This window comes from Schistocerca nitens, chromosome 11, assembly GCF_023898315.1.
Source record: "Schistocerca nitens isolate TAMUIC-IGC-003100 chromosome 11, iqSchNite1.1, whole genome shotgun sequence".
NCBI classification, from domain to species: domain Eukaryota; kingdom Metazoa; phylum Arthropoda; class Insecta; order Orthoptera; family Acrididae; genus Schistocerca; species Schistocerca nitens.
In genome coordinates this window covers 194,666,678-194,810,856 of record NC_064624.1, presented here as the reverse complement: position 1 = coordinate 194,810,856, position 144,179 = coordinate 194,666,678, and the positions used below count along the sequence as shown (strand labels likewise).

Here is a 144,179-nt window from a genome sequence, read left to right as displayed (position 1 = left end):
TTACTCAAGATATGAACTTTTTTGCACTCGCCTCTTTGTATATTATGAAATACACAGAAACTGTTAGGTAAACTAAAAAAAATAAGTGTTAGCCTAAAGCATAAAACACTGAAACAGAATGCATCATAGATGATTTATTTTTGTTTTAGGCCAGTAATTTATTAGTTTAAATTCTACAAAAGTAATATTTTTTTCTTTAGTAGGCAATTTGACTAAAATAATAAAATATCTAGTCTCAAGAGAAAAGAAAAAAAACCACTTTATAGGTTCACTTTCTATTATTTTTCATGGTAATTGAAGTAAAGTTGTTGGCAATTAGTGTTTAATGCTAAACTGCCCTAATTCAACTTATTATATTCACACTTAGGCCCTAACTATTATTTAGTCACTGAATGATGTATGAATCAAATGTAACACCAAATGCCAGGTCTCCCTTGTGACCCAAAGTAGGCTCAGGCAGCACTGAAATGACATCAGAGGAAGGAACTTGCATCTCATCTCTTCTACCAGGCCAATAGAATGTGGTGCCATGCTTTGTCTTATTTTTGCATCTGAGGAAAATCACTTCTGACTCTCCTAAATCAATAATTTTGGTAACTTGGCCAATAAAATGAACTTTCTTACATTTTGTTGCAAAAGCTACCAGAACATACTTTTCCAACTGTAATTTAACTTTGGCTTCAAAAAAGTTTGCCTCTTTTTCTTCTTCATCTTCTTCTTCTTCACAGCTTATCATTTCTTTCCTGAGATCATCCAGTGTTATCATCTTCATCACTACTTATTAAAGATAGGCCTCCTTCAGTTTTACTTTCTTCCCTTGTTGATTCAACTTCGTCTTTTTTCTTGTTACCCACGTGGGCAATCGGGGATTTTTTTTTTCCACAACATTCTGAGATGCCATTTTGGATAAAGTAACAGCACTTTGTTTGGAAGATTTACTTTTCATTACCAAGCCCTTTTTTATGCCAATAATGCTTTTTTGTTTTGCTTTCTCCTTATTCTTGTTTCCTTTAAAATCTTTTTCTTTATAGATGGCATCTTGAAAAGTGATAACTTCAGCTCCTGGTGCAATCCTTTTCTTCTTTGTTTTACCAGTGGGACTACACTGTTGGACTGTTTCCAATAATAACCTTTCAAATGACAAATCAGAAGTTCCAGAACATAATGAAACATTGGTTAGCTTGGGATTGGTTGAGAAAGAACTGTGATACTGAGAGAACTACAGGGCTCAGTAGATGTAGGCCTATAAAATTCTGGAGGTTGTTCAGCTGGAAGCTTCCCAAAAATCTGAGTACTTTCTGTTAGAGACGTAGTTTCCACACAGTCTATGGCTGCATTATCATGAGCTGGCAATGGATTTGTTTCAGCCAAAGATTTGGTATGAGCTACATATCTTTTATATGCCTCGGGATCGTATTTAGTTTTATCAATTACTTCTCTACTGTAAGGGAATATTCCTGCTTTTTGAAAACCACTTTTCACAAATTCAGGTGGTGTTTCATTCCATACAGCAGTGAGGAGATTGGAACAGTTACGTTTGCTCATTTTTACTCCTTGATGATGTCTCTGGTGATGAGTTAACTTTTGGTCCCAAGTAGATTTCACACACAGGAAGGTCAGTTTAGTTGATCTAGTGTGATGGCAAAAACAGGGTTATGGCTTAAATAACTATGTTCCGGTAAGTTTGTTTGGGGCAAGTGTAACCGCCCCTGGTTACACTTGCCCCAGCCGATTGGTTACACTTGCCCCACATGGGAAAAAGTTGGGGTAAGTGTAACCATGCCTGGCATATCAAGAGCTTTATCAGTAGAGTAAAACGAATCTCATATTTGAAAGTATCATGCAAAAGTTAGTTTGTAACCAAAAAATTGTGCAGTTACCTTTAAAACTGCGAAAATGACAGACCAACAAATTCTGAGCATGTCACTCTCTCGCAGAGTTAAAATGTAGACGTCAGTTCAAGTCCAAAAATTAATTACCAATTTATGTCAGATTTGACAACTTACGGTTAAATAGGAGTAAATTAACATGTGTGATAGGTCAGAGGTAAAAATACACCTTCTTTAAGGCACCATAAGCTGTGGTTACACTAACCCCATGGTTACACTTACCCCACTTCACCCTACATTACTGTGCAGAATTGCGCTAAAGATGTCTGCATTATTAGTCAGAACTTGCGTGTTCCTGGGAATATTTTAGATTGCCATTAAAATGTAGTAGTTTTGTTGAATATGACCTTAAACTATTATGGACTTTAAATAAACTTCCCTCTTCAATTAATAATTTGTTGCACATCACTTGTTTCAGCCTGACCTGTGTCAATAAATATGCTTTGATTCGGGTTCCTACGATCTTCCTGTTCACAAGTTGCAAAATTCACTACGAAAATCTGATTCAGGCACCCAAACAATGGTTCTAGTACTTTTTACCTCCCGGAATCCTTCAAGAAGTGCATTAAAATCGTCACAAACTAATGACTGGTTCCGCTTGTTTGACAGGTAGCTCAGTAATTCACCTAAATTTCTCTTAAGTCACTGAAAGTTACATAGACCCCTGAGGAGTCTTATAATTAGAAATGTATTATTCTGTAGTAACAACAGACAAGCACATGCTTTTACATTGCGATTTACAAAGAAACTCCTTGTTTTCATATTTTTGCTTTTGTGTTAAAACTCCTCGTTTTTCCAGGTTAAGTGTACACATACATGATGCTAGCCTGTAATCCCTTATATCTTATTTCTCCATCACCGTGAGTACATGGTGTTGAGAGAGGCACAAAACACACATCCAAATTTCACACACCTTTCTAACATTAAAGAAGCTCATGTAACTCTTTATTCAGCATCCTAATGTTTTGACGGACCAAACATTTAACTTTCCTGGAAACTATTCCATATTTTACGATGTTATGCAGTTCTAATTTCTCTCAAAGCTGTCTGTCTGTAATCTGACTCTAACCAAAAGATGTGTTGCCCTACGCTTCCTGCAAGATGCTCAACTAGTTTCTCGGGTTAACGGAAACGTTCGATTCCACCCGTGTGCTTTGACCAATATGGCGGAAACGACCATTCACAGCAACTCCCATATCGCTACTAAAACGTCATTACGTAAACATGACAACAAACACGAAAATAGATCGAAAAACCATCAAACACATATTTCTCCGATAATATAATGAAACTAACGGGACAAAGGGGGGGGGGGGATGGGTGTTTTTTGGGTAGGGACAAACTAAAAATAAACACAAGCCACTAAACCAAACGATAAAATAAAACGACCACAACCTTTCCAAAATCAACTAGAAACAATATTCACTGGTATCGAACATTTCCCTTGACCTATATAGCTCAACAGAAACTACCGATACCAATTCATACAACCCAAACGTACAACCACTTCAACAATCATCACTGCGTCAAAAACCACAAGAAAACACCAAATTTGGAACTAAACACTTCCCTTGACCTTACAGGTCATCAAAAGCACACAAAACCTACTCACCAATACCAGCAGCACCACCACCCCCACACAAGATCCACAAATTATCTAACCAGATATAAACATGAACAGCAACTCAACACACACACACACACACACACCCGCGTGCGCGCACACAACACTATACACACAACCTCATAAACATAATAAACCACAACCAAATAAAATTCCCAACCCCTCCACCCCCCCCCCACCCCCGAAAATCAAAATAAAAGAAACAAATACTAACATAAAACAAAAAAAGGCATACACACACTAGAACAAAAAAAAACAAATACCAAAATCTACAACCACCCCCACCCAACTACCTCCCCAAACCTCACCAACCTCCGCCCCCTCCCCCCGCCCAAGAGCCCGAGCTGACACCCCCCCTACCCAAAAAAAAAACCCTAACTAACCTTCGGCCTGTAGATCTTACTAACAGCCCTTAAGAAAACCATAAAAATACAATACTCCTCAGGGATACTCTTCCACCAACATTACTCACGTAAATGAGCCTGAAGGTTGGAAGAGCGCCTCTTCCCCCTCCAAGTAACAGATTTAACAGCAACCCCAAAACCCCTCTATAGTATTTGTACAGGCTCCACTCTCATAATTCTTAAACTCAACATTGTGATTGCCTCCTGACCCAATCCAGTATTAGAAGGAAACCCATCAGAAACTACAGTTCTCACCTGTTCTACATACTCCTGAATCAACCCCACCAACTCCCTCCCAGACCTCGATACCACAGCCCCCCCCCCCCACCTATAAACGAACCACAGGCTTACCCCTCCCATACTTCCTCCTACCAAACTGCAACTCATCAGTCTCTATCACTACTCCAGGCCCACCCAACTTACCACTGTATTTAATGTATTCTGATCAATCCTCACGACAAAAAGAATACCAATCGAGGACTGTTCGCTCACTCACACCCACCTCTAGCGCGCAAAAGCTAAAAGAGGACTGATAACAAAAATGATAATTCGTCAAGACAATTTCACAAATGCCCGAACCAGGTACCCCAGCGAATGGAGCGCCAAACGTTATCACGCTGGCACCTCACTCGTCCGAAACGCTGGAACTTTCGTTAACTTCATACGTTCACCACATGCAGTGCACTTCACCAGCTCGGCCAGAAGACCAAACGGCTGCAGGAATTTGATGAGCGACATTGAACTGTCATGTAACATGCCCCACAACCGAAAACTGTTGATTTTATCGGTCATATCCGTTCCTAACGGTGACATAACAAACCACACATGACACTACATTAACTTAGAAATAACCAAAAACCAAACCGTCAGCTCACTGCAGAATATTCCACTAGAAATTCACTAATCACCAGAACAACACCCGACAACGTCAACAACTCAAATGAACCCAGTTCGACACACAACCTACAAACACCAGCAGAGAGCACCACCAACCACAACCTTACGGCACTTACAAACACATCACAAACGCACACTAACCCAACAACAAAACCATACGCACAACCCACAAACGCGCCACCAGAGAGCACCACTGACAGAACAAGAAGACATCTACAAACACTCACAAACTAAGCTTCACACCATCGTGACGTCACACACCAAAACAGACTTAAGTCATGGGTCGAAGCCGACGGGTGGTATCGGACCCTTCTGGTGACCCAGTTTCTCCCCCTACACACCCTATTCGGATGCAGGCAATAATTAGTGTATCCACATCTGCCAATTGGAGCAACAGTAACAGCACACACACGAGAGATTGATTCAATCAAAATCAGTTCACTCAGCACCCAGATTACATGGCTGATAGCTGTGTTTAGATTAGATAAGTCCTTGTTCCATAGGTCATGAATACCACACTTTGTAATGATGTGGCATCTGTCAGGTTAATAAAAGGTGTCTATACAAGATATTACATTAGACAAAATATTACATGACACTCAATATTATATATATATGTGTGTGTGTTTGTGTGTGTGTGGGAGGGGGGGGGGAATTACCCACTTACTATATCCAAAAATTCATCTATTGAGCAGAAGGAGTTGCCATTAAGAAATTCTTTTAATTTCCTTTTATATGCTATATGGCTATCTGTCAGACTTTTGATGCTATTAGGTAAGTGACCAAAGACTTTTGTGGCAGCATAATTTACCCCCCCCCCCCCCCCATGAACCATGGACCTTGCCGTCGGTGGGGAGGCTTGCGTGCCTCAGTGATACAGATGGCCGTACTGTAGGTGCAACCACAACGGAGGGCTATCTGTTGAGAGGCCAGACAAACGTGTGGTTCCTGAAGAGGGGCAGCAGCCTTTTCAGTAGTTGCAGGGGCAACAGTCTGGATGATTGACTGATCTGGCCTTGTAACATTAACTAAAACGGCCTTGCTGTGCTGGTACTGTGAACGGCTGAAAGCAAGGGGAAACTACAGCCGTAATTTTTCCCGAGGACATGCAGCTTTACTGTATGATGGAATGATGATGGCGTCCTCTTGGGTAAAATATTCCAGAGGTAAAATAGTCCCCCATTCGGCTCTCCGGGCGGCGACTACTCAGGAGGACGTCGTTATCAGGAGAAATAAAACTGGCGTTCTACAGATCGGAGCGTGGAATGTCAGGTCCCTTAATCGGGCAGGTAGGTTAGAAAATTAAAAAAAGGGAAATGGATAGGTTAATGTTAGATATAGTGGGAATTAGTGAAGTTCGGTGGCAGGAGGAACAAGACTTTTGGTCAGATGAACACAGGGTTATAAATACAAAATCGAATAGAGGTAATGCAGGAGTAGGTTTGATAGTGAATAAAAAAATAGGAGTGCGGGTAAGCTACTTCAAACAGCATAGTGAACGCATTATTGTGGCTAAGATAGACACCATGCCCATGCCTACTACAGTAGTACAAGTTTATATGACAACTAGCTCTGCAGATGACGAAGAAATTGAAGAAATTTATCATGAAATAAAAGAAATTATTCAGATAGTGAAGGGAGGCGAAAATTTAATAGTCATGGGTGACTGGAATTCGAGAGTAGGAAAAGGGAGAGAAGGAAACATAGTAGGTGAATATGGATTTGGGTTACGAAATGAAAGAGGAAGCCGTCTGGTAGAATTTTGCACAGAGCAAAACTTAATCATAGTTAACGTTTGGTTCAAGAATCATAAAAGAAGGTTGTATACATGGAAGAATCCTGGAGATACTAGTAGGTATCAGATAGATTATATAATGGTAAGACAGAGATTTAGGAACCAGGTTTTAAATTGTAAGACATTTCCTGGGGCAGATGTGGATTCTGACCACAATCTATTGGTTATGAACTGCAGATTGAAACTGAAGAAACTGTAAAAAGGTGGGAATTTAAGGAGATAGGACCTGGATAAACTGAAAGAACCAGAGGTTGTAGAGAGTTTCAGGGAGAGCGTAGGGGAACAATTGACAGGAATGGGGGAAAGAAATACAGTAGAAGAAGAATGGGTAGCTCTGAGGGATGAAGTAGTGAAGGCAGCAGACGATCAGGTAGGTAAAAAGACGAGGGCTAATAGAAATCCTTGGGTAACAGAAGAAATATTGAATTTAATTGATGAAAGGAGAAAATATAAAAATGCAGTAAATGAAGCAGGCAAAAAGGAATACAAACGTCTCAAAAATGATATCGACAGGAAGTGCAAAATGGCTAAGCAGGGATGGCTAGAGGACAAATGTAAGGATGTAGAGGCTTGTCTCACTAGGGGTAAGATAGATACTGCCTACAGGAAAATTAAAGAGACCTTTGGAGAGAAGAAAACCACTTGTATGAATATCAAGAGCTCAGATGGCAACCCAGTTCTAAGCAAAGAGGGGAAAGCAGAATGGTGGAAGGAGTATATAGAGGGTTTATACGAGGGCGATGTACTTGAGGCCAATATTATGGAAATGGAAGAGGATGTAGATGAAGACGAAATGGGAGATAAGATACTGCGTGAAGAGTTTGACAGAGCACTGAAAGACCTGAGCCGAAACAAGGCCCCGGGGGTAGACAACATTCCATTAGAACTACTGATGGCCTTGGGAGAGCCAGTCATGACAAAACTCTACCATCTGGTGAGCATGATGTATGAGACAGGCGAAATACCCTCAGACTTCAAGAAGAATATAATAATTCCAATCCCAAAGAAAGCAGGTGTTGACAGATGTGAAAATTACCAAACTATCAGTTTAATAAGTCACAGCTGCAAAATACTAATGCGAATTCTTTACAGACAAATGGAAAAACTGGTAGAAGCCGACCTCGGGGAAGATCAGTTTGGATTCCGTAGAAATGTTGGAACACGTGAGGCAATACTGACCTTACGACTCATCTTAGAAGAAAGATTAAGGAAAGGCAAATCTACGTTTCTAGCATTTGTAGACTTAGAGAAAGCTTTTGACAATGTTAACTGGAATATTCTCTTTCAAATTCTGAAGGTGGCAGGGGTAAAATACAGGGAGCGAAAGGCTATTTACAATTTGTACAGAAACCAGATGGCAGTTATAAGAGTCGAGGGACATGAAAGGGAAGCAGCGGTTGGGAAGGGAGTAAGACAGGGTTGTAGCCCCTCTCCGATGTTCTTCAATCTGTATATTGAGCAAGCAGTAAAGGAAACAAAAGAAAAATTTGGAGTAGGTATTAAAATTCATGGAGAAGTAAAAACTTTGAGGTTCGCCGATGACATTGTAATTCTGTCAGAGACAGCAAAGGACTTGGAAGAGCAGTTGAACGGAATGGACAGTGTCTTGAAAGGAGGATATAAGATGAACATCAACAAAAGCAAAACGGGGATAATGGAATGTAGTCAAATTAAATCGGGTGATGCTGAGGGAATTAGATTAGGAAATGAGACACTTAAAGTAGTAAAGGAGTTTTGCTATTTAGGGAGTAAAATAACTGATGATGGTCGAAGTAGAGAGGATATAACATGTAGACTGGCAATGGCAAGGAAAGCGTTTCTGAAGAAGAGAAATTTGTTAACATCGAGTATAGATTTAAGTGTCAGGAAGTCGTTTCTGAAAGTATTTGTATGGAGTGTAGCCATGTATGGAAGTGAAACATGGACGATAACTAGTTTGGACAAGAAGAGAATAGAAGCTTTCGAAATGTGGTGCTACAGAAGAATGCTGAAGATAAGGTGGGTAGATCACGTAACTAATGAGGAGGTATTGAATAGGATTGGGGAGAAGAGAAGTTTGTGGCACAACTTGACTAGAAGAAGGGATCGGTTGGTAGGACATGTTTTGAGGCATCAAGGGATCACCAATTTAGTATTGGAGGGCAGTGTGGAGGGTAAAAATCATAGAGGGAGACCAAGAGATGAATACACTAAGCAGATTCAGAAGGATGTAGGTTGCAGTAGGTACTGGGAGATGAAGAAGCTTGCACAGGGTAGAGTAGCATGGAGAGCTGCATCAAACCAGTCTCAGGACTGAAGACCACAACAACAACAACAACAACAAGAAGTTACCCCCTTCTGAGCCAAAGTTAGATTTAACCTTGAGTAGTGAAGATCATCCTTTCTCCTAGTGTTCTAGCCATGTACACTGCTATTAGTTTTGAATTTGTTCGGATTGTTAATAACAAATTTCATAAGTGAATATATATATTGTGAGGCTACAGTGAAGATTTCTAGCTCTTTAAATAAATGTCTGCAGGATGATCTTGGATGAGCTCCAGCAATTATTCTGATTACACGCTTTTGTGCAACGAACACTCTTTTACTCAATGACGAGTTACCCCAGAATATGATGCCGTACAAATGCAGAGAATGAAAATAGGCATGGTAAGCTAATTTACTCAGATGTATATTGCCAAAATTTGCAATGATCCTAATAGCATAAGTAGCTGAACTCAAAACGTTTCAGCAGATCCTCAGTGTGTTTTTACCAGTTCAGCCCCTCATTAATGCATACACCTAGAAATTTTGAATATTCTACCTTAGCTACCGATTTCTGTTCAAAGTCTATATTTATTAATGGTGTCATTCCATTTACTGTGTGAAACTGTATATACTGTGTTTTGTCAAAATTAATGATAGCCCATTTTCAGAACCACTTAATGATTTTCTGACAAACATCGTTTACAATTTCACCAGTTAATTCTTGTCTGTCGGGTGTGATAGCTATACTTGTATTATAGGCAGAAAGTACCAGCTTTACATCTTTGTAAATGTAGAATGGCGAGTCATTAATATATATTAAGAACAGCAGAGGACCCAAGACCGAACCATGCGACACCGCATTCTTGATTTTCCCCAGTTTGACAAATCACCAACGGGTGACTTCTGGTTACTCAGAGCATTTAATATTTCATTAGTGAAAGTATGTATGGCATTTTCCATTGAAAATCCCTTCTGGAAACCAAACTGACATTTTGTTAAAACTTTATTTTTACAATGGTGTGAAGCTACTCTACAATACATTACTTTTTCAAGAATTTTGGATAAGGCAGTCAGAAGAGAGATTGGGCGGTAGTTGTTGACATCAGACGTATCCCCTTTTTTATGCAGTGGTTTAACAGTGGCATACTTCAGTCTATCTGGGAAAATACCCTGCTTCAGAGAGCTATTACATATGTGGCCAAGAATCCCACTTATTTCTTGGGAACAAGCTTTTATTATCCTGCTGGAAATGCTATCGATTCCATGTGAGCTTTTATTCTTGAGAGAGTTTATTATCTTCCTAATTTCAGAAGGAGAGGTGGGTGGAATTTCAATTGTATCAAATGGTGTGGGTAAGCCTGTTCCATTAACTGCCTTGCTTCTTCTAATGAACATTTAGATCCTATTTTCTCTACAACATTTAAAAAATGATTATTCAAAATGTTTTTGACTTCCGGCTTGTTGTTTATCAAGTTTTCATTCACTTCGATGGTGATTCCATCATCCTGTACTCTCTGTTGCCCTGTCTCCCTTGTAATAATATTCCAAATTGTTTTGATTTTGTTATCAGAGATATTAATCTCAGACATGATGCACATGCTTCTGGACTTTTTAATAACCTTTCTTAATGTAGCACAGTAGTTTTTATAATATTTGGCTGTTTCTGGGTCATTACTCTTTCTTGTTGTTAGGTACAGTTCCCTTTTGTGGTTACAAGATATTTTTATTCCTTTAATAAGCCAAGGTTTTTTGAATGGTTTCTTACAATTAGATTTAACTACTTTCTTGGGGAAACAGTTTTCAAATTCTCTTACAAGTGTATCATGAAATAAGTTACATTTTAAATTAGCATTGGGTTCCTTGTACACCACATCCCAGTCTAACTGTTGAAGATTTTCTCTGACATTTCTAATTGTTGAGTCATTAATTGAATGCACAACTTTGGAGGGTAGTTTTGAATTACTGAATGGAGCTATGTCATATACTGTAACTAGCTGAGCACCATGATCAGAAAGGCCATTCTTAACAGGACAAGAATTTGTTATTAAACCTATCTTGGTCTATAAAAGTGTTATCTATCAATGTGCTGCTGTCCTTTTCTACCCGAGTAGTGAATCAATAGTGAAGTCCCCACAAATAATAATTTGCTTTCCCCTATCTGACAGATAGCACAACAAGGCATCCAAGTTTTCCAGGAATAACTGAAAGTTTCCTGAAGGGAAACTGGCTTCCATACTCTGCTCTAAGTTGACAGAACTATTTAAGTGAAACAAGTCCAAAACTCATTTAGACTTTGTGTTCCTTTCTCTGTGGCTTTGTGCATTTGTGACTTCTGTATAAGTTTCGTTATTTGAAGGAATGTAACAGTTATTGAAATTTTCAGGCAGAATAGACACATACAAATTTGGTGGACCGAAAGGTTGTAGTTGGATTCTTCACTTACGATGAGAAACGGAAAGTAAGACATAAACAGGAGAGGAACAAGCACCTGCTTGGAATTCAAAGAGGGTCAGCCAGCATGCGGGTATTCTTGCCTTTGGTCAGTCTGATGGCTTTTCGTACCTAAATTACTGCTGCTTGGATATTGTTGTGGTCATCACTACTAAGACGGATTTCGTACATATCTCCAATCTAGTCTGTCATGTGCAATCCTCTTCATCTCTGAATAACTACTGCAACCTACATCCATTTGAACCTACCTACAGTATTCAAGGGTTTGACTCTATCTAAAATCTCTACTGCCAACACATTCCTCAAGTACCCAATTAACTGTTACTTTTTACTTCTTGATGTTTCCTGTTAAAGTGACTGTACATTTAGGCAGGTGGTGCCATAAATTTGTGTCCTCTTAGATAATATACCTCTTTATCGATCATGATCTTCTCCATTATTTTCATTGGAGAATTTTATTTGTGGGTTGGCAAGTGATAAACTGTTTGTGATAGTATAGAAGTGCCGTGGCCATACTATATTGTTTTTATTTTGTGTGTTTATATTCCAGTCTTTGCGATTCATTTTGGGATCTGCCTCATGTCGATGGCATCGTTGCTGGTCGCAGTGGTCAAAACTAGTCTCAAACATGAAATTGGTAAAATAAAGCGATGGAGTTGTTCAAAAACAAATACCTCTTCATTGGTGATTCAGACTACCCACCACATCTTTAGCATTCTTCTGCAGCACTACATTGAAATGGCTTCTAATCTCCTCTTGTCTATACTGTTTATTGTCCAAGTTTCACTTCCATACAAGGCTACGGTCGAGACAAATATTTCATTCAACAGGTGGATTTATTTGTGTTAATGCAAGGTGTGTATTGTGTTAGGATTTTAGGGCAACCTGAGGCACTGTGTGTAAAGAAACAGATCCCTATTTTAGAACATGGCTGTGTATTTTAGAACATGGCTGTGTGAAGGTCACTGACTAAAACCTGAACATAAATCTAAATATGTAAATGAAATAACTAAAATGTAATACCTCCAGTGGCCACAGGCTCCTTTCTGGGTCATATGCATCACAATAAACTAGCAATGAGTTAACTAATCATCCAGCACCTCTGATGAGGGTATGAAGATCACAGTTGAGAACCAAGTAAGTGACACTGTAAACTTATTAGATGGGGCCATTAGAATAATGAATAATAGACATCAAATTGAAATTTATTGGAAATCTTCAACAATGCTCTGTCACCCACAATTCCTCCTGTCATCCCACAGCCACAAAATGGTAGCATTCTGGTGTGTTGTCAACAGGAACAGCAACTCAACTACAACACTCTGAAGATAAATGTAAACAATAAATTGAAATGATAAAACACCACCTCCATTGTATACTCCCTGAAAAACTCAAATAACTGCAGAAGAATCACAGCACAGAAAACAAACATAAAATGAGATCTTCCACACACTACCATTTGTGGTTAGTATTTCATATTTGATTATTTATATCTCGATATGTAAAGGCATAAACATATCATTCGTCATGCGCAACATGATTGGGCAGATAATTAGGCATCCTTAAAACACTGCAGATATACAAATACACTACTGGCCATTAAAATTGCTACACCACGAATATGACGTGCTACAGACGTGAAATTTTAACGACAGGAAGAAGATGCTGTGATATGCAAATGATTAGCTTTTCAGAGCATTCACACAAGGTTGGCGCCGGTGGTGACGCCTACAACGTGCTGATATGAGGAAAGTTTCCAACCAATTTCTCATACACAAACAGCAGTTGACCGGCGTTGCCTGGTGAAACGTTGTTGTGATACCTCGTGTAAGGAGGAGACATGCGTACCATCACGTTCCCGACCTTAATAAAGGTCGAATTGTAGCCTATCACGATTGCGGTTTATCGTATCGCGACATTGCTGCTAGCGTTGGTCAAGATCCAATGACTGTTAGCAGAATATGGAATCGGTGGGTTCAGGAGGGTAATACGGAACGCCGTGCTGGATCCCAATGGCCTCGTATCACTAGCAGTCGAGACGACAGGCATCTTATGCACATGGCTGTAACAGATCGTGCATCCATGTCTAGATCCCTGAGTCTGTACAAAACCAGTAAATCAGAACTGTATAAAGACCTGTATGCTAAAGCTAAATGCAAGTACAGGAAGGCAATAAATGAAGCAAAGAAACTGCATAACATAGTAAACATTGAAAAATCTAACAATAAATGCAAGAAGGCCTGGAGTGTAATAAACTCCATTGCACACACTAAACACAAAGAGGAAATTGCCATTACCCCAGAAGATTTTATTAAATATTGCATTCAGTCCATTGAAGAAATTAGTAGTTCAATAATCAAACCATCTGAAAATGCACTTAGTATTATGGACAGCTGCTTTGAAAAGCTTCCCCCAAGCACCTTCACTTTCACAGAAGTGAGCCCAAATAATATCCTAAAAATAGTGAAAAATTTCAAACCTTCAGTTAGTGTTGATTATTATGATATGTCATGTAATTTGTTGAAAGATGTTATTGATTGTGTGATTTATCCTTTAACCTTTTGTGTTAACAAATGCCTAGTTGAAAGTAAGTTCCCCGACATACTAAAAATTTCTAGAGTTGTGCCCATATACAAAAAAGGGGAAAAGAACTGTCCCGCTAGCTACAGACCTATATCCATGACCCCAGTTTTTTCAAAAATTTTAGAAACTATTATGTATGAGCAAGTTAGTGCCTACCTGGGTAAACTAAATATAATTAGTGATAAACAGTTTGGATTTTGGAAAGTAAATCCACAACAGATGCAATGGACTCCCTCATAAAATTAGTCCTAGATGTGTTCGAGGCTAGGGACTATGCCCAGGCTACATTTTGTGACCTGAGCAGAGCCTTTGACTGTGTAGAGCATGACACTGTGCTGAATAAGCTAGTTTACTATGGTTTTGATGACAACAGTATAAATATGTTCAGGTCTTTTCTAGAGAACCATCAACAAGTTGTGTGCATTGGTAGGGAGAAATCAAATTTGGTTAATGTTAGGTACGGAGTGCCTCAAGGGTCGGTGCTTGGACCTTTACTGTTTATACTAATGATTAATGACCTGCCCTTATTCATAAAATCTCATACAATATTGTATGCTGATGACACAACTTTTCTACATAAAAGCTCTGATCTAGGTACACTGAAAGCACTGACCGAAAATACCCTTGCTCAGTCCTCATTATGGTTCAAAGCTAATGGCTTCTTGCTAAATGAAAACAAAACCCAGACACTTTACTTTAGCCTCAGAGAGATTCCTAACTGCCAGGAATTAGAAACTGTTAAATTTTTAGGTGTTACTATTGACAATAAATTGACGTGGGAACCACACATTAAAAATATATTGGCTAGGCTTTCAAGAGTGATTTATCTAATTAGAAATTTAAAAAGACATGTTCCCAATGACTATGTGAGATCAGCATATTTTGCCTTCTTCCAAAGCATCATCTCTTATGGAATTTTACTGTGGGGTAGTAGCTGTCATGTAAATGACATTTTACTTTTACAGAAGAAAGTAATAAGACTAATAACGGATTCTGATAAAACAGAACATTGTAAACCTCTGTTTATTAAATTGCAGTGTCTTACAGTAGTAAACATATTCATCTACAATGTTTTAATGTACATTAGAAACAATGTGTCTAATTTTGTGTTGAGAGGTGATATTCATAGCCATAATACTAGAAACAGAACATCTGTAGACATACCATATCATAGATTATCAAAATCTCATAACTCCTACCTACTTCTTGGACTAAGGATGTTTAATAGACTAAGTGCTGACTTTAAAGAACTGCCTGTAAATATCTTTAAAGCTAAATTATACAAGCTACTAGTGAACAATCCATTTTACTCCATTGATGAATTCTTTGAAGACGAAAATACTGTATTCTAACGTGTACCTATTTTATGTAAACCAATTCACTTCGATATAGTAGTTTATGTAGAAATATATGCTCTTGACTTTGTCTATTGCTGTAATCAGCTGAACGACAATAAAATTATATTATTATTATTATTATTATTATTATTATAGTCAACAGATGAGGACGTTTGCAAGACAACAACCATGTGTACGAACACTTCGACGACGTTTGCAGCAGCATGGACTGTCAGCTTGGGGACCATGGCTGCAGTTACCCTTGACGCTGCATTACAGACAGGAGCGCCTGCAATGGTGTACTTGACGATGCACCTGGGTGCACGAATGGCAAAACGTCATTTTTTCGAATGAATCCAGGTTCTGTTTACAGCATCACGATGGTCGCATCCGTGTTTCGTGACATCGCGGTGAACGCACATTGGAAGCATGTATTCGTCATCACCATACTGGCGTATCACCCGGCGTGATGGTATGGAGTGCCATTGGTTACACGTCTCCGTCACCTCTTGTTCACATTGAGGGCACTTTGAACAGTGGACGTTACATTTCAGATGTGTTAAGACCCGTGGCTCTATCCTTCATTCGATCCCTGCAAAACCCCAAATTTCAGGAGGATAATGCATGACCGCATGTTGCTGGTCCTGTATGGGTCTTCCTGGATACAGAAAATGTTCGACTGCCGTGGCCAGCACATTCACCAGATCTCTCATCAACTGAAAATGTCTGGTCAATGGTGGCCAAGCAACTGGCACGTCACAATACGCCAGTCACTACTCTCGATGAACTGTGGTATTGTGTTGAAACTGCATGGGCAGCTGTACCTGTACACGCCATCCAAGCTCTGTTTGACTCAATGCTCAGGCGTATCGAGACCGTTATTACGGCCAGAGGTGGTTGTTCTGGGTACTGATTTCTCAGGATCTATGCTCCCAAATTGTGTGAAAATGTAATCACATGTCAGTTCTAGTATAATATATTTGTCCAATGAATACCTGTTTATCATCTGCATTTCTTCTTGGTGTAGCAATTTTAAAGACCAGTTATTGCCAACATATACAACAGTGTCTGTCATCTCTAGTTTTAACAGCACCCTACACCATTAGATTTGCGATACACTTGCACAAGCTCGGTCTCTCTCTCTCTCTCTCTCTCTCTCTCTCTCTCTCTCTCTCTCTCTCTCTCTCTCTCTCTCTCTCCCCCCTCTCTCTCTCCCCCTCTCTCTCTCTCATACACATACACACTGCCTTTATCTTCCACTTCATATTTACCATGAATTTCGTAATTTTCATGTTTCATTAATATGCAAATAGCATACATAGGATGAAAACAGTAGTTGTGTAAATGTGGTGCTACAGAAGGGCACTGAATTAGATGTGTAGATTGGACAACCAGTGAAGAGGTATTTGTTTCTCAATTGAAATCCCACAGGAAGTCCTCATGTCCATATTTTCACCGTGTGTCTTTGAATGCGAGGAAACCTTCCTTGTTCAACCAACCATTAATTCACTTGGCTACCTGTCCTGTCCACTTGCAATACATTCGCATTACAGCCATAATTACGTCCACCCCGCCAGTCTGCTCCCTAACACATTTTTACTCTTCTATATAATTAGGCTGTAGTCTTTAAGTCCAGTAGTCCAGAAAAAATACACACAAAAGTTCTCCATGTAAGAGATAGGATATATCTTTTATGCTCACTTAACTTGAAACAATTCAGAAGAAATGACGTTTATATGAAGTGCCTACAGAACTGAATGACATGTTAATTAGCAACACACACACAATGCTTGTTTCACTATTATTTAAGTTAGATTCTTCTCATGCTGCTCAAAACTGCATCTGCTCAACCATAGGATGCTTACAGCTAGTATAAAGAAAGACCTTACTTATCTGTACAAATATATCAGCAGAGGCACAAATTTGTTTCTTTAACTGTGTGGGAAGAAATTTTGTTTAATATGACTGTAACTTATAAATGATTCACTGAAATGTTTATATTGTTATAAATATTTGTAGCTACAAATTGTAAACTTGGTCTTTCTGTGTCTCCACACTTCACATCACACGTGACAACTCATCAATCACGTATACAATGAAATAGATGATGATACATGAAATCTTTCGAAATTGCTATTTATATTCACCATATATTGATCATTGTACCTATAACTACAGATATCACATGCTAATATATCTGAATCACAAACACATCATTAAGAATGCCAACTGTTTGCAGGAAATTTGGAGGTTACAGTTCAAAACCTAGAGTTGTCGTAGCTTTATATAAAAAAGGAAAAAATTAAAAATAACAAAATCTATATTGTTATTGTCCTCTTGACTGGGAGGTTCTACTCAGTTAATAAATAATATACAAAGTTGGTGTATCATTTTCATGAGCACGGGGCATGCAACATTTGACACCAGTGCAAGAAAAAGTTTGCACTTCTAAACTCTAGTTTTAAAGTTTTGCGTTTTACATCACAGATCATAGTTTTCCTCTCACTCTTACTAGAACATGGTGTTTTTGTTGTTGTTGTGGTCTTCAGTCCTGAGACTGGTTTGATGCAGCTCTCCACGCCATACAGTAAAGCTGCATGCCCTCGGGAAAAATTATGGCTGTAGTTTCTCCTTGCTTTCAGCCGTTCGCAGTACCAGCACAGCAAGGCCGTTTTGGTTATTGTTACAAGGCCAGATCAGCCAATCATCCAGACTGTTGCCCCTGCAACTACTGAAAAGGCTGCTGCCCCTCTTCAGGAACTACACATTTGTCTGGGCTCTCAACAGATGCCCCTCCATTGTGGTTGCACCTACAGTACGGCCATCTGTATCGCTGAGGCACGCAAGCCTCCCCACCAATGGCAAGGTCCATGGTTCATGGGGGGGGGGGGACATGGTGGGTGAATGTGTAATGCTTCATACAAACGAAGCTACAATATCTATAAACTGTTTTCTTTTTTCGTGTCAAATAGTATAGGCTAGTTTGATTTCACTATGAATGGTTTCCAGTGACAGAAACCAGACTTATGAGTAATCTACATCTACATTTATACTCCGCAAGCCACGCAACGTGTGTGGCGGAGGGCACTTTACGTGCCACTGTCATTACCTCCCTTCTCTGTTCCAGTCGTGTACGGTTCGCGGGAAGAATGACTGCCGGAAAGAATCCGTGCGCACTCGAATCTCTCTGATTTTACATTCGTGATCTCCTCAGGAGGTATAAGTAGGGGGAAGCAATGTATTAGATACCTCATCCAGAAACGCACCCTCTTGAAACCTGGACAGCGAGCTACACCACGGTGCAGAGCGCCTCTCTTGCAGTGCCACTCGAGTTTGCTGAACATCCCCGTAACGCTATCACGCTTACCAAATAACCCTGTGATAAAATTCGCCGCTCTTCTTTGGATCTTCTCTATCTCCTCTGTCAACCCGACCTGGTACGGATCCCACACTGATGAGCAATACTCAAGTATAGGTCGAACGAGTGTTTTGTAAGCCACCTCCTTTGTTGATGGACTACATTTTCTAAGGACTCTCCCAATGAATCCCAACCTGGTACCCGCCTTACCAACAATTAATTTTATATGATCATTCCACTTCAAATCGTTCCACACGCATACTCCCAGATATTTTACAGAAGTAACTGCTACCAGTGTTTGTTCCGCTATCATATAATCATACAATAAAGGATCCTTCTTTCTATGTGTTCGCTGTACATTACATTTGTCTATGTTGAGGGTCAGTTGCCACTCTCTGCACCAAGTGCCTAACCGCTGCAGATCTTCCTGCATTTCGCTGCAATTTTCTAATGCTGCAGCTTCTCTGTATACTACAGCATCATCCGCGAAAAGCCGCACGGAACTTCCGACATTATCTACTAGGTCATTTATATATATTGTGATAAACAGTGGTCCTATAAGATACGATGGTACAGACTTTGAGTTGAACTCAAAAGAAGGAAAGACAGTGAGAAGTACCTTTGTAACATACGGTAGTGCTGTGAACAAGGCCATTGCAATACTACCATGGAACTCAATTGAGATAAAGTGAAATTTGTTATTGTTATTTATTCCAAAACATGTTTCGGCCATGAACTGATCTTCTCTCCTATCGTACTACTCAGATGACTCCATCCGTCTTCCCACGAATGCAATTGCACATGCGCATGTTCGCTCTATCTCTATCTCTCTGCCTTCCCACATGTAACCGTCTGCTCATTTGCAGATGACATCTGTCCAGCATGGACTACAGCTCCATTGCCAGTGCCGCCAACACTGCCAACCATGCCAGCTGTGACACTTGCACCAGTCAGCTGTGCCTTCACCCTCACTGTTGCTCCATTTCCACATCACCATCACTACATCTGGGTCCAGAAGCAGCTTCCCAGCATTCCCACCTACTCCAGCAACAACAAACCAACACCTGCAACCTGTGCCATTTCACGGTCGCCTCCCTCTTTTTATTTGTGCCTTTTTAATGGATCGACAGTTCACGGTATGTGTGGGTTCTGTCCTGTCAGACACCTTTCGCCAGGAGAATGGGGTCCCACAGGGCTCCATTTTGAGCGTCGCTCTCTTCGCCATAGCGATCAAGCCAATAATGGATTACCTCCCAGCTGATGTATCAGGCTCCCTTTTCGTGGACGATTATACCATCTACTGCAGTGCGCAGCGTACATGTTTCCTGGAGCGCTGTCTTCAGCGTTGTCTTGACTGTCTTTACTGCTGGAGTGTCGCCAGCGGCTTCTGTTTTTCTGCCAAGAAGACGGTCTGTATTAACTTCTGGCACTACAAAGAGTTTCTCCCACCGTCCTTACATCTCGGTCCTGTTGTGCTCCATTCATGGAGACAACAAAATTTTTAGGTCTTACATTTGACAGGAAACTTAGCTGGTCTCCACATGTGTGCCCGGTGTACCCATTCCCTAAATGTCCTCCGTATTCTCAGTGCTACGTCGTGGGGAGCGGATCGAACCGTCCTACTTCACCTATATTGGTCGATCGTCTGCTCAAAGCTGGATTATGGGAGCTCTGTGTAGTCCTCTGCATGTCCGTCCATCTTACGCCGCCTCAACTCTATACAACATCGGGGGTTACGTCTTGCGATCGGAGCGTTCTATACTAGTCCTGTCGAGAGTCTTCATGCTACCGGCGCATTATACTGCTTTGTCGTAGGTCTGTTGGCTACTGTCAATGCCCGACCACCCGTCTTATCGTTCCTTTTTTGACGACTCTCTTGACCGTCAATATGGGTTGTATGTATCTGCCCTGCTACCCCCTGGAGTTCGCTTTCGTCGCCTCCTTCAACAACTTGATTTTCCACTCCCTGCAACCTTTAGAGTGGGTGAGAGCCAAACGTCACCTTGGCTCCATGCTCAGGTTCGCGTTCACCTCGACCTCGGCTCGCTCCCAAAGGAGGTTACCCCAGCTTCGGAATACCGCTCGCAGTTTGTCGAACTTCGTCCGAAGTTCATTAATACGATCTTCATTTATACAAATGGCTCTAAGACCAATGACGGTGTCGAGTGTTCTTTTATTGTCGGGACACACAGTTTCAAATACCGGCTCCATGACCATTGTTCGGCCTTCACAGCTGAGCTATTTGCCCTCTACCAGGCTGTTCTTTACATCCACGGCCACTGACATTCTGCTTATGTCATCTGCTCCGATTCCCTGAGTGCCATCCAGAGCCTCAGTGATCTGTATCCAATTCACCCTTTCATGCGCCGGATCCGACGCTCTCTTTGGCAGCTGGCAGACGACGGTTCTCCGGTTACCTTTATGTGGGTTCCTGGCCATGCCGGTATCCCTGGGAACGAAGCTGCAGTTGCTGCGGCCGAGGCTGCGGTCCTCCAGCCTCGAACAACTTCTCGTGTGCCTTCATCCGATTGTAGCAGGGTCATTTGTCAGCACATTTTATCACTGTGGCATGCCGATTAGTCTCCACTTACTTGAAACAAGCTTCGGGCCTCGAAACCTCTCCCCACGGCTCAGACGACCTCTTCACACCCTTCTCGGTGGGAGGAGGTCGTTTTGGCCCGGTTACAGATTGGACACTGCCGGTTCCGCCACCGCCATCTGCTGACGGCTGTGTCAGTGCTGTTCTGTCCGTGTGGGCAATTGCTGACGGTGCGCCACATTTTAACGTCCTGTCCGAATTTTAATACACTGTGCATTGATCTCGGCCTGCCACGTACTCTGGGTGAAATTTTAGCGGATGACCCAGGAGCAGGTGCTCACGTTCTTCGTTTTATCCACTTGACAAACCCGTCTGAGGACATTTGATCGTGCTGTTTTCTTTTCATCCCTTGCCTTTTATAGTGTTGTCCATTTTAATTGCTGTGCCTCACAGTGCATTCATAACTTAGCTTGGGCGCTAATGACCACTGTAGTTGTGCGCCCTAAAACCACAAAAAAAACCTCTCTCTCTCTGCACCTCCACACCCTCCATCTCCTTCACCAAGGCAATTTCCAGCACCGCCCCCTTTTGGATGTTGAAATTCGCCCTGACATCTACCCTTCCTTCCGACTGTAACCTGACCTTGTTCCCTCCCCCTATCCACAGCTCGCGTTCTCGCTTCCCGAGTGTGAGGTCCCGGGTTCGATTCCCGGCGGGGTCAGGGATTTTCACCTGTCTCGAGATGACTGGGTGTTTGTATTGTCCTGAACATTTCATCATCATTGTGTGTGTGTGTGTGTGTGTGTGTGTGTGTGTGTGTGTGTGTGTGTGTGTGTGTGTGTGTGTGTGTGTGTGTGTGTGTTTTGACGTGTGACGTGCCAGCGCTTTTGTTTGGTAAGTCACATCATCTTTGTTTTTAGATACAATATATGTTGTTACACAGGAAACCTAAATCACAGGAAAATTAAACTTGAACAAAGATACATTACCTAAAAGATGTTAGTTATCTCATGTAAAATAATTTTTTTTTCGATTATTTTGCAGGTAGAAGCTGAGAGATAGATAAGAACGGCAGTGTTTGTGTATAACTACTGTACCTAATTCATAGGCCTCTGACCACCTTGCACTGCATGTAGTTTTAGTAATGAGTGCTGTGTTCTATTGATATTGCAGATTCATATATTTTATATTATAAAATATAGTTATAATGTACAGTTTTGAAATTTTTATATCGCTTAAATAATGAAGTTGGTAATTAAACTGGCTGATAGTACTGTTTTCTGTTTACCAGAATCACTTCACTCCAGACCAGTTTGAAACCAACAGAGCTAGTGGAGTGGTAAAACTTAAACCAAATGCTGTGACAACCATTTTTTGTCATCATAAGCCACCAGTGGGACGAAAGCTCCTTCTGAGAGAGACCTGTTGGCCCAATAGAGAAACGAACTGTGGATACTGGTAACTGGAAAATAACATTCACTACTTCAATAGCTTTTTCTATATGTCATGCTGTCACACGCTGCTGAATTGCAGTACTGTGAATATCTTGTGTAACTGCTAACAGTTCACATTTGTTGTTTTGATCAGTAGGACACACAGAATTCCCCTTCACAGCATTATGCATGCAAACAGTGGGCCTACTTGTATCGTAGAAGTTGTCGTAGTAAATACTTTGTCAATTGAATACAATAAGCATTTACTTTTTAATAGTTGTTGTAAATACATAGCTTAGAGTTCCTTCTTTAGAAATAAGAAATGGAGTTTATCTACATCATTTATTATTTGCTGATGATCAAGTAGTCGTAGCACAAGATGGGGAGGATGCTAACTATATGTGCAATCAACTAACAGTAGCATACAAAACTTGTGGTTTGAAGATTAATTACCAAAAAACAGAATACTTGACTAATGATTCAGATGAGCTATACATTGAAGGAAAGAAAATCAAAAAGATAAACACTTTCTGTTATTTGGGATCCATTTTAGAAATGGAGGGAAAATCAGTCAGAAATCAATAAAAGAATTAGTAGCAGACGGAGGATCATTGGGATGCTTAACTCAGTCTTACGGAGCAGGAATGTAATGAGCAGAACTAAAAAATTAATATACAAATCCATATTGGAGAGTGTGGTTCTGTATGGAACGGAGACCTGGACAATTAACATGAAGCACATTAAAAAATTACAAGCTCTAGAGATGGACTTTTGGAGAAGATCGGCAAGAATCTCCAGGAAAGAAAAGATAAGGAACACTGAAGTAATAAGGAGAATGGAAATAAAAGAAAGAATATATGACGTAATGGATAGGAAGAAATTACAGTGGTATGGTCATGTAGGACGTATGGAGAAAACCAGAATACCAAAATTGATACTGGAGTGGGAACCGGAGGGGAGAAGGAGAAGACGACGACCTGTGACCACCTGGCTCCAAAATGTACAGCACACAATGAGGAGAATGGGTGCAGATGAAGAAGACACACAAGATCGAAACACCTGGAGGAATATTTTGAGAATATAGTTTAAGAACATTGATTGTTTGTATTGTAATTTCCAAGTAAATTATTATGTTCGAGATAAGCCTCTGTAATGAGGAAAAGCTCAAAATAATATAATAGAGTTTCTTCTTTTGAAGTTATATTTAATACTCTCATTTAAACTCTCAGTAGTGTACAGAAACAGACTCAAACATTTCATTTACAACAGCTGTATATTTTTCAAACTGGCACGTCCAGGGTCTGTTGGTGGAGGGAACAAAATACTTTGTCACAAATTAATTTAGCGAGCACGACCACATCTCTTACATACACAGTCCACTTCTATTGGTATCTGATGAAATAAATATTTCTCCTACGTTTTAGCCTGTGGCTTTTCTGTACTGTTTCTTTTTTTTTTTTTTTTTTTTTTTTTTTTTTTTTTTTTTTTTTTTTTTACTCTGTATACAGAGCTTTACATTTGTTGGCAATACGTGGCACAACAGGTGCTAAGATGTCTAATGTTGTGGTTGAGTTTGGTCATTATTTAATCTTTTAGTGTAAATAATATTTACTTGCACTTAACTGTATTCCACGCTACAACCCACATCAGGAAGTATGACTGGCCTCACAGCTCTTGTAATTTTAAGTATTCAGGCCTCACATGATCTGTTATTATCGAACTGTTGTATAGTGAAGGTCTGTTAAATTACAGTGCTGTCGGATTTCATTGGTGCCTTAGCAAAGAGCTAAGGATTTTTGTAAACACTGTGGTAGTGTTTATTGGGAATTAAATATAATTGGTCACCTACAATATCACTTTAGTATATGGCATTACTTTTCCATTTCATAATATTAAGAGCCCACCTCCGGAATATTTTGGGCTCTTAATACTATGAAATGGAAAAGTAATGACATGGAGAAGAAATAAAAACTTTGAGGTTCGCCGATGACATTGTAATTCTGGCAGAGACAGCAAAGGACTTGGAAGAGCAGTTGAATGGAATGGATAGTGTCTTGAAAGGAGGATATAAGATGAACATCAACAAAAGCAAAACAAGGATAATGGAATGTAGTTGAATTAAGTAGGGTGATGCTGAGGGTATTAGATTAGCAAATGAGACACTTAAAGTAGTAAAGGAGTTTTGCTGTTTGGGGAGCAAAATAACTCATGTTGTTCGAAGTAGAGAGGATATAAAATGTAGACTGGGAATGGCAAGGAAAGCATTTCTGAAGAAGAGAAATTTGTTAACATCGAGTATAGATTTAAGTGTCAGAAAGTCATTTCTGAAAGTATTTGTATGGAGTGTAGCCATGTATGGAAGTGAAACATGGACAATAAATAGTTTAGACAAGAAGAGAATTGACACTTCCAAAATGTGGTGCTACAGAAGAATGCTGAAGATTGGATGGGTAGATCACATTACTAATGAGGAGGTATTGAATAGGATTGGGGAGAAGAGAAGTTTGTGGCACAACTTGACTAGAACAAGGGATCAGTTGGTAGGACATGTTCTGAGGCATCTTTATTAGAAGATGCTAGGCTGTTAATGGAAGAGGTCATACCTATGCAATTTGATACAATTGAAATCTCACCCACTTCTCCCTCTGAAATTAGGAAAATAATAAACTTGCTTAAAAGCAAAAACCCACATGGAATTGATGGCATTTCCAGCAAAATACTAAAAGCTTGTTCTCAACAGATAAGTAAGATTCTCATCCACCTGTGTAATAGCTGTCTGGAACAGGGCATTTTTGCTGATAGACTGAAATGTGCTATTGTTATACCTTTGCATAAAAAGGGGATAGATCTGATGTCAACAATTACTGCCCAATCTCCCTTCTAACAGCTTTATCCAAAATTTTTGAGAAAGTAAGGTATTCAAGAGTAGCTTCACATATCTGTAAAAATGAAGTACTAACAAAATGTCAGTTTGGTTTCCAGAAAGGTTTTTCAACAGAAAATGCCATATATGCTTTCATCAATCAAATTTTGAATTACTGAATAACCGAACACCACCCATTGTGATTTTTTGTGATCTCTCAAAGGCTTTTGATTGTGTAAATCATGAAATTCTGCTAGACAAGCTCAAGTATTGTGGCATGAGTGGAACAGTGCACAAATGGTTTAATTCGTACCTAACCAGAAGAGTGCAGAAAGTTGAAATAAGCAGTTTTCATAATATGCAAAGATCAGCACATTCCTCAAACTGGGGAACTATCAAGAATGGGGATCCACAAGGGTCGGTCTTGGGTCCTTTGTAGTTCTTAATATATATTAATGACTTGCCATTCTATATTCATGAACAGGCAAAGTTAGTTCTCTTTGCTGATGATACAAATATAGTAATCACACCTGACAAACAAGAATTAACTGATGAAATTGTCAATAATGTCTTTCAGAGAATTACTAAGTGGTTCCTTGTAAACAGACTCACTAAATTTTGATAAGACACAGTACATACAGTTCTGTACAGTAAATGGTATGACACCATTAATAAATATAGACCTTAATCAGAAGCATATAGCTAAGGTAGAATATTCAAAAATTTTAGGTGTGTCCATTGATGAGAGATTAAATTGGAAGAAACACATTGATGATCTGCTGAAACGTTTGAGTTCAGCTACTTATGCAATAAGGGTAATTGCAAATTTTTGTGATAAACATCTGAGTAAATTAGCTTAATATGCCTATTTTCAGTCATTGCTTGCATATGGCATCATATTTTGGGGTAATTCATCACTGAGGAATAAAGTATTTATTGCACAAAAGCGTGTTATCAGAATAATAGCTGGAGTCCACCCAAGATCATCCTGCAGACATTTATTTAAGGATCTAGGGATATTCACAGTAGCTTCTCAGTGTATATATACTCTCTTATGAAATTTGTTATTAACAACCAAACCCAATTCAAAAGTAATAGCAGTGTGCATAACTACAATACTAGGAGAAAGGATGATCTTCACTATTCAAGATTAAATCTAACTTTGGCTCAGAAAGGGGTGAATTATACTGCCACTAAAGTCTTTGGTCACTTACCAAATAGTATCAAAAGTCTGACAGATAACCAACAAGTATTTAAGAAGAAATTAAAAGAATTTCTGAATGACAACTCCTTCTACTCCATAGAAGAATTTTTAGATATAAATTAAGAAAAAAAAAAGAAAAAGAAACCAAACAAAAAAGTTGTTATATTAACTTAATTATGTTGTTAAATTAACTTAATTATGTCATGTATTAGAAAATTTGACTCGTTCCACATCATTACGAAATATCGTGTTCGTGATCCATGGAACTAGTATTAATCTAATCTAATCTAAGGGACCACCAATTTCGTATTGGAGGGCAGCGTGGAGAGTAAAAATCGTAGAGGGAGACCAAGAATGAATACACTAAACAGATTCAGAAGGATCTAGGTTGCAGTAGGTACTGGGAGATGAAGAAGCTTGCACAGGATAGAGTAGCATGGAGAGCTGCATCAAACCAGTCTCAGGACTGAAGACCACAACAACAACAACAACAAAAAGAGCCCACCTGGAATTTTACCACTCATATTGTCACAGATTTGCCTCTGTCCCTTGAAACTAAGATTTTGGCATCTTATGAATCTTTAAATCACATACCACATCCTACTGAGAAACAATTTCTGGCTGCTTGAAAGCATATTATAGTATTAAATACTTTTTCATTTTTGAAGATTGTAATATTGCAAATTTGTGTTCCAGAGGTTGGAGAGCCTTCAAATGTGACCAGTGACATCAGTCCTCCAGAGAATCTGGACGCAACAGGAGATGAAGTCACCACTCTGAAGAACCTAGTACAACAGCTTCGGGCTGAAATTTTAGCTTTGAAGAGAAAACCCAACTTCTTTCAGAAAGGGGGGAGACATGAGTGAGTTTAGAATAAGACAACTTTCTTGCCAGCCTGCATGGTTTATTTGGTGAAGATCGGTTTGCAGTATTAACAAAGGGGACATCTAAAGGTAGCAAATGGTCAGTGGAAAGGGCTGAGAATTAGACTAGCTTGTGGTAGTACATGGTAGAAAATAAATTTCCGTTTCCTTCAGGCAGAACCCCGAGATGTTTGCTACAGAATGTAAAATTTAGACCTGGTGTGCTGAGGGAGCTAATGAGTTTTCCTGAAAGTTAAGTTTGACCTCATGCTGCCAGATGAAAAATGTGCTCCTCTCCTCATGGATGAGAGTCGTATCATTCCATCATTGGAATATGATTGGAGCATTAGTTGTTATACTGGGTGGTATTACCTGAAAGTGGAAACATACAATAGGTTACCATTACACAGGCCATCATTTTCCAGTTCTCATGTCAAAAACATCACTATAAGCATTTAGTGAATCTGAGGCACTCGGTATCAATGTTCACTGCATCGCGTCAGATACGGGAGGGCAAAATCGAGCTGTATGGTGAGAATTTGGAATTGTTGTTGGCAGGTTTTCAAAATTAGTCAATTTTTGCCAGTATCCTTGTGATAACAGGAAGCTAATTTTCCTCAGAGATACACCACACATTTTGAAAATATGAGGAACCACTTAGTCACCGGGCAATAAGTCTTCCTTTCACAAAGTGTTGTTGAGGAACAATATCTACCTTGTAATGAGGTACATATAAATCGTGTAAAACAGTTGCTTGAGATAGACAGTGGTTTAAGTCTTAAACTGGCACCACAACTGCATGAGAGGTGTTTGATGCCAAACCTTTATGATAAAATGAAAGTTGGCTTGGCTACTGCCCTAATTAACAGCCAGACTGCAGCAGCCATTGAGTATGGTGTCAGGACAGAGAAACTGCAGAGAAATGCTTTAACCACAGCACGGTTTCTAAAGCACGTTCATAAGTGGTTTCGCCTCATGACATGTAGAGCTCCAGTTATGGCTCTGAGTCGTTCTGATGAACAAACATACAGTGAGGCTCTCTGTCATCTGGAGGACACACTGTGTTTATTTGAAAACTTGAAAATTGGCCTGAAGGGTGCCTGGAAACCAGTTCAGTCTTTGTAGTTTTGTCAACTGTAGGTATTTTGGAACTGCAGGACACATTCGTGAATGAGAAAAATTTTAAATTTCTGCTAACAAGTAGATTTGCACAAGATGCTTTAGGAAATCTGTTTTCAATGGTCTTCTTCAAAAATCCAGTATCAGCACCTTCAGAACTGAAAACAGCACTGATGGTTATTACTCTTTCTTAATTCTTTACTTCTACCTCTGATAATGAAAATTAAGGCAGTAGATTCCTGGCAGAATTAGTGGGGTAATTTGTAAGTGAAGATGAGTATAAGTGTGCTGAGGAAGTTGACAAGCCACTTGTAACATGGTGTGTGATGATGAGCACCAGTCTCTCTACTATTTATGTTGTCACAATGTTAGGCAAGCTATGAAGCGCCATGCGCTTTGCGAATTTTGCGAGGAGAGCCTAATCGCATCTAAAGAAAATCCCTGTACGTCTGTGAACATGCTTTTACATCTGAAGTCCTTTACAGATACCTCACTTATTCAGCCACCGAGTGAGGTTTTCAGTGTATTGCAAATGGCAAAGGTTCATTTGAGAAGCAACAAGAAGAAATTACTCACAAGTGAATTTTTGATCTCTGAGATAGCCACTTCTGTGTTTGCATCAGTGGAGGAGAAAATAGTTTTCCCAGCCAGCCACTTTATACAGAAGAAAATAATTCACTTTGTTGGCAACAAGAGTACATATGCGTCTAAATGAGGCAAATAAAAGATACCAGGCTGTAGTGACACAGGGCAGTAGAAGCTTGGCCATGAGAAAATTATTGCAGAATCTGCGACTCCCAGAATCACTTTTTACTAAATAATTTGGAAAATTGACATTGAAACTTCTTTAGGTTATCGTTAACATATCGAGGTACAAAATCTGTGGTAACATTTTCTCTTCAAATAATCTCATTTTTGTTTGACTTAGAGATTTTTATAAAATTTTTGTTCCATGTTTCTTTCTGAGTGTGGAATGTTATTATTATCATCTCATGTAATATTTGTTACATTTTGCAAGCAGACTCTGTCCCTGTCAAGGGTTCAGAATGATACATAGATAAATAAAAACTTCATCCTTCAAACTGTGTACATATTTGACATTTGTGCTTTACCATCACCTTTGTTTCTTCCTTGTGCTTCATTTGCTTTCATTAATTTGTTTCTCTGAGTTTTAATAGGCTTTTATACATATGGTGTATCTACATTTTATGTAATATTGTAGAGAGGGAAAAAGTATAAATACTTCCAGGAAGAAATTAGCTTGTACTCCATACTCTTTCCTAGCCCAGAATGAAATAGCACGTACAAAATCTGGTGATGGTTCACAGGTAGGCCACCCTTTTTGAAGAATACTTGTTTCAAAACATGGTGAAATTTGAAGGTTATTTCATGTAAATGTCATGCACATTTTGTATTGTAACTGCTATTTTTATTTCTCTTCATAATCTGACAATTTATGTTGAAATCACGGACAATTTATGTTGAAATCACGAATATGTGAGCGGAAATGCAGTCAACTGTGGTACATGCTGTAGTTAAAGTTACCGAATGCTTCTGATAGTAAAAATATAGACAAGTTAACCCACTGCTGTAATATTTTAATATTTATACTGATAAAGTTACACTGCCATTCTGGCTAAGTTTAGGTTAGTCTTAGACAACACTTATTTTACCTGCATGGAATACTCTGAGTAACTTATTAGCAATCCCAAAAGTAAGTTAGTGGTTAATAAGAAACTTAAAGAAATTGTTCTAGGTCAGTAATGCAGGATTAGTTTGAAATTCAAAGATATTTATGTACACCTGTTATTAACAGTTTTGAAGTTAAGTGGACATAAATGTAAAAATAAGATTTCTTTAGGATATTTTTAATAACACACATTACAAATAATAGTGCACATATTGTCTTACAAGTTGAACAACACTTTCAGTAATACTAATAGTAAATACATTCCCTCAAATATTTTCAGATACTTGGTGTAGATGTTCACTGCTATAATGCACCAATCCCCTTTCTGTTTACAGATATTGGGTGAGATTTATCTTTTCTGTTAATACACTGTCTTTACAGTACAAAACTCCATTTTAGCTTTCTGGCCAAAACCTATTTCTTTATTCCTTTCTTGGTCCTAGAAATGCAACTTATTTAAAAAACTTGCCTTATATATCTGCTGCAGTGACTTTTCCAGCATATGGTTTACCATCATACAGTGTAATGTCAATCATTTATTTGAAAGCCATATTCAAAAATTAATTTAAATTTGGTTAGCAAATCCATCAGCAAACCCAGAACCATGTTCTGTTATTGGTTGTAAGTTTCCTGTGATTGTGAGCACGTTTCTGCTAATTCAGCTAATTTCATGCTCCTACTATCAGGAGCACCTCCAGGCCTGTTATTTTAATCTCAATATCTGACCACTGCAGCATAAGTCCTTATACATTTTCTTGTTTTGGGGTTTATTTTAGTCACAATGGGAAAAGTTGCAGGAACCTGACTTAACCATTCAGTTAAATTTATTCATTTCTGGCCTTTTGTCTTTCTACATTTCTGTTACTTAGTTTCCAATCCATTCGAATAGCAAAAAAGTCAGAAGAGCTAACAGTTTGGTTCTATGGTAATTTAACTACAAAACAGAAATCTTAAAGAGATAAAGCTTCCACTGTTAGCATACTAAATGAGAAATAGTGAGTGGTGCCGTACAAAGTCATCATGACTGGTAAAAAATTTGACCTCATTGACTGTACAGTATGGTTTAAACTTAAATTTAGGATGTTCATAATAATAAATTGTAGTTTGTTCCACACAATATAATGTACAAAAAATTATGTGCTGTGCAAATATCGAACCTATGACCTACTATTCAGTAATCATTGTTACCAGGAGACTATTATTACAATTGCAACCTGGTTGCTAAAATGAATTGTATTAAGGCTAGTACAATTGTTACTGTTTCCTACATGCTCCTTGTGATCGTAGGCCTAGTTTTGTTTGAACACAGTTTTTTTCTTTTCTTTTCATAATCATTCTTCTAATGTCATAGAACAATTTGCACGCAACATTTTACGGGATAGATCTGACAAAAATAAAAGGCATGCGTAATCGTATAGGAACGTTTATCAGTTCTATTTACTAAGGAACCTTGCACATATATTTGAATCCAATGCTTCACTTCGTATTAAAGAAAAAGATACATTGTTCGTATTTTCGTAGTACCAAGTAGCAGGAACAAGAAGTCGATATAGAGCTTAAAATTAACGATAGCATTTTCCTTGCACCTGTGGAATGATATTGGTTTCCTTGTCTCCTGCTGACTGTTGGATAGGACTAAATTAACGCTAATTACGCTACAGGCTTTCAAACTCGATACCGCAACAAGAACTGCGAAATCTGGTTTCGCTATTAATAAAGAATAGCAGGGAAAATCTGTTTCATGCTCGCCACAACAAATGCTTTTCGACTCATTTCGCTAAAATTTATCGCTAAATATCTAACATGCCACAGATCAGTTTTAGCAGTGCATTAGACGGCAGAGTGCACTTCTTAAATATACACGGCTAATCATGCTGCAGAAGTCAATATATCCCCAGGAGTTCAGTGCCACTTGCAAGTTGGCCGTACATTCCCTATACAAAGCTGTACGCTTTGCAGCTCGCGCATGCCATCTGTTGGTGGCAGTGCGTACTACGCGACTCCGGGTACTCTGCAATGCGGGCAGGTACTGCACTCTCGCGTTACTCCTCTACACTACGTGCAGCTGGCTGGGTTAGAATCTCCGCCATTACACCACCTGCCGTGTTCTGCTTGCCTGGATTTCCAAAACTGAGCACAACTGACAGGGAAAAATTTGCGATTTCAATACTGGAGCGAGGGAAGACTAATCCCGAACCAGTTGGTATGAAAGCATATATTCATGGCATTTAACCAACACTTTTCGTCTTAATCCGCGAGTTCCACAGGGGGAGACGAAACGCGGGAAGTATTTTTACGTGAAGCAACCTGCTTTGGCTGACAGCATTGTGTTTACATCTAATCCACATGCACGTGGAGGGCAGTCGAGGTAAGAACCTAAAACAGAAAGTTTCAAAGTATGCTTGAAACTCGATACAAAAAGCTAAACTATCACGCAAGGAGCAAATGGATAAAGTTGCAAGTTGTACAGAGAAGAAAAATAAACAGAAAAGTAAAAGTAACCTGGCCTGCTTTACTCTAAACTCGATATAGGCTTTCCAAAACTAAGTTTCCGATTTGTTCGAAAGGCGAATATTGCAAATATTACCAGTTTTGACTTATAGCGACGAGATATGCCGGTGATCTTCAAATACCGTTCTTGTGGAGATGCTTGTTGGGAATTACAGGAGAAGACAGGGATATACACAAATGCGCCAGACTCCAGAGCAGACTAGCAGACATAATTACTGCCGTAACGGAGAGGGGATGCGACTATGCAAGCAGAAGATTAATCATACGTGGTCAGAATTATGTATTACAGATATTACTACAACCCATTGTTGGCATTTACTTCATCAGCACGGAACTGTTGCTCCTTGCAATTCCAAATATTACCTGGATAAAGAAACTCTTAACCAACATTTTGCGTTTTCTTTTTTTTTTTTTTCCTTATTGTTATTTTGAAACCTGTGTACAGGCAGACCAGCAGCAGCATACTACGCCGCTCTTGGGCCTCAGAGAAACACAAAAGATACAAATGAAGACATTTAGAGAAAAAAATACGGTGGACATATAAACGGAGACAAACATTTCTTAAAATACATGGAACCGTTCACGGGCGTAGAGTCCAAGATAAAATTTGTTCAGACACTTCGACACATACATAGACGAAAATTGTCACGCGTGAATGTAGGTGCACAAAACGAATAACACTGAACCACTTAAGCACAAAACGACGGCACACACAGAACACGAGGCGTTGATCTCCGGCGCGCGAATGTTCACTAACCGTGTACGAGTCCGGGGACCTGCCAAGAGAGGAGGAGGGGGATGGGAGAGGGAGAAGGGAGAGCAGATGCCGCGGGCAGGGGTGATAGGGGGAAGGGAGGAAGGGGGAGGAGAAGCCCGGGGGAAGAGGGGCGGAGGGAGGGGACAGAGGAAGAGGAAAGAGAAGGGAGGGAGGGTGCCTAAAGGAAAGACACAGGAAGTGGGGGAGGGGAGGATCAAAGTTGATAGGAGGGGTAGATGGAGGGGAGGAGGTCATCATCAGGGAGGGGGAGCTGGCGGAAGCCACCTTGAGAGAGGGTAAGGAGGGTGGAGAGATGGAGACCGGGTGGGATGTGGGAATACAGGCGCGGCAGCGGGCGGGGGTGGGAGAGGATCGGGGAGACAAGCGGATGAGGAGGATCGAGTGTGCTGGAGGTGTACAGGAGCTGTATCCTTTCAAGGAAAAGGAGGAGGTGGGGGAAGGGGATGAGATCGTACAGGATCCGTGTGGGGGAGGGGAGATGGATGCGATAGGCGAGGCGGAGAGGATGGCGTTCAAGGATTTGGAGCGATTTGTAAAAGGTAGGGGGGGTGGAGATCCAGGCTGGATGGGCGTAACAAAGGATAGGGTGGATGAGGGATTTATAAGAGTGGAGGATGGTGGAGGGGTCCAGACCCCACGTACGGCCGGAAAGGAGCTTGAGGAGACGGAGTCGGGAGCATGCCTTGGCTTGGATTGTCCGGAGATGGGGAGTCCAGGAGAGGCGACGGTCGAGTGTGACGCCAAGGTACTTAAGGGTGGGAGTGAGGGCGATAGGACGGCCATAGATGGTGAGATAGAAATCAAGGAGGCGGAAGGAAGGGGTGGTTTTGCCTACAATGATCGCCTGGGTTTTGGAGGGATTGACCTTGAGCATCCACTGGTTGCACCAAGCGGTGAACCGGTCAAAATGGGATTGGAGAAGGTGTTGGGAGTGCTGCAGGGTGGGGGCAAGGGCAGTGTCATCGGCAAAGTGGAGTAGGTGGACGGGGGGTGACGGCAGCGGCATGTCCGCCGTATACAAAAGGTACAGAAGCGGGGAGAGGATGGAGCCTTGGGGCACACCGGCGGAGGGGAAAAAGGTTTAGGAATCAGTGTTATGGACGGTGACATAGGAAGGACGGCGGGAGAGAAAGGAGCCGATCAGACGGACGTAGTTAATGGGAAGGGCGAAGGTTTGGAGCTTGAAGAGGAGACCGGAATGCCATACGCGGTCATAAGCTCGTTCGAGGTCCAGGGAGAGGAAGATTGTGGAGCGACGGGAATTAAGCTGGTCAGATAGGAGATGAGTGAGGTGAACGAGAAGGTCGTCGGAAGAGAAGGACAGCCGAAAGCCACACTGGGTAACGGGAAGGAGGCGGTGTTGGCGGAGATGCTGGTGGATGCGGCAGGTGAGGATAGATTCCAGGACCTTGCTGAAGACCGAGGGAAGGCTGATGGGACGGTAGGAGGAGACATCGGACGGCGGTTTGCCGGGTGTAAGGAACATGAGGATACGGGAGTTTTCCACAGGTCGGGGTAGTAACCGGTGGACAGGACTACATTGTAGAGACTGGCCAGGACGGAGAGGAAAGAGACAGGAGCTTCACGAAGGTGACTGTAGGCAACACGATCGTGACCAGGAACAGTGTTGCGTTTTGTGCGGAGTGTAGTAATGAGATCCTGTGTAGTGATAGGGGCAGTGAGTTCCGTGTGTGCAATGTTGTCCAAGTACTGGAAACCAGGAGCGAGGGGAGGGACAGAGGTATCAGTTCGATCGCGGACATCCGGGAAGAGGGAGTAATCGAACTGGGAATCATCGGGGATGGAAAAGACAACGGAGAGGTAAGAGGCAAAGTGATTGGCCTTACTAAGGGAGTCAGGGAAGGGGTGATTATCATGGAGAAGAGGATAGTAGGGGGAGGGTTTAGTTCCAGTAAGGCGACGGAAGGCTGACCAGAACTTGGACGAGTTGACAGGTAGGGTAGCATTTAAACGGGTGCATGTCTGTCGCCAGTCCCCACTGCAAAGCCTCACACTTCCTCAGGAATTGCCCCAACCTCACCTCTCCTCCCTCCTGCAACACTTGCAACGACCCACATCCTACCTACTCCTCGAAGTGTAATGCGAAACCTCCACCAGTCACCCCTGAGCTCACCGTCCCCGTCCGTCCTGTTGATGACCCCATCCACCCCAATAACTCGCTCCGCCCTCCCCCTACTGCCGAGGACATCATCCGTTTCACCACCATTGTGCTCCAAAACATCCACCCCTTCCAGCGCTCACACACTCTTTCCCAAATCGCCCTCGCTGCCCGTTCCATCATCCATCTTGCCACCTATGCCACATACTCCCACAACCAGGCCCACTTCACCTTCACCCCCTCACCACCCTCGTCTAACTCTCCCCTCCCATGGTACAACAACCGTACCGTATCCTGTACCACAACATTCGCTCCCTGCCCACCCACAAACTTCTCTTCCTCCACACCCTCCGTCAGCACCGCGTGGATGCCTTCGTCCTAAATGAAACCTTCCTTCAACCGCGTATCTCCATCTCCACGGCTCCTTACACCCTACACCGCACCGATAATCCGTACCCTCTGGCGCGTGGAGGAGTTGCTATAGGCCACCTCAAGCACCTCCCTGTCCGGCCCCAACCTCTCCTTAACAATCCTGCCGAGCATCTCACCCTCAGCCTCTTCTTCCCCACCCTTACCATCACCTGTGCCACCATTTATGTCCGCCCTCGCACCCCCATCCCATACGATTTCCTGACCCACATTGACCGCACCTTCTCCACCTACGTGATTGCCGCCGACCTCAATATCCACAGCCGTGATCCTGCTGACCTCCAGCGGTGGCATCAGTTTCTCACCACTCTCCAGGGCGACCTGGATCCCCTGCCTCAGCACACCCGACCCGAATCCAACACCACTCCTGATGTGGTCCTTGCCTCTCCCAACCTCCTTGGGCGCATCACCGCAGATGACCTCATTGGCAGTGACCATGCTCCTGTTCTCCTCACTATCTCTAATGGTCGCCATGCCCGCAACGCTCCCCGCCCTGAAGTCCCTCCTAAACTTGTCCATGATTACTCCCGTGCCAACTGGGATGCCTACCGGGACTTCATCCACACCCAGGTTGACGGCCACGACCTTACCCTCCAATCTCCTGATGACATCTCTCGCACTGCTGCCTTCCTGCACCAGACCTTGTCTGACGCCGTCGCCACCCATATCCCCACCAAAACCGTCCACCCTCACCGCCCCGCCCTGCCTCCACAGGCCGTCCTTCTGCTTCGAGAGTCGCACCGCCTCTACCGCTCTTTTCTCCACACTCGTGAGCGGGATACACTCACCCGCCACCGGCAATTACAATGACACATCTGCAACCTGCTTACTGCCAAGAAACGCCGTGCCTGGCGCCAGACATGTACACAACTCAACACCACGCTCCCCATAAACTCTTCCAAGTATTGGTCTGCTTTCCACCGCCTTACTGGGAACCGCCCCACCCCCCAGTACCCTCTCCTCCTTAATGACCGTCCCTTTCCTGACAACCTTAGTAAGGCCAACCACTTTGCCTCCCACCTCTCTGATGTTTTTTCAATCCCCGATGATCCCCACTTTGATTATTCCCTCTTCCCTGATGTCATGGACCGTACAAATACCTCTGTTCCTCCCCTTGCTCTTAGCTTCCAGTACTTGGGCCACACCCCACCATCTGAACTTAACACTCCCATCACTACACAGGACATCAGCCTCACACTCCGCACTAAACGCAACACTGCTCCCGGCCACGACTGCGTTACCCACCGCCACCTCAAACACTGCCCTCCCTCATTCCTTTCACTCCTTGCCACCCTCTACAATGTCATCCTTGCCACTGCCTTCTATCCCGACCTGTGGAAAACCTCCCGTATCCAGATGTTCTCCAAACCCAACAAGCCTCCATCTGATGCCTCTTCCTATCGTCCTATCTGTCTCACATCAGTGTTCAGCAAGCTCTTGGAATCCATCCTTTCCTGGCGCTTCCATCACCACCTCCGCCAACACCACCTCCTCCCCAACACCCAATGTGGCTTTCGACCTTCCTTCTCTGCTGATGACCAACTCCTCCGCCTCACTCATCTCCTCTCCCTCCAGCTTAACTCCCGTCGTTCCGCCATTTTTGTCTCCCTTGACCTCAAAAAGGCCTACAACCGTGTCTGGCATCCCGGTCTCCTGTTTAAACTCCAAACCTACGCCCTTCCTATCAACTACATCCGTCTGGTGGCCTCCTTCCTCTCCCACCGCCCCTCCTATGTTACCAACCATAATGCCAATTCCCACACCTTCTACCCCTCTGCAGGTGTGCCCCAGGGCTCTGTCCTCTCCCCTCTCCTCTACCTCCTGTACACGGCGGATATGCCCCAACCCCCCCCCCTCCAGTACACCTCTTGCAATATGCTGATGACACCGCATTCCTCGCCCTCGCTCCTACCCTCCAATGGTCCCATCGCCTTCTCCAGACTCACCTTGACCTTTTTGCTGCATGGTGTAACCAGTGGCTCCTGAAACTCAATCCTTCCAAGACCCAAGCAATCATCGTAGGTCGTACCACTCGCTCCTTCCGGCTCCTGGATTTCTCCCTTACTGTCTGCGCACGTCCTGTCCGCCTCACCTCCACCCTCACCTATCTTGGCCTCACCATTGACCGTCACCTCACCTGGATCCCTCATCTCCGCTCCATCCAATCCAAAGCTCCTCTCTGGCCGGACGTGGGGGTTGCACCCCTCTACCATCCTCCACACCTACAAATCCTTAATCCGTCCCATCCTCTGTTATGTCAGTCCTGCCTGGATATCTGCCCCCCCCCCCAAATTCTATAAGTCCCTCCAGATCCTTGAGCGTCATGCACTCCGCCTCGCCTTCCGAATACGCCTCCCGTTTCCCACGCGGGTCCTCTATGATCTCATTCCTTTCCCCCATCTGCTCCTATTCCTCGAACATATCCGCATCCTCTACACCTCCCGCCGTCTTGCACCCCCTCACCCCCTGGTAGCTCCGCTCCTCTCCCATCCCCGCCCCCTGCCACGCCTTCACCATTGTGTCCCCCCTACCCTCCATCTCTACACCCTACATCTCCTTTCCCAAGGTGGCTTCCGTCAACTCCCCCTCCCAGATGATGCCCTCTCTCCCTCCATTTATCCCTCCTATCAACTCTGATCCTCACTCCCCCTCCTTTCCTCTGTCCTTTCCCTGGGCTCCCTCTTCCCCCCTTCCGTCCTGTTTTCTCCCCACTAAACCTCTCCCAACCTCCCTTCTCCCCCCAAGTCCTTTTCTCTTCCCCTCCTCTGCCTACCCCACTCCCTGTCGCATCTGCCCCCCATTCCTCTTATGGGTCCTCCTCCTCCATCAGCTCCTATCCCGGTTCTCCCCTTCCTTTTACTCTCCTTTCCCCCCCTTTTTGTTTTCCCATTATCTGTCCAGTTTCCCCCGACCTGCTCTCGGCTGTGGTATGTCGCATTTGCCAACTTTTACGTGCAGTGTTCCAGTGACTATTCAGTGTTGTTCGTCTTTCTCGTGTTGCGAACAGATCCCATGCTGTTGCTAGGTGTGAATTTTATGTCTTTTGCGAACAGAATCCAGACTGTCGCCGTGTTTTTTAAATGTCTGTCTATTGTTTTACCTGTCTGCTTCGTATGTATTTTATTAGCTTCATCATCCCTCTGTTCTTTGTTTTAAGTTCCACGATTTCTTTTCGCCATGTTACTCTTTAAGTCTCCGATTTTATCGCCTGTTTTTATTATTATATTCTCTTCATTTTTATCATAAAGTCTGTAGGCCGAAGAGCGGCATACTAAGCTGCTGCCAGCCCGCCCCCCCTTCGGGGGGAATTGAAATTCAATAAAGAAAAAAAAAAAAAGAAACAGTATAACGTGGATCTTCGGCGGTAATCCGGAAGGATACCGCCCTTCGATTGACCGTTCGGTTCTAATCGAAGCGTTAGGTGTATTGCAGGTGCCAGCCAGCCAGCAGTCCAGCAGCTGCAGCAGCAGCAGCAGCAGCCCCGGCCCCGTCCGCGGCAGCAGCAGCAGCAGCTGCGGCGTTCCTGCCGCCCGCCGTCGCCGTCGCCGTCCCTGGTCTTCGTCCGTCTTCGTCTATCCCCAGTTTGTGTCCTTTCCTTTTCGTCCTGTGCGTTTCTTCTCCCTGTCGTCATTTCCGCCCCCACCACCACCGCCACCGCTACCACCACAGCCATCGTTTATACTTCCCCTTCCGCCGCCACCACCACTATAACATGGTGTGCCCAGTCACACCCCCCTCCTTCCATCCCACCTCTTCTCTCCCTTCGCCCTCGCTCTTTGTCGCCCCTCTCCAGCTTATTCCTCCCACTCCTCTCCATCTGATCCTTTCCCCCCACTCACCCAGCCTGTCACTGCAGCTCCAGCTAGGGTGGTGGCCCATCGGGCCACTGTCCATGCCCAGCTCTCCCCGCCTTCGCCATCACCGCCACCGCCGTCGCCGTCACAGTCACTGACGCCTTCACCGTCACCAACTCCGGCGCCGACTGCTGCGTCCACGCCGGGACCTGTCCCTTCCCACCACCTCCCTACAGCTCCCGTCCCTCATATCACCACCCGCCCTTCTGCTGCCATAAAACGCCCTAGTGGCACCACCACCTCCTCCCCTCCCAAAAAGGCCCCGCCCCGTCCTCCTTCCCCCCCCCCCAGGGTGCCATGGATATCTCCCCACCTGGCCCTGCTCCCTCCGCCTCCTCCTCCTCCTCCCCCACTCATTATACAAATACCTCCTCTCTCGTCCCAATCCTTCCCTTCTCGAGGCCCGGAATCTCTCCCTCCTCCTCTGCCAACACTTCCCTGGTGCCCCCATCTCTCTCCTCACTCCCAGACGGGATTCTGTTCTCATCTACTCCCCCAGCCCAACCCTCCATACTGACATCCTCTCCCGCCTCCCCATCACCCGTTTTGGCCCCAACGCCTCCCTCACCCCTGCTCCTTCTCCATCTCCTACCCGCCAACCCCAACCCCCGCATCGCCCGCCAACCCTCACCGCCGTGATCACTCGGCTCAGACTGTCGATCACGGAGGAGGAGGTGTTGGCGGAGCACAAGGCGCATCCCACGCTGGAGGTGCGGGCGGTCCGCCGCATTTTCAACTCGGCCGGCCCCACTCGCCTTATGCGGGTATTTTCCGAGCACGCCCCCTCCATTGACCGTCTCCTGAAGGAGGGTGCCCTCCTTTTTACCCAGTGGTACAAGGTCGACCCCTCCCGTTCCCCTCCTCAATCCCTGCGCTGCCAGAGATGTCTGCGCTATAATGCGCATCCCACAGCTGAGTGCCGTGAGGCCCCCACCTGCCCGCATTGTAGGCAACCGCACTTCCTCCGGCAGTGCCCTAACCTTCAATCCCCTCCCTCCTGCAATACCTGCAATCTCCCCCATCCCACCTACTCCCAAAAGTGTAATAGCCCGACCCCCTCCGACCACTCCTGAACTCACAGTCCCTGTCCATCCCCTGGACGCCCCCACCCCTCCTGGCAATTCCCTTCGTCCCCCCCCCCCCCAACGCTGAGGACAGCATCAGGTTCCTCACCATCGTCCTTCAAAATGTTCATCCCTTTCAGCGCCTCCACACCCTCCAGCAGATCTCCCTCGCCGCCCGTTCCATATTCCAACTCAAGATGTACGCCACCTACTCCAACAACCAGGCCCATTTCACCTTCTCCCGTCTTGACACCCTCGTCTAAATCCCTGTCATGGCGCGACAGCAATGTATCCTTTTCAACAATATCCGCTCCCTTTCCGCCAACAAGAACCTCTTCCTGCACACCCTTGCCACCCACCACGTGGATGTCTTCCTCCTCAATGAAACCTTCCTCCAACCCCAACACTCCATCCACACCTCACCCTATCTCCTCCACCGCTCCGATGATCCCCTCCCAATTGCGCATGGCGGAGTTGCCATTGGTCACCACTGCCAGATCCCCATTGGGCTCCAACCTCTCCTTCCCGACCCCACCAAACACCTGATCCTTAGTCTCTTCTTCCCTGGCCTTACCGTTACCTGCGCCACCATCTATGTCCGCCATAACGCCCCTATTCCCTTCGACTTCCTCTCCCACATTGACCGTACCTTCTCCTCCTACATGATCGCCGCCGACCTCAACATCCCTAGTCGTTCCGCTGCCCAGTTACGGCGGTGGCATCGGTTCCTCTCCTCCCTTCAAGGCGACCTCTTCCCCATCCCCCAGCACACCCGTCCTGAATCCAACTCCACTCCTGATGTTATCCTCTTCTCCCCCAACCTCCTTGGCCGCATAACGGTGGATGTCCTGGAGCCTCTTGTTAGCGACCATCTCCCTGTCCTCCTCACCATTTCAGATGGTCGTTGCCCCGCCCCGACCCTCGTATGACCCTCCCCCTAAGTACGTCCATGAGTATTCCCGTGCCGACTGGAATGCCTACTGGGATAATCTTTCCACCCAGGTCGATCGCCACCCCTTCACCTACCACCACCCTGACGATGTCACCCATGCCGCCTCCTTTCTCCATCAGACCTTGTCTGAGGCCATGGAAGCCCACGTCCCTACTGTCGCCATCCGCCCCCACCGTCCTGCCTTACCCCCACAGGCCGTCCTAATCCTCCGTGAATCCCGTCGTCTCTACCGTGCCTTCCTCCGCACGCGAGACCCGGACACGCTACGACGCCTCCGGCAACTCCAGCGCCACATTCGTAATTTGCTCGCGGCTAAGAAACGCCGGGACTGGCGGCAGACATGCACCCGTTTAAATGCTACCCTACCAATCAACTCAACCAAGTTCTGGTCGGCCTTCCGTCGCCTTACCGGAACTAACCCCTCCCCCTATTATCCTCTTCTCCATGATGATCACCCTTTCCCTGACACCCTTAGTAAGGCCAATCACTTTGCCTCCTACCTCTCCGATGTATTTTCCATCCCCAAAGATCCCCAGTCCGATTACTCCCTCTTCCCGGATATCCGTGATCGAACTGACACCTCTGTCCCTCCCCTCGCTCCTGGTTTCCAGTACTTGCACAACATTGCACACACGGAACTCAATGCCCCTATCACTACACAGGATCTCATTGCTACACTTCGCCCAAAACGCAACACCGCTCCTGGTCACGATCGTGTCACCTACCGTCACCTTCATGAAGCTCCTGTCTCTTTCCTCTCCACCCTAGCCAGGCTCTACAATGTAGTCCTGTCCACCGGTTACTACCCTGACCTGTGGGAAACCTCCCGTAACTTCATGTTCCTTAAACCTGGCAAACCGCCGTCCGCCGTCTCCTCTTACCATCCCATCAGCCTTACCTCGGTCTTCAGCAAGGTCCTGGAATCTATCCTCACCCGACGCATCCACCAGCATCTCCGCCAGCACCGCCTCCTTCCCGTTACCCAGTGTGGCTTTCGCCCGTCCTTCTCTTCCGACGACCTCCTCCTTCACCTCACTCATCTCCTTTCCGAACAGCTTAATTCCCGTCGCTCCGCAATCTTCCTCTCCCTGGACCTCGAACGTGCTTAAGACCACGTATGGCATTCCGGTCTCCTCTTCAAGCTCCAAACCTTCGCCTTTCCCATTAAATACGTCCGTCTGATCGGCTCCTTTCTCTCCCGCCGTCCTTCCTATGACACCGTCCATAACACTGATTCCTAAACCTTTTTCCCCTCTGCCGGTGTGCCCCAATTCTCCGTCCTCTCCCCCCTTCTGTACCTTTTGTACACGGCGGACATGCCGCCGCCGTCAGCCCCCGTCCACCTTCTCCAGTTTGCCGATGACACCGCCTTCCTTGCCCTTGCCCCCACCCTGCAGCGCTCCCAACACCTTCTCCAATCCCATCTTGACCGGTTCACCACTTGGTGCAACCAGTGGTTGCTCAAGGTCAATCCCTCCAAAACCCAGGCGATCATTGTAGGCAAAACCACCCCTTCCTTCCGCCTCCCTGATTTCTACATCACCAACTATGGCCGTCCTATCGCCCTCACTCCCACCCTTAAGTACCTTGGCTTCACCCTTCACTGTCGCCTCTCCTGGACTCCCCACCTCCGGACAATCCAAGCCAAGGCACGCTCCCGACTCAGTCTCCTCAAGCTCCTCTCCAGCCGTACGTGGGGTCTGGACCCCTCCACCATTCTCCACACCTATCAATCCCCCATCCACCCTATCCTTTGTTATGCCCATCCGGCTTGGATCTCCGCCCCCCTACTTTTTACAAATCCCTCCAAATCCTTGAACGCCATGCTCTCCCCCTCGCCTATCGCATCCATCTCCACTCCCCTATACGGATCCTGTACGCCCTCATCCCCTTCCCCCACCTCCTCCTTTTCCTTGAAAGGATACGGATCCTGTACACCTCCTGCAAACTTGATCCTCCTCATCCATTTATCTCACCCATCCTCTCCCACCCCCGCCCGCTGCCGCGCCTGTATTCCCACGTCCCACCCGGTCTCCATCTCTCCACCCTCCTTACCCTCTCCCAAGGTGGCTTCCGCCAGCTCCCCCTCCCTGATGATGTCCACCTCCACTCCATCTACCCCTCCTATCAACTTTGACTCTGCCCCACACCCCACTTCCGGTGTCCTTTCCTTTAGGCACCCTCCCTCCCTTCTCTTCCCTTCCCTTCTCTTTCCTTTTCCCCCATCCCCTCCCTCCACCCCTCTTCCCCCTGGCTTCCCCTCCCCCTTCCTCCCTCCCCCCTATCTCCCCTGCCCGTGGCATCTCTGCTCTCCCCTCTCGCTCTCCCACTCCCCTTCCTCCTCCTCCTCTCTTGGCAGGTGCCCGGACTCGCACACGCGTAGTGAACATTCACGCGCCGGCGATCATCACCATCAGTGTCTCGTGTGTGTGCTTCGTTTTGTGTTTCGCGTTCTTTCGCAGTTACAACTCCACTGTTCACATGTGCCGTCGCTGTCCTCCGTGTTCTTTGCGCCGTGTAAACAAGTGTTAGTGTTTTTATCCTCCAATGTGAATGGCTTCATGTTTATTGTTTTTTGTCTCTACTTTTTTTGCCTTCCATTTTCATTGTATTGTCTATGTCGCCTCTTTGTCATATGATTGTAACACTTAAGGCTGAAGAGCGGCGTACTATGCTGCTGACAGCCCGCCTGTATGAGGTGCTAAAATTACAATAAAGAAAAAAAAAGAGAAAAGAGCAGTATAATGTGCATCTATATCTGCTCTTATTTTAGATATTTTTGAAAGACACGTGCTTTGATGTTCATGTCTATTATTGTATTTGAATCATGGATGTATTACCAACGTAAGCGATGAGCTTCATGGTAGCAGTGTAAAAAGGTCAGTTAATGAAGTTTTCAGACTCATTCCTGCATTTGCCTGTCTCACCACAGCAACTGACAGTGAGCATCTGGACATAACCTTCTGAACAGTTCTTGCACTTAACTTCTACCGTTGCTACAAACCCCTTTTCAAAAAATATAACGTTGCAACCTTCTACAGTTTGTACATATATAAAATTCTGCTCCTTGCTCGGGACCATAAAGATAAATTGAACAAAAATGAAGATGTACACCACCACCACACCAGAAACAGCAAGAAATTAAGAATTCTGCAGCACAACACAACTCAATATGAGAGAAGCAGTGGTTACATGGCAGTAAATTTGTACAACTCTTTACCACCGCACATCACTAATGCCTAATCGAAGGATAAGTTTAAACAGCAATGAAACAACTGCTATCAGAAACCCCTTTATATGCAGTCAGAGAATTTCTTTCAAACGAAAATAACTGAAGTAAACAGGCACAGTAAACTAAAAGAAAATGTACACAGGTACAGAGAAAAGGAGAAAGTAAAATATGTTAACTTCTTAACAGCATTGTTTTATCTAATTATTTTGTTTTCTACAGTATTATTGCTGTTAAACTTTTTTATAATTGTAAACAAAACGGGATCTAGAATATGTCTGTACCGTGTGACAGAATTGTTGCAATTAAATATTCTGTAATTTAGGTACATAGACTATGTATGCCTCATAAAATCCGTTCAGTTTAAAATATCTAAAATTTTGTAACTATGATGTTAATTTCCAGGAATGTTGTGACTAAAATTTATTAGTTATCTTAGCAAAACTATAGTTAGAACCAGTAAGAGTAATGTATTTTATTGGAAAGCTGACAAAGCAAATATGAACTTCAACTTACTCCATAGATGTACATCATAAGCTGCTAAATAAATTTTTAAAAAATTCTGGACTGCTGCAGGATGTACTATCAAGTACTGTATGTGTGTTGTTTAGTGCTGCAAAAGGTGAACGTTGAATCCTTATAGAATCTGTCCCGCGTACACTTCTCTTTCTGTCTGCCCATTTGTGAAACTTTGCCGATCTAACATGTTGCATAAATGAGGGTTTAAAACACATAAGCCGTTTTGCTGGAAAGTCAGAAGTTTGCAGCATGGTGAGTTGAGATGCATTCTGCTTTGCGCTCTGACGTTTTTGCGTGAGTACGAAGCCAACGTGTTGGTCTGCCATCTGTCGGCAACGTCAAGAAACAAGTGTGATTGAGAGCCTCTCGCATATTACTTGACCATTTCGCATTTGGAAGTTTCACAAGAACATCTCAGAAATAACATCATCTCCTGCGCAATATCAACTGTTTGAACATATTTTATTAATGGGATTGCTAGAAGCGCCAATATCTCCTCACTATTTCGAGCGAAAATATTTCATACTCACCAATGTTTGTGGTAACACATTCTACATATTTACCAACTGCCGCCAACTACATATTGCAGAATACTCAATTGATAAACGATTTTTGGAAGACACAGATGTTTAGGTCTGTGTTTATAAATCTGATTGAAGCACAGGATTTTAGTAAGCAATAGTGATGGGTTAAACTGCGATTTTCCGATATCAGTGATTTCTGTGAGTGCTACTTTTCAGTATCTGTGATTCTTAACTGCGATTTGACGCAGTTAAGGAACCTAGGTCGTGTATCCCTCCGCCACTGCGATTTCTGCTACTTCCGCGATTTCTGCGACTTTTGTTACTTCTGCGATTTATTCTACTTCTGCGATTTCTGTGACTCACCACCGTACGAAAAAGTTACATCTGTGCACACAGAAAATTGCATCTCAACAAACCTGTCATTGGTAAGTATGTTTTACGTTTTTTCTTCCGTTGGCTTTAATTTTGTATTAAAGAAACAACTGTGAAAATATTATTAGTGTAATTAATATGTAAGTAGCCATACAGTACCTTAATAGTTCATGTTCAGAAAATTAATTCTAACATATTGTTATGTTCACAGGTACCTGAACTACATTTCAGTCACTCAGTAAAGTGATATCTAAAAGTATCATTGTCAACAGATCTGGAGAAGTTGCCACTGCGTCTTTAGACCGTTTTCGTCAGACGAGAGGTTAGTTTCTAAGTGTTTCGATAGAGTTAATTACTTCAGTGAGATCGTTCTTGCAAATGTGAAATATACCCCATTGAGTGGCTTTCATTACAGCAAATATTAGCAATCTACTCTGTCAATTATATTGCTTGTAATTAGTGACAGCAAAAATTGTTTAATAATCCTTGTGTTTTTGCAGACGCAGTTCTGACTCTGATTACTGGTTGCTGTACGTATCTATCCACATCAAGGCTGTTGAGAGAGACTCGTGAAGATTCAAGACAGCTCTTAGAGGATTTGCAGTTTAAAAGTGAAATAAGTGTGTGAGTGATTAAACTGTGTTTTATTGAAATTGTTGTGCGATTTTAAACGAATAATAAATGTTAAATACAGTGAGTGAATAATAAAAATCTCATTTTCCACATGTTAAGCCGTCCAATACCCGTAATTTTCCGAAACTTACTTATTGGTAAACACTTGTTGGATAGCGACGTGCCCCGCCCCCCCCCCCCCCTCCCCAACCCTTTCTCCACAATCTTGGTGTGACACTGACCTGTAACATGTCCCGAAGACTACAATATGCATTTTGAGGCTGTTGATATGAAAGTGGGAAGTACAGATCTTCCAGTTAAATCAGGAATAGCTTAAGTGCATTACTTAAAAGTAACACAGGAAAAGCTTACTTATGTAGGTGGTAGTAGTGTCGGCAAAAAGTTCTTGTGTGTGAAGTTGCCATGTAGAACACCAGGTGTAAAACTTTTCTCCCGAGTCTTGAACTGTGTCGGAACAAAAGTGAGGCATTCATATGACTGTTTTCATTTCACTACACTTATACAGATGTCTGACTTCTGCTGTGTTAACATTGCAAAGTCCTGTAGGCATGTGGAGTATTAACCAAAACTGTCATGTTGGAAGCAGAATCAAACACATTTGTTACGTTACTTGATATTTTCAGGAGAAAAGGGCAATGTTGCTTCTTATTAATATAATACATTCAGAGTCACAGCAGTATTTGACCAACCATAACTGATGCTGAATGTGCATGTCGTCATATAATATGAAAGGCTTATTTCAATAGTGGTACAAGTCCATTGCCTCCACTTTTCTGTCTATAATGCTTCTGAAATTAGTGATCCAAACAAACATAAATAAAGGTACATCTCTAGCAAGAAGCCATATGCTTGAACATTTCTGGTATCTCAACTGCAGATTTTTCAGCGGTTGCAGCCAGCGGCCAGCGGTGGTCCTAGCTGCCCCCAGCAGCAGCAGCAGCCGAGGCGTCCCCACCAGCCAGCTTGCCGGGTCGCCCCCCCCCCCCCCCCCAGCGGCAGCAGAGTGGTGCTTCGGCCCCAATCTCCTTCTTCATTCTCTGTCCCTCTCTCCTCTGTGTCACTCGTTTGCTCCTTTGTCTAGTACTGTGTTTTTTTCCCCCTTCTCATCATGTCCACCCCCACCACCTCTTCTACCGCCACCACCACTGCCATTATCTACACCTCCCCCTCCGCTGCTGCCACCACCATCACGTGGTGTGCCGCTTCACTCCCCCCTCAGTCCATCCCCCCTTCCTCACTCTCTCATCTCCCTCCCTATTTGTCGCCCCGTCCCTGGTTCCTCCATCCCCCGCCTCCTCTGATCCCTTCCCTCCACTCCCTTCCTCTGCTCCTTCCGTTTCTGCGGCCCCCGCCCAGGTGGTCGCCCGGCAGGCTACTGCCCACGCTCCACTCTCCCCTTCACCTTCATCGTCTTCGTCATTGGCTTCACCATCGCCTTCGCCATCGCCCTCACCGTCTCCGGCGCCGACTCCAGCCCCGGTACCTACCACTCCCCGCCACATTCCAGTTGTTCCCATCCCCCACACCTCCTCCACCGCCGTCAAGCGCCCCAGCGGCACCCCTGCCTCCTCTGCTCCCAAAAAGGCACCGCCTCGTCCCCGTTCCCCCACCCCTGATGCCATGGATGTATCCCCACCCGTCCCTGCCCCCTCCTCCTCCTCCTCTACCCCCTCCTCCTACCGCTACCTCCTCTCCCGCCCAGATCCCTCCCTCCTTGAAGCCCGGAACCTCACCCTCTTCCTTCGCCAGCATTGTCCTGGTGCCCCCATCTCCCTCCTCACTCCTCGCCGTCATTTGGTACTCATCTCCTCCCCCAGCCCTACCCTCCACACAGACCTCCTTTCCCGCATCCCTGTCACCTGCTTTGGCCCTCATGCCTCTCTCACCCCTGCTCCTTCGCCACCTCCCTCCCGCCAACCCCAACCTCCGCGTCGCCCGCCGACCCTCACCGCCGTGATCACTCGGCTCAGTTCAGTGATCACGGAGGAGGAGGTGTTGGCGGAGCTTCAGGCCCATCCCCATCTGGAGGTGTGTGCGGTTCGCCGCATCCATAACGCTGCCGGCCCCACCAGCCTTATGCGGGTTTTTTCTCAGCACGCCCCCTCCATAGACCGTCTCCTGAAGGAGGGTGCCCTCCTTTTTCACCGGCGTTATAAAGTTGACCCCTCCCGTTCCCCTCCTCAATCCCTCCGCTGACAAAGGTGCTTGCGGTATAATGCGCACCCAACATCTGAGTGCCGCGAGGCCCCCACCTGCCCGCACTGTAGGCAAGCCCACTTTTTACGGCAGTGCCCCAATCTCCAGTCCCGCCCCCCCACCTCCTGTAATACCTGTAACATCCCTCATCCCACCTACTCCCCGAAGTGTAAGGCCCAACCCCCTCCTACTACTCCTGAACTCACAGTTCCTGTTCGCCCTCTGGACGCCCCCACCCCTCCCGGCAACTCCCTTCGCCCGCCCCCTACCGCTGAGGACATCATCAGATTCCTCACCATTGTCCTGCAGAATTTTCATCCTTTTCAGCGCCCCCACACCCTCCAACAGATCTCCCTCGCCGCCCGTTCCGTTTTCCACCTCAAAATGTACGCCACCTACTCGAACAACCAGGCCATTTCACCTTCTCCCGTCTTGACACCCTCGTTTAAATCCCTGTCATGGCACGGCAGCACCGTATCCTTTTCAACAACATCCACTCCCTTCCCACCAACAACAACCTCTTCCTACACACCCTTGCCACCCACCACATGGACGCCTTCCTCCTTAATGAAACCTTCTTCCAACCCCACCACACCGTCCACACTTCGCCCTACCTCCTCCACCGCTCCGATAATCCCCTCCCCATTCCGCGTGGCGGAGTTGCCATTGGGCACCATCGCCAGATCCCCGTTCGGCTCCAACCTCTCCTTCCCGACCCCACCAAACACCTGATCCTTAGTCTCTTCTTCCCCGGCCTTACCGTTACCTGCGCCACCATCTATGTCCGCCCCAACGCCCCTATTCCCTTCGACTTCCTCTCCCACGTCTACCGTACCTTCTCCTCCTACGTGATCACCGCCGACCTCAACATCCATAGTCGTTCCGCTGCCCAGTTACAGCGGTCGCATCGGTTCCTCTCCTCCCTTCAAGGCGACTTCATTCCCATCCCCCAGCACACCCGTCTCGAATCCGACTCCACTCCCGATGTCATCCTCTCCTCCCCCAACCTCCTTGGCCGCATAACGGTGGATGCCCTTGGGCCTATTGGTAGCGACCATCTCCATGTCCTGCTCACCGTTTCAGACGGTCGTCACCCCCGCCCCAACTCCCCTCATGACCCTCCCAATAAGTACGTCCATGATTATTCCCGTGCCAACTGGAATGCCTACCGGGATACCCTCTCCGCCCGGGTCGATAGCCACCCTTTCACCTACCACCACCCTGACGATGTCACCCATGCCGCCTCCTTTCTCCAGCAGACCTTGTCTGAGGCCGTGGAGGCCCATGTCCCTACTGTCGCCATCCACCCCCACCGTCCTACCTTACCCCCCTAAGGTAAGTCTTTCCGCTCCCGTGATTGGAATGACTCCTTACCCTCTCCCTTAAAACCCACATCCTTTCGTCTTTCCCTCTCCTTCCCTCTTTCCTGACGAAGCAACCGTTGGTTGCGAAAGCTTGAATTTTGTGTGTACGTTTGTGTATCTATCGACCTGCCAGCACTTTCGTTTGGTAAGTCACATCATCTTTGTTTTTAAATATATTTTTCCCACGTGGAATGTTTCCCTCGAGTGTCATGTAATATTTTGTCTAATGTAATATCTTGTATAGACACCTTTTATTAACCTGACACATGCCACATCATTACAAAGTGTCGTATTCATGACCTATGGAACAAGTACTAATCTAATATAAACACAGCTATCAGCCATGTAATCTGGGTGCTGAGTGAACTGATTTCGATTGAATCAATCTCTCGTGTGTGTGCTGTTACTGTCGTTCCAATTGGCAGATGTGGATACACTAATTATGGCCTGCATCTGGATAGGGTGGGTAGGGGGAGAAACTAGGTCACAAGAAGGGTCCGATACCACCCGTCTGCTTCGACCCGTGACGTAAGTCTCTTGTGGTGTGTGACGTCACGATGGTGTGAAGTTTAGTTTGTGAGTGTTTGTAGATGTCTTCTTGTTCTGTCAGTGGTGCTCTCTGGTGGCGTGTTTGTGGGTTGTGGCTATGGTTTTGTTGTTGGGTTAGTGTGTGCTTGTGATGCGTTTGTAAGTGCCATACGGTTGCAGTTGGTGGTGCTCTCTGCTGGTGTTTGTAGGTTGTGTGTCGAACTGGGTTCATTTGAGTTGTTTACGTTGTCGGGTGTTGTTCTGGTTATTAGTGAATTTCTAGTGGAATTTCTGCAGTGTGCTGACGGTTTGGTTTTTGGTTATTTCTACGTTAATGTAGTGTCATGTGTGGTTTGTCGTGTCTGAATTCTTTGGCTTACTATTGTTATGTCACCGTTAGGAGTGGATATGACCGATAAAATCAACAGTTTCCAGTTGTGGGGCATGTTGCGTGACAGTTCAATGTCACTCATCAAATTCCTGCAACCGTTTGGTCTTCTGGCCGAGCTGGTGAAGTGCGCTGCATGTGGTGAACGTATGAAGTTAACGAAAGTTCCAGTGTCTCGGACGAGTGAGGTGCCGGCGTGATAACGTTTGGCGCTCCATTCGCTGGGGTACCTGGTTCGAGAAGTCTAGGTCGGGCATTCGTGAAATTGTTTTGACGAGTTATCATTTTTGTTATCAGTCCTCTTTTAGCTTTTGCGCGCAAGAGGTGGGTGTGAGTGAGCGAACAGTCCTCGATTGGTATTCTTTTTGTCATGATGTTTGATCAGAATACATTAAATACAGTGGTAAGTTGGGTGGGCCTGGAGTAGTGATAGAGACTGATGAGTCGCAGTTTGGTAGGAGGAAGTATGGGAGGGGTAAGCCTGTTTATAGGTGCGAGGGGGGGGGTTGTATTATCGGGGTCTGGGTCTCCTGAATGTGTGTTTAGGGAAATTCAACATCGTACAAAGAGGGAATTGGTGGGGTTGATTCAGGAGTATGTAGAACAGGGGAGTACTGTAGTTTCTGATGGGTTTCCTTCTTATAGTGGATTGGGTCAGGAGGGTTACAATTGCAATGTTGAGCTTAAGAATTATGTGAGTGGGGCCTGTAAAAATACTGTAGAGGGGTTTTGGGGTGCTGTTAAATCTGTTATTGGGAGGGGGAAGAGGCGCTCTTCCAACCTTCAGGCTCATTTACGTGAGTAATGTTGGTGGAAGAGTATTCCTGAGGGGGATTGTATTTTTAGGGTTTTCTTAAGGGCTGTTAGTAAGATCTACAGGCCAAAGGTTAGTTAGGTATTTTTTTTTTGTGGCGGGGTGTCAGCTCTGGCTCTTGGGCAGGGGGGGGGGGTTGTGAGGTAGTTGGGTGGGTGTGGTTGTAGATTTTTTTATTTGTTTTGTTGTGTTTTTTTTTTAGTTCTAGGGTGTGTATGGCTTTTTTTTTTTGGTTAGTATTTGTTTCTTCGGTTTTGATTTTCTGGGGTGGGAATTTTATTTGGTTGTGGTTTATTATGTTTATGAGGTTGTGTGTATAGTTTTGCGTGCGTGTGTGTGTGTGTGTGTGTGTGTGTGTGTGTGTGTGTGTGTGTGTGTGTGTGTGTGTGTGTGGTGAGTTGTCTGTTCATGTTTTTATCTTGCTAGATAATTTGTGGATCATGTGTGGGGGTGGTGGTGTTGCTGGTATTGGTGAGTAGGTTTTGTGTGTTTTTGATGACCTGTAAGGTCAAGGGAAGTGTTTAGTTCCAAATTTGGTGTTTTCTTGTGGTTTTTGAGGCAGTGATGATTGTTGAGGTGGTTGTAGGTTTGGGTTGTATGAATTGGTTTCGGTAGTTTCTGTTGGGCTATATAGGTCAAGGGAAATGTTCGATTCCAGTGGATATTGTTTCTAGTTGATTTTGGGAAGGCTGTCGTCGTTTTATTTTATCGTTTGGTTTAGTGGCTTGTGTTTATTTTTAGTCCGACCCTACCCAAAAAACACCCATCCCCCCCCCTCCCCCTTGTCCCGTGAGTTTCATTATATTATCGGAGAAATATGTGTTTGATGGTTTTCCGATCTCTTTTCATGTTTGTTGTCATGTTTACGTAATGACGTTATTTTTGTGGCGGTATTCGTAGCGACAAACACTTCGCTGTAGAAACGGCTTACGAAGTCACCGCCACACTTTTAATAGCGGGCCGTCCGGTCCGCTGGAACAGTGAACAGAAAGATGAAAACCCAAACACTCTGATTAAATAAAAGTCGGTACTTGTCTTTATTAACGAAGATACAGAAATTTGTCTAGTTCGAGTCGGAGCGGCTAGGTCAGCGTCGGCTGACGACAAACAACAACTCTGCCGCGATGAACACACAACTGACTAGGAAGTACACAATTCGGTGGCGAGTATACTACTGAGCGGCGAATACAGAACTGTCCTAGCGCTCGCGACTCCAGCGCTTAAGAAGCCAGAAGCCAGCGGTGGCGCGCGCAGACTTGCGGCGATTTCCTGTATCGCTGGCGCTGCTTATGCGGACGGCGTCCGGACTTTGATGCTGCCAACCTTTAGGCAGCGGGCTCGGGTGGCATTACTGGCTAGGATATAACAGTTTTTGTAGTGATATGGGAGTTGCTGTGAATGGTCGTTTCCGCCATATTGGTGATGGCATTCGTCAAAGCACACCGGTGGAATCGGACGTTTCCGTTAACCCGAGAAACTAGTTGATCATCTTGCAGGAAGGGTAAGGCAACACATCTTTTGATTAGAGTCAGATTACAGACAGACAGCTTTGAGAGAAATTAGAACTGCATAGCATCGTAAAATATGGAGTAGTTTCCAGGAAAGTTAAATGTTTGGTCTGTCAAAACATTAGGATGCCGAATAAAAAGTTACATGAGCTTCTTTTATGTTAGAAAGGTGTGTGAAATTTGGATGTGTGTTTTGTGCCACTCTCAACACCATGCACTCACGGTGATGGAGAAATAAGATATAAGGGATTATAGGCTAGCATCATGTATGTGTACAGTTTACCTGGAAAAAGGAGGAGTTTTAACACAAAAGCAAAAATATGGAAACAAGGAGTTTCTTTGTAAATCGCAATGTAAAAGCGTGTGCTTGTCAGTTGTTACTAGAGAATAATACACTTCTAATTATAACACTCCTCAGAGGTCTATGAGACTTTCAGTGATTTAAGAGAAATCTACATGAATTACTGAGCTATCTGTGAAACAAGCTGAACCAGTCATTAGTTTGTGATGATTTTAATACACTTCTTGAAGGATTCTGAGAGGTAAAAAGTACTATAACCATTATTTGCGTGTTTGAATCTGATTTTCGTAGTTAATTTTGCAACTTGTGAGCAGGAAGATAGTAGGATCCCGAATCAAAGCATATTTATGGACACAGCTCAGGCTGAAACAAGTGATGTGCAACAAATTGTTAATTGAAGAGGGAAATTTATTTAAAGTCCATAATAATTTAAGGTCATATTCAACAAAACTACTACATTTTAATGGCAGTCTAAAATATTTCCAGGAACACGCATGTTCCGACTAATAATGCAGACATCTTTAGCGCATTTCTGCGCAGTAATGTATTATGGAATAATTGCATGCAAGAGTTAATAGCAAAGAGGTGAACTATTCATGCATCGATTATCTACTGAATGTACACCACATTTCTCATTTTAAGTCTTCAAAGCATTTATATACCTACTACAGTTTTACAATCACTCATTTTCATGGCTATCTCTATGGGGATGGATGAAATTATTTTTACTTTTTGTCCCATTTAAAAAATACAGTAGCTACAATAAAAATTAATTTTTATTTTAATAGTTACTTAACCTATTTTTCATTTCACAGCATACACCAGGTAATTCCATTCATTTCTTTTATTGGAATACTTAAGTATCTTGTAGTGGTAAATTTATGATCACCAAGCTGGTGGGTCAGAATGTTTAACATCCTATTAATTAAACCATAAAATTATAAGTATCCCTATAGTATTTCTGGCTGTTGTGATTCAGCAGCAAACGATAGTATGAATAAGATGTGCAAGTTACTGAAGCTATAAAATTAATTTTTCCCTTTTCCTGTCTCCTAGGGGCATATTTCAAAAACATCTTCCTCTCAGCAACGGCCTTGCGTACAAGTATTGGTTTACAATAACAAAAGCTGGTTTAATTTTTTTTTCCTTTATTGTAAATTTAATCACCTATACAGGTGGGCTGTCAGCAGCATAGTACGCTGCTCTTCAGCCTCAAGTGGAACAACAACGTGACATAGAGGTGATACAGAGAATACAAAAAATCGGCGGGCAAAAATGGAGATACAAAAAACAATAAACATGAAGCCGTTCACGCTGGACGATAAAAACACTAACACTTTTTGACACGGTGCACAAAACACGGAGGACGGCGACGGCATATGTGAACAGCGGAGTTGTAACTGCGAAAGAAAGCAAAACACAAAACGAACCACACACATGAGACACTGATGGCGACGATATCCAGCGCGCGAATGTTCACTATGCGTGTGCGAGTCCGGGGACCGGCCAAGAGAGGAGGAGGAGGAAGGGGACTGGGAGAGCGAGAGGGGAGAGCAGAGATGCCACGGGCATGGGAGAGAGGGGAAAGGGAGGAAGGTGGAGGGGAAGCCCGGCGTAAGAGGGGTGGAGGGAGGGGACGGGGGAAAAGGAAAGAGAAGGGAAGGGAAGAGAAGGGTGGGAGGGAGCTTAAAGGAAAGGACACCGGAAGTGGGGGGTGGGGCAGGGTCAAAGTTGATAGGAGGGGTAGATGGAGGGGAGGAGGACATCATCAGGGAGGGGGAGTTGGCGGAAGCCACCTTGGGAGAGGGTAAGGAGTGTGGAGAGATGGAGACCGGGTGGGACGAAAGAATACAGGCGCGGCAGCGGGCGGGGGTGAGAGAGGATCGGGGAGATGAGCAGGTGAGGAGGATCGAGTTTACGGGAGGTGTACAGGGTCCGTATCCTTTAAAGAAAAAGGAGGAGGTGGGGGAAGGGGATGAGATCGTAGAGGATCCGCATAGGGGAGGGGAGACGGATGCGATAGGCGAGGCAGAGAGCATGGCATTCAAGGATTTGGAGGGATTTATAAAAGGTAGGGGGGGGCGGAGTTCCAAGCCGGACGGGCATTACAAAGGATAGGGCTAGAGCGGATGAGGGACTTATAGGTGTGGAGCATGGTGGAGGGGTCCAGACCCCACGTACGGCCGGAGAGGAGCTTGAGGAGACTGAGTCGGGAGTGTGCCTTGGCTTGGATTGTCCGGAGGTGGGGAGTCAAGGAGAGGCGACGGTCGAGGGTGACGCCAAGGTACTTAAGGGTGGGAGTGAGGGCGATAGGACGGCCATAGATGGTGATGTAGAAATCAAGGAGGCGGAAGGAAGGGGTGGTTTTGCCTACAATGATCGCCTGGGTTTTGGAGGGATTGACCTTGAGCAACCACTGGTCGCACCAAGCGGTGAACCAGTCAAGATGGGATTGGAGAAGGTGTTGGGAGCGATGCAGGGTGGGGGCAAGGGCAAGGAAGGCAGTGAGGGCGATAGGACGGCCATAGATGGTGATGTAGAAATCAAGGAGGCGGAAGGAAGGGGTGGTTTTGCCTACAATGATCGCCTGGGTTTTGGAGGGATTGACCTTGAGCAACCACTGGTCGCACCAAGCGGTGAACCAGTCAAGATGGGATTGGAGAAGGTGTTGGGAGCGATGCAGGGTGGGGGCAAGGGCAAGGAAGGCAGTGTCATCGGCAAACCGCAGAAGGTGGACGGGGGGTGACGGCGGCGGCATGTCCGCCGTGTACAAAAGGTACAGAAGGGGGGAGAGGAAGGAGCCTTGGGGCACACCGGCGGAGGGGAAAAAGGTGTAGGAATCTGTGTTATGGATGGTATCATAGGAAGGACGGCGGGAGAGAAAGGAGCCGATCAGACGGACGTAGTTAATGGGAAGGGCGAAGGTTTGGAGCTTGAAGAGGAGACTGGAATGCCATACGCGGTCATAGGCACGTTCGATGTCCAGGGAGAGGAAGATTGCGGAGCGACGGGAATTAAGCTGTTCGGATAGGAGATGAGTGGGGTGAAGGAGAAGGTCGTCGGAAGAGAAGGACGGCCGAAAGCCACACTGGGTAACGGGAAGGAGGCGGTGCTGGCGGAGATGCTGGTGGATGCGTTGGGTGAGGATAGATTCCAGGACCTTGCTGAAGACCGAGGTAAGGCTGATGGGACGGTAAGAGGAGACGGCGGATGGCGGTTTCCCGGGTTTAAGGAACATGAGGATACGCGAGGTTTTCCACTGGTCAGGGTAGTAACCGGTGGACAGGACTATATTGTAGAGCCTGGCCAGGGTGGAGAGGAAAGAGACAGGAGCTTCACGAAGGTGACGGTAGGTGACACGATCGTGACCAGGAGCGGTGTTGCGTTTTGTGCGGAGTGTAGCAATGAGATCCTGTGTAGTGATAGGGGCATTGAGTTCCGTGTGTGCAATGTTGTTCAAGTACTGAAAACCAGGAGCGAGGGGAGGGACAGAGGTGTCAGTTCGATCGTGGATATCCGGGAAGAGGGAGTAATCGAACCGGGGATCTTCGGGGATGGAAAATACATCTGAGAGGTAGGAGGCAAAGTGATTGGCCTTGCTAAGGGTGTCAGGGAAAGGGTGATCATCATGGAGAAGAGGATAATAGGGGGAGGGTTTAGTTCCCGTAAGGCGACGGAAGGCTGACCAGAACTTGGACGAGTCGGTAGGTAGGGTAGCAGTTAAATGGGTACATGTCTGTCGCCAGTCCCGGCGTTTCTTAGCCGCGAGCAAGTTACGAATGTGTCGCTGGAGTTAACGGTGGCGTCGTAGTATGTCCGGGTCACGCGTGCGGAGGAAGGCACAGTAGAGACGGCGGGATTCAAGGAGGAGGGTATACAGTCGCACACACACACATATCCATCCACACATACAGACACAAAGTGTCTATATGTGTGGATGGATATGTGTGTGTGTGTGTGCGACTGTATACCTGTCCTTTTTTCCCCCTAAGGTAAGTCTTTCCACTCCCGGGATAGGAATGACTCCTTACCCTCTCCCTTAAAACCCACATCCTTTCGTCTTTCCCTCTCCTTCCCTCTTTCCTGATGAGGCAACAGTTTGTTGCGAAAGCTTGAATTTTGTGTGTATATTTGTGTTTGTTTGGGTGTCTATCGACCTGCCAGCGCTTTTGTTTGGTAAGTCTCATCATCTTTCTTTTTAGATATATTTTTTCCACGTGGAATGTTTCCCTCTGTTATATATATATATATATATATGAGGGAAACATTCCACGTGGAAAAAATATATCTAAAAAGAAAGATGATGAGACTTACCAAACAAAAGCGCTGGCAGGTCGATAGACACACAAACAAACACAAATATACACACAAAATTCAAGCTTTCGCAACAAACTGTTGCCTCATCAGGAAAGAGGGAAGGAGAGGGAAAGACGAAAGGATGTGGGTTATATATATATATATATATATATATATGTGTTTATATATATATATCTGCAAATGGGCTCTCATTAAACTTTGACAAAACACAGTATATAAAGAATTTCTTAATGGCAACTCCTTCTGCTCAATAGATGAATTTTTGGATATTGTAAGTGGCTAATTCCCCACATACTCACACAAAAAAAAAAAAAAAAAAAAAATATGTGTGTGTGTGTGTGAAATTATTTTAATTTCCTTTTATATGCTATATGGCTATCTGTCAGACTTTTTATGCTATTAGGTAAGTGACCAAAGACTTTTGTGGCAGCATAATTTACCCCCTTCTGAGCCAAAGTTAGATTTAACCTTGAGTAGCAAAGATCATCCTTTCTCCTAGTGTTGTAGCCACGTACACTGCTATTAGTTTTGAATTCGTTCGGATTGTTAATAACAAATTTCATAAGTGAATATATATATTGTGAGGCTACATTGAACATTTCTAGCTCTTTAAATAAATGTCTGCAGGATTATCTTGGATGAGCTCCAGCAATTATTCTGATTACACACTTTTGTGCAACGAACACTCTTTTACTCAATGATGAGTTACCCCAGAATATGATGCCGTACAAAAGCAGAGAATGAATTTAGGCATGGTAAGCTAATTTACTCAGATGTATATTGCCAAAATTTGCAATGACCCTAATAGCATAAGTAGCTGAACTCAAACGTTTCAGCAGATCCTCAGTGTTTTTTTACCAGTTCAGCCCCTCATTAATGCATACACCTAGAAATTTTGAATATTCTACCTTAGCTACCAATTTCTGATCAAAGTCTATATTTATTAATGGTGTCATTCCATTTACTGTGTGAAACTATATATACTGTGTTTTGTCAAAGTTTAATGAGAGCCCATTTGCAGAGAACCACTTAATGATTTTCTGACAAACATCGTTTACAATTTCACCAGTTAATTCTTGTCTGTCAGGTGTGATAGCTATACTTGTATTATAGGCAGAAAGTACCAGCTTTACATCTGTGTGAATGTAGAATGGTGAGTCATTAATATATATTAAGAACAGTAGAGGACCCAAGACCGAACCATGCGGCACCCCATTCTTGATTTTCCCCAGTTTGACAAATCACCAGTTTTTTGCATATTATGTGAACTGTTTATTTCAACTTTCTGCACTCTTCCAGTTAGGTATGATTTAAACCATTTGAGCACTGTCCCATTCATACCACAGTACTTGAGCTTATCTAGAAGTATTCCATGATTTACAAAATCAAAAGCCTTTGCTAGATCACAAAAAATCCCAACGGGTGACTTTCGGTTACTCAGAGCATTTAATATTTCATTAGTGAAAGTATGTATGGCATTTTCCGTTGAAAATATCTTCTGGAAACCAAACTGACATTTTGTTAAAACTTTATTTTTACAATGGTATGAAGCTACTCTACAATACATTTTTCAATAATTTTGGATAAGGCAGTCAGAAGAGAGATTGGGTGGTAGTTGTTGACATCAGACATATCCCTTTTTTATGCAGTGGTTACCAGTGGCATACTTCAGTCTAACTGGGAAAATACCCTGCTTCAGAGAACTATTACATATGTGGCCAAGAATCCCACTTATTTCTTGGGAGCAAGCTTTTATTATCCTGCTGGAAATGCCATCAATTCCATGTGAGCTTTTATTCTTGAGAGAGTTTATTATCTTCCTAATTTCAGAAGGTGAGGTCCCCCCAGGGGGTCCACAACTCTTCTGTGGATACATGCGTAGCGAGCACGGGACCCCGAGCTAATGTGGCCTTCCTTCCTTTCCGGGCTGCATACCTTCCCTTTCCACATCCTTCCCCATCCCCCATCTTCGCCCCCCCCCCCCCACACCTCTGGCTCTTTCCTTCCCTTTCTCCCCCTCTGGAAGTATGGTTTGTGCCTACGTCCGGAGACGGACGCTTGTAAATGTACCGCATTTTTCGCCTTCCTTGCTTGTATGTCTTCATCCTTCCTTTGTCCTTCTCTTTTCCTTACCTCTTCTCTTTACCCTTTTCTCCGCTGCGGCGTTTGAGACCTCTCTTCTTTTCTTTCCCTTTCTCTTTCTTCCTCCCTGTGCGTGTCTGAAGGCCGACCCACGCACTTCCATGCGTAGCCGGTGACGGGGTAACGCGTAATTCCCCGCCCCGGGTAGACAGGTAGGACACGTACGTACCCCCTGGTAACGGCCAGGCCCAGGGAGGGGTGATTACCCGAGCTGATACCTTCCGAAAGTGCCGATTGGTCCCTCCGTCCGTTTGTCGGGAGGTGTGACCTGAGGTGTGAACAATCACCTAAGGCGGGAGTGCCCTCAGAGAGGGCCCCCACAAGGGAGGAGCGCGCCATCGGAGATGCCAGTAATCATGGGAGATTCTTCCGCAATGGTTTCCTCACCTTCCACTGTGTCTGCTCACAAACGTAAGTTCACTGAGTCTCAGCCACAGTCAGTTCTTCCATCGTTGCCACAGTTCCTTGTTGTTTCTCAGTCTGACGAAGGTCACGACTTCTCCACGGTCAACCCTTTCATTATTCAGAAAGGTGTCGAGGCAATTGCAGGTCCTGTAAAGTCTTGTTCCAGATTACGGAATGGCACTCTGTTGTTAGAAACAAACAGTGCCCTCCAGGCACAAAAATTGCTGCGTACCTCACTACTACACACCTTCCCTGTCCGGGTGGAACCGCACCGTACTTTAAATTCCTCACGTGGAGTCGTTTACACACGCTCCCTCGATGGATTGTCTGACGAAGAAATTCAGCACTACCTGTCTGACCAGGGCGTAACGGCTGTTCATAAGGTTATGAAAAGGGTTGACATGAACATCATTCCAACCCTCACTGTCTTCTTGACATTTGACAAAGTTCAACTCCCATCGAAAATCAAAGCAGGCTATGAGATAATTTCCGTTCGTCCTTACGTCCCAAACCCTACGCGTTGGTATCGGTGTCGGCGGTTCAATCACACCAGCCAGTCCTGTTCCAATCCAGCAAAATGTGTTACATGTGGCAAGGATGCCCATGAGGGTGCTTGTCCACCTCCATCCCCTCGCTGCATCAACTGTATGGGTGACCACGCTGCTTCCTCTCGAGATTGTCCCGTTTTTAAGGACGAAAAGCTCATCCAGGAAATTAGAGTAGAGGAAAAGGTGTCGACCTTTGCTGCTCGAAAATTATTCGCCAGTCGACAGCCCACCGTGACTCAGAAAGGAAAATACAGCACTGTCCTTGCTTCTCCTTGGCCAACAAAGGAGGCGGCCACGCAGACTTGCGACCTCACCTTTAGTGCCATGGTCGTCAGATCGGCCAGCGCAAAGATCGCCCGTTCAACCTCACCACTTTCGCCTGCCCACTCTCTGGCTCACCCTTCGTCAAGTTCTGCTAAATCTCGAGCCCAAAAGTCAGACACCAAGACTTCGAAAAGAGAGCATACTCGTGAAGAGTTTTTACGTACCCCAACTTCACAACCATCGGTTCCTCCTTCATCTAAACATCATACTTCCAAGAAGGCTACAAAGAAACCCAGTTCCTCTCCTTCTCCGCCAAGGCGTGTCCCATCTACAGCACCACCTGGCGGGAATCGCCCTCGGCCGTCTTCTGTGTCGCCGAGGCGCACTGCTGGCGGCCGATCAACCGGCCGATCGCTGGTGGCAGGAGCTGCTCCTGACCAACCTATGGATCAGGATCTTCTGCCTTCGGCTGAATGCCATTCCATGCTGTCGGTCTCAAGCTCTGAGCAGTCGTTGAGTTGACAGCGACCTTGGTCACATTCCTCCATTTTCTGTTCAACCTATGTCCATTATCCACTGGAATATCCGCGGCATTCGAGCCAATCGGGATGAATTGTCGATCCTCTTACGATCCTACTCGCCGGTCATCTTCTGTCTTCAGGAAACAAAGCTGCGTCCCCATGACCGCTTTGTTCTCCCTCATTTTCAGTCCATCCGATATGATCTCCCCTCTGTTGAAGGCACTCCAGCACATGGAGGACTCATGAGTCTTCTCCATGATACTCTCCATTATCACCCAATCCCCTTAAACACTTCCTTCCAAGCTGTCGCCGTCCGTCTTTCCCTTTCTGGATACACGTTCTCTCTTTGTACTGTATACATTCCATCGTCCACACCAATAGCACGAGCTGATCTCCTTCATCTTCTTGGTCAGCTTCCACCCCCATATTTGCTGGTTGGGGACTTCAATGCCCACCACCTGCTTTGGGATCTCCACATCCATGTCCACGTGGCTCACTATTGCTAGACGTCTTCCACCAAGCAGATCTAGTTTGCCTCAACACTGGGGTCCCTACATTTTTGTCTGCCTCCACGACAAATTTATCTCATTTGGACCTTGCGGTCGGTACTGTTCCGCTAGCTCGGCGCTTCGAATGGTTCGCCCTTGATGATACACACTCGAGTGACCACTTTCCATGTGTCCTTAGACTGCAGCCTCAACTGCCCTACATGCACCCGCGACACTGGAAGTTTGCCCAAGCCGATTGGACACTTTTTTCGTCTCTAGCGACATTCGATGACCGTCACTTTCCCAGCGTCGACGATGAGGTCACCCATATTACCGAGGTTATTCTTACAGCTGCAGAACGTTCAATACCACGCACCTCCAAATTGCCCCGGCGCCCCCCAGTTCCTTGGTGGAACGAGGCATGCCGTGATGCAATACGTGAGCGGCGACGTGCTCTCCGCGTTTTCCGCCACCATCCTACTTTGGCCAACTGTATCCGCTATAAGCAGTTCCGTGCGCGATGCCGTCGTGTCATCCGCGATAGCAAGAAGGCAATCTGGAAATTCTTTATTAGCTCATTTAACACCTTCACTCCCTCCTCAAACATTTGGAGTCGGCTTCGACGGTTCTCAGGCGCGCCTAGTTTCTCCCTGGTCTCTGGGCTCACTGTCGCGCATGACACATTAGTGGACCCCGTCGCAATTTCTAACTCGTTGGGTCAGCACTTTGCTGAGATTTCGAGCTCTTCAAATTACCCGCCAGCGTTTCTCCCGAAGAAACGTGCAGCGGAAGTGCGACCTCTTGCTTTCTCCTCTCAAAATCGCGAAAGCTACAATACTGTTTTCTCCTTGCGGGAACTCCAACATGCACTCTCTTCTTCACGCTCCTCCGCCCCAGGACCGGATGGCATCCACGTCCAAATGTTGCTGCATTTATCAACCCATAGTATGCGTTACCTCCTTCGCCTTTATAATCGAATTTGGACCGACAGTACTTTTCCCAGACGATGGCGGGGAGCTATCGTCGTTCCTGTTCCGAAACCTGGAAAGGACAAACATCTCCCCTCTAGCTATCACCCCATTTCTCTCACGAGTAGTGTCTGTAAGGTTTTGGAGCGTATGGTGAATTACCGTTTAGCATGGTGGTTGGAATCCCGCAGTCTTCTAACACCTTCCCAATGCGGATTCCGAAAGCATCGTTCTGCAGTTGACCATCTTGTTGCTCTCTCCACTTATATCATGAACAACTTTCTCCAGAAACGCCAAACAGTAGCAATATTTTTTGATCTGGAGAGAGCATACGATACCTGTGGGAGGACGGGCATCCTCCGCACACTGTTCTCTTGGGGCTTTCGAGGTCGGCTGCCCCTTTTTCTTTGCGAATTTATGGCAAAGCGCACTTTTAGGGTGCGGGTGAACACTACTCTCTCCCGTACTTTCTCCCAAGAAAACGGGGTACCCGAGGGCTCCGTGCTGAGTGTTGTACTGTTTGCCATTGCCATCAATCCAATTATAGATTGCCTCCTTCCGGATGTCTCGGGCTCCCTCTTTGTGGACGATTTTGCGATCTACTACAGCTCTCAACGGACCAGCCTTCTTGAACGACGTCTTCAAGGATGTCTCGATCGCCTCCACTCTTGGAGCATCGAAACCGGCTTCCGTTTTTCTCCCAGTAAGACCGTTTGTGTTAATTTTTGGCGACGTAAGGAGTTTCTTCTACCCTCCTTACATCTAGGTCCTGTCAACCTTCCGTTTTCAGACGTCGCTATATTCTTGGGTCTTATGTTTGACAGAAAACTGTGCTGGTCCTCCCATGTTTCCTATCTTTCGGCTCGCTGTCTGCGATCCCTCAACACCCTCCGTGTCCTGAATGGTACCTCCTGGGGAGCGGACCGAGTGGTCCTTCTCTGCCTCTATCGCGCCTTAGTGCGCTCGAAATTGGACTATGGAAGCATAGTCTACGCCTCTGCTCGGCCGTCTATTCTTCGGCGTCTCAACTCTATCCACCACCGTGGATTACGTTTAGGGTCTGGAGCTTTTCACACCAGCCCTGTGGAAAGCCTTTATGCTGAGACTGCTGAACCTCCGCTGTCCAATCCGCGAGCTGTCCTTCTGAGCCGTTATGCTAGCCATCTGTCTTCCATGCCTGCCAATCCATCCCATGACATTTTTTTCGACGCCTCCTTTGATGTAGGGTATGCAGGCCGCCCCTCCTCCCTACTACCACCGGGAGTCCGCTTCCGTCAACTGCTCCATTCTCTTTCCTTCCGCTTTCCTAAAACCTTCTTGACAACTTGGGGTACAGCACCGCCTTGGCTCCATCCCCGGATCTGCCTGCTCCGTGACCTTTGTCAATTTCCCAAGGATGGTACCCCTTCACTTGTTTATCGTCGGGCATTTGCTGCTCTATGTGCACAAATGACGGACGCCACATTTATTTACACCGACGGCTCGAAAACATCTTTAGGTGTAGGGAGTGCCTATATTGTTGGCGACATCCCAAATCACTTTCGGCTTCCCGACCAGTGTTCGGTTTATACTGCGGAGCTTTACGCTGTTCTCCAGGCTGTCCACTACATCCGCCGCCATCAGCAGATACAGTACGTTATCTGCTCAGATTCTCTCAGCTCTCTCCTCAGTATCCAAGCTCTTTATCCTGTGCACCCTCTGGTCCACCGGATTCAGGACTGTCTGCACTTGCTCCACCTGGGGGGTGTCTCGGTGGCCTTCCTCCGGCTCCCGGGACACGTTGGTATCTGTGGAAATGAGGCGGCTGATATTGCAGCCAAGGCTGCAGTCTCTCTTCCTCGGCCAGCTATTCAATTGAATCCCTTCGCCGATCTACGGAGCGTTCTAAGTCGACGTGTTGTTCATTTATGGCACACGCATTGGTCGACACTTACCCATAATAAATTGCGGGACATGAAAGCTCTTCCTTGTGCTTGGACCTCTTCCTCCCGAACGCGTCGTCGGGAGGAGGTAATTTTAACTAGACTCCGGATAGGGCACTGTCTTTTTAGCCATCGACATCTTTTAAGTGGCGATCCTCCCCCACTCTGTCCCACTGCTCTCAGCTGTGGACGGTAAGACACCTTTTAATTGAGTGCCCCTATTTTAATCCGTTACGCTCCCGTCTACAGCTATCGCCTGATATATCGTCGATTTTAGCAGATGACACGCGCTCATCCGACCGCGTTCTCAAGTTTATTAGTGCCAGTAAAATGACGTCAGTCATTTGAAGCTTTTTTTGGGGACAACCAACTCCTTTCTGTAGTGGATTTTTAAGCCTTCCTTTTGCTTTTAGTTTCTCCAATTTTATGACTTTCGTTCCCATTGCTGCTGGTTTTCAATTTCGGCTTTTTACTGTTTCCTAAGTCACGGACCGGGCGCTAATGACCATAGAAGTTTTGCGCCCTAAAACCAAAACAAAACAAAAGAAAAAAAAAGGAGAGGTGGGTGGAATTTCAGTTGTGTCAAATGGTGTGGGTAAGGCCTCTTCCATTAACTGCCTTGCTTCTTCTAATGAACATTTAGATCCTATTTTCTCTACAACATTTAAAAAATGATTATTCAAAATGTTTTTGGCTTCCGGCTTGTTGTTTATCAAGTTTCCATTCACTTCGATGGTGATGCCATCATCCTGTACTCTTGGTTGCCCTGTCTCCCTTGTAATAATATTCCAAATTGTTTTTTTTGTTATCAGATGTATTAATCTCAGACATGATGCACATGCTTCTGGACTTTTTAATAACCTTTCTTAATGTAGCACAGTAGTTTTTATAATATTCGGCTGTTTCTGGATCATCACTCTTTCTTGTTGTTAGATACAGTTCTCTTTTGTGGTTACAAGATATTTTTATTCCTTTAATAAGCCTAGGTCTTTTGCATGGTTTCTTATAATTAGATTTAACTACTTTCTTGGGGAAACAGTTTTCAAATTCTCTTACAAGTGTATCATGAAATAAGTTATATTTTAAATTAGCATCGTTGTACACCTCATCCCAGTCTAACTGTTGAAGATTTTCTCTGAAATTTCTAATTGTTGAGTCATTAATTGAACGCACAACTTTGGAGGGTAGTTTTGAATTACTGAATGGAGCTATGTCGTATACTGTAACAAGCTGAGCACCATGATCAGAAAGGCCATTCTCAACAGGACAATAATTTATGTTATTAAACCTATCTTGGTCTATAAAAGTGTTATCTATCAATGTGCTGCTGTCCTTTACTACCCGAGTAGTGAATCAATAGTGAAGTCCCCACATATAATAATTTGCTTTCCCCTATCTGACAGATAGCACAACAAGGCATCCAAGTTTTCCAGGAATAAATGAAAGTTTCCTGAAGGGGACCTGTATACTGTCACAAGAGCCCTCCTTCAGTTTAAGTTGACAGGCACATGCTTCTATACGTTGCTCTAGACAAAACTTTTTAGTATCTAAGCTTTCTACATCGTCACAACTTTTGACAAATATGGCAACTCCTCCTCCCACCTTATTCTCTCTACTCACTTAAATCACGGCTGGTTGTGGTGCTGCAATACTTAAACATGTGTGCTATTACTTCTTGTATTTTCTCCAGACTGGCTTCCATACTCTGCTCTAAGTTGACAGAACTATTTAAGTGAAACAAGTCCAAAACTCCTTTAGACTTTGTGTTCCTTTCTCTGTGGCTTTGTGCATTTGTGACTTCTCTATAAATTTTGTTATTTGAAGGAATGTAACAGTTATTGAAATTTTCAGGCAGAATAGTTACATACAAATTTGGTGGACCCAAAGGTTGTAGTTGGATTCTTCACTTACGATGAGAAACGGAAAGTAAGAGATAAACAGGAGAAGAACAAGCACCTGTTTGGAATTCAAAGAGGGTCAGCCAGCATGCGGGTATTCTTGCCTTTGGTCAGTCTGACGGCTTTTCGTACCTAAATTACTGCTGCTTGGATATTGTTGTGGTCATCACTCCTAAGGCGGATTTCGTACATATCTCCAATCTAGTCTGTCATGTGCAATCCTCTTCATCTCTGAATAACTACTGCAACCTACATCCATTTGAACCTACCTACAGTATTCAAGGGTTTGACCCTACATAAAATCTCTACTGCCAACACATTCCTCAAGTACCCAATTAACTGTTACTTTTTACTTCTTGATGTTTCCTGTTAAAGTGACTGTACATTTAGGCAGGTGGTGCCATAAATTTGTGTCCTCTCAAATAATATATCTCTTTATCGATCATGATCTTCTCCATTACTTTCATTGGAGAATTTTATTTGTGGGTCGGCAAGTGATAAACTGTTTGTGATAGTATAGAAGTGCCGTGGCCATACTATATTGTTTTTATTTTGTGTGTTTATATTCCAGTCTTTGCGATTCATTTTGGGATCTGCCTCATGTCGATCTGGAATGAGGCATCGTTGCTGGTCGCAGTGGTCAAAACTAGTCTCAAACATGAAATTGGTAAAATAAAGCGATGGAGTTGTTCAAAAACAAATACCTCTTCATTGGTGATTCAGACTACCCACCACATCTTCAGCATTCTTCTGAAGCACTACATTGAAACGGCTTCTAATGTCCTCTTGTCTATACTGTTTATTGTCCAAGATTCACTTCCATATAAGGCTACAGTCCAGACAAATATTTCAGTCAACAGGTGGATTTATTTGTGTTAATCCAAGGTGTGTATTGTGTTAGGATTTTAGGGTAACCTGAGGCACTGTGTGTAAAGAAACAGATCCCTATTTTAAAACATGGCTGTGTGAAGGTCACTGACTAAAACCTGAACATAAATCTAAATAGGTAAATGAAATAACTAAAATGTAATACCTCCAGTGGCCACAGGCTCCTTTCTGGGTCATATGCATCACAATAAACTAGCAATGAGTTAACTAATCATCCAGCACCTCCGATGAGGGTATGAAGATCGCAGTTGGGAACCAAGTAAGTGACACTGTAAACTTATTAGACAGGACCATTAGAATAATGAATAATAGACATCAAATTGAAATTTATTGGAAATCTTCAACAATGCTCTGCCACCCACAATTCCTCCTGTCATCCCACAGCTACAAAATGATAGCATTCTGGTGTGTTGTCAACAGGAACAGCAACTCAACTACAACACTCTGAAGATAAATGTAAACAATAAATTGAAATGATAAAACACCACCTCCATAGTATACTCCCAGAAAAACTCAAATAACTGCAGAAGAATCACAGTACAGAAAACAAACATAAAATGAGATCTTCCACACAGTACCATTTGTGGTTAGTATTTCATATTTGATTATTTATATCTCAATATGTAAAGGCATAAACATATCTTTCATCATATGCAACATGATTGGGCAGATAATTAGGCATCCTCAAAACACTGCAGATATACAAATACACTACTGGCCATTAAAATTGCTACACCACGAAGATGACGTGCTACAGAAGTGAAATTTTACCGACAGGAAGAAGATGCTGTGATATGCAAATGATTAGCTATTCAGAGCAGTCACTCAAGATTGGCGCCGGTGGCGACACCTACAACGTGCTGACATGAGGAAAGTTTCCAACCGATTTCTCATACAAAACAGCAGTTGACGGGCGTTGCCTGGTGAAACATTGTTGTGATGCCTTGTGTAAGGAGGAGAAATGCGTACCATCACGTTCCCGACTTTAATAAAGGTCAAATTGTAGCCTATCGCGATTGCGGTTTATCGTATCGCGACATTGCTGCTAGCGTTGGTCGAGATCCAATGACTGTTAGCAGAATATGGAATCGGTGGGTTCAGGAGGGTAATAAGGAATGCCGTGCTGGATCCCAATGGCCTCGTATCACTAGCAGTCGAAACGACAGGCATCTTATCCACACGGCTGTAACAGATTGTGCAGCCATGTCTCGCTTCCTGAGTCAACAGATGAGGACGTTTGCAAGACAACAACCATCTGCATGAACACTTCGATGACGTTTGCAGCAGCATTGACTATCAGCTTGGGGACCATGGCTGCAGTTACCCTTGACACTGCATCACAGACAGGAGCGCCTGCAATGGTGTACTTGACGATGCACCTGGGTGCATGAATGGAAAAACGTCATTTTTTCTAATGAATCCAGGTTCTGTTTACAGCATCACGATGGTCGCATCCGTGTTTGGTGACATCGCGGTGAACGCACATTGGAAGCATGTATTCGTCATCACCATACTGGCGTATCACCCGGCGTGATGGTATGGAGTGCCATTGGTTACACATCTCGGTCACCTCTTGTTCGCACTGAGGGCACTTTGAACAGTGGACATTACATTTCAGATGTGTTACGACCCGTGGCTCTATCCTTCATTCGATCCCTGCGAAACCCCAAATTTCAGGAGGATAATGCACGACCGCAATTTTGCTGGTCCTGTACGGGCCTTCCTGGATGCAGAAAATGTTCGACTGCCCTAGCCAGCACATTCACCAGATCTCTCACCAACTGAAAATGTCTGGTCAATGGTGGCCAAGCAACTGGCTCGTCACAATACGCCAGTCACTACTCTCGAACTATGGTATCGTGTTGAAACTGTATGGGCAGCTGTACCTGTACACGCCATCCAAGCTCTGTTTGACTCAATGCGTAGGCGTATCGAGACTGTTATTACGACCAGAGGTGGTTGTTCTGGGTACTGATTTCTCAGGATCTATGCTCCCAAATTGTGTGAAAATGTAATCACATGTCAGTTCTAGTATAATATATTTGTCCAATGAATACCTGTTTATCATCTGCATTTCTTCTTGGTGTAGCAATTTTAAAGGCCAGTAGTGTATCAAAGAAAACAGACTGAGTCCATCCTAATTGCCAACATATACAACAGTGTCTGTCATCTCTGGTTTTAACAGCACCCTGCACCATTAGATTTGAGATGCACTTGCACAAGCTCTCTCTCTCTCTCTCTCTCTCTCTCTCTCTCTCTCTCTCCCTCTCTCCCTCCCCATCTCTCTCTCTCATACACATATACACTGCCTTTATCTTCCACTTCATATTTACCATGAATTTCGTAATTTTCCTGTTTCATTAATATTTTCTATATGAACATTTGACTAGCATACTTCCAGTACTCACTAGATCTACTTAAAATGACAAAACAGTTTGGATCCTTTGTCATCCTAATTGGTTATAGCATGCAACAGATGGAATCCTAGCAAACCCATAACTCTAGAATAACCAGTATTTCTCTCTTCTTCTGCCACTCCTTTTGTCCTCTGTCTCTGAATCCCAAACCAAATTGTTATTTATGTATAATTATACCATTTTTAGCACTATAATTATCACATTTCATGTTTTTAACAGGTCACCTGAACACACAAATGAGTACAAAGTTTAAGTTAAGTACATTTAAAAGAAAAGATTCATGTACCATTTTAAATACTAAATTTAAAATATCTATTAATGTACTCAACCACAGATATGCACAATACTTTAACGCATACTCAGAAATTCTGGGCGTTTTTACTGTATGCTCTTAGTATTTTGAAATAGTGTTTCTGCTGTACACTCTTTGTGTCTATAAGTTTTTAAACATCATCTTTGTCAACGGAGTGTGTCAGTTTATTGTGATGTATAGTGACACAGAAACTAGCCTGTGGTAAACGGGTATTCTAAAACAACAGTTTTGTGTGTACATTTAGATTTACATTTAGGTTTTAGTCAAAGATCCCCACAGAGTCATGTTCCAAATAGTGATTTGTTTCCCTACAGGCAGTGCCTCAGGTTAGCAAAAAATCATAACACAATACACACATCATATTAATACAAATAATCCACCTGATATTGAGGTTTAAATCTTTGAAGCACATTGAGGAAATAAATTAAACAGTGACTGGTAACTGTAAACACATTGTTTCATGTGAATTAATACTCTTCCGTATAGTGGCTTCAGAAGTGCTGAGGTTAAGGGCTTAGCCAAATCACTTGGCATGCCCTGCATGTGTCTGGATGCAAGTAAACAGAAACCACTGGAAAATGTAAAACAAGGTAAAGGGATGTAGTCGAATTACAGCAGGTAATGCACAAGGAATTAAGAGGGGGAAATGACACACTACTAGTATTGGACAAATGTTGCTGTTTTGGCAGCAACATACCTGACACCGGCCAAACTAGAGAGGATTAAAATGGAGTGCAGCAGTTTATAAAAAAGCTTCTCTGAAAAAGAATGAGGTATATTTACATCACATAATTATAATTTTGACTACTGGAAAGTCTTTTTTTGAAAGTATTTGTCTGGAGTGTAACCGGATGTGGAAGTGAACCATGGACAACAAATAGCATACATAGGATGAAAACAGTAGTTGTGTAAATGTGGTGCTACAGGAGGGTGCTGAATTAGATGTGTAGATTGGACAACCTATGAAGAGGTATTTGTTTCTCAATTGAAATCCCACAGAAAGTCCTCATGTCCATATTTTCACCGTGTGTCTTTGAATGCGAGGAAACCTTCCTTGTTCAACCAACCATTAATTCACTTGGCTACCTGTCCTGTCCACTTGCAATACATTCGCATTACAGCCATAATTACGTCCACCCCGCCAGTCTGCTCCCTAACCCATTTTTACTCTTCTATATAATTAGGCTGTAGTCTTTTAAGTCCAGTAGCCCAGAAAAAATACACACAAAAGCTCTCCATATAAGAGATAGGACATATCTTTTACGCTCACTTAACTTGAAAGAATTCAGAAGAAATGACGTTTATATGAAGTGCCTACAGAACTGAATGACATGTTAATTAGCAACACACACACACAATGCTCATTTCACTATTATTTAAGTTAGATTGTTCTCATGCTGCTCAAAACTGCATCTGCTCAACCATAGGATGCTTACAGCTAGTATAAAGGAAAGACCTTACTTATCTGTACAAATATATCAGCAGAGGCAAAAATTTGTTTCTTTAACTGTGTGGGAAGAAATTTTGTTTAATATGACTGTAACTTATAAATGATTCACTGAAATGTTTATATTGTTATAAATATTTGTAGCTACAAATTGTAAACTTGGTCTTTCTGTGTCTCCACACTTCACATCACACGTGACAACTCATCAATCACGTATACAATTAAATAGATGATGATACATGAAATCTTTCGAAATTGCTATTTATATTAACCATAAATTTATCATTGTACCTATAACTACAGATATCACATGCTAATATATCTGAATCACAAACATATCATTAAGAATGCCAACTGTTTGCAGCAAATTTGGAGGTTACAGTTCAAAACCTAGAGTTGTCTTATTTTTATATAAAAAAGAAAAAATTAAAAATAACAAAATCTATGTTGCTATTGTCCTCTTGACTGGCACGTTCTACTCAATTAATAAATAATATACAAAGTTGGTGTATCATCTTCATGAGCACGGGGCATGCAACATTTGACACCAGTGCAAGAAAAAGTTTGCACTTCTAAACTCTCATTTGAAAGTTTTGCGTTTTACATCGCAGATCATAGTTTTCCTCTCACTCTTACTAGAACATGGTGGTGGTGTTGTTGTTTTTGTTGTTGTTGTGGTCTTCAGTCCTGAGACTGGTTTGATGCAGCTCTCCACGCCATACAGTAAAGCTGCATGCCCTCGGGAAAAATTACGGCCATAGTTTCCCCTTGCTTTCAGCCGTTCGCAGTACCAGCACAGCAAGGCCGTTTTGCTTAATGTTACAAGGCCAGATCACTCAATCATCTAGACTGTTGCCCCTGCAACTACTGAAAAGGCTGCTGCCCCTCTTCAGGAACCACACGTTTGTCTGGCCTCTCAACAGACAACCCTCCGTTGTGGTTGCACCTACGGTACGGCCATCTGTATCGCTGAGGCACGAAATCCTCCCCACCAATGGCAAGGTCCATGGTTCATGGGGGGGAACATGGTGGGTGAATGTGTAATGCTTCATATAAACGAAGCTACAATATCTATAAACTGTTTTCTTTTTTCGTGTCAAATAGTATAGGCTAGTTTGATTTCACTATGAATGATTTCCAGTGACAGAAACCAGACTTATGAGTAATCTACATCTACATTTATACTCCGCAAGCCACGCAACGGTGTGTGGCGGAGGGCACTTTACGTGCCACTGTCATTACCTCCCTTTCCTGTTCCAGTCGTGTACGGTTTGCGGGAAGAACGACTGCCAGAAAGAATCCGTGCGCACTCGAATCTCTCTAATTTTACATTCGTGATCTCCTCTGGAGGTATAAGTAGGGGGAAGCAATATATTCGATACCTCATCCAGAAACACACCCTCTCGAAACCTGGACAGCGAGCTACACCACGATGCAGAGCGCCTCTCTTGCAGAGTCTGCCACTTGAGTTTGCTAAACATCTCCGTAATGCTATCACACTTACCAAATAACCCTGTGACGAAATGCGCCGCTCTTCTTTGGATCTTCTCTATCTCCTCTGTCAACCCAATCTGGTACAGATTCCACACTGATGAGCAATACTCTAGTATAGGTCGAATGAGTGTTTTGTAAGCCACCTCCATTGTTGATGGACTACATTTTCTAAGGACTCTCCCAATGAATCTCAAACTGGCACCCGCCTTACAAACAATTAATTTTATATGATCATTCCACTTCAAATCGTTCTGCACGCATATTCCCAGATATTTTACAGAAGTAACTGCTCCCGGTGTTTGTTCCGCTACCATATAATCATACAATAAAGGATCCTTCTTTCTATGTATTCGCAATACATTACATGTGTCTATGTTAAGGGTCAGTTGCCACTCCCTGCACCAAGTGCCTATCCGCTGCAGATCTTCCTGCATTTCGCTGCAATTTTCTAATGCTGCAGCTTCTCTGTATACTACAGCATGTGTGGGTTCTGTCCTGTCAGACACCTTTCGCCAGGAGAATGGGGTGCCACAGGGCTCTGTTTTGAGCGTCGCTCTCTTCGCCATAGCGATCGATCCAATAATGGGTTGCCTCCCAGCTGATGTATCAGCCTCCCTTTTCGTGGACGATTTTACCATCTATTGCAGTGCGCAGCGTATATGTTTCCTGGAGTGCTGTCTTCAGCCTTATCTTGACCGTCTTTACTCCAGGAGTGTCGCCAGCGGCTTCCGTTTTTCTGCCGAGAAGACGGTCTGTATCAACTTCTGGCACTACAAAGAGTTTCTCCCACTGTCCTTACATCTCGGTCCTGTTGTGCTCCATTCGTGGAGACAACAAAATTTTTAGGTCTTACATTTGACAGGAAAGTTAGCTGGTCTCCACATGTGTCATATTTGGCTGCCCGGTGTACCCGTTCCCTAAATGTCCTCCGTGTTCTCAGTGGTACGTCGTGGGGAGCGGATCGAACCGTCCTACTTCACCTATATTGGTCGATCGTCCACTCAAAGCTGGATTATGGGAGCTTTGTGTAGTCCTCTGCACGTCCGTCCATCTTACGCCGCCTCAACTCTATACAACATCGGGGGTTACGTCTTGCGATCGGAGCGTTCTATACTAGTCCCGTCGAGAGTCTTCATGCTACCGGCACGTTATACTGCTTTGTCGGTAGGCCTGTCGGCTACTGTCAATGCCCGACCACCCGTCTTATCGTTCCTTTTTTGACGACTCTCTCGACCGTCAATATGGGTTGTATGTATCTGCCCTGCTACCCCCTGGAGTTCGCTTTCGTTGCCTCCTTCAGCAACTTGATTTTCCACTCCCTGCCACCTTTAGAGTGGGCGAGAGCCAAACGCCACCTTGGCTCCAGGCTCAGGTTCGCGTTCACCTTGACCTTGGCTCGCTCCCAAAGGAGGTTACCCCAGCTTCGGAATACCGCTCCCAGTTTGTCGAACTTCGTCCGAAGTTCATTAATACGATCTTCATTTATACAGATGGCTCTAAGACCAATGACGGTGTCTAGTGTTCTTTTATTGTCGGGACACACAGTTTCAAATACCGGCTCCATGGACATTGTTCGGCCTTCACAGCTGAGCTATTTGCCCTCTACCAGGCCGTTCTTTACATCCGCCGCCACTGACATTCTGCTTATGTCATCTGCTCCGATTCCCTGAGCGCCATCCAGAGCCTCAGTGATCCGTATCTGGTTCACCCTTTCGTGCGCCGGATCCGGCGCTCTCTTCGGCAGCTGGCAGACGACGGTTCTCCGGTTACCTCTATGTGGGTTCCTGGCCGTGCCGGTATCCCTGGGAACGAAGCTGCAGTTGCTGCGGCCGAGGCTGCGGTCCTCCAGCCTCGGACAGCTTCTCGTTGTGTCCCTTTGTCAGATTGTAGCAGGGTCATTTGTCAACACATTTTATCACTGTGGCATGCCAATTAGTCTCCACTTACTGGAAACAAGCTTCGGGCCTCGAAACCTCTCCCCGCAGCTCGGACGACCTCTTCACGCCCTTCTCGGTGGGAGGAGGTCGTTTTCGCCCGGTTACGGGTTGGACACTGCCGGTTCAGCCACTGCCATCTGCTGACGGCTGCCTCAGTGCTGTTCTGCCCGTGTGCGCAATTGCTGATGGTGCGCCACATTTTAATGTCCTGTCCGAATTTTAATACACTGTGCATTGATCTCGGCCTGCCGTGTACTCTGGGTGAAATTTAGCGGATGACCCAGGAGCAGGTGCTCACATTCTTCGTTTTATCCACTTGACAAACTTGTCTGAGGAGATTTGATCATGCTGTTTTCTTTTCTTCCCTTGCCTGTTAATGTGCCTTTTATAGTGTTGTCCTTTTTAGTTGCTGTTTTAACCTTGTGCCTCGCAGTGCATTCATAATTTAGTCTGGGCGCTAATGACCACTGTAGTTGTGCGCCCTAAAACCACAACAAAAAAATCCTCTCTCTCTGCACCTCCACACCCTCCATCTCCTTCGTCAAGGCAATTTCCAGCACCGCCCCCTTTCGGATGTTGAACTTCGCCCTGACATCTACCCTTCCTTCCAACTGTAACCTGACCTTGTTCCCTCCCCCTATCTACAGCTCGTGGTCTTGCGGTCGTGTTCTCGCTTCCCGAGCATGGGGTCCCAGGTTCGATTCCCGGCGGGGTCAAGGATTTTCACCTGTCTCGAGATGACTGGGTGTTTGTGTTGTCCTGAACATTTCATCATCATTCATGAAAGTGGAGAGTTTGGAGTGAGCAAAAGTCGGGAATTTGTACGGGTGCTGATAACCGCGCAGTTAAGTGCCCGACAAACCAATCATCATCACCATCATCATCCCTCCCTCCCCCCCCCCCCTTCTTCTGTCGCAGCTGTATATACTAAAGTAATTTTGAATAGACTATAGGTAGACTTGGACTATGTGCATCATACAATATATGTTGTTACACAGGAAACCTAAATCTCATGAAAATTAAACTTAAACAAAGATACATTACCTAAAAGATGTTAGTTATCTCATGTAAAATAAAATTTTTTTCAATTATTTTGCAGTTAGAAGCTGAGAGATTGATTAGAACGACAGTGTTTGTGTATAGCTACTGTACCTAATTCACAGGCCTCTGACCACCTTGCGCTGCATGTAGTTTTAGTAATGTGTGCTCAGATCTATTGATATTGCAGATTTATATATTTTATATTATAAAATATAGTTATAACATACAGTTTTGAAATTTTTATATCGCTTAAATAATGAAGTTGGTAATTAAATTGGCTGATAGTACTGTTTCTGTTTACCAGAATCACTTCACTCCAGACCAGTTTGAAACCAACAGAGCTTGTGGAGTGGTAAAACTTAAACCAAATGCTGTGACAACCATTTTTTGTCATCATAAGCCACCAGTGGGATGTAAAGCTCCTTCTGAGAGAAACCTGTTGGCCCAACCAACTGAGGATACTGGTAACTGGAAAATAACATTCACTACTTCAATAGCTTTTTATATATGTCATGCTGTCACACGCTGCTGAATTGCAGTACTGTGAATATCTTGTGTAACTGCTAACGGTTCACACTTGTTGTTTTGATCAGTAGGACACACAGAATTTCCCTTCACAGCATTATGCTTGCAAACAGTGGGCCTACTTGTATCGTAGAAGTTGTCGTAGTAAATACTTTGTCAATTGAGTACAATAAACATTTACTTTTTAATAGTTGTTGTAAATACATAGCTTAGAGTTTCTTCTTTACAAGTAAGAGAAGGAGTTTATCTACTTCATTTATTATTTGCTGATGATCAAGTAGTCGTAGCACAAGATGGGGAGGATGCTAACTATATGTGCAATCAACTAACAGTAGCATACAAAACTTGGGGTTTGAAGATTAATTACCAAAAAACAGAATACTTGACTAATGATTCAGATGAGCTATACATTGAAGGAAAGAAAATCAGAAAGATAAACACTGTCTGTTATTTGGGATCCATTTTAGAAATGGAGGGAAAATCAGGGTCAGAAATCAATAAAAGAATTAGTAGCGGATGGAGGGTCATTGGGATGCTTAACTCAAGTCTTATGGAGCAGGAATGTAATGAGCAGAACTAAAAAATTAATATACAAATCCATATTGGAGAGTGTGGTTCTGTATGGAACGGAGACCTGGACAATTAACATGAAGCACATTAAAAAATTACAAGCTCCAGAGATGGACTTTTGGAGAAGATTAGCAGGAATCTCCAGGAAAGAAAAGATAAGGAACACCGAAGTAATAAGGAGAATGGAAATAAAAGAAAGAATATGTGACGTAATGGACACGAAGAAATTACAGTGGTACGGGCATGTATGTCGAATGGAGAAAACCAGAATACCAAAATTGATAATGGAGTGGGAACCGGAGGGGAGAAGAAGAAGACGACGACCTATGACCACCTGGCTCCAAAATGTACAGCACACAATGAGGAGAATGGGTGCTGATGAAGAAGACACACAAGATCGAAACACCTGGAGGAATATTTTGAGAATATAGTTTAAGAACATTGATTGTTTGTATTGTAATTTCCAAGTAAATTATTATGTTCGAGATAAGCCTCTGTAATGAGGAAAAGCTCAAAATAATATAATAGTTTCTTCTTTTGAAGTTATATTTAATACTCTCATTTAAACTCTCAGTTGTGTACAGAAACAGACTCAAACATTTCATTTACAACAGCTGTATATTTTTCAAACTGGCACGTCCAGTGTCTGTTGGTGGCGGGAACAAAATACTTTGTCACAAGTTAATTTAGCGAGCACGACCACATCTCTTACATACACAGTCCACTTCTATTGGTATCTGATGAAATACATCTTTTCTCACGCGTTTTAGCCTGTGGCTTTTCTGTACCTTTTTTTAACTCTGTATACAGAGCTTTACATTTGTTGGCAATACGTGGCACAACAGGTGCTAAGATGTCTAATGTTGTGGTTCAGATTGATCATTATTTAATCTTTTATTGTAAATAATATTTACTTGCACTTAACTGTATTCCGCGCTACAACCCAAATCAGGAAGTACGACTGGCTTCACAGCTCTTGTAATTTTAAGTATTCAGGCCTCACAAGCTCTGTTACTATTGAACTGTTGTATAGTGAAGGTCTGTTAAATTACAGTGCTGTCAGATTTCTTTGGTGCCTTAGCAAAGAGCTAAGGATTTTTTTAAACACTGTGGTAGTGTTTATTGGGAATTAAACATAATTGGTCGCCTACAATTTCACTTTAGTATATGGCATTACTTTTCCATATTCCTGAGGTGGGCTCTTAATACTATGAAATGGAAAAGTAATGACATGGAGAAGAAATAAAAACTTTGAGGTTTGCCGATGACATTGTAATTCTGTCAGAGACAGCGAAGGACTTGGGAGAGCAGTTGAATGGAATGGATAGTGTCTTGAAAGGAGGATATAAGATGAACATCAACAAAAGCAAAACGAGGATAATGGAATGTAGTTGAATTAAGTAGGGTGATGCTGAGGGTATTAGATTAGCAAACGAGACACTTAAAGTAGTAAACGAGTTTTGCTGTTTGGGGAGCAAAATAACTCATGTTGTTCGAAGTAGAGAGGATATGAAATGTAGACTGGGAACGGCAAGGAAAGCGTTTCTGAAGAAGAGAAATTTGTTAACATCGAGTATAGATTTAAGTGTCAGGAAGTCGTTTCTGAAAGTATTTGTATGGAGTGTAGCCATGTATGGAAGTGAAACATGGACGATAAATAGTTTAGACAAGAAGAGAATAGACGCTTTCGAAATGTGGTGCTACAGAAGAATGCTGAATATTAGATGGGTAGTTCACATAACTAATGAGAAGGTATTGAATAGGATTGGGGAGAAGAGAAGTTTGTGGCACAACTTGACTAGAAGAAGGGATCAGTTGGTAGGACATGTTCTGAGGCATCTTTATTAGAAGATGCTAGGCTGTTAATGGAAGAGGCTATACCTATGCAATTTGATACAATTGAAATCTCACCCACTTCTCCCTCTGAAATTAGGAAAATAGTAAACTTGCTTAAAAGCAAAATCTCACATGGAATTGATAGCATTTCCAGCAAAATACTAAAAGCTTGTTCTTGAAAGATAAGTAAGATTCTCAGCCACCTGTGTAATAGCTCTCTGGAACAGAGCATTTTCCCTGATAGACTGAAATATGCTATTGTTATACCTTTACATAAAAAAGGGGATAGATCTGATGTCAACAATTACCATCCAATCTCCCTTCTAACAGCTTTATCCAAAAATTTTCAGAAAGTAATGTATTCAGAAGTAGCTTCACATATCTGTAAAAATGAACTACTAACAAAATGTCAGTTTGGTTTTCAGAAAGGTTTTTCAACAGAAAATGCCATATATGCTTTCATCAATCAAATTTTGAATGATCTGAATAACCGAACACCACCCATTGGGATTTTTTTGTGATCTCTCAAAGGCTTTTGATTGTGTAAATCATGAAATTCTGCTAGACAAGCTCAAGTATTGTGGCATGACTGGGACAGTCCACAAATGGTTTAATTTGTACCTAACCAGAAGATTGCAGAAAGTTGAAATAAGCAGTTCTCATAATATGCAAAGATCAGCACATTCCTCAAACTGGGGAACTATCAAGAATGGGGTTCCACAAGGGTCGGTCTTGGGTCCTTTGTTGTTCTTAATATATATTAATGACTTGCCATTCTATATTCATGAAGAAGCAAAGTTAGTTCTCTTTGCTGATGATACAAGTATAGTAACCACACCTGACAAACAAGAATTAACTGATGAAATTGTCAATAATGTCTTTCAGAAAATTACTAAGTGGTTTCTTGTAAACGGACTGAATTTTGATAAGACACAGTACATACAGTTCTGTACAGTAAATGGTATGACACCATTAATAAATATAGACCTTAATCAGAAGCATATAGCTAAGGTAGAGTATTCAAAATTTTTAGGTGTGTCCATTGATGAGAGATTAAATTGGAAGAAACACATTGATGATCTGCTGAAACGTTTGAGTTCAGCTACTTATGCAATAAGGGTCATTGCAAATTTTGGTGATAACCATCTTAGTAAATTAGCTTCCTATGCCTATTTTCACTCATTGCTTGCATATGGCATCATATTTTGGGGTAATTCATCACTGAGGAATAAAGTATTTATTGCGCAAAAGCGTGTAATCAGAATAATAGCTGGAGTCCACCCAAGATCATCCTGCAGACATTTATTTAAGGATCTAGGGATATTCACAGTAGCTTCTCAGTATATGTACTCTCTTATGAAATTTGTTATTAACAACCAAACCCAATTCAAAAGTAATAGCAGTGTGCATAACTACAGTACTAGGAGAAAGGATGATCTTCACTATTCAAGATTAAATCTAACTTTGGCTCAGAAAGGGGTGAATTATACTGCCACTAAAGTCTTTGGTCACTTACCAAATAGTATCAAAAGTCTGATAGATAACCAACAAGTATTTAAGAAGAAATTAAAAGAATTTCTGCATGACAACTCCTTCTACTCCATAGAAGAATTTTTAGATATAAATTAAGAAAAAAAAAAGAAAAAAACCAAACAAAAAAGTTGTTATATTAACTTAACTATGTTGTTAAATTAACTTAATTATGTCATGTATTAGAAAATTTGACTCGTTCCACATCATTACGAAATATCGTATTCGTGATCCATGGAACTAGTATTAATCTAATCTAATCTAAGGGATCACCAATTTAGTATTGGAGGACAGCGTGGAGAGTAAAAATCATAGAGGGAGAACAAGAATGAATACACTAAACAGATTCAGAAGGATCTAGGTGGCAGTAGGTACTGGGAGATGAAGAAGCTTGCACAGGATAGAGTAGCATGGAGAGCTGCATCAAACCAGTCTCAGGACTGAAGACCACAACAACAACAACAAAAAGAGCCCACCTGGAATTTTACCACTCATATTGTCACAGAGTTGCCTCTGTCCCTTGAAACTAAGATTTTGGCATCTTATGAATCTTTAATGGTTCATGGTGTGGGTTCCTGTAGTCATGTCCTAGTTCATGAACCACGGGCAACGTATGAGTGGCCAAGTAAGTGGTCCCGACAGTCGGGATACCAGTTACTTTGGAATAAGGCTGGGCATCTCGGACATATTCTGAGTCGTGGTCACCTTTGTGCTCATACGGCAAAGACTACCAAATTCACCGGTTAGTCCCTAAGCCGTTAGGGGTAAAACCCAATGGGACTCGGGGCAAGTAAGGCTAGCAACCTGCTTCCCTGGTACTTTAAATATGATGCTGGCAACAATCAGAGCAAAATGCCTCGGACCTTTGGAGGTGATGGAGTCCCACCTCTAACTGACAAACCAGGGACTCCTAAGATACGACTTGGCAAACAAATGGTAATGAGATGGGGAGCTATTAATATCAATGGGGGCTACTCTGGGAAGAAGGTAGAGCTGGCAGAGGCTGCAAGTAAGATGGGGCTGGATGTTTTAGCTGTTAGTGACATTCGGGTAAGGGGTGAGAAAGAAGAGGAAGTGGGAGAATACAAGGTCTACTTGTCAGGAGTCAAAGCAGGAATAGCACAATGGGGTGTAGGGCTTTACATCAGGAAAGAAATGGAACCCAGTGTAGTTGCAATAAGGTATGTAAACGAACGACTGATGTGGATAGATTTGACAGTGTCTAGCAAGAAAATTAGGATTGTGTCAGTATATTCGCATTGTGAAGGGACTGATCAAGATAAGATGGACAGTTTTTATGAGGCACTCAGTGATGTAGTTGATAGAGTAAAGGACAAGGACAGTGTTCTGCTCATGGGTGATTTTAACGCCAGGATTGGAAATCGAACAGAAGGGTATGAAAAGGTTATGGGTAAATTTGGAGAGGATATGGAGGCCAACAGGAGCGGGAAGCAACTCTTGGATTTCTGTGCCAGTATGGGCTTAGTAATCACAAACTCCTTTTTTAAACATAAGAACATTCACCAGTATATGTGGGAAAGCAGGGGAACCAGATCTGTCATTGACTATATACTAACAGATCAGGAATTCAGGAAGGCTGTGAGGGACACACGTGTATTCAGGGGATTCTTTGATGACACTGATCACTATTTAATCTGCAATGAAATTGATATTGTGAGGCCGAAAGTGCAGGAGGTGAGGTCCATGTGTAGGAGGATAAGAGTGGAGAACCTTCAGGATAAGGAAATCAGACACAAGTACATGACCGTGATCTCAGAAAGGTACCAGTTAGTTGAATGTAGTCAATTGCAGTCACTGGAAAAGGAATGGACAAGGTACAGGGACACAGTACTAGAAGTGGCCAAAGAATGTCTTGGAACAGTAGTGTGTAAAGGTAGGATGAAGCAAACAGCTTGGTGGAATGACACAGTCAAGGCAGCCTGTAAAAGGAAAAAGAAGGCGTATAAAAAATGGCTACATACTAGAACTCAGGTAGACAGAGAAAGTTATGTTGAAGAAAGAAACAAAGCCAAACAGATAATTGCAGCATCCAAGAAGAAATCTTGGGAAGACTTTGGAAACAGGTTGGAGACATTGGGTCAAGCTGCTGGAAAACCATTCTGGAGTGTAATTAGCAGTCTTCGAAAGGGAGGTAAGAAGGAAATGACAAGTATTTTGGACAGGTCGGGAAAACTGCTGGTGAATCCTGTGGATGCCTTGGGCAGATGGAGGGAATATTTTGAAGAGTTGCTCAATGTAGGTGAAAATACAATCAGTAATGTTTCAGATTTCGAGGTAGAATGGGATAGGAATGATGATGGAAATAGGATCACGTTTGAGGAAGTGGAGAAAATGGTCAATAGATTGCAGTGCAATAAAGCAGCTGGGGTGGATGAAATTAAGTCGGATCGCATCAAATACAGTGGAATGTCAGGTCTTAAATGGCTACACAGGATAATTGAAATGGCCTGGGAGTCGGGACAGGTTCGATCAGACTGGACAAAAGCAGTAATCACACCAATCTTTAAACATGGAAACAGAAAAGATTGTAACAACTACAAAGGTATCTCTTTAATCAGCGTTGTGGGTAAAATCTTCTCAGGTATTGTTGAAAGGAAAGTGTGAGTATTAGTTGAGGACCAATTGGATGAAAATCAGTGTGGGTTTAGGCCTCTTAGAGGTTGTCAGGACCAGATCTTTAGCTTACGGCAAATAATGGAGAAGTGTTATGAGTGGAACAGGGAATTGTATCCATGCTTTATAGATCTAGAAAAGGCATATGACCGGGTTCCTAGGAGGAAGTTATTGTCTGTTCTACGAGATTATGGAATAGGAGGCAAACTTTTGCAAGCAATTAAAGGTCTTTACATGGATAGTCAGGCAGCAGTTAGAGTTGACGGTAACCTGAGTTCATGGTTCAGAGTAGTTTCAGGGGTAAGACAAGGCTGCAACCTGTCTCCACTGTTGTTCATATTATTTATGGATCATATGTTGAAAACAATAGACTGGCTGGGTGAGATTAAGATATGTGGACACTAAATAAGCAGTCTTGCATATGCGGATGACTTAGTTGTGATGGCAGATTCGATTGAAAGTTTGCAGAGTAATATTTCAGAGCTAGATCAGAAATGTAAGGACTATGGTATGAAGATTAGCATCTCCAAAACGAAAGTAATGTCAGTGGGAAAGAAATATAAACGGATTGAGTGCCAAATAGGAGGAATAAAGTTAGAACAGGTGGACAGTTTCAAGTACTTAGGATGCATTTTCTCACAGGATGGCAACATAGTGAAAGAACTGGAAATGAGGTGTAGCAAAGCTAATGCAGTGAGCGCTCAGCTACAATCTACTCTCTTCTGCAAGAAGGAAGTCAGTACCAAGACTAAGTTATCTGTGCACCGTTCAATCTTTCGACCAACTTTGTTGTATGGGAGCGAAAGCTGGGTGGATTCAGGTTACCTTATCAACAAGGTTGAGGTTACGGATATGAAAGTAGCTAGGATGATTGCAGGTACTAGTAGATGGGAACAATGGCAGGAGGGTGTCCACAATGAGGAAATCAAAGAAAAACTGGGAATGAACTCTATAGATGTAGCAGTCAGGGCGAACAGGCTTAGATGGTGGGGTCATGTTATACACATGGGAGAAGCAAGGTTACCCAAGAGACTCATGGGTTCAGCAGAAGAGGGTATGAGGAGTCGGGGCAGACCAAGGAGAAGGTACCTGGATTCGGTTAAGAATGATTTCAAAGTAATAGGTTTAACATCAGAGGAGGCACCAATGTTAGCACTGAATAGGGGATCATGGAGGAATTTTATAAGGGGGGCTATGCTCCAGACTGAACGCTGAAAGGCACAATCAGTCTTAAATGATGATGATGATGATGAATCTTTAAATCACATACCACATCCTATTGAGAAACAATTTCTGGCTGCTTGAAAGCATATTATAGTATTAAATACTTTTTCATTTTTGAAGATTGTAATATTGCAAATTTGTGTTCCAGAGGTTGGAGAGCCTTCAAATGTGACCAGTGACATCAGTCCTCCAGAGAATCTGGACGCAACAGGAGATGAAGTCACCACTCTGAAGAACCTAGTACAACAGCTTCGGGCTGAAATTTTAGCTTTGAAGAGAAAACCCAACTTCTTTCAGAAAGGGGGGAGACATGAGTGTGTTTAGAATAAGACAACTTTCTTGCCAGCCTGCATGGTTTATTTGGTGCAGATCGGTGTGTAGTATTAACAAAGGGGACATCTAAAGGTAGCAAATGGTCAGTGGAAAGGGCTGAGAATTAGACTAGCTTGTGGTAGTACATGGTAGAAAATAAATTTCCGTTTCCTTCAGGCAGAACCCCGAGATGTTTGCTACAGAATGTAAAATTTAGACCTGATGTGCTGAGGGAGCTAATGAGTTTTCCTGAAAGTTAAGTTTGACCTCATGCTGCCAGATGAAAAATGTGCTCCTCTCCTCATGGATGAGGGTCGTATCATTCCATCATTGGAATATGATTGGAGCATTACTTGTTATGCTGTGTGGTATTACCTGAAAATGGAAACAAACAATAGGTTACCATTACACAGGCCATCTTTTTCCAGTTCTCATGTCAAAAACATCACTATAAGCATTTAGTGAATCTGAGGCACTCGGTATCAATGTTCACTGCATCGTGTCAGATACGGGAGGGCAAAATCGAGCTGTATGGTGAGAATTTGAAATTGTTGTTGGCAGGTTTTCAAAATTAGTCAATTTTTGCCAGTATCCTTGTGATGATAACAGGAAGCTAATTTTCCTCAGATATACACCACACTTTTTGAAAATATGAGGAACCACTTAGTCACCGGGCAATAAGTCTTCCTTTCACAAAATGTTGTCAAGGAACGATATCTACCTTGTAATGAGGTACATATAAATCGTGTAAAGCAGTCACTTGAGATAGACAGTGGTTTAAGTCTTAAACTGGCACCACAACTGTATGAGAGGTGTTTGATGCCAAACCTTTATGATAAAATGAAAGTTGGCTTGGCTACTGCCCTAATTATCAGCCAGACTGCAGCAGCCATTGAGTATGGTGCCAGGACAGAGAAACTGCAGAAAAATGATTTAACCACAGCACGGTTTCTAAAGCACGTTCATAAGTGGTTTCGCCTCATGACATGTAGAGCTCCAGTTATGGCTCTGAGTCGTTCTGATGAACAAACATACAGTGAGGCTCTCTGTCATCTGGAGGACACTCTGTGTTTATTTCAAAACTTGAAAATTGGTCTGAAGGGTGCCTGGAAACCAGTTCAGTCTTTGTAGTTTTGTCAACTGTAGGTATTTTGGAATTGCAGGACACATTCGTGAATGAGAAGAATTTTAAATTTCTGCTGACAAGTAGATTTGCACAAGATGCTTTAGAAAATCTGTTTTCAATGGTCTTCTGAAAAAATCCAGTATCAGCACCATCATAACTGAAAACAGCACTGATGATTATTACTCTTTCTTAATTCTTTATTTCTACCACTGATAATGAGAATTAAGACAGTAGATTCCTGGCAGAATTAGTGGGGTAATTTGTAAGTGAAGATGAGGATAAGTGTGCTGAGGAAGTTGACGAGCCACTTGTAACGTGGTGTGTGATGATGAGCACCAGTCTCTTTACTATTTATGTTGTCACAGTGCACATATTGTCTTAAAAGTTGAACAACACTTTCAGTAATACTATATAGTAAATACATTCCCTCAAATATTTTCAGATACTTAGTATAGATGTTCACTGCTATAATGCACCAATCCCCTTTCTGTTTACAGATATTGGGTAAGATTTATCTTTTCTGTTAATACACTGTCTTCACAGTACAAAACTCCATTTTAGGTTTCTGGCCAAAACCTATTTCTTTATTCCTTTCTTGGTCCTAGAAATGCAACTTATTTAAAAAACTTGCCTTATATATCTGCTGCAGTGACTTTCCAGCATATGGTTTACCATCATACAGTGTAATGTCAATCATTTATTTGAAAGCCATATTCAAAAATTAATTTAAATTTGGTGAGCAAATCCATCAGCAAACCCAGAACCATGTTCTGTTATTGGTTGTAAGTTTCCTGTGATTGTGAGCACGTTTCTGCTAATTCAGCTAATTTCATGCTCCTACTATCAGGAGCACCTCCAGGCCTGTTATTTTAATCTCAATATCTGACCACTGCAGCATAAGTCCTTATACATTTTCTTGTTTTGGGGGTTGATTTTAGTCACAATGGGAAAGGTTGCAGGAACTGTACTTAACCATTCAGTTAAATTTATTCATTTCTGGCCTTTTGTCTTTCTACATTTCTGTTACTTAGTTTCCAATCCATTCGAATATCAAAAAAGTCAGAAGAGCTAACAGTTTGGTTCTATGGTAATTTAACTACAAAACAGAAATCTTAAAGAGAGAAAGCTTCCACTGTTAGCATACTAAATGAGAAATAGTGAGTGGTGCCGTACAAAGTCATAATGACTGGTAAAAAATTTGACCTCATTGACTGTACATTATGGTTTAAACTTATATTTAGGATGTTCATAATAATAAATTGTAGTTTGTTCCACACAATATAATGTACAAAAAGTAAAAAAAAAATTATGCGCTGTGCAAATATCGAACCTATGACCTACTATTCAGTAATAATTGTTACCAGGAGACTATTATTACAATTGCAACCTGGTTGCTAAAATGAATTGTATTAAGGCTTGTACAATTGTTACTGTTTCCTACATGCTCCTTCTTATCGTAGGCCTAGTTTTGTTTGAACAGTTTTTTTCTTTTCATAATCATTCTTCTAATGCCATAGAACAATTTGCACGCAACATTTTACGGGATAGATCTGACAAAAATAAAAGGCATGCGTAATCGTATAGGAACGTTTATCAGTTCTATTTACTAAGGAACCTTGCATATATATTTGAATCCAATGCTTCACTTCGTATTAAAGAAAAAGATACATTGTTCGTATTTTCGTAGTACCAAGTAGCAGGAACAAGAAGTCGATATAGAGCTTAAAATTAACGATAGCATTTTCCTTGCACCTGTGGAATAATATTGGTTCCCTTGTCTCCTGCTGACTATTGGATAGGACTAAATTAATGCTAATTACGCTACAGGCTTTCAAACTTGATACCGCAACAAGAACTGCGAAATCTGGTTTCGCTCTTAATAAAGAATAGCAAGGAAAACCTGTTTCATACTTGCCACAACAAATGCTTTTCGACTCATTTCGCTAAAGTTTATTGCTAAATATCTAACATGCCACAGATCAGTTTTAGCAGTGCATTAGACGGCAGAGTGCACTTCTTAAATATACACGGCGAATCATGCTGCAGAAGCCAATATATCCCCAGGAGTTCAGTGCCACTTGCAAGTTGGCCGTACATTCCCCATACAAAGCTGTACACTTTGCAGCTCGCGCATGCCATCTGTTGGTGGCAGTGCGTACTATGCGACTCCGGGTACTCTGCAATGCGGGCAGCTACTGCACTCTCGCGTTACTCCTCTACACTACGTGCAGCTGGCTGGGTTAGAATCTCCACCATTACACCACCTGCCGTGTTCTGCTTGCCTGGATTTCTAAAACTGAGCACAACTGACAGGGATAAATTTGCGATTTCAATACTGGAGCGAGGGAAGACTAATCCCGAACCAGTTGATATGAAAGCATATATTCATAGCATTTAACCAACACTTTTCGTCTTAATCCGCGAGTTCCACAGGGTGAGACGAAACGCGGGAAGTATTTGTACGTGAAGCACCCTGCTTTGGCTGACAGCATTGTGTTTACATCTAATCTACATGCACGTGGAGGGCAGTCGAGGTAAGAAACTAAAACAGAAAGTTTGAAAGTATGCTTGAAACTCGATACAAAAAGCTAAACTATCACGCAAGGAGCAAATGGATAAAGTTGCAAGTTGTACAGAGAAGAAAAATAAACAGAAAAGTAAAAGTAACCTGGCCTGCTTTACTCTAAATTCGACATAGGCTTTCCTAAACTAAGTTTCCGATTCGTTCGAAAGACGAATATTGCAAATATTACCAGTTTTGACTTATAGCGACGAGATATGCCGGTGGTCTTCAAATACCGTTCTTGTGGAGATGCTTGTTGGGAATTACAGGAGAAGACAGGGATATACACAAATGTGCCAGACTCCAGAGCAAACTAGAAGACATAATTACTGCTGTAACGGAGATGGGATGCGACTATGCAAGCAGAAGATTAATCGTACGTGGTCAGAATTATGTATTACAGATATTACTGCAACCCATTGTTGGCATCTACTTCACCGGCACGGAACTGTTGCTCCATGCAATTCCAAATATTACCGGAATAAAGAAACTCTTAACCAACATTTTGCGTTTTCTTTTTTTTTTTTTGTTTTCCTTATTGTTATTTTGAAACCTGTGTACAGGCAGGCCAGCAGCAGCATACTACGCCGCTCTTGGGCCTCAGAGAAACACAAAAGATACGAATGAAGACATTTAGAGAAAAAAATACGGTGGACATATAAACGGAGACAAACAGTTCTTAAAATACATGGAGCCATTCACGGGCGTAGAGTCCAAGATAAAATTTGTTCAGACACTTCAACACATACATAGACGAAAATTGTCACGCATGAATGTAGGTGCACAAAACGAATAACACGGAACCACTTAAGCACAAAATGAAGGCACACACAGAACACGAGGCGTTGATCTCCAGCGCGCGAATGTTCACTAACCGTGTACGAGTCCGGGGACCTGCCAAGAGAGGAGGAGGGGGGGGGGGGGTGGGAGAGGGACAAGGGAGAGCAGATGCCACGGGCAGGGGAGATATGGGGAAGGGAGGAAGGGGGAGGGGAAGCCCGCGGGAAGAGGGGTGGAGGGAGGGGACGGAGGAAAAGGAAAGAGAAGGGAGGGAGGGTGCCTAACGGAAACGACACAGGAAGTGGGGGGGGGAGGATCAAAGTTGATAGGAGGGGTAGATGGAGGGGAGGAGGACATCATCAGGGAGGGGGAGTTGGCGGAAGCCACCTTGGGAGAGGGTAAGGAGGGTGGAGAGATGGAGACCGGGTGGGACGTGGGAATACAGGTGCAGCAGCGGGCGGGGGTGGGAGACGATGGGTGAGATAAGCAGATGAGGAGGATCGAGTTTACGGGAGGTGTACAGGATCCGTATCCTTTCAAGGAAAAGGAGGAGGTGGGGGAAGGGGATGAGATCGTACAGGATCCGCGTGGGGGAGGGGAGACGGATGCAATAGGCGAGGCGGAGAGCATGGCGTTCAAGGATTTGGAGGGATTTATAAAAGGTAGGGGGGGGGGGGCAGAGATCCAGGCCGGATGGGTGTAACAAAGGATAGGGCGGATGAGGGATTTATAGGTGTGGAGGATGGTGGAGGGGTCCAGACCCCACGTACGGCTGGAAAGGAGCTCGAGGAGACGGAGTCGGAAGCGTGCCGTGGCTTGGATTGTCCGGAGGTGGGGAGTCCAGGAGAGGCGACGGTCGAGGGTGACGCCAAGGTACTTAAGGGTGGGAGTGAGGGCGATAGGATGGCCATAGATGGTGAGATAGAAATCAAGGAGGCAGATGGAAGGGGTGGTTTTGCCTACAATGATCACCTGTGTTTTTGAGGGATTGACCTTGAGCAAACACTGGTTGCACCAAGTGGTGAACTGGTCAAGATGGGATTGGAGAAGGTGTTGGGAGCGCTGCAGGGTGAGGTAACCGGTGGACAGGACTACATTGTAGAGCCTGGCCAGGGTGTAGAGGAAAGAGACAGGAGCTTCACGAAGGTGGCGGTAGGTGACACGATCGTGACCAGGAGCGGTGTTGCGTTTTGTGCGGAGTGTAGCAATGAGATCCTGTGTAGTGATAGGGGCATTGAGTTCCGTGTGTGCAATGTTGTCCAAGTACTGGAAACCAGGAGCGAGGGGAGGGACAGAGGTGTCAGTTCGATCGCGGATATCCGGGAAGAGGGAGTAATCAAACCGGGGATCATCGGGGATGGAAAATACATCGGAGAGGTAGGAGGCAAAGTGATTGCCCTTACTAAGGGTGTCAGGGAAAGGGTGATCATCATGGAGAAGAGGATAATAGGGGGAGGGATTAGTTCCGGTAAAGCGACGGAAGGCCGACCAGTACTTGGACGAGTTGATTGGTAGGGTAGCATTTAAACGGGTGCATGTCTGTCGCCAGTCCCGGCGTTTCTTAGCCGCGAGCAAATTACAAATGTGTCGCTGGAGTTGCCGGTGGCGTCGTAGTGTGTCCGGGTCACGCGTTCGGAGGAAAGCACGGTAGAGACGACAGGATTCACGGAGAAGGAGGACGGCCCGTGGGGGTAAGGTAGGACGGTGGGGGTGGATGTTGACAGTAGGGACGTGGGCCTCCACGGCCTCAGACAAGGTCTGCTGGAGAAAGGAGGCGGCATGGGTGACATCGTCAGGGTGGTGGTAGGTGAAGGGGTGGCTATCGACCTGGGTGGAAAGGGTATCCCAGTAGGCAGTCCAGTCGGCACGGGAATAGTCATGGACATACTTAGGGGGAGGGTCATTACGAGGGTCGGGGCGGGGGCGACGACCGTCTGAAATGGTGAGGAGGACAGGGAGATGGTCGCTACCAATAGGCTCCAGGACATCCACCGTTATGTGGCCAAGGAGGTTGGGGGAGGAGAGGATAACATCAGGAGTGGAGTTGGATTCGGGACGGGTGTGCTGAGGGATGAGGATGAGGTCGCCTTGAAGGGAGGAGAGGAACTGATGCCACCGCCGTAACTGGGCGGTCAATGTGGGAGAGGAAGCCGAAGGGAATAGGGGCGTTAGGGCGGACATAGATGGTGGCGCAGGTAACGGTAAGGCCGGGGAAGAAGAGACTAAGAATCAGGTGTTCGGTGGGGTCGGGAAGGAGAGGTTGGAGCCGAACGGGGATCTGGCGATGGTGCCCAATGGCAACTCCGCCACGCGCAATTGGGAGTGGATTATCGGAGCGGTGGAGGAGGTAGGGCGAAGTGTTGATGGTGTGGTGGGGTTGGAGGAAGGTTTCATTAAGGAGGAAGGCGTCCATGCGGTGGGTGGCAAGGGTTTGTAGAAAGAGGTTCTTGTTGGCGGGAAGGGAGCGGATGTTGTTGAAAAGGATACAGTGCTGCCGTGCCATGACAGGGATTTAAACGAGGGTGTCAAGACGGGAGAAGGTGAAATGGGCCTGGTTGTTCGAGTAGGTGGCGTACATTTTGAGGTGGAAAACGGAACGGGCGGCGAGGGAGATCTGTTGGAGGGTGTGTGGGCGCTGAAAATGATGAACATTCTGCAGGACAATGGTGAGGAATCTGATGATGTCCTCAGCGGTAGGGGGTGGGCGAAGGGAGTTGCCAGGGGGGTGGGGGCGTCCAGAGGGCAGACAGGAACGGTGAGTTCAGGAGTGGTAGGAGGGGGTCGGGCCTTACACTTCTGGGAGTAGGTGGGATGAGGGAGGTTACTGGTATTACAGGAGGGGGGGGGGGGACTGGAGATTGGGGCACTGCCGTAAAAAGGGGGCTTGTCTACAGTGCGGGCAGGTGGGGGCCTCGCGGCACTCAGATGTTGGGTGCGCATTATACCGCAAGCACCTTTGTCAGCGGAGGGATTGAGGAGGGGAACGGGAGGGGTCAACCTTATAACGCTGGTTAAAAAGGAGGGCACCCTCCTTCAGGAGACGGTCTATGGAGGGGGCATGCTCAGAAAAAACACGTATAAGGCGGGTGGGGCTGGCAACGCTATGGATCCGGCGAACTGCACGCACCTCCAGATGGGGATTGGTCTGAAGCTCCGCCAACACCTTCTCCTCCGTGATCACTGGACTGAGCCGAGTGATCACGGCCGTAAGGGTCGGCGGGCGACGTGGAGGTTGGGGTTGGCGGGAGGGAGGTGGCGAGGGAGCAGGGGTGAGAGAGGCATGAGGGCCAAAGCGGGTGACAGGGATGCGGGAAAGGAGGTCTGTGTGGAGGGTAGGGCTGGGGGAAGAGATGAGTACCGAATCACGGCGAGGAGTGAGGAGGGAGTGGGGGCATCAGGACAATTCTGGCGGAGGAAGAGGGTCAGGTTCCAGGCTTCAAGGAGGGAGGGATCCGGACGGGAGAGGAGGTAGCAGTAGGAGGAGGGGGTAGAGGAGGAGGAGGAGGGGGCAGGGACGGGCGGGGAGACATCCATGGCATCAGGCGAGGGGGAAGGGGGACGAGGCGGAGCCTTTTTTGGAGCAGACGAGACAGGAGTGCCACTGGGGTGCTTGACGGCGGCGGAGGAGGTGTGGGGGATGGGAACAACTGGAATGTGGCGGGGAGTGGCAGGTCCCGGGGCTGGAGTCGGCGCCGGAGATGGTGACGGTGACGGTGAAGGCGAAGGCGACGGCGACGATGACGGTGGCGGTGGCGGTGGCGGCGTTGATGGCGAAGGCGACGGGGAGAGCTGGGAATGGACAGTGGCCCGATGGGGCACCACCCTAGCCGGAGCTGCAGTGACAGGCTGGGGGAGTGGGGGGAAAGGATCAGATCGAGAGGAGCGGGAGGAAGAAGCTGGAGAGGGGGCGACAAAGAGCGAGGGCGAAGGGAGAGTAAGAAGAGGTGGGATGGAAGGAAGGGGGGTGGGACTGGGCACACCACGTTATAGTGGTGGAGGCGGTGGAAGGGAAGTGTAAACTATGGCGGTGGTGGTAGCGGTGGCGGTGGTGGTGGGGGTGGACATGACGTCAGGGAGAAACAAAAACGCACGGAAGGAAAGGACACAAACAGGGGACAGACGAAGACGAAGACAAAGACAGAGGAAGGCGAGGACGGAGGAAGACGAAGATGGCGACGGCTGCGGCGAGCACCGGCTGGCGGCGGCGGCGGCGAGCACCGGCTGGCGGCGTCCAGGCGGCGGCGGCGAACAGACGGACGGACGGACTGACTGCAGGCAGCAGCGGTAGCGGCGGCGACGGACGGACGGACGAACTAACAGCTACAGCAGTAAGCGGCGGGCAGACAGACAGACAGACAGACAGACGGACGCAAACTTCGAAGACGGACATTCCAACCTGAGAGTAGCCCAGGCTTTGCAATCGGACACCTTCGAATGAGGGGATCCAACCCTTGGATGGCATTCTGCTTCGCGCTCTGGAGTTTTTGTGTTGAGTACGAAGGCGATGTGTCAGTCTGCCATCTGTCGGCAACGCCAAGAAACCAGTGTGATTGAGAGCCTCTCGCATACTACTTCACCCATTCCGAATTTGGACGTTTCACAAGGAAAAATCAGAAATAACTAACATCTCCTGCGCGATATGAACTGTTTGAACACATTTTATTAATGGGATTGCTATAAGCGCCAATAGCTCTACATTATTTCAGTTGAAAATATTTCATATTCACAAATGTTTGTGGTAACCTATGCTACATATCTACCAACCGCAGCAGTATAAGTTCATCTAGAGGGTTGGATCCCCTCCTTCGAAAGCGTCAGATTGCAAAGCCTGGGCTACTCTCAGGGTGGAATCTCCGTCTTCGAAGATTGTGTTTGTCTGTCTGTCTGTCTGTCTGTGTGCCCGCCGCTTGCTGCTGTCGCTGTTCGTTCGTTCGGCCATCCGTCCGCCTGCCTGCTTGCTGTCCATCGCCGTCGTCGTAACCGCTGCCACCGCCTGCTGCACGTCCGTCGTAACCGCTGCCGCTGCCGCCGCCTGCTGCACGTCCGTCTCTCCGTCGCCGTTCGTCTGCAATGAGTCCTCCCACCTCCACCGTCATCTACACCTCCCCCTCTCCCACAGTCACTTCCTGGAGTGCCGCTCCTGGCCTCCCTCCTAACACCTCCCCTTCCCTTCCTCCGCTTAACCATCCTCCTATCTCCTCCCCTGCTGTATACCCACACCTCTACACCCTTTCTCCAGCCTCCACACCCTCAACAGCTCCCGCTCCTACCCCCGCCCTTACGTACGCCTCTGTTGCCGCCACTGCTGCCGCCCCTCAGGTGGTTGGCTTCCCCTCTCTCACCGACCCCGTCGCTTCGTCTTCTGCATCTCCCGAACGCATCACGTCGCGCCGAGCCACCATCGCCACCACTGAACCAGCTGCTTCTCCCGGTGCCTCCACTACGCCGCAGGGATCTGCCTCCCGCCACCTCCCTCTCCTCCCCGTCCCTCTCCCATCCTCCCAGCCTCCAAAAAACCCCAAAAGCGCGTCCTTACCGACTCTGCTCCCGCCACTTCCCACAAAAAATCAACACCAACTCCCCCTCCCCCTGCCGTCACCATGGACACCACCCCTCCTCCTGCCACCCATACCTTGGCCCCCACCCTCCACACCTTTGTCCTGTCAACTCCCGATCCTCAGTTCCTCGACGCTCGTACCCTCACCAAGGAAATACGAAAGTACTTACCTGGTGCTCCCATTTCCCAACTCATTCCCTGCAGGGACTCAGTCCTTATCAAGTCCCCGTCCCCATCCTTTCACACAGACCTCCTGCAAAAACTCCCACGAGTTATGTTTGGCCACCACGCCTCTCTGACACCCTTCCTTTCTGCTTCCACTCCTCGTCAGCCCCAGCCTCCCCGTCGCCCCCCCCACCTACACCGCTGTGATCACCGAGCTCAGCCCGGTGATCACAGAGGATGAAGTGTTGGTAGAACTGAACTCCCACCCGGACTTGGAAATACGCTCTGCCCGCCGTATCCATAATGCCTCTGGTCCCACCTACCTCATGCGGGTATTCTCTGAATCCGCCCCATCCATAGACCATCTCCTCACCCAGGGTGCCCTGATATACCACCGTCGCCACCCTGTTGAATCCTCCAAATCCCCTCCCCAATCCTACCGTTGCCAGCGGTGCCTGATGTACAATGACCACCTGACTCCCAACTGCAAAAACCCCCCCACCTGTCCCCATTGCAAGGCCTCCCACTTTCTTAAGAACTGCCCCAACCTCGCTGCTCCTCCTTCCTGTAATACATGCAATGGCCCCCATCCCACATACTCCCACAAGTGTAAAGCTAAACCCGCTCCAGCCACCCCTGAACTTACAGTCCCAGTTTGTCCCATCGATCCCCCTGTCCACCCCAACAATTCCCTCCGTCCACCCCCCACGGCTGAGGACATCATCCGGTTCATTACCGTTGTACTCCAAAACATTCACCCTTTTCAGCGCCCCCACACCTTCCAACAAATATCCCTTGCTGCTCGCTCTGTTTTCCACCTGAACGCCTTCGCCACTTACTCCCACAACCAAGCCCACTTCACCTTCACCCGCCTCGACACCCTAGTTTAAGTCTCTTCCCTTCCCTCTCTTCCCCCCCTCCTTACCGTCATGGCGCGGCACGAGTCACGCATCCTCTTCCAGAACATTCGCTCCTTCCGCTCCAACAAATACCTCCTCATGCACACCCTCTCCCACCACCAGGTCGACACCTTCCTCTTGAACGAAACCTTTCTCCAGGCCCACCATTCTATCCGCACCTCCCCCTATATCCTCCACCGCACTGATGCTCCTGGTCCTCGTGCGCAGGGTGGAGTCGCGATTGGCCACCTTAAGCATATCCCTGTCCGGCCACAACCTCTCCTCAATGACCCCACTGAACACCTTATCCTTAGCGTCTTCTTCCCCTCCCTCACCATTACCTGTGCCACCATCTATGTCCGCTCCACTGCTCCTCTTCCTTACGACTTCACCTCACACATTGACCACACCTTCTCCACCTATGTGATTGCCGCCGACCTCAATGTCCATAGCCGCACTCCTGCTGCCCTTCGGCGGTGGCATCAGTTCCTCTCCACACTCCAAAGTGACCTTATTCCTCTTCTCCAGCACAATCGACCTGAAAGTAACACCACCCCCGATGTTGTCATTGCATCCGCCAACCTCCTTGGGCGTATCACTGTCACCGTCCTTGACCCCACAGGTAGCGATCACCTCCCTGTCCTTCTCACCATAACGTCTGCAAACCGCCCCCCTCCGGCTCCGCACCCTGCACTCCCTCCCAAGGTCGTCCATGACTATCGCCGTGCCAACTGGGATGCCTACCGGGACTCCATCTCCACCCAGGTCGAAAGCCACCCTCTTACCTATCGCCATCCTGATGACATCAACCACGCCTCGTCCTTCCTTCAGGAGGTAATTACTCACGCCGTGGAGGCCCATGTTCCTACTAAAACCATCCACCCACACCGTCCCACTCTCCCTCCACGGGCTGTCCTCCTCCTCCGTGAATCCCGCCGCCTCTATCGCTCCTTCCTGCGCACTCGTGACAGGGATACACTCCAACGCCACCGGCAAATACAGCGACACGTACGGAACTTTATTACAGCAACGAAACGCCGAGACTGGCGCCAGATCTGCACACGACTCAACGCCACCCTCCCTATCAACTCCTCCAAGTACTGGTCCGCCTTCCATCGTCTTACTGGTTCCCTTTCCGCTCCCCACTACCCCCTTCTCCATAACGATCGCCCCCTTCCTGACAACCTCAGTAAGGCCAACCACTTCGCTTCCCACCTTTCCGAGGTCTTCTCCATCCCCGATGATCTCCACTTTGATTATTCTGTTTTCCCCATGGTCATGGAACGTGCCGATACCTCGGTCACTCCACTTGCCCCTAGTCTCCAGTACTTGGGGCAGTTGCCCCCCTCCAACGTAAACACTCTCATCACAGCACAAGACATCCAACTTATGCTCCGGTCCAAATGCAACACGGCCCCTGGTCACGACTGTGTCACCTACCGTCACCTTCGCGAAAGCCCCTACTCCTTCCTGACTGTCCTCACCCTTCTCTATAATGTCGTCCTCTCTACTGGTTTCTACCCTGACCTGTGGAAGACCTCCCGTGTCCTTTTATTCCTCAAACCCAACAAACCCCCTTCTGCCGCCTCTTCCTATCGTCCCATCTGCCTCACCTCCGTCTTCAGTAAGGTCTTTGAATCCATCCTCTCCCGCCGTATCCATCAGCACCTTGCTCGACACCACCTCCTCCCCCTTACCCAGTGTGGCTTCCGACCCTCCTTCTCTGCTGATGACCAACTCCTCAACCTTGTTCACCTTCTGTCCCTCCAGCTCAACTCCCGTCGCTCCGCCATTTTTGTTTCCCTTGACCTCCAAAATGCCTATGACCGTGTATGGCATCCCGGTCTCCTCTTTAAACTCCAAACCTACGCCCTGCCTATCAATTTTGTCCGTCTGGTCGCTTCCTTCCTCTTGCACCGTCCTTTCTATGTCACCTTCCACAACACCAACTCCCGTATCTTTTATCCCACGGCTGGCGTCCCCCAGGGTTCTGTCCTCTCCCCTCTCCTTTATCTCTTGTATACAGCTGATATGCCCAAGCCACCCCCACCAGTCCACCTTCTCCAGTATGCTGAAGACACCGCCTTCCTGGCTCTCTATCCTACCCTTCAACGGTCTCAACGTACCCTCCAAACCCACCTTAACCACTTCACCACTTGGTGTAACCAGTGGTTCCTCCGTCTCAACCCCTCCAAAACCCAGGCACTCATTATAGGCCGCACCACTCGCTCCTTTCACCTCCATGATTTCTACCTAACCCTTTATGGTCATCCTATCCAACTCACCCCCGCCCTGAAATACCTTGGCCTCACCCTTGACCGACACCTCACCTGGACCCCTCATCTCCTGACCGTCCAGCAGAAAGCCCATTCCCGCCTCTGCCTTCTGAAACTCCTGTCTGGCCAGACATGGGGATTGCATCCTTCTACCATCCTCCACACCTACAAATCCCTCATCCGTCCTATCCTCTGTTATGCCAGCATTGCCTGGATCTCCGCCCCCACCCGCTTTTACAAGGCCCTCCAAATCCTTGAACGCCATGCGCTCTGCCTTGCCTTCCGTATCCGCCTTCCTTCCCCCACACGGCTCCTATATGAACTGATCCCCTTCCCCCACCTCCTCCTGTTCCTCCAACATCTCCGCATCCTTTACATTGTTCGCAGGCTTGATCCCCCCCAACCTCTGGTTTCCTCCTTCCTCTCCACCCCCCGCCCATTGCCGCACCTCTATCGCTGTATCCCTCCCTCTCTCCACCTCCACACCCTCCATCTCCTTCATCAGGGCAATTTCCAACGCCTCCCCCTCCCAGATGACGAACTTCGCCGTGACATCTCCCCTTCCTTCCAACTATAACCTGGCCTTGTTCCCCCCCCCTCCCCAAGGCCCCCTTTTCCTCTTTCCTCCTTCTCCCAGAGCGGATTTTCCTCCGTCCCCCCTCCCCTGAGACCCTGCACCCCATACTTGCCTCTCTCCTTCCCACATCCCTCCCTACCTGGCCCTCTTCCGCGCGCCCCCCGATCACCTCCCCCATCTCTTCCCCTCCCTCCCTTCGTCAGGTCTCCCTCATCTCCTAGTACCTGGCAGATCCGCTGTATTGCTCTTCATCAGTGTGCCACATCAGTGTTGTTTAGTGCTGTTTCTCATGTGCGCCAAGAGGTGTGATTTTAATTGTGTCCTGCCTTGAGGTTCGCCGTCAGTGTTACGTTATGTGCTATGCCATCTGTCGCTACCTTTATGCTCCAGTCATATTGTGCCTTGTGTTCTTTTAACCGTCGCAGTGTGTGGCTTCTTGTGTGTGCTACTTTTAAACAGTTTTTTATCTCCATTTTACAGTCACCCCGTTTTTTGTCTATTGCCTTCCATGATGTTCCACTTTTTTATATCTATGTTCACCTTATTCTCTCCTTTGCTGTTTTTAAATGTCTTCTATTGTTTTGTTCTATGTCTTTCGGCTGAAGAGCAGCGCTTATGCTGCTGCCAGCCCGCCCCGATGGGGAATTGAAATACAATAAAGGAAAAAAAAAAACAGTATAAGTTGTATCTATACCTGCTCCTTGTTATCAAATTTTTGATAGACACGTGCTTTGATGCTCGTGTTTATTATTGTATTTGAATCATGGATGAATTACCAACGTAAGCGATGAGAATCGTGGTAGTAGTGTAAAATAGTCAGTTAATTAAGTTTTCACTCATTCCTGCATTTGCCTGTCTCACCACAGCAACTGACAGTGAGCATCTGGACATTAGCTTCTGAACAGTTCTTGCACTTAACTTCTACCGTTGCAGCAAACCCCTTTTCAAAAAATATAACGTTGTAACCTTCTACAGTTTGTACATATATAAAATTCTGCTCCTTGCTCGGGACCATAAAGATAAATTGAACAAAAATGAAGATGTACACCACCACCACACCAGAAACAGCAAGAAATTAAGAAATCCGCAGCACAACACAACTCAATATGAGAGAAGCAGTGGTTACATGGCAGTAAATTTGTACAACTCTTTACCACCGCACATCACTAATGCCTAATCGAAGGATAAGTTTAAACAGCAATGAAACAACTGCTATCACAAACCCCTTTATATGCATTCAGAGAATTTCTTTCAAACGAAAATAACTGAAGCAAACAGGCACAGTAAACTAACAGAAAATGTACACAGGTACAGAGAAAAGGAGAAATTAAAATATGTTAACTTCTTAACAGCATTGTTTTATCTAATGATTTTGTTTTCTACAGTATTATTGCTGTTAAATTTTTTGATAATTGTAAACAAAACGGGATCTAAAATATGTATGTAGTGTCTGACTATTATACTGTATATATAAAACGGTGGACCAATAGTACAGAATTGTTGCAACTAAATATTCTGTAATTTAGGTACATACACTATGTATGCCTCATAAAATCCGTTCAGTCTAAACTATCTAAAATTTTGTAACTATGATGTTAATTTCCAGAAATGTTGTGACAAAAATTTATTAGTTATCTTAGCAAACCTATATTTAGAACCAATAAGAGTAATGTAGTTTATTGGAAAGCTGACAAAGCAAATATGAACTTGGACTTACTCCATAGATGTACATCATAAACTGCTAAATAAATTTAAAAAAAAAAAAAATCTAGACTGCTGCGGGATGTACTATCAAGTACTGTTTGTGTGTTGTTTAGAATGCAAAAGGTGAACGTTGAATCCTTATAGAATCTGTCCCGCGTACACTTCTCTTTCTGTCTGCCCATTTGTGAAACTTTGCCGACCTAACATGTTGCATAAATGAGGGTTTAAAACACATAAGCCGTTTTGCTGGAAAGTCAGAAGTTTGCAGCACAGTGAGTTGATATGCATTCTGCTTTGCGCTCTGCAGTTTTTGCGTGAGTACGCAGCCAACGTGTTGGTCTGCCATCTGTCGGCAACGTCAAGAAACAAGTGTGATTGAGAGCCTCTCGCATATTACTTGACCAATTTCGCACTTGGAAGTTTCACAAGAACATCTCAGAAATAACAAACATCTCCTACGCGATATCTATTATTTAAACATATTTTATTAATGGAATTGCTAGAAGCGCCAATACCTCCTCATTATTTCGGGTGAAAATATTTCATACTCACCAATATTTGTGGTAACACATTCTACATATTTACCAACTGCTTCAGCCTTGGTTGATGTGATTCTTGACAGAGCTTTTTTTTTTGCTTATTAATTTTTGCAAGACATGGAAATATCGGCCTGTGTCCATGAATCTGTTTGAAACACAGCGTTTTAGTAAGCAGTAAATTTCGGAAGAACAGGGAAACGTTATAAATTACGGTATATTAACAGTATACCAATTTTTGAGGGACACGGTAACGTATATTCATGTCTACGGATTTAATGGATTACAGATGCAAGCGATGGGGCTAGTGGTAATGGGGTAGGAAGACCACAACTGAACTAAGTTCTCAGACTCATTCCTGCATATGCCTGTCTCACCACAGAAACTCATAGTGTGCACGTGGACACAGCTTCTGAACAGTTCTTGCACTGCTGCAAGTCTGAACACACAATCGTAGTGCTTCCCTTTCGGACAATGCGGAGGTTTGGTACGATCGTATAGTGTTGGAAACACTACCGATTAGCCCACGTCATTCTTACTCTCCTAATTATGTCCTTGCCTGCCTATCCAGTCGACAATCACCATCTTCAATAATGTAAAAACTCGTCCTTAGCTTTCATCTGTTTGTTGCTTTTGCGTTAATGTTGTGTTGCTGCTACGGCGGACCAATGGAGAAAAGTGCACGACGTTTAATCACGGACAATCCGCACCTGGCCGGCTGCACGTAGTGTAGAAAAGCGGCGCGAGAGCGCAGCAGCTGCGGGCGGCAGCACTGTCACTGCCCGCGAAAGTATGGCCGTCATTACATAGCACGGCGTACAGCTGACTGCACTTCGTGGCATTTGTAGCCACGTTGGTCGTGTACGTTGTTCTTTTAAAATAGCAAGTACTGTGTATTTTTGTCTTGAATAAGTCAACAATGCTGTGCTTTTAGCTGAACTTTCGAAGCCAAGAAGAGAGGGAAGCAGCAAGAAGAAGAATATGGCTGATGAACTTCTGCAGAGCAAACTGGCAGAACACAAAAGCAACTGCATTACGTGGAGTAAGAGCAATTTTCACGCATTAACGTAGATTGGAAAATGTAAGATTCCCCGCCTAGTATGTCACGTAGCAAAGACGTGCAGTATTTTACTTGTACAGCTCGTGACGTAACTAGCTGCAGAATGTTGAGGTTAAATTCGTAAGGTACAGTACTGGTGCTTTTACTGGTGAACACGTGTTGGTAAAACACAAAATTATGTCACCAGTAACTGAGCCAGCAAAACAAAATCTCGTTTCAACTTGTAGCGTGCAGTTCCTGAAGCATGCTTTTCTTATTTGTTTATTTCTGTTCAGTGTAACATCGCGGGAAGTGACGAATTAAAACGAAACGAGACAAACGTGAAAGATAAACAAATATAATGAGAACAGTATAGTTGATTTCTCGTTATTTTACAGTTGTTTTGTAAGAGACTGTTGCAGTAAACTATCTCAAGTGCAAATAGACCTTCAACATGTGTATTATATTGCGGTACCGGAACATATGCCAAGTAATGAACGTCATATAAGAGGAGATGTTAAGTTTTTAAATTAAAAATAAATTTGCTTTCGAGCAATTCAAGAAGTGGAATGCCACAGATGAGAAGGTGTCGTGTGTATTACACTACTCCAGCATGTGCACTTTGTGTGTTGTGATTAGCAGTAATATTTCTAAAGTTGTGTTGTTTTGCAAATGAACATCTTTTTCATTTCCAAATGTAATTGTAATGGACAGTTACGAAATTTATTCACCTTTAATACACAGCAGACGTAATGGGGTCAGCCAATTATAGTTTCACTGATTAATCGAATCATTTTATTCTAGAGCCATTTGAAACCAAAGGAACTGATGAGTTTGTGATACTTAAACCAGCTTTTGTCATTGTAAACCAATACTTGTACGCAAGGCCGTTGCCGAGAGGAAGATGTTTTTGAAATATGCCCCTAGGAGACAGGAAAAGGGAAAAATTAATCTTATAGCTTCAGTAACTTGCACATCCTATTCATACTATCGTTTGCTGCTGAATCATACAGCCTGAAATACTATAGGAATACTTATAATTTTATGGTTTCATTAATACAATGTTAAACATTCTGACCCACCAGCTTGGTGATCATAAATTTACCACTACAAGATACTCAAGTATTCCAATAAAAGAAATGACTGGAATTACCTGATGTATGCCGTGAAAGGAAAACTATGTTCAGTAACTACTAAAATAAAAATTAATTTTTATTGTAGCTACTGTATTTTTTAAATGGGACAAAAAGTAAAAATAATTTCATCCATCCCCTTACAGATAGCTGTGAAAATGAGTGATTGTAAAAGTGTAGTAGGTATATAAATGCTTTGAAGACTTAAAATGAGAAATGTGGTGTACATTCAGTAGATAATCGATTCATGAATAGTTGACCTCTTTGCTATTAGCTTAGGCATGCAATTATTCCATAATACATTACTGTGCAGAAATGCGCTAAAGATGACTCCATTATTAGTCGGAACATGCGTGTTCCTGGAAATATTTTTGACTGCCATTAAAATGTAGTAGTTTTGTTGAATATGACCTTAAACTATTATGGACTTTAAATAAACTTCCCTCTTCAATTAACAATTTGTTGCACATCACTTGTTTCAGCCTGACCTCTGCCAATAAATATACTTTGATTCGGGTTCCTACTATCTTCCTGCTCACAAGTTGCAAAATTAACTACGAAAATCAGATTCAAACACCCAAATAATGGTTATAGTACTTTTTACCTCTCGGAATCCTTCAAGAAGTGTATTAAAATCATCACAAACTAATGACTGGTTCAGCTTGTTTCACAGATAGCTCAGTAATTCATCTAGATTTCTGTTAAATCACTGAAAGTCTCATAGACCTCTGAGGAGTGTTATAATTAGAAGTGTATTATTCTCTAGTAACAACTGACAAGCATACGCTTTTACAATGCGATCTACAAAGAAACTCCTTGTTTCCATGTTTTTGCTTTTGTGTTAAAACTCCTCCTTTTTCCAGGTAAACTGTACACATACATGATGCTAGCCTGTAATCCCTTATATCTTATTTCTCCATCACCGTGAGTACATGGTGTTGAGAGTGGCACAAAACACACATCCAAATTTCACACACCTTTCTAACATAAAAGAAGCTCATGTAACTCTTTATTCAGCATGCTAATGTTTTGATGGACCAAACATTTAACTTTCCTGGAAACTATTCCATATTTTACGATGTTATGCAGTTCTAATTTCTCTCAAAGCTGTCTGTCTGTAATCTGACTCTAACCAAAAGATGTTGCCTTACGCTTACTGCAAGATGCTCAACTAGTTTCTCGGGTTAATAACGGAAATGTCCGATTCCACCAATGTGGCGGAAACGACCATTCACAGCAACTCCCATATCGCTACTGAAACGTCATTACGTAAACATGACAACAAACACGAAAATAGATCGAAAAACCATCACACACATATTTCTCCGATAATATAATGAAACTAATGGGACGGGGGGGGGGGGGGGGAGGGTGTTTTTTGGGTAGGGACAAACTAGAAATAAACACAAGCCACTAAAACAAACGATAAAATAAAATGACCACAACCTTTCCAAAATCAACTAGAAACAATATCCACTGGAATCGAACATTTCCCTTGACCTCTATAGCTCAACAGAAACTACCGATACCAATTCATACAACCCAAACGTACAACCACTTCAACAATCATCACTGCCTCAAAAACCACAAGAAAACACCAAATTTGGAACTAAACACTTCCCTTGACCTTACAGGTCATCAAAAACACACAAAACCTACTCACCAATACCGGCAGCACCACCACCCCCACACGTGGTCCACAAATTATCTAGCAAGATAAAAACATGAACAGACAACTCACCACACACACACACACACACACACACACACACACACACACACACACGCAAAACTATACACACAACCTCATAAACATAATAAACCACAACCAAATAAAATTCCCACCCCCGAAAATCAAAACCAAAGAAACAAATACTAACCAAAAACAAAAAAAAAAGCCATACACACCCTAGAACTAAAAAAAACACACACAACAAAACAAATACCAAAATCTACAACCACCCCCACCCAACTACCTCACCAACCTCCAACCCCCCCCCCCAAGAGCCAGAGCTGACACCCCCCACCAAAAAAAAAAAACCCTAACTAACCTTCAGCCTGTAGATCTTACTAACAGCCCTTAAGAAAACCCTAAAAATACAATCTCCCTCAGGGATACTCTTCCACCAACATTACTCACGTAAATGAGCCTGAAGGTTGAAAGAGCGCCTCTTCCCCCTCCCAATAACAGATTTAACAGCAACCCCAAAACCCCTCTATAGTATTTGTACAGGCCTCACTCACATAATTCTTAAGCTCAACATTGCGGTTGTAACCCTCCTGACCTAATCCACTATAAGAAGGAAACCCATCAGAAACTACAGTACTCCCCTGTTCTACTTACTCCTGATTCAACCCCACTAACTCCCTCTTTGTACGATGTTCAACAACCCTAAGCACACATTCAGAAGACCCAGACCCCGATACCACAGCCCCCCCACCTATAAACAAACCACAGGCTTACCCCTCCCATACTTCCACCTACCAAACTGTGACTCATCAGACTCTATCACTACTCCGGGCCCACCCAACTTACCCCTCTGTTTAATGTATTCTGAACAAACCTCACTACAAAAAGAATACCAATCGAGGACGGTTCGCTCACTCACACCCACCTCTTGCGCGCAAAAGCTGGAAGAGGACTGATAACAAAAATGATAACTCGTCAAGACAATTTCACACATGCCCAACCTAGACTTCTCGAACCAGGTACCCCAGCGAATGGAGCGCTAAACGTTATCACGCCAGCACCTCACTCATCAGAGACGCTGGAACATTGGTTTACTTCATACGTTCACCACATGCAGTGCACTTCACCAGCTCGGCCAGAAGACCAAACGGCTGCAGGAATTTGATGAGCGACATTGAACTGTCACGCAACATGCCCCACAATCGAAAACTGTTGATTTTATCGGTCGTAGCCATTCCTAACGGTGACGTAACAATAGTAATCCAAAAAATTCAGACACGACAAACCACACATGACACTACATTAACTTAGAAATAACCAAAAACCAAACCATCAGCTCACTGCAGAATATTCCACTAGAAATTCACTAATAACCAGAACAACACCCGACAACGTCAACAACTCAAATGAACCCAGTTCAACACACAACCCACAAACACCAGCAGAGAGCACCACCAACCGCAACCGTATGGCACTTACAAACACATCACAAGCACACACTAACCCAACAACAAAACCATACCCACAAACATGCCACCAGAGAGCACCACTGACAGAACAAGAAGACATCTACAAACACTCACAAACTAAACTTCACACCATCGTGACGTCACACACCACAACAGACTTAAGTCACGGGTCGAAGCCGAAGGGTGGTATCGGACCCTTCTGGTGACCCAGTTTCTCCCCCTACCCACCCTATTCAGATGCAGGCTATAATTAGTGTATCCACATCTGCCAATTGGAGCGACAGTAATAGCACACACACGAGAGATTGATTCAATCGAAATCAGTTCACTCAGCACCCAGATTACATGACATAATTGTGATTAGATTAGTACTTGTTCCATAGATCATGAATGCCGCACTTTGTAATGATGTGGCATCTGTCAGGTTAATAAAAGGTGTCTATACAAGATATTACATTAGACAAAATATTACATGAAAGCTTGAATTTTGTGTGTGTGTTTGTGTTTGTTTGTGTGTCTATCGACCTGCTAGCGCTTTCGTTCGGTAAGTCACACATCTTTGTTTATATATATATATATATATATATATATATATATATATATATATATATATAAACAAAGATGATGTGACTTACCAAATGAAAGCGCTGGCAGGTCGATAGACACACAAACATACACACAAAATTCGAGCTTTCGCAACCAACGGTTGCTTCGTCAGGAAAGAGGGAAGGAGAGGGAAAGACGAAAGGATGTGGGTTTTAAGGGAGAGGGTAAGGAGTCATTCCAATCCCGGGAGCGGAAAGACTTACCTTAGGGGGAAAAAAGGACAAGTATACACACACACACACACACACACACACACAACCGCACTTACACAGACACAAGCAGACATCATTGCGTGTGTGTGTGTGTGTGTGTGTGTGTGTGTGTGTGTGTGTGTGTGTGTGTGTGTGTGTGTGTGGCGCGCGCCTTTCCCCTAGTGTTGCAGCCATGTCGTTCAGATTGTTAATAACAAATTTCATAAGTGAATATATATATATATATATATATTGTGAGGCTACATTGAAGATTTCTAGCTCTTCAAATAAATGTCTGCAGGATGATCTTGGATGAGCTCCAGCAATTATTCTGATTACACGCTTTTGTGCAACGAACACTCTTTTACTCAATGACGAGTTACCCCAGAATATGATGCCATACAAAAGCAGAGAATGAAAATAGGCATGGTAAGCTAATTTACTCAGATGTATATTGCCAAAATTTGCAATGACCCTAATAGCATAAGTAGCTGAACTCAAACGTTTCAGCAGATCCTCTGTGTGTTTTTACCCGTTCAGCCCCTCATCAATGCACTCACCTAGAAATTTTGAATATTCTACCGTAGCTACCGATTCCTGTTCGAAGTCTATATTTATTTATGGGGGTCATTCCATTTACTGTGTGAAACTGTATATACTGTGTTTTGTCAAAGTTTAATGAGATCCCATTTGCAGAGAACCACTTAATGATTTTCTGACAAACATCGTTTACAATTTCACCAGTTAATTCTTGTCTGTCAGTGGTGATAGCTATACTTGTATTATAGGAAGAAAGTACCAGCTTTACGTCTTTGTGAATGTAGAACGGTGAGTCATTAATATATATTAAGAACAGCAGAGGACCCAAGACCGAACCATGCGGCACCCCATTCTTGATTTTCCCCAGTTTGACAAATCACCAGTATTTTGCATATTATGTGAAATGTTTATTTCAACTTTCTGCACTCTTCCAGTTAGGTATGATTTAAACCATTTGAGCACTGTCCCATTCATACCACAGTACTTGAGCTTATCTAGAAGTATTCCATGATTTACGTAGTCAAAAGCCTTTGCTAGATCACAAAAAATCCCAACGGGTGACTTCCGGTTACTCAGAGCATTTAATATTTCATTAGTGAAAGTATATATAGCATTTTCTGTGGAAATCCCTTCTGGAAACCAAACTGACATTTTGTTAAAACTTTATTTTTACAAAGGTGTGAAGCTTCTGTACAATACATTACTTTTTCAAGAATTTTGGATAAGGCAGTCAGAAGAGAGATTGGGCGGTAGTTGTTGACATCAGACGTATCCCCTTTTTTATGCAGTGGTTTAACAGTGGCATACTTCAGTCTATCTGGGAAAATACCCTGCTTCAGAGAGCTATTACATATGTGGCCAAGAATCCCACTTATTTCTTGGGAACAAGCTTTTATTATCCTGCTGGAAATGCCATCAATTCCATGTGAGCTTTTATTCTTGAGAGAGTTTATTATCTTCCTAATTTCAGAAGGAGAGGTGGGTGGAATTTCAGTTGTGTCAAATGGCGTGGGTAAGGCCTCTTCCATTAACTGCCTTGCTTCTTCTAATGAACATTTAGATCCTATTTTCTCTACAACATTTAAAAAAGGATCATTCAAAATGTTTTCAACTCCCAGCTTGTTGTTTATCAAGTTTCCATTTGCTTCGATGATGATGCCATTATCCTGTACTCTTGGTTGCCCTGTCTCCCTTATAATAATATTCCAAATTGTTTTGATTTTGTTATCAGAGGTATTAATCTCAGACATGATGCACATGCTTCTGGACTTTTTAATAACCTTTCTTAATGTAACACATTAGTTTTTATAATATTTGGCTGTTTCTGGGTCATTACTCGTTCTTGTTGTTAGATACAGTTCCCTTTTGTGGTTACAAGATATTTTTATTCCTTTAGTAAGCCAAGGTTTTTTGCATGGTTTCTTATAATTAGATTTAACTACTTTCTTGGGGAAACAGTTTTCAAATTCTCTTACAAGTGTATCATGAAATAAGTTATATTTTAAATTAGCATCGGGTTCCTTGTACACCTCATCCCAGTCTAACTGTTGAAGATTTTCTCTGAAATTTCTAATTGTTGAGTCATTAATTGAACGCACAACTTTGGAGGGTAGTTTTGAATTACTGAATGGAGCTATGTCATATACTGTAACTAGCTGAGTACCATGATCAGAAAGGCCATGCTCGACAGGACAAGAATTTATGTTATTAAACTTATCTTGGTCTATAAAAGTGTTATCTATCAATGTGCTGCTGTCCTTTACTACCCGAGTAGTGAATCAATAGTGAAGTCCCCACAAATAATAATTTGCTTTCCCCTATCTGACAGATAACACAACAAGGCATCCAAGTTTTCCAGGAATAAATGAAAGTTTCCTGAAGGGAAACTGGCTTCCATACTCTGCCCTAAGTTGACAGAACTATTTAAGTGAAAAAAGTCCAAAACCCCTTTAGACTTTGTGTTCCTTTCTCTGTGGCTTTGTGCATTTGTGACTTCTGTATAAGTTTCGTTATTTGAAGGAATGTTACAGTTATTGAAATTTTCAGGCAGAATAGACACATACAAATTTGGTGGACCCAAAGGTTGTAGTTGGATTCTTCACTTATGATGAGAAACGGAAAGTAAGAGATAAACAGAAGAACAAGCACCTGTTTGGAATTGAAAGAGGGTCAGCCAGCATGCGGGTATTCTTGCCTTTGGTCAGTCTGATGGCTTTTCGTACCTAAGTTACTGCTGCTTGGATATTGTTGTGGTCATCACTCCTAAGACGTATTTCGTACATATCTCCAATCTAGTCTGTCATGTGCAATCCTCTTCATCTCTGAATAACTACTGCAACCTACATCCATTTGAACCTACCTACAGTATTCAAGGGTTTGACCCTACATAAAATCTCTACTGCCAACACATTCCTCAAGTACCCAATTAACTGTTACTTTTTACTTCTTGATGTTTCCTGTTAAAGTGACTGTACATTTAGGCAGGTGGTGCCATAAATTTGTGTCCTCTCAAATAATATATCTCTTTATCGATCATGATCTTCTCCATTACTTTCATTGGAGAATTTTATTTGTGGGTCGGCAAGTGATAAACTGTTTGTGATAGTATAGAAGTGCCGTGGCCATACTATATTGTTTTTATTTTGTGTGTTTATATTCCAGTCTTTGCGATTCATTTTGGGATCTGCCTCATGTCGATCTGGAATGAGGCATCGTTGCTGGTCGCAGTGGTCAAAACTAGTCTCAAACATGAAATTGGTAAAATAAAGCGATGGAGTTGTTCAAAAACAAATACCTCTTCATTGGTGATTCAGACTACCCACCACATCTTCAGCATTCTTCTGAAGCACTACATTGAAACGGCTTCTAATGTCCTCTTGTCTATACTGTTTATTGTCCAAGATTCACTTCCATATAAGGCTACAGTCCAGACAAATATTTCAGTCAACAGGTGGATTTATTTGTGTTAATCCAAGGTGTGTATTGTGTTAGGATTTTAGGGTAACCTGAGGCACTGTGTGTAAAGAAACAGATCCCTATTTTAAAACATGGCTGTGTGAAGGTCACTGACTAAAACCTGAACATAAATCTAAATATGTAAATGAAATAACTAAAATGTAATACCTCCAGTGGCTACAGGCTCCTTTCTGGGTCATATGCATCATAATAAACTAGCAATGAGTTAACTAATCATCCAGCACCTCCGATGGGGGTATGAAGATCACAGTTGAGAACCAAGTAAGTGACACTGTAAACTTATTAGACGGGACCATTAGAATAATGAATAATAGACGTCAAATTGAAATTTATTGGAAATCTTCAACAATGCTCTGCCATCCACAATTCCTCCTGTCATCCCACAGTTACAAAATGGTTGCATTCTGGTGTGTTGTCAACAGGAACAGCAAATCAACTACAACACTCTGAAGATAAATGTAAACAATAAATTGAAATGATAAAACACCACCTCCATAGTATACTCCCTGAAAAACTCAAATAACTGCAGAAGAATCACAGCACAGAAAACAAACATAAAATGAGATCTTCCACTCAGTACCATTTGTGGTTAGTATTTCATATTTCATTATATCTCGATATGTAAAGGCATAAACATATCTTTTGTCATGTGCAACATGATTGGGCAGATAATTAGGCATCCTTAAAACACTGCAGATATACAAATACACTACTGGCCATTAAAATTGCTACACCATGAAGATGACGTGCTACAGACGTGAAATTTAACCGACAGGAAGATGCTGTGATATGCAAATGATTAGCTATTCAGAGCATTCACACAAGATTGGCGCCGGTGGCGACACCTACAACGTGCTGACATGAGGAATGTTTCCAACCTATTTCTCATACAAAACAGCAGTTGGCTGGCGTTGCCTGGTGGAACGTTGTCGTGATGCCTTGTGTAAGGAGGAGAAATGCGTACCATCACGTTCCCGACTTTAATAAAGGTCGAATTGTAGCCTATCGTGATTGCAGTTTATCGTATCGCGACATTGCTGCTAGCGTTGGTCGAGATCCAATGACTGTTAGCAGAATATGGAATCGGTGGGTTCAGGAGGGTAATACGGAATGCCATGCTGGATGCCAATGGCCTCGTATCACTAGCAGTCGAGACGACAGGTATCTTATCCACACGGCTGTAACGGATCGTGCAGCCATGTCTCGATCCCTGAGTCAACAGATGAGGACGTTTGCAAGACAACAACCATCTGCACGAACACTTCGACGACGTTTGCAGCAGCATGGACTATCAGATTGGGGACCATGGCTGCAGTTACCCTTGACGCTGCATCACAGACAGGAGCGCCTGCAATGGTGTACATGACGATGCACCTGGGTGCACGAATGGCAAAACGTCATTTTTTCGAATGAATCCAGGTTCTGTTTACAGCATCACGATGGTCGCATCCGTGTTTGGTGACATCGCGGTGAACGCACATTGGAAGCATGTATTCGTCATCACCATACTGGCGTATCACCCGGCATGATGGTATGGAGTGCCATTGGTTACACGTCTCGGTCACCTCTTGTTCGCATTGAGGGCACTTTGAACAGTGGACGTTACATTTCAGATGTGTTACGACCCGTGGCTCTATCCTTCATTCGATCCCTGCGAAACCCCAAATTTCAGGAGGATAATGCACGACCGTATGTTGCTGGTCCTGTGCGGGTCTTCCCGGATACAGAAAATGTTCGACTGCCCTGGCCAGCACATTCACCAGATCTCTCACCAACTGAAAATGTCTGGTCAATGGTGGCCAAGCAACTGGCTCATCACAATACGCCAGTCACTACTCTCGATGAACTGTGGTATCGTGTTGAAACTGCATGGGCAGCTTTACCTGTACACGCCATCCAAGCTCTGTTTGACTCAATGCCCAGGCATATCGAGACCGTTATTACGGCCAGAGGTGGTTGTTCTGGGTACTGATTTCTCAGGATCTATGCTCCCAAATTGTGTGAAAATGTAATCACATGTCAGTTCTAGTATAATATATTTGTCCAATGAATACCTGTTTATCATCTGCATTTCTTCTTGGTGTAGCAATTTTAAAGACCAGTAGTGTATCAAAGAAAACAGACTGAGTCCATCCTAATTGCCAACATATACAACAGTGTCTGTCATCTCTGGTTTTAACAGCACCCTACACCATTAGATTTGCGATACACTTGCAAAAGCTCTCTCTCTCTCTCTCTCTCTCTCTCTCTCTCTCATACACATATACACTGCCTTTATCTTCCACTTCATATTTACCATGAATTTCGTAATTTTCATGTTTCATTAATATTTTCTATATGAACATTTGACTAGCATACTTCCAGTACTCACTAGATCTACTTAAAATGACAAAACAGTTTGGATCCTTTGTCATCCTAATTGGTTATAACATGCAACAGATGGAATCCTAGCAAACCCATAGCTCTAGGATAACCAGTATTTCTCTCTTCTTCTGCCACTCCTTTTGTCCTCTGTCTCTGAATCCCAAGCCAAATTGTTATTTATGTATAATTATACCATTTTTAGCACTATAATTATCACATTTCATGTTTTTAACAGGTCACCTGAACACACAAATGAGTACAAAGTTTAAGTTATGTAAATTTAAAAGAAAAGATTCATGTACCATTTTAAATACTAAATCTAAAATATCTATTCATGTACTCAACCACAGATATGCACAATACTTTAACGCATACTCAGAAATTCTGGGCGTTTTTACTGTATGCTCTTAGTATTTTGAAATAGTGTTTCTGCTGTACACTCTTTGTGTCTATAAGTTTTTAAACATCATCTTTGTCAACGGAGTGTGTCAGTTTATTGTGATGTATAGTGACACAGAAGCTAGCCTGTGGTAAATGGGTATTCTAAAACAACAGTTTTGTGTGTACATTTAGATTTACATTTAGGTTTTAGTCAAAGATGCCCACAGAGTCATGTTCCAAATAGTGATTTGTTTCCCTACAGGCAGTACCTCAGGTTAGCAAAAAATCATAACCCAATACACACATCATATTAATAGAAATAATCCACCTGATATTGAGGTTTAAATCTTTGAAGCACATTGAGGAAATAAATTAAACAGTGACTGGTAACTGTAAACACATTGTTTCATGTGAATTAATATACTTCCGTATAGTGGCTTCAGAAGTACTGAGGTTAAGGGCTTAGCCAAATCACTCGGCATGCCCTGCATCAGTCTGGATGCAAGTGAACAGAAACCACTGTAAAATGTAAAACAAGGTAAAGGGATGTAGTCGAATTACAGCAGGTAATGCACAAGGAATTAAGAGGGGGAAATGACACACTACTAGTATTGGACAAATTTTGCTGTTTTGGCAGCAACATACCTGACACAGGCCAAACTAGAGAGGATTAAAATGGAGTGCGGCAGTATATAAAAAAGCTTCTCTGAAAAAGAATGAGGTATATTTACATCACGTAGTTATCATTATGACTACTGGAAAGTCTTTTTTTGAAAGTATTTGTCTGGAGTGTAACCGGATGTGGAAGTGAACCATGGACAACAAATAGCATACATAGGATGAAAACAGTAGTTGTGTAAATGTGGTGCTACAGGAGGGTGCTGAATTAGATGTGTAGATTGGACAACCTATGAAGAGGTATTTGTTTCTCAATTGAAGTCCCACAGGAAGTCCTCATGTCCATATTTTCGCCGTGTGTCTTTGAATGCGAGGAAACCTTCCTTGTTCAACCAACCATTAAGTCACTTGGCTACCTGTCCTGTCCACTTGCAATACATTCGCATTACAGCCATAATTACGTCCACCCCGCCAGTCTGCTCCCTAACCCATTTTTACTCTTCTATATAATTAGGCTGTAGTCTTTTAAGTCCAGTAGTCCAGAAAAAATACACACAAAAGCTCTCCATATCAGAGATAAGATATATCTTTTATGGTCACTTAACTTGAAAGAATTCAGAAGAAATGACGTTTATATGAAGTGCATACAGAACTGAATGACATGTTAATGAGCAACACACACACACAATGCTCGTTTCACTATTATTTAAGTTAGATTCTTCTCATGCTGCTCAAAACTGCATCTGCTCAACCATAGGATGCTTACAGCTAGTATAAAGGAAAGACCTTACTTATCTGTACAAATACATCAGCAGAGGCAAAAATTTGTTTCTTTAACTGTATGGGAAGAAATTTTGTTTAATATGACTGTAACTTATAAATGATTAACTGAAATGTTTATATTGTTATAAATATTTGTAGCTACAAATTGTAAACTTGGTCTTTCTGTGTCTCCACACTTCACATCACACGTGACAACTCATCAATCACGTATACAATGAAATAGATGATGATACATGAAATCTTTCGAAATTGCTATTTATATTAACCATAAATTTATCATTGTACCTATAACTACAGATATCACATGCTAATATATCTGAATCACAAACATATCATTAAGAATGCCAACTGTTTGCAGCAAATTTGGAGGTTACAGTTCAAAACCTAGAGTTGTCTTAGCTTTATATAAAAAAGAAAAAATTAAAAATAACAAAATCTATGTTGCTATTGTCCTCTTGACTGGCACGTTCTACTCAATTAATAAATAATATACAAAGTTGGTGTATCATCTTCATGAGCATGGGGCATGCAACATTTGACACCAGTGCAAGAAAAAGTTTGCACTTCTAAACTCTCATTTGAAAGTTTTGCGTTTTACATCGCAGATCATAGTTTTCCTCTCACTCTTACTAGAACATGGTGTTGTTGTTGTTGTTGTTGTTTTTGTTGTTGTTGTTGTTGTGGTCTTCAGTCCTGAGACTGGTTTGATGCAGCTCTCCACGCCATACAGTAAAGCTGCATGCCCTCGGGAAAAATTACGGCCATAGTTTCCCCTTGCTTTCAGCCGTTCGCAGTACCAGCACAGCAAGGCCGTTTTGGTTAATATTACAAGGCCAGATCACTCAATCATCCAGACTGTTGCCCCTGCAACTACTGAAAAGGCTGCTGCCCCTCTTCAGGAACCACACGTTTGTCTGGCCTCTCAACAGATACCCCTCCGTTGTGGTTGCACCTACGGTACGGCCATCTGTATCGCTGAGGCACGCAAGCCTCCCCACCAATGGCAAGGTCCATGGTTCATGGGGGGGAACATGGTGGGTGAATGTGTAATGCTTCATACAAACGATGCTACAATATCTATAAACTGTTTTCTTTTTCGTGTCAAATAGTATAGGCTTGTTTGATTTCACTATGAATGATTTCCAGTGACAGAAACCAGACTTACGAGTAATCTACATCTACATTTATACTCCGCAAGCCACGCACCGGTGTGTGGCGGAGGGCACTTTACGTGCCACTGTCATTACCTCCCTTTTCTGTTCCAGTCGTGTACGGTTCGCGGGAAGAATGACTTCCGGAAAGAATCCGTGCGCACTCGAATCTCTCTGATTTTACATTAGTGATATCCTCTGGAGGTATAAGTAGGGGTAAGCAATATATGAGATATCTCATCCAGAAGCGCTCCCTCTTGAAACCTGGACAGCAAGCTACACCACGATGCAGAGCGCCTCTCTTGCAGAGTCTGCCACTCGAGTTTGCTGAACATCTCCGTAACACTGTCACGCTTACCAAATAACCCTGTGACGCAACGCGCCACTCTTCTTTGGATCTTCTCTATCTCCTCTGTCAACCCGACCTGGTACGGATCCCACACTGATGAGCAATACTCAAGTATAGGTCGAACGAGTGTTTTGTGAGCCACCTCCTTTGTTGATGGACTACATTTTTTAAGGGCTCTCCCAATGAATCTCAAACTGGCACCCGCCTTACAAACAATTAATTTCATATGATCATTCCACTTCAAATCGTTCTGCACGTATACTCCCAGATATTTTACAGAAGTAACTGCTACCAGTGTTTGTTCTGCTACCATATAATCATACAATAAAGGATCCTTCTTTCTATGTGTTCGCAGTACATTACATTTGTCTATGTTAAGGGTCAGTTGCCACTCCCTGCACCAAGTGCCTATCTGCTGCAGATCTTCCTGCATTTCGCTGCAATTTTCTAATGCTACAGCTTCTCTGTATACTACAGCATCATCCGCGAAAAGCCGCACGGAACTTCCGACATTATCTACTAGGTCATTTATATATATTGTGAAAAACAGTGGTCCCATAACATACGATGGTACAGACTTCGAGTTGAACTCAAAAGAAGGAAAGACAGTGAGATGTACCTTTGTAACATACGGTAGTGCTGTGAACAAGGCCATTGCAATACTGCCATGGAACTCAATTGAGATAAAATTGAAATTTATTATTGTTATTTATTCCAAAACATGTTTCGGCCTTGAACTGATCTTCTCTCCTATCGTACTACTCAGATGACTCCATCCATCTTCCCACAAATGCAAATGTGCATGCGCATGTTCGCTCTATCTCTGTCTCTCTGCCTTCCCACATGTAACCGTCTGCTCATTTGCATATGACATCTGTCCAGCATGGACTACAGCTCCATTGCCAGTGCCGCCAACACTGCCAACCGTGCCAGCTGTGACACTTGCACCAGTCAGCTGTGCCTTCACCCTCACTGTTGCTCCATTTCCACATCACCATCACTACATGTGGGTCCAGAAGCAGCTTCCCAGCATCCCCACCTACTCCAGCAAAAACAAAGCAACACCTGCAACCTGTGCCATTTCGCAGTCGCCTCCCTCTTTTTATTTGTGCCTTTTTAATGGATCGACAGTTCAGGGTACGTGTGGGTTCTGTCCTGTCAGACACCTTTCGCCAGGAGAATGGGGTGCCACAGGGCTCTGTTTTGAGCGTCGCTCTTTTCGCCATAGCGATCGATCCAATAATGGATTGCCTCCCAGCTGATGTATCAGGATCCCTTTTCGTGGACGATTTTACCATCTACTGCAGTGCGCAGCGTACATGTTTCCTGGAGCGCTGTCTTCAGCGTTGTCTTGACCGTCTTTACTCCTGGAGTGTCACCAGCGGTTTCTGTTTTTCTGCAAAGAAGACGGTCTGTATCAACTTCTGGCACTACAAAGAGTTTCTCCCACCGTCCTTACATCTCGGTCCTGTTGTGCTCCATTCGTGGAGACAACAAAATTTTTAGGTCTTACATTTGACAGGAAACTTAGCTGGTCTCCACATGTGTCATACTTGGATGCCCGGTGTACCTGTTCCCTAAATGTCCTCTGTGTTCTCAGTGGTAGGTCGTTGGGAGCGGATCGAACCATCCTACTTCACCTATATTGGTCGATCGTCCACTCAAACTGGATTATGGGAGCTTTGTGTAGTCCTCTGCACGTCCGTCCATCTTACGCCGCCTCAACTCTATACAACATCGGGGGTTACGTCTTGCAATCGGAGCGTTCTATACTAGTCCCGTCGAGAGTCTTCATGCTACCGGCACGTTATACTGCTTTGTCGGTAGGCCTGTCGGCTACTGTCAATGCCCGACCACCCGTCTTATCGTTCTTTTTTTGACGACTCTCTCGACCGTCAATACGGGTTGTATGTATCTACCCTGCTACCCCCTGGAGTTCGCTTTCGTTGCCTCCTTCAGCAACTTGATTTTCCACTCCCTGCAACCTTTAGAGTGGGCGAGAGCCAAACGCCACCTTGGCTCCAGGCTCAGGTTCGCGTTCACCTTGACCTCGGCTCGCTCCCAAAGGAGGTTACCCCAGTTTCGGAATACCGCTCGCAGTTTGTCGAACTTCGTCCGAAGTTCATTAATACGATCTTCATTTATACAGATGGCTCTAAGACCAATGACGGTGTCAAGTGTTCTTTTATTGTCGGAACACACAGTTTCAAATACCGGCTCCGTGGCCATTGTTCGGCCTTCACAGCTGAGCTATTTGCCCTCTACCAGGCCGTTCTTTACATCCACCGCCACTGACATTCTGCTTATGTCATCTGCTCCTATTCCCTGAGCGCCATCCAGAGCCTCAGTGATCCGTATCCGGTTCACCCTTTTGTGCACCGGATCCGACGCTCTCATCGGCAGCTGGCAGACGACGGTTCTCCGGTTACCTTTATGTGGGTTCCTGGCCGTGCCGGTATCCCTGGGAATGAAGCTGCAGATGCTGCGGCCGAGGCTGTGGTCCTCCAGCCTCGGACAGCTTCTCGTTGTGAGCCTTCCTCCGATTGTAGCAAGTTCATTTGTCAACACATTTTATCACTGTGGCGTGCCGATTAGGCTCCACTTACTGGAAACAAGCTTTGGGCCTCGAAACCTCTCCCCACGGCTCGGACGACCTCTTCACGCCCTTCTCGGTGGGAGGAGGTCATTTTGGTCCGGTTACGGATTGGACACTGCCGGTTCAGCCACCGCCATCTGCTGACTGCTGTGTCAGTGCTGTTCTGCCCGTGTGGGCAATTGCTGACGGTGCGCCACATTTTAACGTCCTGTCCAAATTTTAATACATTGTGCATTGATCTTGGCCTGCCATGTACTCTGGGTGAAATTTTAGCGGATGACCCAGGGGCAGCTGCTCATGTTCTTCGTTTTATCTACTTGACAAACCTGTCTGAGGACATTTGATCATGCTGTTTTCTTTTCATCCCTTGGCTGTTAATGTGCCTTTTATAGTATTGTCCTTTATAGTTGCTGTTTTAACCTTGTGCCTCGCAGTGCATTCATAATTTAGTTTGGGCGCTAATGACCACTGTAGTTGTGCGCCCTAAAACCACAAAAAAAGAAAAAACCCTCTCTCTCTGCACCTCCACACCCTCCATCTCCTTCATCAAGGCAATTTCCAGCACCGCCACCTTTCGGATGTTGAACTTCGCCCTTACATCTACCCTTCCTTCCAACTGTAACCTCACCTTGTTCCCTCCCCCTATCCACAGCTCGTGGTCTTGCGTTGGGAATTTGTACGGGTGCTGATAACCACGCAGTTAAGTGCCCGACAAACCAATCATCGTCATCATCATCCCCCCTATCCCTCCCTCCCCCCCTCCCCCCCCTCTTCTGTCGCAGCTACTGTACCTAATTCATAGGCCTCTGACCACCCTGCACTGCATGTAGTTTTAGTAATGTGTGCTGAGTTCTATTGATATTGCAGATTCATATATTTTATATTATAAAATATAGTTATAATGTACAGTTTTGAAATTTTTATATCGCTTAAATAATGAAGTTGGTAATTAAATTGGCTGATAGTACTGTTTCTGTTTACCAGAATCACTTCACTCCAGACCAGTTTGAAACCAACAGAGCTTGTGGAGTGGTAAAACTTAAACCAAATGCTGTGACAACCATTTTTTGTCATCATAAGCCACCAGTGGGATGTAAAGCTCCTTCTGAGAGAAACCTGTTGGCCCACTAGAGAAACGAACTGAGGATACTGGTAACTGGAAAATAACAATCACTACTTCAATAGATTTTATATATGTCATGCTGTCACACGCTGCTGAATTGCAGTACTGTGAATATCTTGTGTAACTGCTAACGGTTCACATTTGTTGTTTTGATCAGTAGGACACACAGAATTTCCCTTCACAGCATTATGCTTGCAAACAGTGGGCGTACTTGTATCGTAGAAGTTGTCGTAGTAAATACTTTGTCAATTGAGTACAATAAGCATTTACTTTTTAATAGTTGTTGTAAATACATAGCTTAGAGTTTCTTCTTTAGAAATAAGAGATGGAGTTTATCTACATCATTTATTATTTGCTGATGATCAAGTAGTCGTAGCACAAGATGGGGAGGATGCTAACTATATGTGCAATCAACTAACAGTAGCATACAAAACTTGGGGTTTGAAGATTAATTACCAAAAAACAGAATACTTGACTAATGATTCAGATGAGCTATACATTGTAGGAAAGAAAATCAAAAAGATAAACACTTTCTGTTATTTGGGATCCATTTTAGAAATGGAGGGAAAATCAGAGTCAGAAATCAATAAAAGAATTAGTAGCGGACGGAGGGTCATTGCGATGCTTAACTCAGTCTTATGGAGCAGGAATGTAATGAGCAGAACTAAAAAATTAATATACAAATCCATATTGGAGAGTGTGGTTCTGTATGGAACGGAGACCTGGACAATTAACATGAAGCACTTTAAAAAATTACAAGGTCCAGAGATGGACTTTTGGAGAAGATCGGCAAGAATCTCCAGGAAAGAAAAGATAAGGAACACCGAAGTAATAAAGAGAATGGAAATAAAAGAAAGAATATATGACGTAATGGATAGGAAGAAATTACAGTGGTATGGGCATGTACGACGTATGGAGAAAACCAGAATACCAAAATTGATACTGGAGTGGGAACCGGAGGGGAGAAGAAGAAGAAGAAGAAGACCTATGACCACCTGGCTCCAAAATGTACAGCACACAATGAGGAGAATGGGTGCAGATGAAGAAGACACACAAGATCGAAACACCTGGAGGAATATTTTGAGAATATAGTTTAAGAACAATGATTGTTTGTATTGTAATTTCCAAGTAAATTATTATGTTCGAGATAAGCCTCTGTAATGAGGAAAAGCTCAAAATAATATAATAGAGTTTCTTCTTTTGAATTTATATTTAATACTCTCATTTAAACTCTCAGTAGTGTACAGAAACAGACTCAAACATTTCATTTACAACAGCTGTATATTTTTCAAACTGGCACTTCCAGAGTCTGTTGGTGGTGGGAACAAAATACTTTGTCACAAGTTAATTTAGTGAACATGACCACATCTCTTACATACACAGTCCACTTCTATTGGTATCTGATGAAATACATCTTTTCTCATGCGTTTTAGCCTGTGGCTTTTCTGTACCTTTTTTTAACTCTGTATACAGAGCTTTACATTTGTTGGCAATGCGTGGCACAACAGGTGCTAAGATGTCTAATGTTGTGGTTCAGTTTGGTCATTATTTAATCTTTCATGTAAATAATATTTACTTGCACTTAATTATATTCCACGCTACAACCCACATCAGGACGTATGACTGGCCTCACAGCTCTTGTAATTTTAAGTATTCAGGCCTCACATGCTCTGTTATTATCGAACTGTTGTATAGTGAAGGTTAGTTAAATTACAGTGCTGTCAGATTTCTTTGGTGCCTTAGCAAAGAGCTAAGGATATTTGTAAACACTGTGGTAGTGTTTATTGGGAATTAAATATAATTGGTCGCCTACAATTTCACTTTAGTATATGGCATTACTTTTCCATTTCATAATATTAAGAGCCCACCTCCGGAATATTTTGGCTCTTAATACTATGAAATGGAAAAGTAATGACATGGAGAAGAAATAAAAACTTTGAGGTTCACCGATGACATTGTAATTCTGTCAGAGACAGCAAAGGAATTGGAAGAGCAGTTGAATGGAATGGATAGTGTCTTGAAAGGAGGATATAAGATGAACATCAAGAAAAGCAAAACGAGGATAATGGAATGTAGTTGAATTAAGTCAGGTGATGTTGAGTGTATTAGATTAGCAAATGAGACACTTAAAGTAGTAAAGGAGTTTTGCTGTTTGGGGAGCAAAATAACTCATGTTGTTCGAAGTAGAGAGGATATAAAATGTAGACTGGGAATGGCAAGGAAAGCATTTCTGAAGAAGAGAAATTTGTTAACATCGAGTATAGATCTAAGTGTCAGGAAGTCGTTTCTGAAAGTATTTGTATGGAGTGTAGCCATGTATGGAAGTGAAACATGGACGATAAATAGTTTAGACAAGAAGAGAATAGACGCTTTCGAAATGTGGTGCTACAGAAGAATGCTGAAGATTGGATGGGTAGATCACATAACTAATGAGGAGGTATTGAATAGGATTGGGGAGAAGAGAAGTTTGTGGCACAACTTGAAGAAGGGATAAGTTTGTAGGACATGTTCTGAGGCATCTTTATTAGAAGATGCTATGCTGTTAATGGAAGAGGCCATGATCTCACCAACTTCTCCCTCTGAAATTAGGAAAATAATAAACTTGCTTAAAAGCAAAAACTCACATGGAATTGATGGCATTTCCAGCAAAATACTAAAAGCTTGGTCTCAACAGATAAGTAAGATTCTCATCCACCTGTGTAATAGCTGTCTGGAACAGGGTATTTTCGCTGATAGACTGAAATGTGCTATTGTTATACCTTTGCATAAAAAAGGGGATAGATCTGATGTCAAAAATTACTGCCCAATCTCCCTTCTAACAGCTTTATCCAAAATTTTTGAGAAAGTAAGGTATTCAAGAGTAGCTTCACATATCTGTAAAAATGAAGTACTAACAAAATGTCAGTTTGGTTTCCAGAAAGGTTTTTCAACAGAAAATGCCATATATGCTTTCATCAATCAAATTTTGAATTACTGAATAACCGAACACCACCCACTGGGATTTTTTGTGATCTCTCAAAGGCTTTTGATTGTGTAAGTCATGAAATTCTGCTAGACAAGTTCAAGTATTGTGGCATGAGTGGAACAGTGCACAAATGATTTAATTCATACCTAACCAGAAGAGTGCAGAAAGTTGAAATAAGCAGTTCTCATAATATGCAAAGATCAGCACATTCCTCAAACTGGGGAATTATCAAGAATGGGGTTCCACAAGGGTCGGTCTTGGGTCCTTTGTTGTTCTTAATATATATTAATGACTTGCCATTCTATATTCATGAAGAGGCAAAGTTAGTTCTCTTTGATGATGATACAAATATAGAAATCACACATGACAAACAAGAATTAACTGATGAAATTGTCAATAATGTCTTTCAGAAAATTACTAAGTGGTTCCTTGTAAACAGACTCACTAAATTTTGTTAAGTCACAGTACATACAGTTCTGTACAGTAAATGGTATGACACCATTAATAAATATAGACCTTAATCAGAAGCATATAGCTAAGGTAGAATATTCAAAATTTTTAGTTTTGTCCATTGATGAGAGATTAAATTGGAAGAAACACATTGATGATCTGCTGAAACGTTTGAGTTCAGCTACTTATGCAATAAGGGTCATTGCAAATTTTGGTGATAAATATCTGAGTAAATTAGCTTACTATGCCTATTTTCAGTCATTGCTTGCATATGGCATCATATTTTGGGGTAATTCATCACTGAGGAATAAATTATTTATTGCACAAAAGCGTTTTATCAGAATAATAGCTGGAGTCCACCCAAGATCATCCTGCAGACATTTATTTAAGGATCTAGGGATATTCACAGTAGCTTCTCAGTATATATACTCTCTTATGAAATTTTTTATTAACAAACAAACCCAATTCAAAAGCAATAGCAGTGTGCATAACTACAATACTTGGAGAAAGGATGATCTTCACTATTCAAGATTAAATCTAACTTTGGCTCAGAAAGGGGTGAATTATACTGCCACTAAAGTCTTTGGTCACTTATCAAATGGTATAAAAAGTCTGACAGATGACCAACAAGTATTTAAGAAGAAATTAAAAGAATTTCTGAATGACAACTCCTTCTACTCCATAGAAGAATTTTTAGATATAAATTAAGAAAAAAAAAGAAAAAGAAACCAAACAAAAAAGTTGTTATATTAACTTAATTATGTTGTTAAATTAACTCAATTATGTCATGTATTAGAAAATTTGACTCGTTCCACATCATTACGAAATATCGTGTTCGTGATCCATGGAACTAGTATTAATCTAATCTAATCTAAGGGATCACCAATTTCGTATTGGAGGGCAGCGTGGAGAGTAAAAATCGTAGAGGGAGACCAAGAATGAATACACTAAACAGATTCAGAAGGATCTAGGTTGCAGTAGGTACTGGGAGATGAAGAAGCTTGCACAGGATAGAGTAGCATGGAGAGCTGCATCAAACCAGTCTCAGGACTGAAGACCACAACAACAACAACAACAAAAAGAGCCCACCTGGAATTTTACCACTCATATTGTCACAGATTTGCCTCTGTCCCTTGAAACTAAGATTTTGGCATCTTATGAATCTTTAAATCACTTACCATATCCTACTGAGAAACAATTTCTGGCTGCTTGAAAGCATATTATAGTATTAAATACTTTTTCATTTTTGAAGATTGTAATATTGCAAATTTGTGTTCCAGAGGTTGGAGAGCCTTCAAATGTGACCAGTGACATCAGTCCTCCAGAGAACCTGGACGCAACAGGAGATGAAGTCACCACTCTGAAGAACCTAGTACAACAGCTTCGGGCTGAAATTTTAGCTTTGAAGAGAAAACCCAACTTCTTTCAGAAAGGGGGGAGACATGAGTGTGTTTAGAATAAGACAACTTTCTTGCCAGCCTGCATGGTTTATTTGGTGCAGATCGGTGTGTAGTATTAACAAAGGGGACATCTAAAGGTAGCAAATGGTCAGTGGAAAGGGCTGAGAATTAGACTAGCTTGTGGTAGTACATGGTAGAAAATAAATTTCCGTTTCCTTCAGGCAGAACCCCGAGATGTTTGCTACAGAATGTAAAATTTAGACCTGGTGTGCTGAGGGAGCTAATGAGTTTTCCTGAAAGTTTGACCTCCTGCTGCCAGATGAAAAATGTGCTCCTCTCCTCGTGGATGAGGGTCGTATCATTCCATCATTGGAATATGATTGGAGCATTACTTGTTATGCTGTGTGGTATTACCTGAAAATGGAAACAAACAATAGGTTACCATTACACAGGCCATCTTTTTCCAGTTCTCATGTCAAAAACATCACTATAAGCATTTAGTGAATCTGAGGCACTCGGTATCAATGTTCACTGCATCGCGTCAGATACGGGAGGGCAAAATCGAGCTGTATGGTGAGAATTTGAAATTGTTGTTGGCAGGTTTTCAAAATTAGTCAATTTTTGCCAGTATCCTTGTGATGATAACAGGAAGCTAATTTTCCTCAGATATACACCACACTTTTTGAAAATATGAGGAACCACTTAGTCACCAGGCAATCAGTCTTCCTTTCATAAAATGTTGTCAGGGAACAATATCTACCTTGTAATGAGGTACATATAAATCGTGTAAAGCAGTCACTTGAGATAGACAATGGTTTAAGTCTTAAACTGGCACCACAACTGTATGAGAGGTGTTTGATGCCAAACCTTTATGATAAAATGAAAGTTGGCTTGGCTACTGCCCTAATTATCAGCCAGACTGCAGCAGCCATTGAGTATGGTGCCAGGACAGAGAAACTGCAGAAAAATGATTTAACCACAGCACGGTTTCTAAAGCACGTTCATAAGTGGTTTCGCCACATGACATGTAGAGCTCCAGTTATGGCTCTGAGTCGTTCTGATGAACAAACATACAGTGAGGCTCTCTGTCATCTGGAGGACACTCCGTGTTTATTTCAAAACTTGAAAATTGGTCTGAAGGGTGCCTGGAAACCAGTTCAGTTTTTGTAGTTTTGTCAACTGTAGGTATTTTGGAATTGCAGGACACATTCGTGAATGAGAAGAATTTTAAATTTCTGCTGACAAGTAGATTTGCACAAGATGCTTTAGAAAATCTGTTTTCAATGGTCTTCTGAAAAAATCCAGTATCAGCACCATCATAACTGAAAACAGCACTGATGATTATTACTCTTTCTTAATTCTTTATTTCTACCACTGATAATAAGAATTAAGACAGTAGATTCCTGGCAGAATTAGTGGGGTAATTTGTAAGTGAAGATGAGGATAAGTGTGCTGAGGAAGTTGACGAGCCACTTGTAACGTGGTGTGTGATGATGAGCACCAGTCTCTCTACTATTTATGTTGTCACAGTGTTAGGCAAGCTATGAAGCGCCATGCGCTTTGCGAATTTTGCGAGGAGAGCCTAATCGCATCTAAAGAAAATCCCTGTACGTCTGTGAACATGGTTTCACATCTGAAGTCCTTTAAAGATACCTCACTTATTCAGCCACCATGTGAGGTTTTCAGTGTATTGCAAATGGCAGAGGTTTATTTTAGAAGCAACAAAAGAAATTACTCACAGGTGAATTTTTGCTCTCTGATATAGCCACTTGTGTGTTTGCATCAGTGGAGGAGAAAGTAGTTTTCCCAGCCAGCCACTTTATACAGAAGAAAATAATTCGCTTTGTTGGCAACAAGAGTACATATGCTTCTAAATGAGGCAAATAAAAGATACCAGGGTGTAGTGACACAGGGCAGTAGAAGCTTGGGCATGAGAAAATTGTTGCAGAATCTGCGACTTCCAGAATAACTTTTTACTAAATAATTTGGAAAATTACATTGAAACTTCTTTAGGTTATTGTTAACATAATGAGGTACAAAATCTGTGGTAACATTTTCTCTTCAAATAATCTCATTTTTGTTTGGCTTACAGTGATTTTTATAAAATTTTTGTTCCATGTTTCTTTCTGAGTGTGGAATGCTATTATTATCATCTCATGTAATATTTGTTACATTTTGCAAGCAGACTCTGTCCCTGTCAAGGGTTCAGAATGTTACATAGATAAATAAAAACTTCATCCTTCATCCTGTGTACATATTTGACATTTGTGCTTTACCATCACCTTTGTTTCTTCCTTGTGCTTCATTTGCTTTCATTAATTTGTTTCTCTGAGTTTTAATAGGCTTTTATACGTACGGTGTATCTACATTTCATGTAATATTGTAGAGAGGGAAAAAGTATAAATACTTCCAGGAAGAAATTAGCTTGTACTCCATACTCTTTCCTAGCCCAGAATGAAATAGCACATACAAAATCTGGTGATGGTTCACAGGTAGGCCACCCTTTTTGAAGAATACTTGTTTCAAAACATGGTGAAATTTGAAGGTTATTTCATGTAAATGTCATGCACATTTTGTATTGTAACTGCTATTTTTATTTCTCTTCATAATCTGACAATTTATGCTGAAATCACGAATGTGTGAGCGGAAATGCAGTCAACTGTGGTACATGCTGTAGTTAAAGTTACCGAATGCTTCTGATAGTAAAAATATAGACAAGTTAACCCATTGCTGTAATATTTTAATATTTATACTGATAAAGTTACACTGCCATTCTGGCTAAGTTTAGGTTAGTCTTAGACAACACTTATTTTACCTACATGGAATACTCTGGGTAACTTATTAGCAATCCCAAAAGTAAGTTAGTGGTTAATAAGAAACTTAAAGGAATTGTTCTAGGTCAGTAATGCAGGATTAGTTTGAAATTCAAAGATATTTATGTAGACCTGTTATTAACAGTTTTTAAGTTAAGTGGACATAAATGTAAAAATAAGATTTCTTCAGGATATTTTTAATAACACACATTACAAATAATAGTGCACATATTGTCTTAAAAGTTGAACAACACTTTCAGTAATACTATATAGTAAATACATTCCCTCAAATATTTTCAGATACTTAGTGTAGATGTTCACTGCTATAATGCACCAATCCCCTTTCTGTTTACAGATATTGGGTGAGATTTATCTTTTCTGTTAATACACTGTCTTTACAGTACAAAACTCCATTTTAGCTTTCTGGCCAAAACCTATTTCTTTATTCCTTTCTTGGTCCTAGAAATGCAACTTATTTAAAAAACTTGCCTTATATATCTGCTGCAGTGACTTTCCAGCATATGGTTTACCATCATACAGTGTAATGTCAATCATTTATTTGAAAGCCATATTCAAAAATTAATTTAAATTTGGTGAGCAAATCCATCAGCAAACCCAAAACCATGTTCTGTTATTGGTTGTAAGTTTCCTGTGATTGTGAGCACGTTTCTGCTAATTCAGCTAATTTCATGCTCCTACTATCATTTTAATCTCAATATCTGACCACTGCAGCATAAGTCCTTATACATTTTCTTGTTTTGGGGTTGATTTTAGTCACAATGGGAAAGGTTGCAGGAACTGTACTTAACCATTCAGTTAAATTTATTCATTTCTGGCCTTTTGTCTTTCTACATTTCTGTTACTTAGTTTCCAATCCATTTGAATATCAAAAAAGTCAGAAGAGCTAACAGTTTGGTTCTATGGTAATTTAACTACAAAATAGAAATCTTAAAGAGAGAAAGCTTCCACTGTTAGCATACTAAATGAGAAATAGTGAGTGGTGCCGTACAAAGTCATCATGACTGGTAAAAAATTTGACCTCATTGACTGTACAGTATGGTTTAAACTTATATTTAGGATGTTCATAATAATAAATTGTAGTTTGTTCCACACAATATAATGTACAAAAAGTAAAAAAAAAATTATGCGCTGTGCAAATATCGAACCTATGACCTACTATTCAGTAATAATTGTTACCAGGAGACTATTATTACAATTGCAACCTGGTTGCTAAAATGAATTGTATTAAGGCTTGTACAATTGTTACTGTTTCCTACATGCTCCTTCTGATCGTAGGCCTAGTTTTGTTTGAACAGTTTTTTTCTTTTCATAATCATTCTTCTAATGTCATGGAACAATTTGCACGCAACATTTTACGGGATAGATCTGACAAAAATAAAAGGCATGCGTAATCGTATAGGAACGTTTATCAGTTCTATTTACTAAGGAACCTTGCATATATATTTGAATCCAATGCTTCACTTCGTATTAAAGAAAAAGATACATTGTTCGTATTTTCGTAGTACCAAGTAGCAGGAACAAGAAGTCGATATAGAGCTTAAAATTAACGATAGCATTTTCCTTGCACCTGTGGAATAATATTGGTTCCCTTGTCTCCTGCTGACTATTGGATAGGACTAAATTAATGCTAATTACGCTACAGGCTTTCAAACTAGATACCGCAACAAGAACTGCGAAATCTGGTTTCGCTCTTAATAAAGAATAGCAAGGAAAACCTGTTTCATACTTGCCACAACAAATGCTTTTCGACTCATTTCGCTAAAGTTTATTGCTAAATATCTAACATGCCACAGATCAGTTTTAGCAGTGCATTAGACGGCAGAGTGCACTTCTTAAATATACACGGCGAATCATGCTGCAGAAGCCAATATATCCCCAGGAGTTCAGTGCCACTTGCAAGTTGGCCGTACATTCCCCATACAAAGCTGTACGCTTTGCAGCTCGCGCATGCCATCTGTTGGTGGCAGTGCGTACTATGCGACTCTGGGTACTCTGCAATGCGGGCAGCTACTGCACTCTCGCGTTACTCCTCTACACTACGTGCAGCTGGCTGGGTTAGAATCTCCGCCATTACACCACCTGCCGTGTTCTGCTTGCCTGGATTTCTAAAACTGAGCACAACTGACAGGGAAAAATTTGCGATTTCAATACTGGAGCGAGGGAAGACTGATCCCGAACCAGTTGATATGAAAGCATATATTCATAGCATTTAACCAACACTTTTCGTCTTAATCCGCGAGTTCCACAGGGTGAGACGAAACGCGGGAAGTATTTTTACGTGAAACACCCTGCTTTGGCTGACAGCATTGTGTTTACATCTAATCCACATGCACGTGGAGGGCAGTCGAGGTAAGAACCTAAAACAGAAAGTTTGAAAGTATGCTTGAAACTCGATACAAAAAGCTAAACTATCACGCAAGGAGCAAATGGATAAAGTTGCAAGTTGTACAGAGAAGAAAAATAAACAGAAAAGTAAAAGTAACCTGGCCTGCTTTACTCTAAACTCGACATAGGCTTTCCTAAACTAAGTTTCCGATTCGTTCGAAAGGCGAATATTGCAAATATTACCAGTTTTGACTTATAGCGACGAGATATGCCGGTGGTCTTCAAATACCGTTCTTGTGGAGATGCTTGTTGGGAATTACAGGAGAAGACAGGGATATACACAAATGTGCCAGACTCCAGAGCAGACTAGAAGACATAATTACTGCCGTAACGGAGATGGGATGCGACTATGCAAGCAGAAGATTAATCGTACGTGGTCAGAATTATGTATTACAGATATTACTGCAACCCATTGTTGGCATCTACTTCACCGGCACGGAACTGTTGCTCCGTGCAATTCCAAATATTACCGGAATAAAGAAACTCTTAACCAACATTTTGCGTTTTCTTTTTTTTTTTGTTTTCCTTATTGTTATTTTGAAACCTGTGTACAGGCAGGCCAGCAGCAGCATACTACGCCGCTCTTGGGCCTCAGAGAAACACAAAAGATACGAATGAAGACATTTAGAGAAAAAAATACGGTGGACATATAAACGGAGACAAACAGTTCTTAAAATACATGGAGCCATTCACAGGCGTAGAGTCCAAGACAAAATTTGTTCAGACACTTCAACACATACATAGACGAAAATTGTCACGCGTGAATGTAGGTGCACAAAACGAATAACACTGAACCACTTAAGCACAAAATGACGGCACACACAGAACACGAGGCGTTGATCTCCAGCGCGCGAATGTTCACTAACCGTGTACGAGTCTGGGGACCTGCCAAGAGAGGAGGAGGGGGGGGGTGGGAGAGGGACAAGGGAGAGCAGATGCCACGGGCAGGGGAGATATGGGGAAGGGAGGAAGGGGGAGGGGAAGCCCGCGGGAAGAGGGGTGGAGGGAGGGGACGGAGGAAAAGGAAAGAGATGGGAGGGAGGGTGCCTAACGGAAACGACACAGGAAGTGGGGGGGGGGAGGATCAAAGTTGATAGGAGGGGTAGATGGAGGGGAGGAGGACATCATCAGGGAGGGGGAGTTGGCGGAAGCCACCTTGGGAGAGGGTAAGGAGGGTGGAGAGACTGAGACCAGGTGGGACGTGGGAATACAGGTGCGGCAGCGGGCGGGGGTGGGAGACGATGGGTGAGATAAGCAGATGAGGAGGATCGAGTTTACGGGAGGTGTACAGGATCCATATCCTTTCAAGGAAAAGGAGGAGGTGGGGGAAGGGGATGAGATCGTACAGGATCCGCGTGGGGGAGGGGAGACGGATGCAATAGGCAAGGCGGAGAGCATGGCGTTCAAGGATTTGGAGGGATTTATAAAAGGTAGGGGGGGGCAGAGATCCAGGCCGGATGGGTGTAACAAAGGATAGGGCAGATGAGGGATTTATACGTGTGGAGGATGGTGGAGGGGTCCAGACCCCACGTACGGCCGGAAAGGAGCTCGAGGAGACGGAGTCGGGAGCGTGCCGTGGCTTGGATTGTCCGGAGGTGGGGAGTCCAGGAGAGGCGACGGTCGAGGGTGACGCCAAGGTACTTAAGGGTGGGAGTGAGGGTGATAGGATGGCCATAGATGGTGAGATAGAAATCAAGGAGGCAGATGGAAGGGGTGGTTTTGCCTACAATGATCGCCTGTGTTTTTGAGGGATTGACCTTGAGCAACCACTGGTTGCACCAAGTGGTGAACTGGTCAAGATGGGATTGGAGAAGGTGTTGGGAGCGCTGCAGGGTGAGGTAACCGGTGGACAGGACTACATTGTAGAGCCTGGCCAGGGTGTAGAGGAAAGAAACAGGAGCTTCACGAAGGTGGCGGTAGGTGACACGATCGTGAGCAGGAGCGGTGTTGCGTTTTGTGCGGAGTGTAGCAATGAGATCCTGTGTAGTGATAGGGGCATTGAGTTCCGTGTGTGCAATGTTGTCCAAGTACTGGAAACCAGGAGCGAGGGGAGGGACAGAGGTGTCAGTTCGATCGCGGATATCCGGGAAGAGGGAGTAATCGAACCGGGGATCATCGGGCATGGAAAATACATCGGAGAGGTAGGAGGCAAAGTGATTGGCCTTACTAAGGGTGTCAGGGAAAGGGTGATCATCATGGAGAAGAGGATAATAGGGGGAGGGATTAGTTCCGGTAAAGCGACGGAAGGCCGACCAGAACTTGGACGAGTTGATTGGTAGGGTAGCATTTAAACGGGTGCATGTCTGTCGCCAGTCCCGGCGTTTCTTAGCCGCGAGCAAATTACGAATGTGTCGCTGGAGTTGCCGGTGGCGTCGTAGTGTGTCCGGGTCACGCGTTCGGAGGAAAGCACGGTAGAGACGACGGGATTCACGGAGAAGGAGGACGGCCCGTGGGGGTAAGGTAGGACGGTGGGGGTGGATGTTGACAGTAGGGACGTGGGCCTCCACGGCCTCAGACAAGGTCGCTACCAATAGGCTCCAGGACATCCACCGTTATGTGGCCAAGGAGGTTGGGGGAGGAGAGGATAACATCAGGAGTGGAGTTGGATTCGGGACGGGTGTGCTGGGGGATGAGGATGAGGTCGCCTTGAAGGGAGGAGAGGAACCGATGCCACCGCCGTAACTGGGCGGTGGAACGACTATGGTTGTTGAGGTTGGCGGCGATCACGTAGGAGGAGAAGGTACGGTCAATGTGGGAGAGGAAGCCGTAGGGAATAGGGGCGTTAGGGCGGACATAGATGGTGGCGCAGGTAACGGTAAGGCCGGGGAAGAAGAGACTAAGGATCAGGTGTTCGGTGGGGTCGGGAAGGAGAGGTTGGAGCCGAACGGGGATCTGGCGATGGTGCCCAATGGCAACTCCGCCACGCGCAATTGGGAGTGGATTATCGGAGCGGTGGAGGAGGTAGGGCGAAGTGTGGATGGTGTGGTGGGGTTGGAGGAAGGTTTCATTAAGGAGGAAGGCGTCCACGCGGTGGGTGGCAAGGGTTTGTAGAAAGAGGTTCTTGTTGGCGGGAAGGGAGCGGATGTTGTTGAAAAGGATACAGTGCTGCCGTGCCATGACAGGGATTTAAACGAGGGTGTCGAGATGGGAGAAGGTGAAATGGGCCTGGTTGTTCGAGTAGGTGGCGTACATTTTGAGGTGGAAAACGGAACGGGCGGCGAGGGAGATCTGTTGGAGGGTGTGTGGGCGCTGAAAAGGATGAACATTCTGCAGGACAATGGTGAGGAATCTGATGATGTCCTCAGCGGTAGGGGGTGGGCGAAGGGAGTTGCCAGGGGGGTGGGGGCGTCCAGAGGGCGGACAGGAACGGTGAGTTCAGGAGTGGTAGGAGGGGGTCGGGCGTTACACTTCTGGGAGTAGGTGGGATGAGGGAGGTTACAGGTATTACAGGAGGGGGGGGACTGGAGATTGGGGCACTGCCGTAAAAAGGGGGCTTGTCTACAGTGCGGGCAGGTGGGGGCCTCGCGGCACTCAGATGTTGGGTGCGCATTATACCGCAAGCACCTTTGTCAGCGGAGGGATTGAGGAGGGGAACGGGAGGGGTCAACCTTATAACGCTGGTTAAAAAGGAGGGCACCCTCCTTCAGGAGACGGTCTATGGAGGGGGCATGCTCAGAAAAAACCCGTATAAGGCGGGTGGGGCTGGCAACGTTATGGATCCGGCGAACTGCACGCACCTCCAGATGGGGATGGGCCTGAAGCTCCGCCAACACCTCCTCCTCCGTGATCACAGGACTGAGCCGAGTGATCACGGCCGTAAGGGTCGGCGGGCGACGTGGAGGTTGGGGTTGGCGGGAGGGAGGTGGCGAGGGAGCAGGGGTGAGAGAGGCATGAGGGCCAAAGCGGGTGACAGGGATGCGGGAAAGGAGGTCTGTGTGGAGGGTAGGGCTGGGGGAAGAGATGAGTACCGAATCACGGCGAGGAGTGAGGAGGGAGTGGGGGCATCAGGACAATTCTGGCGGAGGAAGAGGGTCAGGTTCCAGGCTTCAAGGAGGGAGGGATCCGGACGGGAGAGGAGGTAGCAGTAGGAGGAGGGGGTAGAGGAGGAGGAGGAGGGGGCAGGGACGGGCGGGGAGACATCCATGGCATCAGGGGAGGGGGAAGGGGGACGAGGCGGAGCCTTTTTTGGAGCAGACGAGGCAGGGGTGCCACTGGGGTGCTTGACGGCGGCGGAGGAGGTGTGGGGGATGGGAACAACTGGAATGTCCCGGGGCTGGAGACGGCGCCGGAGATGGTGACGGTGACGGCAAAGGCGACGGCGGCGATGACGATGACGGTGGCGGTGGCGGCGTTGATGGCGAAGGCGACGGGGAGAGCTGGGAATGGACAGTGGCCCGATGGGGCACCACCCTAGCCGGAGCTGCAGTGACAGGCTGGGGGAGTGGGAGGAAAGGATCAGATCGAGAGGAGCGGGAGGAAGAAGCTGGAGAGGGGGCGACAAAGAGCGAGGGCGAAGGGAGAGTAAGAAGAGGTGGGATGGAAGGAAGGGGGGTGGGACTGGGCACACCACGTTATAGTGGTGGAGGCGGTGGAAGGGAAGTGTAAACTATGGCGGTGGTGGTAGCGGTGGCGGTGGTGGTGGGGGTGGACATGATGTCAGGGAGAAACAAAAACGCACAGAAGGAAAGGACACAAACAGGGGACAGACGAAGACGAAGACAAAGACAGAGGAAGGCGAGGACGGAGGAAGACGAAGACGGCGACGGCGGCGGCGAGCACCGGCTGGCGGCGGCGGCGGCGAGCACCGGCTGGCGGCGCCCAGGCGGCGGCGGCGAACAGACGGACGGACGGACTGACTGCAGGCAGCAGCGGTAGCGGCGGCGACGGACAGCGAGCAGGCAGGCGGACGGACGGACGGACGGACGAACTAACAGCTACAGCAGTAAGCGGCGGGCAGACAGACAGACAGACAGACAGACGGACGCAAACTTCGAAGACGGACATTCCAACCTGAGAGTATCCCAGGCTTTGCAATCGGACGCCTTCGAATGAGGGGATCCAACCCTTGGATGGCATTCTGCTTCGCGCTCTGGAGTTTTTGTGTTGAGTACGAAGGCGATGTGTCAGTCTGCCATCTGTCGGCAACGCCAAGAAACCAGTGTGATTGAGAGCCTCTCGCATACTACTTCACCCATTCCGAATTTGGACGTTTCACAAGGAAAAATCAGAAATAACTAACATCTCCTGCGCGATATGAACTGTTTGAACACATTTTATTAATGGGATTGCTATAAGCGCCAATAGCTCTACATTATTTCAGTTGAAAATATTTCATATTCACAAATGTTTGTGGTAACCTATGCTACATATCTACCAACCGCAGCAGTATAAGTTCATCTAGAGGGTTGGATCCCCTCCTTCGAAAGCGTCAGATTGCAAAGCCTGGGCTACTCTCAGGGTGGAATCTCCGTCTTCGAAGATTGTGTCTGTCTGTCTGTCTGTCTGTCTGTGTGCCCGCCGCTTGCTGCTGTCGCTGTTCGTTCGTTCGGCCATCCGTCCGCCTGCCTGCTTGCTGTCCATCGCCGTCGTCGTAACCGCTGCCGCTGCTGCCGCCGCCGCTGCCGCCGCCTGCTGCACGTCTGTCTCTCCGTCGCCGTTCGTCTGCAATGAGTCCTCCCACCTCCACCGTCATCTACACCTCCCCCTCTCCCACAGTCACTTCCTGGAGTGCCGCTCCTGGCCTCCCTCCTAACACCTCCCCTTCCCTTCCTCCGCTTAACCATCCTCCTATCTCCTCCCCTGCTGTATACCCACACCTCTACACCCTTTCTCCAGCCTCCACACCCTCAACAGCTCCCGCTCCTACCCCCGCCCTTATGTACGCCTCTGTTGCCGCCACAGCTGTCGCCCCTCAGGTGGTTGGCTTCCCCTCTCTCACCGACCCCGTCGCTTCGTCTTCTGCATCTCCCGAACGCATCACGTCGTGCCGAGCCACCATCGCCACCACTGAACCAGCTGCTTCTCCCGGTGCCTCCACTACGCCGCAGGGATCTGCCTCCCGCCACCTCCCTCTCCTCCCCGTCCCTCTCCCATCCTCCCAGCCTCCAAAAAACCCCAAAAGCGCGTCCTTACCGACTCTCCTCCCGCCACTTCCCACAAAAAATCAACACCAACTCCCCTTCCCCCTGCCGTCACCATGGACACCACCCCTCCTCCTGCCACCCATACCTTGGCCCCCACCCTCCACACCTTTGTCCTGTCAACTCCCGATCCTCAGTTCCTCGACGCTCGTACCCTCACCAAGGAAATACGAAAGTACTTACCTGTTGCTCCCATTTCCCAACTCATTCCCTGCAGGGACTCAGTCCTTATCAAGTCCCCGTCCCCATCCTTTCACACAGACCTCCTGCAAAAACTCCCACGAGTTATGTTTGGCCCCCACGCCTCTCTGACACCCTTCCTTTCTGCTTCCACTCCTCGTCAGCCCCAGCCTCCCCGTCGCCCCCCCCCCCCCCCACCTACACCGCTGTGATCACCAAGCTCAGCCCGGTGATCACAGAGGATGAAGTGTTGGTAGAACTGAACTCCCACCCGGACTTGGAAATACGCTCTGCCCGCCGTATCCATAATGCCTCTGGTCCCACCTACCTCATGCGGGTATTCTCTGAATCCGCCCCATCCATAGACCATCTCCTCACCCAGGGTGCCCTGATATACCACCGTCGCCACCCTGTTGAATCCTCCAAATCCCCTCCCCAATCCTACCGTTGCCAGCGGTGCCTGATGTACAATGACCACCTGACTCCCAACTGCAAAAACCCCCCCACCTGTCCCCATTACAAGGCTCAAGTGGCTCTGAGCACTATGGGACTCAACTGCTGAGGTCATTAGTCCCCTAGAACCTAGAACTAGTTAAACCTAAGGACATCACAAACATCCATGCCCGAGGCAGGAGTCGAACCTGCGACCGTACCAGTCATGCGGTTCCAGACTGCCCATTGCAAGGCCTCCCACTTTCTTAAGAACTGCCCCAACCTCGCTGCTCCTCCTTCCTGTAATACATGCAATGGCCCCCATCCCACATACTCCCACAAGTGTAAAGCTAAACCCCCTCCAGCCACCCTGAACTTACAGTCCCAGTTCGTCCCATCGATCCCCCTGTCCACCCCAACAATTCCCTCCGTCCACCCCCCACGGCTGAGGACATCATCCGGTTCATTACCGTTGTACTCCAAAACATTCACCCTTTTCAGCGCCCCCACACCTTCCAACAAATATCCCTTGCTGCTCGCTCTGTTTTCCACCTGAACGCCTTCGCCACTTACTCCCACAACCAAGCCCACTTCACCTTCACCCGCCTCGACACCCTAGTTTAAGTCTCTTCCCTTCCCTCTCTTCCCCCCCTCCTTACCGTCATGGCGCGGCACGAGTCACGCATCCTCTTCCAGAACATTCGCTCCTTCCGCTCCAACAAATACCTCCTCATGCACACCCTCTCCCACCACCAGGTCAACACCTTCCTCTTGAACGAAACCTTTCTCCAGGCCCACCATTCTATCCGCACCTCCCCCTATATCCTCCACCGCACTGACGCTCCTGGTCCTCGTGCGCAGGGTGGAGTCGCGATTGGCCACCTTAAGCATATCCCTGTCTGGCCACAACCTCTCCTCAATGACCCCACTGAACACCTTATCCTTAGCGTCTTCTTCCCCTCCCTCACCATTACCTGTGCCACCATCTATAACCGCTCCACTGCTCCTCTTCCTTATGACTTCATCTCACACATTGACCACACCTTCTCCACCTATGTGATTGCCGCCGTCCTCAATGTCCATAGCCGCACTCCTGCTGCCCTTCGGCGGTGGCATCAGTTCCTCTCCACACTCCAAAGTGACCTTATTCCTCTTCTCCAGCACAATCGACCTGAAAGTAACACCACCCCCGATGTTGTCATTGCATCCGCCAACCTCCTTGGGCGTATCACTGTCACCGTCCTTGACCCCACAGGTAGCGATCACCTCCCTGTCCTTCTCACCATAACGTCTGCAAACCGCCCCCCTCCGGCTCCGCACCCTGCACCCCCTCCCAAGGTCGTCCATGACTATCGCCTTGCCAACTGGGTTGCCTACCGGGACTCCATCTCCACCCAGGTCGAAAGCCACCCTCTTACCTATCGCCATCCTGACGACATCAACCACGCCTCGTCCTTCCTTCAGGAGGTAATTACTCACGCCGTGGAGGCCCATGTTCCTACTAAAACCATCCACCCACACCGTCCCACTCTCCCTCCACGGGCTGTCCTCCTCCTCCGTGAATCCCGCCGCCTCTATCGCTCCTTCCTGCGCACTCGTGACAGGGATACACTCCAACGCCACCGGCAAATACAGCGACACGTACAGAACTTTATTACAGCAACGAAACGCCGAGACTGGCGCCAGACCTGCACACGACTCAACGCCACCCTCCCTATCAACTCCTCCAAGTACTGGTCCACCTTCCATCGTCTTACTGGTTCCCTTTCCGCTCCCCACTACCCCCTTCTCCATAACGATCGCCCCCTTCCTGACAACCTCAGTAAGGCCAACCACTTCGCTTCCCACCTTTCCGAGGTCTTCTCCATCCCCGATGATCCCCACTTTGATTATTCTGTTTTCCCCATGGTCATGGAACGTGCCGATACCTCGGTCACTCCACTTGCCCCTAGTCTCCAGTACTTGGGGCAGTTACCCCCCCTCCGACATAAACACTCTCATCACAGCACAAGACATCCAACTTATGCTCCGGTCCAAATGCAACACGGCCCCTGGTCACGACTGTGTCACCTACCGTCACCTTCGCGAAAGCCCCTACTCCTTCCTGACTGTCCTCACCCTTCTCTATAATGTCGTCCTCTCTACTGGCTTCTACCCTGACCTGTGGAAGACCTCCCACGTCCTTTTATTCCTCAAACCCAACAAACCCCCTTCTGCCGCCTCTTCCTATCGTCCCATCTGCCTCACCTCCGTCTTCAGTAAGGTCTTTGAATCCATCCTCTCCCGCCGTATCCATCAGCACCTTGCTCGACAACACCTCCTCCCCCTTACCCAGTGTGGCTTCCGACCCTCCTTCTCTGCTGACGACCAACTCCTCAACCTTGTTCACCTTCTGTCCCTCCAGCTCTACTCCCGTCGCTCCGCCATTTTTGTTTCCCTTGTCCTCCAAAATGCCTATGACCGTGTATGGCATCCCGGTCTCCTCTTTAAACTCCAAACCTACGCCCTGCCTATCAATTTTGTCCGTCTGGTCGCTTCCTTCCTCTCGCACCGTCCTTCCTATGTCACCTTCCACAACACCAACTCCCGTATCTTTTATCCCACGGCTGGCGTCCCCCAGGGTTCTGTCCTCTCCCCTCTCCTTTATCTCTTGTATACAGCTGATATGCCCAAGCCATCCCCACCAGTCCACCTTCTCCAGTATGCTGAAGACACCTTCTTCCTGGCTCTCTATCCTACCCTTCAACGGTCTCAACGTACCCTCCAAACCCACCTTAACCACTTCACCACTTGGTGTAACCAGTGGTTCCTCCGTCTCAACCCCTCCAAAACCCAGGCACTCATTATAGGCCGCACCACTCGCTCCTTTCGCCTCCATGATTTCTACCTAACCCTTTATGGTCGTCCTATCCAACTCACCCCCGCCCTGAAATACCTTGGCCTCACCCTTGACCGACACCTCACCTGGACCCCTCATCTCCTGACCGTCCAGCAGAAAGCCCATTCCCGCCTCTGCCTTCTGAAACTCCTGTCTGGCCGGACATGGGAATTGCATCCTTCTACCATCCTCCACACCTACAAATCCCTCATCCATCCTATCCTCTGTTATGCCAGCGTTGCCTGGATCTCCGCCCCCACCCGCTTTTACAAGGCCCTCCAAATCCTTGAACGCCATGCGCTCCGCCTTGCCTTCCATATCCGCCTTCCTTCCCCCACACGGCTCCTGTATGAACTGATCCCCTTCCCCCACCTCCTCCTGTTCCTCCAACATCTCCGCATCCTTTACATTGTTCGCAGGCTTGATCCCCCCCACCCTCTGGTTTCCTCCTTCCTCTCCACCCCCCGCCCGTTGCCGCACCTCTATCGCTGTATCCCTCCCTCTCTCCACCTCCACACCCTCCATCTCCTTCATCAGGGCAATTTCCAACGCCTCCCCCTCCCAGATGACGAACTTCGCCGTGACATCTCCCCTTCCTTCCAACTATAACCTGGCCTTGTTCCCCCCCCCCCCCTCCCCAAGGCCCCCTTTTCCTCTTTCCTCCTTCTCCCAGAGCGGATTTTCCTCCGTCCCCCCTCCCCTGAGACCCTGCACCCCATACTTGCCTCTCTCCTTCCCACATCCCTCCCTACCTGGCCCTCTTCCGCGCGCCCCCCGATCACCTCCCCCATCTCTTCCCCTCCCTCCCTTCTTCAGGTCTCCCTCATCTCCTAGCACCTGGCAGATCCTCTGTATTGCTCTTCATCAGTGTGCCACATCAGTGTTGTTTAGTGCTGTTTTTCGTGTGCGTCAAGAGGTGTGATTTTAATTGTGTCCTGCCTTGAGGTTCGCCGTCAGTGTTACGTTATGTGCTATGCCATCTGTCGCTACCTTTATGCTCCAGTCATATTGTGCCTTGTGTTCTTTTAACCGTCGCAGTGTGTGGCTTCTTGTGTGTGCTACTTTTAAACAGTTTTTTATCTCCATTTTACAGTCACCCCGTTTTTTGTCTATTGCCTTCCATGATGTTCCACTTTTTTATATCTATGTTCACCTTATTCTCTCCTTTGCTGTTTTTAAATGTCTTTCGGCTGAAGAGCAGCACCTATGCTGCTGCCAGCCCGCCCCGATGGGGAATTGAAATACAATAAAGGAAAAAAAAAAACAGTATAAGTTGTATCTATACCTGCTCCTTGTTATCAAATTTTTGATAGACACGTGCTTTGATGCTCGTGTTTATTATTGTATTTGAATCATGGATGAATTACCAACGTAAGCGATGAGAATCGTGGTAGTAGTGTAAAATAGTCAGTTAATTAAGTTTTCACTCATTCCTGCATTTGCCTGTCTCACCACAGCAACTGACAGTGAGCATCTGGACATTAGCTTCTGAACAGTTCTTGCACTTAACTTCTACCGTTGCAGCAAACCCCTTTTCAAAAAATATAACGTTGTAACCTTCTACAGTTTGTACATATATAAAATTCTGCTCCTTGCTCGGGACCATAAAGATAAATTGAACAAAAATGAAGATGTACACCACCACCACACCAGAAACAGCAAGAAATTAAGAATTCCGCAGCACAACACAACTCAATATGAGAGAAGCAGTGGTTACATGGCAGTAAATTTGTACAACTCTTTACCACCACACATCACTAATGCCTAATCGGAGGATAAGTTTAAACAGCAATGAAACAACTGCTATCACAAACCCCTTTATATGCATTCAGAGAATTTCTTTCAAACGAAAATAACTGAAGCAAACAGGCACAGTAAACTAAAAGAAAATGTACCCAGGTACAGAGAAAAGGAGAAAGTAAAATATGTTAACTTCTTAACAGCATTGTTTTATCTAATGATTTTGTTTTCTACAGTATTATTGCTGTTAAATTTTTTGATAATTGTAAACAAAACGGGATCTAGAATATGTATGTAGTGTCTGACTATTATACTGTATATATAAAACGGTGGACCAATAGTACAGAATTGTTGCAACTAAATATTCTGTAATTTAGGTACATACACTATGTATGCCTCATAAAATCCGTTCAGTCTAAACTATCTAAAATTTTGTAACTATTATGTTAATTTCCAGAAATGTTGTGACTAAAATTTATTAGTTATCTTAGCAAAACTATAGTTAGAACCAATAAGGGTAATGTAGTTTATTGGAAAGCTGACAAAGCAAATATGAACTTGGACTTACTCCATAGATGTACATCATAAACTGCTAATTAAATTAAAAAAAAAATCTAGACTGCTGCTGGATGTACTATCAAGTACTGTATGTGTGTTGTTTATAATGCAAAAGGTGAACGTTGAATCCTTATAGAATCTGTCCCGCGAACACTTCTCTTTCTGTCTGCCCATTTGTGAAACTTTGCCGATCTAACATGTTGCATAAATGAGGGTTTAAAACACATAAGCCGTTTTGCTGGAAAGTCAGAAGTTTGCAGCATGGTGAGTTGAGATGCATTCTGCTTTGCGCTCTGACGTTTTTGCGTGAGTACGAAGCCAACGTGTTGGTCTGCCATCTGTCGGCAACGTCAAGAAACAAGTGTGATTGAGAGCCTCTCGCATATTACTTGACCCATTTCGCATTTGGAAGTTTCACAAGAACATCTCAGAAATGACAAACATCTCCTGCGCGATATCAACAGTTTAAACATATTTTATTAATGGGATTGCTAGAAGCGCCAATACCTCCTCATTATTTCGGGGAAAATATTTCATACTCACCAATATTTGTGGTAACACATTCTACATATTTACCAACTGCCTCAGGCACCATATGATTTATTCGTTTAAAAGCTAGTTACTTTTAATTTAGAGTTTTAATAAGCAGTAAGTTTTGGAAGAACAGGTAAACGTTATAAATTACGGTATATTAACAGTATACCAATTTTTGAGGGACACGGTAACGTATATTCATGTCTACGGATTTAATGGATTACAGATGCAAGCGATGGGGCTAGTGGTAATGGGGTAGGAAGACCACAACTGAACTAAGTTCTCAGACTCATTCGTGCATATGCCTGTCTCACCACAGAAACTCATAGTGTGCACGTGGACACAGCTTCTGAACAGTTCTTGCACTGCTGCAAGTCTGAACACACAATCGTAGTGCTTCCCTTTCGGACAATGCGGAGGTTTGGTACGATCGTATAGTGTTGGAAACACTACCGATTAGCCCACGTCATTCTT

General features: G+C 44.4%; 1 long non-coding RNA gene across 1 annotated transcript; it reads left to right on the top strand.

The window, feature by feature from the left end:
• The first annotated feature begins 27,879 nt into the window (after positions 1-27,879).
• On the top strand, positions 27,880-128,085 carry LOC126213601 (uncharacterized). The gene is made up of 3 exons (XR_007541271.1): positions 27,880-28,042; positions 86,579-86,749; positions 126,796-128,085. It is a non-coding gene; the product is annotated as an uncharacterized LOC126213601 (long non-coding RNA).
• Positions 128,086-144,179: the final 16,094 nt, after the last annotated feature.